This window comes from Muntiacus reevesi, chromosome 2 (genome assembly GCF_963930625.1).
Source record: "Muntiacus reevesi chromosome 2, mMunRee1.1, whole genome shotgun sequence".
Taxonomy (NCBI): domain Eukaryota; kingdom Metazoa; phylum Chordata; class Mammalia; order Artiodactyla; family Cervidae; genus Muntiacus; species Muntiacus reevesi.
This window is the reverse complement of record NC_089250.1, coordinates 199,262,192-199,389,080: the sequence shown is the minus strand read 5'-3', so window position 1 is coordinate 199,389,080 and position 126,889 is coordinate 199,262,192. Positions and strand designations below refer to the sequence as shown.

At 43.2% G+C, this 126,889-nt stretch overlaps 1 protein-coding gene and 1 pseudogene across 1 annotated transcript; one reads left to right on the top strand and one right to left on the bottom strand.

Annotated features, from left to right (window-relative positions):
- The first annotated feature begins 28,917 nt into the window (after positions 1-28,917).
- Positions 28,918-105,836, top strand: USP31 (ubiquitin specific peptidase 31). The gene is made up of 16 exons (XM_065924488.1): positions 28,918-29,691; positions 66,440-66,577; positions 67,815-67,903; positions 67,999-68,091; positions 68,763-68,898; positions 71,175-71,319; positions 76,734-76,914; positions 79,807-79,918; positions 80,524-80,618; positions 81,996-82,073; positions 82,654-82,783; positions 88,651-88,770; positions 91,222-91,447; positions 96,317-96,475; positions 98,005-98,157; positions 100,260-105,836. Exons 1-16 carry the CDS (start codon positions 29,065-29,067, stop codon positions 101,825-101,827), a joined length of 4,050 nt encoding a protein of 1,349 aa, XP_065780560.1. The 5' UTR covers positions 28,918-29,064; the 3' UTR covers positions 101,828-105,836.
- Positions 83,693-87,663, bottom strand: LOC136159055 (T-complex protein 1 subunit zeta pseudogene; annotated as a pseudogene).
- Positions 105,837-126,889: the final 21,053 nt, after the last annotated feature.

Sequence of the window (126,889 nt, the reverse complement as noted above, 5' to 3'; positions counted from 1 at the left end):
TGTTCAGTCACCAGTTTGTTTCCAACTCTGTGATCCCATGAACTGCAGCACATCGGGCTTCCCTGTCCTCCATTATCTCCCGAAGTTTGCTCAGGCTCATATCCATTGAATTGGTGATGTTATCCAACCATCTCATCCTCTGCTGCCCTCTTCTCCTTTTGCCTTCAGTCTTTCCCAGCATCAGGGTCTTTTCCAATCAGTCTGTTCTTCACATCAGGTGGCCAAAGTACTGGAACTTCAGTTTTAGCATCACTCCTGATGAATATTCACGTTTGATTTCCTTTAGGACTGACTGGTTTGATCTCCTTGCAGTCCAAGGCACTCTCAAGAGTCTCCTCCAGCACCACAGTTTGAAAGCATCAATTATTCAATGCTTAGCCATATATATATATAAAACCTGTGTCATAAAAATAAAAAATGTTTTTACAAGATTTGGAGCTAGTTGAAATCAGGAATAAGACGTAAAATCATGTCTATGTCACTATAGGATATAGTGAATTTAGGTTAGATTGCCTTCTTTTTAAAAATCAAGTTAAAATGTATATACAATGAAATGCAAAGATTTTATGTTTTCCATGAATTTTGGTAAATATATGCACTATGTAAGCATCACTCAAATCAACATATAGAGCATTGCCCTAGAGAGTTCCCTCAGTCCATTACTCACTTACCATAGACAGCCAGCATTTGTTAGGGCAAATAATAGATTCACTTTCTCGGTTCTTAAATTTCATGTAAATAGAGTCACACAGTATGTGTGTCTTTTTGTGTCTGGTTTCCCCCCTGAATTCAGTTGTGACTTTTGTTTTACTACTATGCTATCTCTGTCTCTGCTTATGGAATTATTATTACCCCAGTATTACAGATGAAGGAACTGAGACTCAGAAAGTTGAAGTTCACCATTTGTAAGTGGTGGAGCCAATATCTGCATCCAAGTCTGCTTTATGGAATACAAAGCCTACACACTTACCCACAAGGCTGCATGAGAATCTTGCTGTGAGTAAGGAGCAAGCTTCATCCTTCCAGGTCCCACATGAAGGATGACAAAACACCCTTGGGATGGCTGAGATGGAGAGAAGACCCTCACTTCCTAGGCCATGGGACTGCAAGCCTTCTCTCAAGGTGCTTGCATAAGGCGGCATGGTTAATCAAAGTTATAAAAACCAAAACAACTCTATCATCATTAGACCATGCATGCATGTGTGCTAAGTCATTTCAGTCATGTCTGACTCTTCACAACCCCGTGGACTGTAGCCCATCAGGCTCCTCTTCCATGGGATTCTCCAGGTAAGAATACTGGAGTGGGTTGCCATGTCCTCCTCCAGGGGATCTTCCCAACCCAGGGATGGAGCCGTGTCTCTTTGTCTCCTGAATTGGCAAGTGAGTTCTTTACTACCAGTGCCACCTGGGAAGCCCTTATTAGACTATAAGTCACTTCTTTTCCCCCGGAAGCATATTTATGAAATGTATCTACAGTCTACTTCTCATTACCTCTGGGGCCACCACTGTCCTCCAATCCATCATCTTTCTCCTGTGGATCGTTGCCATAGCCTCCCAACTAGTCTGGATGAGCCCATCCTCTACAACCTGTTGTCAGTACACTACCCACTGGGATGCTGTTATATTAGCCGTATCATATCACCTTCTGTTTAAATCCATTCAGTGGCTTTTTACTTCATTCAGGGTAAAAGCCAAAGTCGTCATGACACCTACAAGGCCTTCCATGACCTGACTCCTGTTATCAACCTTCCCTTATCTCCTGTGACTTATATTCTAGTTTATTCTGCTTCTTCCTCATTGTTCTCCACGTTGTTTCTTGTATATGATGGACACACTCCTGTTTCAGGCCTTGTGACAGGTGTCCACTCTATCTGAACTGCTCTCTCTCTCTCTACACATCTCTACACACACACACACACACACACACACACACAGAGTCATTCAGATAATTCCGTGGATTATCCCCTTGCCTCCTTCAAGTTTTTGAATTATTATTATTCTATTGGCCACAACTTCCCTGGTTGCCCTATTTTAAATCACGGTGTTTCCTATCACCCCAAATGCCTCACACCTCCTTCCTTTGTTATTTTTCGGTACGACAGGCCCAATCAAGATCAGGAGGATTTGCCACACTTCCTCCCCTCCCCAGCTGATTCCAGGTGCACCAATCATTCAACATTGCTGTGGCAACTGATAACTGGTATAACTTCACCCATACAGAAGCTTTGAACGGCCCAAGCATCTCAGGACTATTGGGACTAGTGTCAGGCTCAGTAGCCAGAACTGAGAGCCTGGAAAATGCGACCACAGGGGCCAAGTTCAGAGAAGAGTAAAATTGCTTACACTCAAAACCAGCTATTCCTTTCTCAATGATACTGGAAACCTTGTGAGTGGAATTAGTCTCAGTAAAGCCATTTGGTTTCAATGAACAGAAATAGACTTAAATTAGTATCAGCAAAACCAAGAAATTATTAAATGATGCAGGCAGAAGTCTTTTAAATAGATCCAAAGAAACATAAATAAGGCCTCAGGAGAATGGGAACCAGGAATTTCTGGATCTCTCAGGAGGGGGATTTTGTGGGTTTTTTTTTTTTTTTTGAGTTCCCCAACCCCTCTCAGTCTCAGGGGAGCCCATGAAGAATTTGATTGGCCACTATTATGCCAAAGAGCTAGATTTGGGGGATCAGGTGTTTTCATGTCCAAAAAGCTAGCACCATGAGAGCAGGATCAAACATGATAGTAGATGTCCACAACTATGGGCGAATGGGCAATTTTCAGAGCGTGTGGCTATGAATAAAGAAGAAATCTTAAAATGAAGTGAACCAACACTTCCTTGTGAGTTAGCAGTACTACTTCTAGGCCACTTAGGAAAAGATGCATTTAGATAAGACTCCCCTGCTTCCTTGATGCCTGCTTCCCTGGTGGCTCAGATGGCAAAGAATCTGCCTGCAATGCAGGGGATGCAGGAGACACTGGTTCAGCCCCTGGGTCGGGAAGATCACCTGGAGGAGGGCATGGCAACCCACCCCAGTATTCTTGCCTTGGAGAATCCCAAGGAAAGAGGAGTCTGGTGGGTTCCAGTCCATAGGGTCACATAGAATTGGAATGACTGAGTCAGCTGAGCATGCATGCACACACACTGTCCCCTAAATGCACAGATTTTATAGATTTGCTTGCCCAAAGCACTGGTGTAGTCGTCATCTGTTTCTTCTATTTTGTAATCAACATTTATTTCCTCTTGTTCTGGGGACATCCTGAATTGCCTTTGGAGAATAACTCAGCCTTCTTTCCTAATACTTGAACTGTGGTTCAAGCTGGGTTGATCCCACCTCTGGTTCTGGGCCTGGCCAATCAGCTTATCTTACCATTCAGGTCACGATGTTTGTCAGGAGTGGGCATGGGCCCCAATTCAATCCAGTGAGAGTCAGGCCCACCCAGGATGTTTTCTGAAAGACTGAAGAGGAGAACCTTCTTTACTGTTGGAGCTAGTAGCAGAAAGGATTGTGTAATCTAAGAAGTGCTGGGAAAATCACAGGAGACCTGGAAGCAATGCCAAAATAAAAAATGGAGAGCTAAGAGATGGAAAGGGTGCTAGCCCTGATGATAACATGTGAGTCTCAGGACCCGGCACTGCCCAAAGCTGGGTCTACCTCTTGAATTTTTCAGTCATGTCAGTTAATACATTGGTTATTTTGCTTAAGATATTTTGAGTTCATTTTCTATCACTAGAAGTCAAAGGAGTTTCGACCAACAATCTACTTGGTTAGGGTGATGCCATCTTCTGCTCCTTAAAGTAAGTGTATTCCATATCCAGTCCCAGATGCAAGATCTACAAACTTTCTGGGGAACATTATTTTTATGTCAAATGACTCCAGTGAGGGCCATCTTCCACAACTTGAGCTTATGAAAAGTGGTGGCATAATAGACAATCAGGGCTTCCCGGTGGCTCAGACAGTAAAGAATCCACATGCAATGTGGAACACCTGGGTTCAATCTCTGGGTTGTGAAGATCCCCTGGAGGAGGGCATGGCAACCCACTCCAGTATTCTTGCCTGGAGAATTCTCATGGACAGAGGAGCCTGGCGGGTTATAGTCCATGAGGTTGCAAAGAGTTGGGACACGACTGAGTGACTAAACACAGGTGCGCGTGCACACACACACACACACACACACACACACACACACACTAGACAATCATTCTTATTTCTTAATCCAACCCTAGCTTCCAGTAACCTGAACACTGTTTCCACACATTGACTTACCTTGGGCCAATAGCATTACTTTTTGTAATAGTAAAGAAATGCAAATCTGGTTACATTAATTTTCTTTTTTTTTTCCATTTATTTTTATCAGTTAAAGACTAATTACAATATTGTAGTGGTTTTTGCCATACATTGACATGAATCAGCCATGAATTTACATGTGTTCCCCATCCTGAACCCCCCTCCCACCTCCCTCCCCATCCCATCCCTCTGGGTCATCCCAGTGCACCAGCCCCGAGCACTTGTCTCATGCATCCAACCTGGACTGGCGATCTGTTTCACACTTGATAATATACATGTTTCAACGCTGTTCTCTCAGATCATCCCACCCTCGCCTTCTCCCATAGAGTCCAAAAGTCTGTTCTGTACATCTGTGTCTCTTTTTCTGTCTTGCATATAGGGTTATTGTTATCATCTTTCTAAATTCCATACATATGTGTGAGTATACTGTATTGGTCTTTATCTTTCTGGCTTACTTCACTCTGTATAATGGGCTCCAGTTTCATCCATCTCATTAGAACTGATTCAAATGAATTCTTTTTAATGGCTGAGTAATATTCCATGGTGTATATGTACCACAGCTTCCTTATCCATTCATCTGCTGATGGGCATCTAGGTTGCTTCCATGTCCTGGCTATTATAAACAGTGCTGTGATGAACATTGGGGTTCACATGTCTCTTTCAGATCTGGTTTCTTCAGTGTGTATGCCCAGGAGTGGGATTGCTGGGTCATATGGCAGTTCTATTTCCACTTTTTAAAGGAATCTCCACACTGTTCTCCATAGCGACTGTACTAGTTTGCATTCCCACCAACAGTGTAAGAGGGTTCCCTTTTCTCCACGCCTTCTCCAGCATTTATTGTTTGTAGACTTTTGAATAGCAGCCATCCTGACTGGCATGTAATGGTACCTCTGGTTACATTAATTTTCCCCGACATTTTTTTCTCCAAGGGACATAAATGCTTCTAACAAACGTTAGCATCATTTTCTAGTACAAGAAACATTATTTTGTTAATCTGATTCTTTAAGGCTCAAGAGACATGCTTATGAGGGGACTTATTGAAAGCACTTACAAGACAACTATTTCAGGAGAGTTCTTGATGGAATCTATTTCTCCTGCCTGCTTGGAATCCATTCCACTTTCTACAGGCAACAGAGCCTATATTTTACTTTGGGAAATCATCTTCCCCTAGCTTATAGCCATATGATTCTGCTAGGAGCCCCCCCACTTCAACACCAACCACAGCAATCTTCTCTTTGGCCATCATTTGTTCAGGAAGGGTATGCTTCCTGAGCCAGCTGATAAAAACCTTCCCCTAAAAAGAATTTAATCAACATTTTGCTAACGGGTGAAAAGTCTTCCCAACTTCCAAGCTATGTCAGAAGGATTTTCACTGCCCTGTATCCAACTTACTTGGCCTTCGTGAATTCCACATTTTATCATACACCACCTAAAATATTTTAGTCCACTTCTAGTACTTATTTGTAATCTAAGTAGAACTCTGTATTTTGAAAGTATCTGAAACAAACAACTCTGAACATGTTTAGTTTTAAGATGGAACAAATCATCTCATATACTGAGGAATTTGGTTTCAGCTTAGCATAAGTATGGATTCAAAAGATGTCACACACACAAAAAGATGTCACCAGGACCTGTTTTTTCTACAATTAAGTCTTGGCTCTACTTTCTCAGTGTTCATGCCATTTTCTGTCCAGTTTGGTCATAAGAAGATTGCATTAGCTCCAGTCTCTAATGTACACAACTGAGTCCAGCAAGACTTGTGGCTCCAGCATAGTTTGTAGAATTAGTTCTGAATTGTCCTTGTTGTTCCATTGCTCAGTCATGCCTGACTCTTTGTGACCCCATGGACTGCATCACGCCAGACTTCCCTGTCCATCACCATCTCCCAGAGTTTGCTCGGACTTATGGCCATTGAGTCAGTGATGCCATCCAACCATCTTGTCCTCTCCCATCCCATTCTCCTCCTGCCTTCAATCTTTCCCATTATCAGGGTCTTTTCCAATCAGTTGGTTCTTCTCATCAGGTGGCCAAAGTATAGGAGTTTCAGCTTCAGCATCAGTCCTTCCAATGAATATTCAGGGTTGATTTCCTTTAGGATCGACTAAGGAACTCTTTGCAGTCCAAGGGACTCTCAAGAGTCTTCTCCAACACCACAGTTCAAAAGCATCAATTCTTTGGTGCTCAGCCTTTTTATGGTTCAACTCTCATAGCCATACATGACTACTGAATTGTCCTAATTAGGCTTTATTACCTTGCTTGAAGCATGTCCCAACCTCTAACTGAAAGCTGAGATTAGAATAGAGAATGCATTGATAGGCTTAGGCTTGAATCTCATGCTTAGGTTTGGAATCACCTTTACCCAAAACTCATGGTTTGAGAGTGAGACAGTGGTTGTTTTCCCAAAAGCAACATTCAGGTAAATTCTGGGTTTCAAAACAGCTAATCTTCCATAATTTCCCCAATTTTCCCTTTTTTGGCACTTGCTCTTGATTATTGTTTCGGGGAAACACTGTCTTCTCTGTTGTATCAATTTATCTAAAATTTACTTCTGCTTTCTGAAAGCTTTTGTAATGCAGAGTCTGCAAAGATTCTGGGTCTTAGAGGATCAAGGTTTGGAGACTCAAGAAGCCAGTCATGAGAAATACCAGGAGATCTTAAATCTTCTGGAGAGTTAGAGGAGAATCTAAAGTGATTTAGAAGGATTGGTTAAACTGGTACTAGGGCTTAGTCCTCAGTAGCACAGGATTGGCAAAGTGTGGGAACTCAGTGGTAATCAGTAAGCATGCTCCCAACTTTGGCTCTTTCCAGTTTTCCTGTGGCTCTAGAATAGTGTTCCTTGGTACTTGTGGATGCTATGTTTATGTTACAAGGGTGGGATCAAGACTCTTTAATCATGCATGCTCATTAACCCAGTTTGGGAAACCTAGTCTCTGTGATCATGGAGGAGTAGAGGACAGGATCTTTAAGTCTACTCATGCAAGTTTCATAATGATTTTTCAGATGCTTTTTCTCTTGCAGCAAGCTTGCTTTAGATGATCAGCACCATGGACAGCAGCTATGGGTGCGGTTATGGGTTCTCCCTGGACACAGGAGGTCTCTTATGATATGCTCCTCTCCCCCAAAATGCCACTTGCAGCTTTGAGATGGATACTGCAAGAAGGAAGAAATAGTGAAAGTGACCTCTTCCAGCCAACACATGACTGATAAGAGATGTCGCAGTCAGATTACCTTTAGAACTAAAAACGTGAAGTTTTTCTCGATATTTGCACTTGAAGTTACGAACTCATCACAAAGACTGAATTAGCAAATACTGAACCATTACTCTTAGGAGAAACTGAGAGCTAAGTTCCTGTGAGCCTCTGGTCACAATGTATTCATCAACTGATCAATACATAAATTTACAAAATGTGTTTCTGTTTTAAAATATCTTATTTAACATATATTGTTGGGCCTTCTCTGGTGGTCCAGTGGTTGAGAATCTGCTTTCCAAGGCAGTGTACATGGATTCTATCCCTGGTTGGGGAACTAAGATCCAACATTCAGTGGGGCAAGTAAGCCAGCACGCCACAGCTAGAGAGTCTGCATGCCAAAACTACTGAGCTTGTGAACCCTGGAGCCCACACATCGCGATGAAGAGCCCGTGTGCAGCAACTAAGACCTGACACAGCCCAAATAAATAAATAAATATATAAAATAATATATATATATATATATATATATAGTTGCTTCATCAGCATTGATGAACACTGTTCATCTATGGCATATGCTTCATGCATGAACAAAGCTTATCTAATGCACATATTTTCTTTGAAAGCACATCACAGCCTTCTTGTGCATAGGAAAACAGGACAGCACATCAGCAGTACACTTGAAGGCCATTTTAAACAGCAAAATCACCAACAAAATGCACAAAAGTGTGAAAAAGATGGCACTAAATAGGCTCCTAAAACAGTAGTTGTTTATATCATGGGTGCTCAAAGGCAGAGAAGATGGACATCCCCGCTCAAGAAGAGAGAAAATCCCCCCTCCTGTTTCTTGTCCTTCTGTTTGGGTCCTCAGCAGATTAAATGATGCCTGCCTACCCTGCTGAGGATGGTCTTTACTCAGGCTACTGCTTCAAATGCTAATATCTCAGAAAGCTTCACAGAAGCCCTCAGAAATCATGTTTTACCAGGTGTGTGGGTGTCCCTTAGCCCAGTCAAGTTTATACATAAAATTAACCATCTCAGGATACAAAAGGTACTCAAAAGTTATAGAAACCAGATCCCATATGGCTCTCTGTGATTTAGTTTGCTCTCCCTTTTCTGTGTCTTAGGGTGGAAAGTTAGATTACTGATTTGATGTGTGTGTGTGTGCGCGCTCAATCATGTCTGACTCTATGTGACCCCATGGGCTGTTACCCACCAGGCTCCTCTGTCCATGGAATTTTCCAGGCAAGAATACTGGGGCGGGTTGACATTTCCTCCTCCAGGGGATCTTCCCGACCCAGGGATTGAGCCCACCTCTCTTGCGTCTCCTGCATTGACAGGAAGATTCTTCACCACTGCACCATCTGGGAAGCCCTTGAATTGATATCTTTCTTTTTTTAAAAAAAAAATATAGGTGTTTAAGGCTATAAATTTTCCTCTAAGAACTACTTGAGCTACATCCCATAATTTTTGATATGTTGTGTCTTCATTTTCACTCATCTCAAAGTACTTTCTAATTTTCCTTGTGGTTTCTTCTTGATCATTAGTTATTTAGAAGTGTCTTGTTGGGACTTCCCTAATGGTGCAGTGGCTAAGACTCTGTGCTTCCAATGCAGAGGGCCTGGTTTCAATTTCTAGTCAGGAACTAGATACCACAGGCTTCAACTAAGAGTTCCCATGCCACAACTAAAGATCCCACATATTGCAACTAAGAACTGGCACAGCCAAATAAAAGAAAAAAAAATTTTCAACTGTCTTGTTTAATTTCCACATTTCATTTTCCACAATTCATGTGTGAATTTCCAACATTTCTTTCTGTTACTGATTTCTAATTTCACTCAACTGTGGTTGGAGAACATACGATATATGATTTCAATCCTTTTAAATACACTGAGGTCAGCTTTACAGCCTCCCATATGGTCTAGCCTGGACCTTATATGATTTAGTGCCCCTAAACCTGTTACCATACTAACCTCATATCCTACTACTTTCCGGTCATTCACTCACCTCCAAACTGCCCTCATTGTCACTATTTCTCAAACAACCCAGACACACACACACACACATATATATATATCTCAAAGCCTTTGCATTTGAGCTCCCCTCTGCCTAAAATGTCCGTCTTTCTAATTTTCCTAGCTCACTGTTTCACCACTTCCAGAGCTTTGCTCAAAATTCACCTTTCCAGCAAATCTTTCATGACCAGTCTATTTAAATCATGTTTGTTTCTCCTAATTGAATTCTAGATACCTAACAGAAGCTTTCAGATTTTGTTTTACAAAACTCTAGACCATGAGGTTAATAATGGCCCCTTGGATTTGCACAGGGCACAACTGATTAAGATTTCATTCAGCTCTGAGTTTTAGAAGAACTGATTAACAGTGACTTAAACAACTGAGTCTAGAAAATCCAACCAAAGCAGTGCTCAGATGGAAATGTATAGCTCTAATGCATGTATTTTAAAAGAATACTTCTTGGCAAGGCTGCAGAGAGACTGTATCTCTCATCATTGCTGGTGGCAATGTAAACTGGTGCTCTGGAAAACAGTTCGGCAGTTCCTTATAAAACCAAATGTGCATTTACTATAAAGCTTAGCAATCACATCCTTGGGCATTTTCCGCAGAGAAATGAAAGTTTATGTCCAGACAAATATCTTAATGGGAATATTCATTACAGCTCTATTTGTAAGAGTCAAAAACTGGGACTAGCTCAAAAGTTCTTCAATAAGTAAATGGTTAAACGAAGTGATACATCCATACAGTGGAATACCACTCAGTAATAAAAGAATGAATGTTGGCAAATGTAACAACATGGGTGGATGTCAAGGGCATGATGTTTAATGCACAAATCTAATTTCAAAAGATCATACATTAGAGGATCCCATTTATATAGTGTTCTCAATTGACAAAACTATGGAAATGGAGGACAGACTGATGGTGGCTAAGAAGCAGGGATGGGGGTAAGAGAGGGTGAGTGGGGATACAGATGGGCAGCAGGAGCGAGTTGCTCTGTGGTGGTAGACCAGTTCTGTATCTTTATTGTAGCCTGGTCACTTAAGTCTGTCCATGGGACTGAAGTGCACAGAATTCCCTCCTCTCACATATACAAATGAGCACATTTGAAGCTCATTGGAAACCAAATGAGGTTTGTGGTCTTTCAACGATGCTGTACTAATGTCAGTTTCCTGGTTTTGATATTGCACTTTAGTTTTATAAGTCATCATCATAGGTAGAAGCTGATCGAAGGGTTCAAGGAACTCTATGTACTAGTTTTACAACTCCTTTTGAGTCTTGTACTATTATTTCTTTTAGAAAATATAAATATATTTATTTATTTGGCTGTGTCGGGTCTTAGTTGCGGCTCATGGAATTGTCAATCTTCGTGTCAGCACGTGAGATCCTTAGTTGCAACATGGGGATCTAGTTCCCTGACCAGGGATCAAACCCCGCTGCCTTCACTGGGGGTACAGAGTCTTAGCCACCGGATCACCAGGGAAGTCCCTTGTATTATTATTTCAAAGTAAAAAGTTCAAAAAAAATTGGAAATCAACACTCTAAGCTACCATCTCAAGAAGCTAGAACAAGAACAGCAAAGTAAAACCCAAAGAAAGTAGAAGGAAAGAATGATAAAGAGCAGGTAACAATGAAGTAATACAAATATGCTAATTATAGAAAGTTGCATCATTACTCTGTTAGTATAAAGCCTCATTCTTCAAAGTGATTTTGGTAATTCTAGGTTTTTGCATGTTCTTATAAAATTCAGAATTAGCTTGTCAAATTCTATGAAGAAATCTTGCTATGATTTTCATAGGGAAAGTGTTGAATTTATAGACCAATTTTATGAGAATTGACAATACAATATGGAGTCTTCTAACTGTGAATTTGGTTTATCCTTTTGTTTATTTGGGCTTTCTTAATTTCTTTCAACTGTATTTTGTAGTTTTTAGTGTAGAGGTCTTATGTTTCTTGTCTGATTTATTCCCGGATATTTGGTGAGTTTTGTCATAAGTGATTTCATTTTAAATTTCATTTTCTGCTTGTGTTACCAGTACCTAGGAGTTAATACAACTTCTCAAGGGTGTCAAGGTCCAGTCTTCTGTTTTCTTTGACTCCATCATCTTTAGGATCTCAGGGTTGAAAGATGACCTCTTCATCTCTTGGTCTGGGATATACTTTCCTGGGCGGAAGAAGTAAGTGACAATGTGGAAGGGAGAGCACCTAGACTGGGAGAGAAAAATTTTCCAAGAAATCTCTACAGAGATGTTAGGCATTAGAACTCTGGCTACTTTCTGGAGGTGAAAATGGAAATTTTAAACTAGGTTCACTGCTACCCCCAACAAAAATCAGAGTTTTAATTGTTATATCATAAAGGGAGGGCTTCCCTGGTTACTTAGTGGTTAAAAAAAAAAAAAGATCTGCCCGCTGGTGTGGTTTCAATCCCTGATCCAGGAAGATCCCACTTGCCATGGAGCAACTAAGCCCTTGCACCATAACTATTGAGCCTGTGCTCTAGAGCTCATGAGCTGCAACTACCGAAGGCCCGCACCCTAGAGCCCGTGTTCTGCAACAAGAGAAGACACCACAGTGAGAAGCCTGTGCACCACAGCTAGAGGGGAGCCGCTGCTCAAGGCAACTAGAGAAAGCCCACATGCAGCAATGGAGATCCAGGATGGCCAAAAAATAAAGAAATAAAAAATTTAAAGGAGAAAAACTCATAAGGGGAGAATAGATATTAGGTAGTCAACTAGCGCTGACAATCATATATTTAACATCTTCATGCTAAATCACTGCATATTCTTACCAGCCTCTCAACATGGCTAAGGGACAGTCCTTTTTTTTTTTTTTTTTAAATTTTTATTGGTGTATAGTTGCTTTACAGTGTGTGTGAGTGTCTGCCGAACAGCAAAGTATGTCAGTTATCCGTATACATATATTCACACTTTTTAAGATTTCCTTCTAAGGGACAGTTAGGGACAGTTTAACTCAGTGTTTTGTGTTATTTGACTTATGTAAATATTACTCCATACTAACCTGTAATTTTACTTCTTCTGAACTAGCCCCTCAAACTCCAAACTCCTTAAAGGATATCAGCAAAGCATTTTTAAAGACCAGGTGAGGGAGGGATGTCCCAGAATCTGTGATCAGCCCATGCACAATTCTCTGATTGGTTGATGATGGGATGATGTCACTGGGTGATGTCACAGGGGTGAACATTATCAGTCCTTAGGCTTCAGGAGGCCACGTGCTCATGGTTATCAAGAAGTTAACATCTTCTATTTGGTGGGAGTTTCCATCTCTGTAAAACAATTCAGGAAATTGGCATCTGATATTAATACTATTATCTAGCTACTTCAGAAAGGAGCTAAAGCAGAGAATATGGGGGAAGGGTTTGTCTCAAGAAGGCCCCACAGAGTCTTGATTGGTAACAATTCAACTTCCTAGGAGATTTCTGTAACTTTATCTTCCAACACTTATGTTCAGTTTTAAAATTATTCCATCAAAACTTTAACTCCCCAAAGTAATTTATATTCTAATTTAAAAAAATCATGTTATTGTTTCATAGATGCAATATCTTTTCTTATCTCTTTGAGTATGTTAAGTACAATTTAAACATTTTTTCTTTAGCTCTCTGCTTTGTCTCAGTTTTCTCCAAAGGAATGAAAATATCCTACATACGTGTCTGATGATCGAGAATTATTTACCTTTTTTAAAAATGTTGTGGTGCACGGACTCAGTTGCTCTGTGGCATGTGGAACCCTCCTGGACCAGGGATCAAACCCGCATCCCCTGCATTGGCAGACAGATTCTTATTCACTGTACCACTAGGGAGGTCCCTGAGCTGTTTACCTTTAACAGTGAGGTATTAAAAAGTTGTGGATGTGAGGTGTGACTTTTCAACTCAGAGGGCTTCCATGTTCAGTAGGAATCTACCAGCCTTTTGTGTCGGACTCCCAAATTTCACTGCGTGCAGAGCTTTTTCAGAGCCCTTCTTCTCTAGAAAAGAACGCCAATTCCTGCTGATGGTCCTCTGTACCAGTCTGGGACCAAGGGTGGATTGGGTTAGGGATGGTTTCACAGTTTTTAGGTGGCCGTCTCTTATGTGGTTCCCTCCTTCTCAGAAGAGTTCCTCTTTCCCGCCCTGTACTGGGCCTTGTTGCTCTGAATTTGGAATCTCTCTTGTTTAATGTCTTTGTCAAATATACTTCATGCTGAAAGTTGGAGCTAAAAGCGTCTTTGCTTTGATTGTGTGTGTTAAGTGAGGGTCCCTAAGGATCTAAATACACAGACTCTCAACCAGGCTCTCTATTTTAAGCCCCATGTGAAAGTCACTCAGTCATGTCCAACTCTTTGTGACCCCATGGAACAGACCATGGAATTCTCCAGACCAGAATACTGGAGTGGGTTGACGTTCCCTTCTCCAGAGGATCTTCCCAACCCAGGGACTGAACCCAGGTCTTCCACATTGCAGGCTGATTTTTTACCACCTGAACTACCAGGGACGTCCTTAAGCCCCATGCTTTATCCCATCTTTTGCTATGTCTGATGCCTCTCATTCTAACTCTATTAGTTTGCTAGGGCTGGTATAATAAATTACCCCAGGCTGGAGGGCTTCAACAACAAACATTTATTTTCTTACATTTCTGGAAGCTGGAAGTCCAGGATCAAGGTGTTGGCAGGGTTGGTTTCCTCTGAGGTCTCTCTCCTTGGCTTGTAGGTAGCTGTCTCCTCCTTGCATCTTCACATGGTCTTCCCTTTGTGTGTCTGTGTCCTAATCTCTTCTTACAAAGATATCAGCTGTATTCACCCTAAAGACCTCATTCTCACTTAATTACCTCTTTAAAGATCCTATCTCTAAGTACAGTCACATTCTGAAGTCCTGGGGTTAGGACTCAGGAAGTGAGAGGAGGGACGGGAGACAATTCAACCCATAACACTGAGCTTGTAGAATTGTAGAATCTCTAAGATTCTACAGTTTCATTTACTTATTGTTTTCTTCCTCTCTTTAATGTATGTGTGTTCAGTTGTGTCTGACTCTTAGTGACCCCATGGACTGTAATCTGCCAGGCTCTTCTGTTCATGGGATTTTCCAGGCAAGAATACTGGAGTAGGTTGCCATTTCCTCCTCCAGGGGATCTTCCTGACTCAGGGATTAAAGCTAGGTCTCCTATATTGCAGGCGGATTCTTTACCACTTGAGATACCAGGGAAGCCCAGAAGTGCGTGTGCGTGAAGTCGCTTCAATTGTGTCTGACTATTTGTGACCCTATGGACTATAGTCTGCTAGGCTCCTCTGTTCATGGGATTCTCCAGGCAAGAATACTGGAGTGGGTTGCCAAGCCCTTCTCCAGGGGATCTTCTAGACCCAGGGGTTGAACCTGCATCTCTCCTGTCTCTCCCATCTCCTGCATTGGCAGGTGGGTTCTTTACCACTTGAAAAAGGAGATGGCAACCCACTCCAGTATTCTTGCCTGGAAAATCCCATTGATGGAGAAACCTGGTAGGCTACAATCTATGGGGTTGCAAAGAGTCGGACATGACTGAGTGACTTCACTTTCACTTCTTTACCACTAGCTCCACGGTATTTCTCAGTTCTGTTAATAGCTTTACCTGATTTACAGCTTTTGAAACAGCCTGACATCTCTCTGCTGGGTTATCTGTTAGTAATTTGACAGCACCACCTCTCTTTTATGGTTTCCTTTGCACCACAGGGAAGAAAGCTAGAATGACATTTCCAAGAATCTCTTTCTTACTCTTTGCTCACGAGAGGTACCAACAAAGAGTTCAGAAGATAAAAGAGAAATTGCTATCCTCTGTCAACAATTATGGGCAGATGGGTGAGCAGACAGTAAACATGAAGTTCTCAGTATCTTTCTGGTGGAGACAATAAATCATTCCTCTTAATATTATGGGTAGCTGAGCAGACCGCAGGTCTTCCCAGAACTACTGAGCAGAGCTGGGAAGAGGGTGAAGTGGGCAAGGCAGGATTGTGTAAATGCAGGACCAGATGTTTTCTGTTAAAATTTTTTTAATGAAAAAAAAGTAAATAAAAAAAATTCCATTGTGAAATTTTGACATTTTATTCATGATGGATTTTTTTTCTTGCATTGTTTGGCTTTTAAAAAATATGGTAATAAAACATTCTTCATTTTGATAAAAGAGTTGTGATGGTTATTTTTAAGTGTCAAGTTGACTGGGCTAAGAGCTGCCCAGGTAGCTGGTAAAACATGATTTCTGGGTGTGCCCATAAGGATTAGCATTTGGATCAGTAGACTGAGTAAAGATCCACCTTATCAGGGCAGTTGGGCATCACCTGCTCCATCAAGAACCTGATTGGAACAAAAAGGCAGAGGAAGGGTAACCTGGATCTTTTTTAGCTTGAGCCAGGCTCTTCATCATTTCCTGCCCTTGGACATCAGCATCCCGTTTCTTGGGCCTTCAGATTTAGATTGGGAGCTAAACCATTGGCCCCTGAGATTCTCCAGCCTTTGGACTCAGATTGAATCATGCCATCAACTTTCCTGGTTCTCTGGCTCACAGACAGCAGATTGCAGGACTTTTCAGCCTCCGCAACCATGTCAGGCAAATGCTACAATAAATCTCCTTATATACACATATCTATTCTGTTGGTTCTGTTTCTCTGGAGACCCCCCATACATGAGCGTTTTGGTACCCTCTTAAAGTTGGTGTCCAAGGTGACTGTCTCACTAGTTTCACCCTACGCCCAGCCCTGCCCTTGGGGTGCACAGAGCAGTCAGATTGCCCCAGAGATTCACTCATTCTTGTGCCAAGGGTGAGATTGATGACAAGGGCTTGCGTGTCCTGTATTCCCCAACCTTGCATTGGTGGGGTAAGTGCTACATTTCCACTTCCCAATCAAAACACGCAGAGTGGCTCCTGTCCTTCTGATGGGGCTTTGATTTACAGTCTCCCACTGACTGTATGCTCTTGTTTTTTTTCTAGTTAGAGTATAATTGTATTACAATATTGCGTTAGTTTCTGGTGTACAACAAAGTGAATAAGCTATATGTTTACCTATCTTAACATATCTTAACCTCTCTTTTGTAGGTTTATATCTTTTTTATTTTTTATTCCCTCTCTCTCCCCTCACCTCCCTCCACACACACACACACACAGACACACACACACATACATCCTACTTATTGGTTATGATTCTCTAGTATCCTGACTAATACAAAGCATTACTTGATAGCAACATGACTTATCTCTGAGTGGTGTTAACCTTCATCACTTGGTTTAGGAAGTGTCTGCCGAGTCTCTCCATCACAAATTTACTATTTCCCCCTTCCCACATTTTGTTCTTTGGAAGCAAGTCATTAAGTTTAGCCCACACTCAAGAAGTAAACGTGCTTAAAAAGAAAACCTCATATCATTGCAGCAAGTACAAAATTAGCGTTGCCACAAACAGAAAGTGAATGTAAAAATAAACAGAGGAAAACAAAACAATGTAATTGACATCTATCTAGACAAGTGTTCAGTTATCCAATCATAACAAATCACCCCACAACTTAATGAATTAAAGCCACACTATTTTGCGTATGTATCTGTGGTCTGGGAAGGTAAGACTTGTCTTTGTTCCATGTGCATCACTGGGGTGGATGGACAGAAGGGTGGGGGACCCTTTTCTGAGGGCTCACTTACGTGGCTGGCAAACTGGTGCTGGTTGCCAGCTGGAGTTCAGCCAAGGCCCAGGGCTCAGGGGCTCAGGCGTGATCACTTTCCCTGTGACCCTGCCAGTGTGGCTTGGGCTTCCTCACAGCATGGTGGCTGGGTTCCCAGGGTGAGCATTCTGAGAGAGAGAGAGAGACAAGTGGAAGGTATACAGCTTTTATGATATGGCATCAGAGTCACATAGTTTCACTTCTGCTGAATTCTATTAGTCAAGGCAGTCACAAAAGTCACCAAGTTTCAAAAGAGGGGGGAGGACGTAGATTCTACCCTTGATGGGGAGTAGCAAGATTCTGAAAGAGCATTTGGAATAAGAACCACAAACTACCTGAATTGCGCTGCCTGCTGAAGGCTCTGAACCTGTTTTAAAAGGGAGAGAAAGAAAGAGATTAGAAAATGGTGGAGGGGTTTACAAAATGTACTAATACCACATGGAGACTTTTCCTTTCAAGAGGAAATGAACGACAGGAACATACTTTGCTTATCATGTATTTCTGAGTCAGTAGAGCTACCTTGAACTTGCATTTCCTTGACACATGAAGACTTTTCATGTGTTTGTGTCACTACACATGTGACCATGACTTTTTAAAATTAATAAAGATGTGTTTGAGTCTAGTTACAATGATTTTAAATTCACTGTCGAAAACCATAATTATGTTTGTTGTTGTTGTTCAGTCGCTGAGTCGTGTCAGACTCTTTGCAACCCCATGGACTGCAGCATGCCAGGCTCCCCTGCCTCTTACTATCTCCTGGAGCTTGCTCAAACTCATGTCCATTGAGCCGATGATGCCATGCAACCATCTCATCCTCTGTCACCCCCTTCTCCTCCTACCCTCAATCTTTCCCAGCATCACAGTCTTTTCTAATGAATTGACTCTTCACCTGGGTGACCAAAGCTGGAGCTTCAGCTTCAGCATCGGTGCTTCCAATGAATATTCAGGGTTGATTACCTTTAGGATTGACTGGTTTGATCTCCTTGCAGTCCAAGGGACTCTCTAGCGTCTTCTGCAGCACGACAATTCAAAAGCATCAGTTCTTTGGTGCTCAGCCTTCTTCATGGTCCAGTTCTCACATCCGTACATGACTATTGGAAAAACCATCACTTCGACTCTACAGACCTTTGTTGACAAAATGATGTCTCTGCTTTTTCATACACTTTCTAGGTTTGTCACAGTTTTCCTTTCAAGGAGCAAGCATCTTTTGATGTCATGGCTGCAGTCACCACCTGCAGTGATTTTGGAGCCCAAGAAAATAAAATCTGCCACTGTTTCCATCTTTTTCCCCCATTTATTTGCCATGAAGTGATGGGACTGGATGCTGTGATCTTAGTTTTTTGAATGTTGACTTTTAAGTCAGCTTTTTAACTCTCCTCTTTCACCTTCATCAAGAGGCTTTTCATTCCTCCTTACTTTCTGCCATTAGGGTGGTATCATCTGTATATCTGAGGTTATTGATATTTCTCCTGTCAATTTTGATTCCAGCTTGTGCTTCAACCAGCCTGGCATTTCCCATGGTGTACTCTGCATATAAGTTAAATAAGCAGAGTGACGATATACAATCTTGACGTACTCCTTTCCCAATTTTGAAGCAGTCCATTGTTCCACGTCCGGTTCTAACTGTTGCTTCTGACCTGCATGCACATTTATCAGTATGCAGGTCAGGTGGTCTGGTATTCCCATCTCTTTAAGATTTTTCCACAGTTTGTTGTGACCCACACAGTCAAAGGCTTTAGCATAGTCAATGAAGCAGAAGTAGATGTTGTTCTAGAATTCCCTGGCTTTTTCTATGATCCAGCAGATGTTAGCAATTTGACCCCTGGTTCCTCTGTCTTTTCTAAATCCAACTTGTACATTTGGAAGTTCTCAGTTCATGTACTGTTGCATTCTATCTTGAAGGATTTCTGAGCATTATCTAGCTAGCACATCAAATGAACACAATTGTATGGTAGTCTGAATATTCTTTGGCATTGCCCTTCTTTGGGATTGAAATGAGAACTGACCTTTTCCAGTCTTGTGGACATTGCTAAATTTTCCAGATTTGCTAACATATTCAGTGCAGCACTTTAAGAGCATCATCTTTTAGGATTTTAAATAGCTCAGCAGGAATTCCATCACTTCCACTAGCTTTGTTCATAGCAATGCACCAATCTAATACTTCACTCTGTATGACAATTTCTATACCTATCTGTGTCTCTGCAAATGGCATTATTTCATTCCTTTTTATGGCTAAGTAATATTCCATTATATATTTATATATACATATATATTTATATATATACACACACACACACACACACACATCACATATCACATATATACCACAGCTTCTTTATCCATTTCTCTGTCAAAAGACATTTAGGTTACTTCCATGTCCTGGCTATTGTAAATACTGCTGCAATGACCAATCAGGATGAATGCAACCTTCAAATTATGATTTTTCTCCAGATACATGTTTAGGAATGGGATTGACAGGTCATATGGTAGCTCTATTTTTATTTTTTTAAGGAACCTGCATACTGTTCTCCACAGTGAGTGTACCAATTTACATTCTCACCAACAGTAGCAATCCTTTTCACCACACCCTCCTCAGCATTTTCTCTGTGACCTGCTTGGCTTCCCAACTTCATTCACTACATTTTGAATTCCTAAAGCATAGGAGCCATGTGTTGCTTGTAATTGTAAGTTTTTGGCCATTTTTATCTCTGCTTGTAACACCCCATCTTCACACTATATTTCCTATCTGTCCAATTCCTATTCATCCTTAAAAACCCAGGTTGTGGGACTTCCCTGGCAGTCCAGTGGTTATGGCTCCATGCTTTCAATGCAGGGGGTGCAGGTTGAATCCCTCGCTGGATAACTAAGACCCCACAGGCTGTGGGCACAACAACAACAACAACAAACAACCCAGATTTACTAACACTTTCTATTGCAGTGTTTACTTTCTCCTCCTGATTGAATTATTAACTTCCTCTCTGAGCTTTCACAGGATTTCATTGGTACATCCATGACAATGTCCAGGTGTTATAGTATAATTTATTGGATGGTATGCCAGTCTTTAAAGGCAGGGAATAAGTCAAATTATCTTTGCTTTAAGCCAGTTCCCCAGAACCAGACCAGGGATGAGAACTCACTTGTAAGGTTTTTGAGGAAGGGTTCTTACAAGAAACTCATAAGGTATGAGGGGATCAGGAAAAGGAAGACATTGAGCAAAGATGGGATTTGGAGCATGGTCTTGGAAAGGGTGGGCTTCCGTGGTGGCTCAGTGGTAAAGAATCCACCTACCAATGCAGGGGATGCAGGTTGGATCCCTGAGTTGGGAAGATCTCCCGGAGGAGGAAATGACAACCCACTCCAGTATTGTTGCCTGGGTCAGACAAATGGACAGAGGAGCCTTGTGTTCTACAGACAACGGAGTTGCAAAAATGTCGGAATTAGTGACTTTAAAAAAACAATCCTGCAGGGAACTGTGGATGTAAGTTATGTCTCAGGAGTTGTGATGATGAAGGCAGAAAAGCTGGCTTCCATTCTCCTGCACTCAACAGTCACTGGCTAAGGGCCATCCCAGCTCCAGGCACGTCCTCTCTCTATACACGCAGATGGGGCAGTGACAGTAACCGAAGGCAGAGGTCAGAAGAGAGTCCCAGGTGCAGCCATTCAGAGCAGAGCCCACAGCTGGGGGACTGGCACACAGAAAGGGCCAAAGGATCCCGTGCATCTTGCTGGGGCACTGATAGTGCCTGCCACAATCCTGGAGCTTAGTAAAAGTCCGGGCAAAGAAGGACTGGGGGCAGTGGAGGCCGTCGCCACACACCAGTGATAAGAGAGTCGCAAATGGAGGTTCCATGGTTCTGAGTCAAGAAAAAAAAAAAAAGACTCTTAAGATAATCCTTGTAAGACTATGCTAGGAAATTGGAAAACATGTGTGATTTTCTAGCAAAATAAAATGACTAAAATTAATTATTCAAGAGAAGAAAATTTAGACAGACCAATATTTTTGTTGTAGTTGATTTACAATGCTATGTTAATTACCACTGTACAGCCAGTCATTCGGTTATATGGATATATACATTCTTTTCAAAATATTCATTTTCAAATGGTTTATTATAGATATTGAATATAGTTCTGTGTGCTTTACAGTATAATCTTGTTGTTCATCCATTCTATATATAAAAGCTTACATCTGCTAATTCCAATATCTCACGCCATCCTTCCCCAACCCCCTCACACTTAGCAACCATCAGTCTGTTCTCAATGTCTGTGATTCTGTTTCTGTTTAATAGATAGGTTTATTTGTATCATATTTTAGATTCCACTTATAAGTGATATCATATGATATTTGTCTTTCTCTTTCTGCTTACTTCCCTTCGTATGATAATATCTGGCTGCCTCCATGTTGCTGTAAATGGCATTGTTTTGTTCTTTTTTTATGGGTGAGTCTATATGCACCACATCTTCTTTATCCATTCATCTACACAGGCCAATATTAATGGATGGAAACTATGAACTATTTCAAAGAACTCTCCGCCCTACTAGATCCAGAGAGTAAATAGGAGAATTCTTAAGACCTTTGAAAACAAACACATCATTTAAATTGTTTCAGAGCGTAAGGAAAGTAAAGATGCTTCACGGTTTTTTTTCTTTTTTCTTTTTTTAAGCTGGTAAAGATGAAACCTGACCAGGATGGTCCGCACACACACATACACAGACTGCAGGCTGGCTTTCTTACAAAAATAGATTTAAAATGCTATGTAAAATAGTAGCAAATAGATAAAGCAAGATATTTAATGCTGTCGGCAAGACACACCGTGAGCAGGTTACAGTGGACATCTGTCACTTTTGCTGCCTAGCTTTGAGTAGTCCTTCTTTTGGAGGAAATCTCTAGATGAACAAGAGGCAGCTCTTTATCCCACTATGGAAGCTGTGGGGAGATATGGTCCTCTTCCTAATTCACAGCAGCTAGTAATCAGACCTAGGATTTAACCCAACCAAATGGATACTTTCACTTCAGGCTTGGAATTTTCAAGATATGTTAGCAAAAGTTCAAGACAGTCAGAAATTATTCAGGGTTATTTGTATCTGGTATAGCAGAACCAGGGTTTCCCAGGTGGCTCAGAGGGTAAAGAACCAACCTGCCAATTCAGGAGATGCGAGAGACGCAGTTTCAATCCCTGGGTCAGGAAGGTTCCCTGGAGGAGGGCATGGCAAACCACTCCAGTATTCTTGCCTGGGAATTCCCATGGACAGGGGAGACTAGTGGGCTACACCCCATGGGGTTGCAGTGTCTGACCCAACTGAGCACACATGCCCACAGCAGAACCCAGGGTCCAGAAGTGTAGCTGCCACTGTCCAACGGTGGTGCAAGCTTTGGTGGCAGCAGTGTGTTCAACCTCACCAGTGGTGCCAACAATGATATGTAAGATGTTTAAGGCAGCATTTTCTGCTGCAGGGTCCTACGTACTGTTTTCCTTGGTTTCCCAGGTTTGATTCTGAAGCTCTTCCAATAGTTTTGTGAGCAGCTTGATATCCATCCTTCCAATAAACTTCCTTTCTTTTTGGGTGAGTGAGTGAAAGTAGTTCAGTTGTGTCCAACTCTTTGTGACCCCATGGACCATACAGTCCATGGAATTCTCCAGGCCAGAATACTGGAGTAGTTAGCCTTTCCCTTCTCCAGGGGATCTTCCCAACCCAGGGATCGAACCCAGGTCTCCTGTATTGCAGGTGGATTCTTTACCAGCTGAGCCACCAGGAAAGCCCAAGAATACTGGAGTGGGTAGCCTATCCCTTCTCCAGCGGATCTTCCTGACCCGGGAATTGAACTGGGGTCTCCTGCATTGCAGGCAGATTCTTTATCAGCTGAGCTACCAGGGAAGCCCCTCTTTGTTAAGTTAGCTGAAACTAGTTTGTATTGTTTGCTACCAAGAACTTTCGATGGGTATACAGGTCAAAGGAAAAAACAGCATATGCTCATTTCTGTTGATGCCCAGAGGCATTTGATAAGCTTCAAGACCCATTTCTGATAATAACTTTTTCTGAAGTACAAATAAATGGATACCACTTTAATGCAATAAATAATATATATCTCAAACCAAAAGCAAGCATCATGAGTAATGGTGAAGCATAATGTCAGGAACAATGCAGGCTTTCCCACTCTCATTGCTATTACTTAACAGAGTTCTAATAGGGCAATTAGACAAGAGGAAGGAAAAGATGAGGTACAAATATTTTAAAGGAAGAGGCCAGGTTATTATTTCATGCACTGATATGAATTCCTGAAAAGCCCAAGAGAATCAGTTGAAAATTATCAGAAACAACTAAAGTACACCAAGGTGGATGGTTACAAAAATAATTTTTCCCTAGAGATAAAAAGCAGAAAATATAATGGCACAAAAATATCCTATTCATAATAGCAACAAACAGGAACAAACTTTTTAATGTTATGCAAACCTATGGAAGGAAACTAGTACTCTGAGAGCCCTTGTCTAACTTTTAAAAGATATATTTTATTCTCAGGAAAGATGATAAATATTATGATGATCTCAATTTCCCTCTAAATTAATCTATATTAATTAACCTCCCAAACAATTAAATTCATCTGAGAGAATAAGTGAACAAATAATAAAATACTAGGAGATATTACTCTACCAAATATTTCAATACATTCTGTATCTATATTATCATGGAATATAAAGACACCTCAACAAGAAGAGAATTTTAAAAATTTAAATGCACTGGGTCTCTGTTGTGGTATGTGAGTTTGTTTTTTTTTTAGTTGCACCATGCAAATTCTTAGTGTGGCATGTGAGAGCTAGTTCCCTGACTGGGAATTGAACCTGCATTGGGAGCATGGAGGCTTAGCCACTGGACCACTAAGCATGTCCTGAGAAAAGAATCTTTTTTAAAACTCTACATGTATGTGGAGTTTGACATGTGATAAAAAGTGATATTTTAAAGCAGTGGGAAAAGGTTAGATCATAAAAAAAAAAGTGGTGCTGGGACGACTGGCTAGCCATGTGGGTGGGAGAAAAGGCAAGATCCTTACCTCATTTCTTATACAAAAATAAATTCCAGATGGAGCTAACATTAAAAGTAAGAAAAAGGAAAAAAATAGAAACCATAACAGTATTAAATGAAAACACAGATGAGTAATCTTTTGATCTTAGTGTTCCTAAGCAAGTAAAAAAATTAGAAATTTTTATAGAAAAAACTGATCAATCTGACTTAGATAAAGTAATTTGAATTCACTATTTGATATAAAAACACTGCAAAGATGGTGAAAGATAAATAACCAAATGAAACTGCATAGACTAAGGAATAACTCATATACAAAGGGCTTTCATTAATGACTATTTATAAAAGGAAAACACCAAAGGAAAAGTAGGCAGAAAAATGCATCCAGGTAAATCACAGCAGCAAAAATACAAATTGCTGATAAAAAGGCACAGCTACTCATTTTTGGGCTGCAAACAACGGAAGTTGACAATGGTTAGTTTCAGCAAGGAAGAAATTTATAGGCAGCCTATCAGCTTAGCTTACACAATCAACAGAACTGGAGAAACAGGCTTGGGCAGAAACGCAGGGAGGCAGATACCAGTACGAGCTTGCCACTAGAGCAGTCAGTTGGACACTCACCGCCACCACTCCAGGCACTGCCACCACCAGATCTTTTGTAGACTATAGAGCCGCCGCTGCTGCTGCTGCTGCTAAGTCACTTCAGTCGTGTCCGACTCTGTGCAACCCCATAGATGGCAGCCCGCCAGGCTCCCCCGTCCCTGGGATTCTCCAGGCAAGAACACTCGAGTGGGTTGCCATTTCCTTCTCCAATGCATGAAAATGAAAAGGGAAAGTGAAGTCGCTCAGTCATGTCCGACTCTTTAGGACACCATGGACTGCAGCCTACCAGGCTCTTCCGTCCATGGGATTTTCCAGGCAAGAGTACTGGAGTGGGTTGCCATTTTGCCTTCTCCGAAGGAGGTTCTATGGTTCCCTAATTTCTTCAAAGCACATGACAGCCATGGGATTCCAAGTGGTTGGCTCAGACAAGCAAGGAAAACCGAAAGGAGAGCCCAGACAATGGTGTCGCATTTTGCCCAAAAATGCAGTATAAAGAAGAGGGGCAGGGTGGTAAACTTCCTCTAGTCTTTGACTCCTCTCAGTTTTATACATTGAAACAAGAACTCTTGTTAGTACTTACTGTCTGCTAGGCATGCATGGCAGTAAAGGAAGGAATGATGCTCTGGAAAGCAACTCTCAGGACAGTCACGTGGACAAATTTCACTGGTGGAGAAGGCCAACGGTTGTTTGCAGCAATCCATTCTGGACCAATTCCAGAGCTGTCTTGGGTATGAATTCTCCAGCTCTGTTGAAAGTAATTCAATGTCTCAGTTCAGGTTCCCCTGAGATCACAGCCTGAGACAAAGACCTGGGTGCAAATAGTCTGTTTGAGAGCTGATCCCGGAAGCAGGACTGTGGGATTAGGAAGAGTGAGACAGGGAAGTAAACAAATCCAGAAAAGGGTGCCTTACTGAACCAGTTAATGTGGAGGACAATTGGGCTCAGTCTTGCTGGAGACGCTGAAGAACTCTGTTGGGTGCACCCCACAGCTGCCCATTCGAAGGATGGGAGGCTGGGGAGTTTTCCCACCAGCAGGTAGTTCCAACCGGTTGAAGGCTGCCCCTGCTCAGGGGAAGAAGGCTTATTTATTAATTCGCCTCCACCTCGCGAGTTCCCTGGCTTTAGGCAGAACTCTCAAGCAGACAAAGAGACAGCAGGTGTCTGAAGGGTGGTGGGGGTGTGTGTGCGTGTGTCACATGCAATGACGTCCACAGTTTGTAGCTGTGGCTGAAATTAGGCCTGGGCTTAGGGCAAAAGACGTGAGGGATGAGAAGCTGCTGCTGTGCTCAATTTCATTCTAAAGCAGTTTATTCATTCAACCAAACATTTATTAGAACCATGGTCAGTGCTGGGCATCTATGGTCAGTAAAACAGAGCTAGTCTCTGCCTTAAAAGCTGACAGTCTTTTGGAAATTTTGAGCAAGTGTGATTCGTGCTATGGACATGAATTCAAAATGGCTTAAAAAAAAAATAAAGCAGCAGCGTAGGGAAGTAAACCTAACTTCCAAGTTAGATTGAAATCTACAGAGATCACAGCACCAAGACCACTCCCATATACTAGAAACAAGCAAGCAAGCAAACAAACCTTCAACATAATGGCCGAATACTGTGGTACAATGCTGTCAAACTGCTTGAAATTCCACCAAAAGCTACTCCCCCCCTCTTTTTTGGTCCCTCCCTGCTTCTCAATTTCATATTTGAAAAAATTCAAACATGTCTGCAAGGTTTGAGGGCTATTGTGACTGCTTTCTTCCTGATGTCCAGATGAGCTCAAGATGCAGTGGGAATGGAGCTGATCTGGGGACTAGTGCAAAGAACCCACTGAGCATCACCATAAGAGTCCTGCTTAATACTAGTGGGAGGTCAGAGGTGAAAGCCATTTACTCCAAAACATGGTGTAAGGTGGGATTTAGGTTTTAAGAAGGGGACAGGCTCTCCTTTTCCTGATTTCTCCCTTCTGCAGTAACCAGGACTCAGGCGAAGAGTTAGCAAAGAGGAGAATCTAGAGAGGTCACAAACCAGTGTACTGGCCAGCACGAAGATGTACTTTTTTTTTTTTTTTTTGGCATTGTTTTTTTCCTTTTTAAGTCAAAAAACAATCTGCATAGAAAATGGACAAGACACATGGAAACATTTCATCCAGGATGGCAAATAAGCACCTGAAAAGATATTCAGCAGTGCCAGCCAGTAGGAAAATGACATAACACTTTACACACCTATTACAGCAGTTAAAACGAAAAACAGTGACAGTACCAAATGCTAGCAAGGATGTGGAAAAACTTGTTCTCATATATTGCTGGTGTGCAGGTAAAATGGTATCACTCTGAGAAGAAAGCTAAACATAGACTTATTATGTGATCCAGCAAATGCATTCCTGGATATTATCCCAGAGAAATGAAAACAAGTGTTCACACAAAAACCTGTGTATGATTATTCATAGTACTATTATTCAGTTCAGTTCAGTCACTCAGTCATGTCTGACTCTTTGCAACCCCAAGAACTGCAGCATGCCAGGCTTCCCTGTCCATCACCAACTTCCGGAGCTTGCTGAAACCCATGTCCATCAAGTCAGTGATGCCATCCAACCATCTCATTTTCCGTCATCCCTGTCACCTCCTGCCTTCAATCTTTCCCAGCATCAGGGTCTTTTCCAGTGAGTCAGTTTCTTCGCATCAGGTGGCCAAAGGATTGGAGTTTCAACTTCAGCATCAGTCCTTCCAATGAATGCTTAGGACAGATTTCCTTTAGGATGGACTGGTTTGATTTCCTTGTTGTCCAAGGGACTCTCAAGAGTCTTCTCCAACACCACAGTTCTAAAGCATCAATTCTTTGGGGCTCAGCTTTCTTTATAAGTCCAACTCTCATCCATATATGACTACTAGAAAAATCATAGCTTTGACTAGACGGTACTTTGTTGGCAAAGTAATGGCTCTTTTTGTTTTAAATTTTAAAAACAGACTTTTCACCTTCCTTTAAAGAACCATATGATCTGAGCCCTCATCTCTGCATGGAAACAATTGGCTGGAGCTGAGGGGCAGTCACCCCTTTAAAAGGATGTTGATTTGCAATTTGCCAGTGTCCCCACCATTTCTTAAATTCTCTCCAACACTGAGTTAAGTCACTTAAAGTAGTAATGATCAGTATGATGATTGAAACGCCAAAATTCTTTACTCACTGATGTGCCCTTCTGATATTTCTGTGTCTGTGACCTTGTGTTTAGAGGTCAAGTCTAGGGGCTGTGGAACATACTTGGGTTTGAAATGGGTTAAGACTCTACCAAACTCAACGGGGACAACAGAGGATGAGATGGTTGGATGGCAACACCATCCAATCAATGGACATGAATTCGAGCAACTTCGGGAGATAGTGAAGGACAGGGAAGTCTGGCCCCTGTTGCAGTCCATGGGGTCACATAGAGTCAGACACGATTTACTGACTGAACAACAACAGTCTCAAAGCAACTGAATGGAAGATTGAAGGAGATACCGCACTGCTTAGCACAATGCTTGTAACAGCAGCTACTCTCAGCATCCTCTAATAAGAGAGCAGGAAGAAACCCTGTTAGCTTCACACGTCGTACTCCCAGTGTCTAGCACGGTGCCTGGCATATAGAGCTCAAAGGGGTCTGAGAAGAAAGGTAAGTGGCGCCTGAAGTCACGCCTGCCAAAAGGTGTCAGGCTCTGCGATGGCGTTCGAGGGGCACGCAGACGGTCGGGGTCCCTCGGGAGCCGGGCGGGGCTGGCTTGCCCAGGATCCTTCAGGACCACGTCCATCAGCTCTTCCAGGATCTAGTTAAGAAGCGGCATTCTCATTCATGCACTTTCCCAAGGCCTTCACCATCACAGCAGCCAAGACCGAGACCCGCCCCGGGGGTCCACCACCCTGCGCGAGCCGAGCGCTCCCCGGCGGCGCCTGGACCTTGCCCACACTAGACATGGCTTCTCTCGGGCTTCACGCAGCAGGACCGCGCCCAGAGCCGCCAGTCATCGCGTTTGACTGAGGAGGCAGCTCCGTTCCCGCAGTCAACATGGCGGCCGCGGCGGCTTCAGCGCAGGGCGGGCAGCGCTGGAGGCGGGTCACGTGAGCGACCCAGCTGGGCGGATCTCGCGCGCACCCGCCCGCCCCGCCGGCCGCGGCTGGCTCGCTGGCTTGCTAGCTCGCTCGGCGGCGCTCTGAGGTGTGTGGGGCGTCGAGCCCCCCGGCCCGGTGAGGCGCGGCGCGGCGGGATGCGGCGGCGGCCGTGGCGGGGCCGCGGGCCGGGAGGGCGGGCGCGGTGATGAGCGTCGGCGGCCACCGCCATGTCCCAGGTAACGGCGCCCGGGCCCGGGCCGCCGGTGGCGGCGGCGGCGGGCGGGAAGGAGAAGCGCTCCTTCAGCAAGCGGCTGTTCCGAAGCGGCCGCGCGGGCGGCAGCGGTGGCGCCGGGGGCCCCGGGCCGGCCGCGCCCTCCTCGCCCTCGTCGGCGCGCTCGGTGGGCAGCTTCATGAGCCGCGTCCTCAAGACGCTGTCCACGCTCTCGCACCTTAGCTCCGAGGGCGCCGCCCCAGACCGCGGCGGCCTCCGCAGCTGCTTCCCGCCCGGGCCGGCCGCCGCGCCCACGCCGCCACCGCCGTGCCCGCCGCCGCCCGCCTCGCCCGCTCCGCCCGCCTGCGCCGCGGAGCCGGTGCCCGGGGTGGCGGGGCTCCGGAACCACGGCAACACGTGCTTCATGAACGCCACGCTGCAGTGTCTCAGCAACACGGAGCTCTTCGCCGAGTACCTGGCGCTCGGCCAGTACCGGGCGGGGCGGCCCGAGCCCTCGCCTGACCCGGAGCAGCCCGCGGGCCGCGGCGTGCAGGGCCAGGGCGAGGTCACCGAGCAGCTGGCCCACCTGGTGCGGGCCCTCTGGACCTTGGAGTACACTCCGCAGCACAGCCGCGACTTCAAGGTGAGCCCTTGGGCAGCGCCTGCCCAGGGCTTCCTTCCCCGCTTCCGTCGCGGCCCGAAGAACTGATGCTCTGGGTGCCTAAAGAGAGGGGAGTGGGCGCCGAGTCAGGGCATATGGTGCAGATTGCAAGGGGAGTCGTTCCCTCATTGATTGATCGCGCGTTAAGGGCTTGCTGCGTGCGGTGGGCACAGGGGAAGGATGGAACAATGGGCAAGACCGTCCGCTTTCCTGAAACTTACATTCTTGGGGATGGGAGTGTTGAGCTTGGGTTCAGATCCTTGTTTTGCCACTTAACAAGCGGTGTGACCTCGGGCAGGTTTCTCAGCCTCTCTGTGCCAGTTTTCTGCTTTGGTACCTACTTCATAGGTGGTCGTGAGCTGCTTACAAGTTGATATGTTGGGTTGTGAGCTGCTTACAAGTTGATATGTTGGGTTGAACCCTATGAAGTTACCCATTGTTGACCGTTCTGTCTTACAGATTGGCAGCTTTATAGGGTTCAACCTGGCACGTAAAGTGTTTCCATTGTGTGTAGTACTATGGTGTTTGCTGCCATTATTCTTTTTATTATTGAAAACTTTAATAAGTTAGCGAGGTAATGTCAGGTAGTGGTTTGAAGGAGGTTTGAAGCTGGCGATGTGACTTATGTGCTGGCGGAGTACATTACATGGGAAGGGGAAAGGATTAGGGCGGCTTCTAGGAGGAAGTGACTTTCTCAGACTTGAGTAACCACAGGGAGAGCCCTCCTTGAGGAGCTCTGGGGAGAGCGGTTCCCAGGAGTAAGGAAAGTGCGGACGCCCTGAGGTGGGAAAGAACTTGGTGCACTTGATCCACAGGGTAGTTCTGGGATGGGCGCCTTCTTTCTGTAAAGGGCTGCATAGCAAATGTTTTAGGGTCTGCAGGTCAAAATGCAAACTCGGGGATAGAAGATAGTTACTTATATAACAACAGAAAACACATTTCTACTCCTTTTATTTTTTTTTACTGCCTAAAATAAAAATGTGATAATTGAATACAGTATTTTGTGATACAGCTCTACCAAGGAGAAGAATGGGACTTTTTTTTTTCCCGAAGAGGATAATGATTAGCTTAATTGGAGTTCAAAAATTAATGTTCCCTGTCATCAAATTGATTGCAAGTATTCATCTCTACAAACTATTCTTCGCTGGTGGACTGTACAGACACAGGCAGTGGGCTCGATGTGGCCCTTGGATCCTTGTTGTGGGTGTGTGAGAGGCGAGCAGAGTGAGTGGAGGGCTGGGGCCAGATGGTGTAGGATCATTTAGGCTGTAATAGGAAATGGGCTCTTATTCTAATCAAAAGGGAAAGATGATTTGGGATTGTTGGGATGATTTGGGATTCAGGTGGGAAGTGGATATAAATAGAAGGAAAGCATACAGTAAGAAAGTTAATTCCTTTTCTGTTGTCTCTCTTTTTTGATTATGCCGAAGAGAAAGTCTCAGCTTCGTGATAGCATGTCTTTAACAGTTCTTGCTCACTCCCCCATCATTTTTTTTTTTTTTAATAGCAGAGAGAACAAGCTTCCAGTTTAGAGACTTGAGTAGGCAACACTAGCTAGAATTTAATATGTTTTCATTGGATTTGTTTCTACATTTGTCTTCTATTTATGGCAGATTGTACTGGCTTTCCGTTGGTGCTATGAAGTGTCTTTCTAAAATACATCTATTTAAGCAAATGGTTTGATTAAAATATAAAAGGGTCAGCTATCTAAGGAATCAGTCTTGGTTGAGGACCTACTTTCTTGCTTTGGAACAACTCTCTCCTCTTAATACATTTTACTTACATTTTATTTATGTTGCTCTATCCTGTTTTTCTTAAAAAGAAAAAAGTGGTCGCTATTTGATCTTGGAAATTTGAATGGAAATAGTTGACAGGGATAGGGACTGGAAAAAAAGAAAAAGAGATTCATGTCAGAGATCTCACGAGAGTAGGAGAGAATGCCAGCGCACCAGCTACTATCAGTCCTTTTGCATGTGCCTGAAAGTAGCCACAGCAGTTGCCAGCTTTGCAAGGTCACGGCCCAGTGTTTTAAATTTGGTTTTCTATTCCAAAATGTGAAAATCAATTTCTACAGCGTTTTTGTATGTGAACATTTTCATTGCTTTTTAAGAGGTTGTGTTCACTTTTTTATCCATTAAAAAGCTGTCACAGAAATGGGTCAATAATTCTAGAAAAGTATGCTTTGGCAAAGTTGAACAGATTCTTAGAGGCCCTGTTTTTAAAAAATGTAATCTTCTGAACCCTTAGTAGATTTCACTTTGCATTCGTTCATTCTCCTCCGTCTTTTGCAGGTTTATTCAGTGAGGAATGCATTTGGCCTGGAAGGAGCGAACCCCGGTGAGGGTTCCTTAAGCATTGTGTGCTCTGCTTAGTTGCCCAGTCCTATTTGATTCTTTGCTGCCCCATGGACTGTCGCCCGCCAGGCTTCCTTGTCCATCAACAACTCCTGGAGCTTGCACAAACTCGTGTCCATGGGGATTCTCCAGACAAGGATTACCAGAGTGGGTTGCCATGCCCATGTCTAGGGGATCTTCCCAACCCAGGAATCGAACCCAGGTCTCCTGCATTGCAGGTGGATTCTTGACCATCTGAGTCACCAGGCAAGCCCAAGACTACTAGAGTGGGTAGCCTATCCCTTCACAAGGGAATCTTCCCAACGTACAAATCGAACCAGGATCTCCTGCACTGACTGTGGATTCTTTACCAGTTGAGTTACCAGGGAAGCCCTTGCCTTATGCAGTAAAATTGTTGAATTAGCTCACCTGTGAGAAGTCTAGAAATAGGTGGTTCTCAGGTGGTGCATTGAGTTTCTGGGCCCACTTAGAACCCAAACCATTTCTGTGTTTCCATTCTGTTGTTCTTAGCTATTACTGGCTGTTTTTCCATAATGTTTGTCACCTCAGGCATTCTACCCAGGCAAGGCAGGAAGTCATTAGGGAAATAAAAGTTCCTCCAGAAGCCCCCTCCACAGGCTTCTGCTGACATCTCATTAACCAGAATCCTGTTGCTTGATTGCCCCTGGCTGCCATGGAGGCAGGAAGGTGGAATGTGATTTTCTTGCCTTAATAGAAGAGACAGTAAAGGAGGGGGTTGCCTCGTAGGAGGCCCACCAAAGTGCCTCACCTGCCTTGTGCCAGGCACGCTCATTTGGGGAAGACACTGAGCCTGTGAAAACAATGCTGAACGGGAAGCCAGTGGATGGTAGCATACTGGTCACCATACCCCCTACACCTGTTGGTGGCAGACAGTGATATTCTCAAGCTCACATTCAGAATCCTGCTGAATTCTGGACTCCAGGCAGCCACTGCCAGTTGGCAGAGGAGATAAAAAACAATTTATCACCTTAGAGTAATTTGCCTTGCGATCTCAAAAAAAAAAAAAATGCTTAGTATGTCTTTGAATGTATTTTCATTGACTTATGACTTCTAGTTACTAACAATTTTGTTTGTAAGATTTTCAATTAGGAGTCTTAACTACATTGATTTCAGCCTTAGGAGCTTGCCAGGAAAACAGATTTTTGGTTTTGGGTAAGCTGGATGGTTGTTAAGGTTGGATTTTCATTTTCCAGAATGAAAGAAGTTGAGTGGTCCAATCTTGGTAAGCTTTAAGACATTTCTCTAGCAGCCACTTATATCTTTTTCTCTTTTTGTGCAGACAGTTTTCTCCTGCTCTTAGAATAGTGGTTCTCAGCCAGGGCACTTCTGCCTCCCCTGTCCCCCCAGTCCTGGGGACATTTGATGTCTGGAGACCCATACTTGGGTGTCACAGCTGGGGTTGGGCTGCTGCTGGCAACTAATGGGGTGATTCCAGGCTTGGGACTGTCATACTACATGGGTTCCCCAGGTGGCTCAGTGGGAAAGAATCTGCCTGCCAGTGCAGGAGACACGAGAGACACAGGTTCAATCCATGAGTCAGAAGGAGCCCCTGGAGTAGGAAGCAGCAACCACTCCGGTATTCTTGCTTGAAAAATTCTGTGGATAGAGGAGTCTGGCGGGCTGCAGTCCATGGGATGGCAAAAAGTTAGACATGACTGAGCACACACACACTCATCATATAACAGGCAGGACAGTATCCCTCAAAAAGGATTGTCCAACCCCAAATGTTAACAGTGCTGAGGTTAAGAAACTGTTGGAGGAGTGTTTTGAATTTCCCTAGTGCAAGTTTTCCTTCCTTTCCTAGCCTTTGATGTTGTCTTGACTTTTTCTTCCCTGTTTGTGCAGCTCTAGAGTAGAAGTTAGACTTCACCGGCAGGATCGTTGGATCACTGTCTTATTAGTGAAACTGTGAGGGTAAGTAAATCATTTTGAAACTTGAGTGCTCAGTGTTCTAAGAGAGAATAAGAGTATTGTCCTAACTTTCATAGGATGCTCACTTGGGTGTTCCAGGTTTGTACACACGCTCTCTGATTTCTAGTACTCACTGCCCTTTTGCAGTAAGTGAGAGGCGGATGGTCATCTTTCAGGTAACAAAGATAGGTTTTATAGCAGCAGTTTTCAAACTGTGCTTCCAGAGAACAACACACTGGAACAGAGTGATCTACTGATAAAAGAACTATGGGGACTCCTTCCAAATCTGCTGTAAAACAAAAAGTAATTGATGAATCGAATTTTCTCTCCTACATTTTTTTCCTTGAACTTTGGTGCCTGGTGGTGCTTATTTATTCGTTAGAGTTCTTGGGTTACAAAGCGGGTATATGTGTATAAATGGTTACAAAGGGAGTATATGTGTATAAATGAGCGGTGGCAGACAAGCTAGCAATCAGGCTTACACTGGCTCAGATGCATAACTTACTTTGTCATGGACTTATACTGGGGAGCTCTGATTTTATGCTACAGCCCCATGGTGGAAGTTTTCCTGGTTTGTATGAAGCGGTTTAGTACCTTGACATCTCACAGTGGTTCCTAAGAAGTAATCTGACTTCAGGGGGTCCCTCAAATTCATTTGAAAAGTAGGAAACAAAATTAAATTGTGTTGATCACCTTCCGATTTATGACAGTATTAAATAGAAGAACTATCTCTTCCTGGTCTGTTTTCTTGTCTGTCAAACGTGGTCACTTCTGTTTATGGGTTCCAAACCTTTCAGGGAGAAAGGCAGTGAGAATGTCATCAAATTGTAGACTTGGAAGAAGACTGGGGTGAGGTGTGAGTGATCCTCAGCCTTTCTGGGTGAGGAAACTGAGGTTCACCTGCTGGCTAGAGGCTGAGGGAGGGTTCTGACTGCGTGTTTGTCACCAGCCCCCAGATGCCAGTGCACACATGGAGCTCTGGTTCTGTGGTCTCCTTATCAGCACGGCCACTGAAACAACAGGTCTCAACTTAAAATGTATCAACAGGCCGGGTGGACGTGCTGACACATGTAGCATTTTTTCCCTCTCAGTTTGCAGTGCCAAATCACAGTGAAAATAAGGTCAGCTGCAGCTAGCTTCATGCATGTGCTGTTGCTCCTGAGGCTTAGGTGCTGCTGGAAGTCTTCCTTAAAAAAGCGTCCTTTCAGACCTTTTAAATGCATATAACAGACACGTCTTCTGCATTGATGGGCTTGTACTCCCCATAGAGTCCTGCAACTTGCCTTCCTCTATGTCCCTATCCTGGACTTGAAATTATATCACAGTTAGCATAGCTTTCATTGTTTTTTGTTAATAACATCCAGGACCTTGTCATTCTTCTTAACGGTTGTATAGACGCCCTGGTGGCTCAGATGGTAAAAAATCTGCCTGCAGTGCGGGAGACCTGAGTTCAGTCCCTGGGTCAGGAAGATCCCCTGGAGGAGGGCACGGCAATCCACTCCAGTATTCTTGCCTGGAGAATTCCACGGACAGGAGCCTGGCTTGCTGCAGTCCATGGGGTTGAAAAGAGCCGGACATGACTTCGTGGCTGGCACATACGATAGGTACACACCACTCATAGTGTTTTGGTTTTATAGTTTTTAACCAGTCTAGCCAATCCTTCACCATGTATCTAGTCTCCTTTACTAAGGACTAAGTCTTGGCTGTGGTGTTGCTGAGTCAGAGGGGACATAAGTTTACACTGTTGATGGGCCTCTCCAGACTGCCCAGCCAGACCCTGTGTAGGACAAGACTCTGAGCCATCCACGCTGCATGCTAGGGCCTCGCCCCTGCCGTATGCTTCCTCTTACAAGTGGCTGCCCTATTCATCAGTTTTCAAACTTGTTTTCTTTCACTGGGTCAGGCTTGTTCCCCTAGGTGTGCCTGTTCTCCACGCTTCTGCAGCATGTGGCTCTCTGTCCAGTACATGCCCAGCTGATGTGTGCAGCTTCATGAGAAAGTGCAAGAAAAGCATAAAGAAGACTAGTTGGGGAACAGAGATACACGGGGCCATTGTGGAATCGCATGTTTGCTGACTTATACCACTTTTACTGAGCAGTTATTGTGTACAAAGGGACTGGTTTAGGGGAGGAGTTGGAATAGAGGATTAAGTGTGAGGATTCTGGGACAGAGATCTAGCCATCAGAGAATTTACCAGTATTATAGGGAAATTTTTAAAAAACTGTATTGACTGGTAAAGTTTGGGGCCGGGGGCGGGGGTGGTGGTTCAGAGAATGGTGAAATTGTGATGAGCACAAGTGTAAGTAGAAGACTCATTCGTTCATTGTTGCCCGTTAAGCTTCTACAAAGGTATGAATTTATGGAGCTGCTAACTCCATATCACATGCTGCGTTAGTCATTGGGTACGTGTGTATGTTCAGTTGTGTCTGACTCTGCGACTCCATAGCCAGGCTCCTCTGTCCATGGGATTATCCAGGCAAGAATACTGGTGTGGGTTGCCGCTTCTTTCTTCAGGGGATCTTCCTGACCCAGTGATGGAACCCTCGTATCCTGCATTAGCAGGCAGATTCTTTACCACTGAGCCACCTGGGAGGCCCCAGTCATTGGGTATATAGGGGTAAACCAGACAGCATGGTGATGTAAAAAATAGTGCCGGATCCCACGGTCCATTCCTTCCTGAAACTTTCATTGTTACAAGGGAGGCAGATGTATTCGTCAACACACACTGGTAAATGTGAAATTTAAAATTTATTAGAGGACTTCCCTGGTGGTTCAGTGGTTAAGAGTCCGCCTGTCAGTGCAGAGGATGCAGGTTCGATCCCTGTTCCAGGAAGATCCCACATGCAGCGGAGCAACTGTGTCTGTGCAGCATGACTGTTGAGTCTTTGCTCTGGAGCCTGGGAGCCGCAGGTCCAGAAGCCTTGTGCTCTAGAGCCTGCTCTAGGGCCTCTGCAACAGGAGAGGCAGCCCAGCGAGTGCATCTAGAGAGTGACCCCTGCGCACTGCAGCTAGAGAGAGCTCTCACGCAGCAGCATGGACCAAGCACAACCAGAAATAAATACAAAAATAAGATAATTAGAGTGAAGAAGAAAAAGCTAAGGTGTATGAGAGAGAATAATGACCAGGTAGGGAGATTAAAATGTATTCAAAAGGCTCTGCAGGGGCAGGGCTGGGGTACCTTTGAAAGTCTTGACAGGACTTTTTCATGGCTTAGAGAGCTCGGTGGGGCATCTGATAGATGAAGCTGGAAAAGGGGGCTGGGTGTGCAGAGGTGGGGCTTATAGGACCCCCTTGTAGGGCAAGATGAAGGGATGAGATTTGATCCTAAGAGCAGTGGGGAGCTATTGCAGATTTTAAGCAGAGTTTTGGCATGGTCTTGAAACATGAAATGATCACGTTCTGAGTCTAAATAGCAAACACAGACTGGGAGCAGGGAGGCCAGTTAGGAGGCTTTGCGAAGGTGAAGCTCCCTACAGGTGGTGCACGGGATGGAGAAGCAGATGGATTTGAGGTAGACTCGGCAGGACTTGCTTAAGGATTGATTCCAGGGAAGGCACTGAGGCAGAGGGGAGCAGTCAGAGTAAGTCCCCGGTGTTTTGAGCAGCAGGGTGATTACTGGTCCTGTGCAGTTGCTTGAGTTGCAGCAGCATTGGAGTCCAGTTTCAGATGTGTTAAATGGGACACTTGAGAGGTGTCTAGTTGGCAGGTGGATAAGGGAGTCTGGCGTTCAGAAGATCGGAACTGGCTAAAGTTAAAGATTTGGGACTCATTGGTCTACAGGTGATATTTAAAACTGTGGGAAGTAGCTTAGAAATGGGATTTGAAGATAAATAAGGCTTGGGCCGTTAAAGGAGAGAGAGATGCCGTTTCAGACTTTTGGGGAATAATCTGAGTAAAGGCACAGCGTCTGGGGTCAGGAGGCCCTGGGCTCTCTGCTGGGGGCGTCTGGGATTTGGAGCGGTTTTTCCAGCCTTGGCCCTGTTGACATACCTGCCATCATTGGCTGGGTGAGTCTTTGCTGTGGGGGCTGTTCTGGTGGTGTAGGACGCTGAGCAGCATTCCTGTCCTCTCCCTGCTAGGTGCGGGTGGTACTCTCCTGCCCCCACCCCAGTCATGACAATCTAAACTGTCTCCAGACTTTGCCAGATGTCCCCTGGGGGGCAAAATTGCCCCTGGTTGAGAACCACAGATTTGGTGAGAAGGGGAATTAAAGGTAGATGGCTGAGGAGGTGAAAGGGGACAGATTAGGTGTGGCCATGAAAGCCTGCCACAACTATTTAGCCTTGAGGCAGTAGTCAGCAGTGGTTTAGTGGAGGCTGCTTGAGCTGGGCAGACTCTGGTTTGATGAAAAAAGATGTTTCAGAAAAATGGGTCTGATGGTGAGCAAAAACGAATCCGATGGAGGAGAAAGTAAGGGTTTGGAAAGGGCGGTCACAGGAGCGACAGGAGGAGGAGGAGGAGGAAAGGGTGACTCCAGAGACATTTTGGAGGATGTTGTGACATCATTAAGGAGACTCCATTAGGGCTTCCCTGGTGGCTCAAACAGTAAAGAATCCACCTGCAATGCAGGAGACCCGGGTTTGATCCCTGCGTCCAGAAGATCCCCTGGAAAAGGGAATGGCTGCCCTCTCCAGTATTCTTGCCTAGAGAATTCCATGGACAGAGGAGCCTGGCGGGCTCCAGTTCTTGGGAATGCAAAGTCTGACATGACTGAGCGATTAACAGCAGCTAAGAGATGGAGAGGTAAAGGAAACAGCAGGTCAGCCATGGGTGATGGAGACAGTAAATAAGGGGAGAGCTGACTGAGATGGAGCAGTCCAGAAGGGGGCACTGAGGGCAGAGAGGATCATGGCTGTAATTTGAACATGTGGGATCAGGGGTTATGGGATATCTAAGAAGGAATCTTAATAGCTTGAGTTCAGCTGCATAGAGGTGATAACCAAAGGCAGGAGCATTGAGTGTGTAGTCAGAAGCCCACGGCCAGCCCCTTGGGAGAAACTGAAAATAAGGGGATAGGAGGAGGGGAGGACTTGTTGGACTTGTTCAAGGGGCAGAGAGATAGGCAGAAAACCAAGAAAGCTGAGTCATGAGGCTTGTCTTATTTTGGTTGACTTCCTGCTCTTAGCCCTGAATACAGTGTGGAGCTGCAGAAACATCAGTTTATATCCATTAAGAGTCAAATTCAGGTTGAAGAATTGTGGACATAATTCATTAAGTCTACAGATTTATTGAGCACATTGCTTGTGCTGGTCCCGTGTTGGGAGGCACCAGGCTGTCCGAAGATGAGTGAGATGGTCCATGCCCGTAAGGAATTCTGGGTCTAGAAGGGAAGGCAGGGGTAAAGAATCAATTGCAGTAGGGTAGGATGTAGCTCGGAGAAGGCAATGGCACCCACTCCAGTACTCTTGCCTGGAAAATCCCATGGACGGAGGAGCCTGGTGGGCTGCAGTCCTTGGGGTCGCGAAGAGTCAGACACGACTGAGCGACTTCAGTTTCACTTTTCACTCTCATGCATTGGAGAAGGAAATGGCAACCCACTCCAATGTTCTTGCCTGGAGAATCCCAGGGATGGCGGAGCCTGGTGGGCTGCCGTCTATGGGGTCGCACAGAGTCAGACACGACTGAAGCGACTTAGCAGCAGCAGCAGCAGCAGGATATAGCTCAGACGGTAAAGTGTCTGCCTACAATGCGGGAGACCCAGATTTGATCCCTGGGTCGGGTAGATCCCCTGGAGAAGGAAATGGCAACCCACTCCAGTATTCTTGCCTGGAAAATGCCATGGACTGAGGTTCCTGGTAGGCTACAGTCCATGGGGTCGCAAAGAGTCGGACACGACTGAGCGACTTCACTTCACTTTCACTAGGATGAGTGCTGTGTTAGAGGTGTGTACAGAAGTGCCCTGCAAACCCAAAGGGGGAATGGGAGAGTGGTGGGGGACTGAAGACATGCCCCGCTGGGCTGAGTCTGGAAGGATTTGGCAGGAATCCTCTCGGTGGATAAAGGGAGAGGTGGGAAAGGCCTGTTGGAAACGGGGTGGAAAGCCCATCATGTTCACAGGCTTAGAGCCTCAAACAACTTGGTTTATTCAGAAAATTTCAAGGTCTAGTGTGGTTGGAGCAGAAGAGTAGCATGGTGGATGGGGTGGAGAGCAGGTCACTGAGTAATGCTTTGGGCAAGGTTAGATCTCTGACCTTGATCTAGTTTGGTTCTCTACACATTCCCAGGGACAGAGCTTGAACTTCAACTCAGGGCAATGTGATGGTAACATTCATGTTCTCACTCTGTTGAACACATTGCCTTGAAGTGCCATCAGTTTACAGTTTTGTCATTTGTCCACATGTATGGTACACATTTTATGTAGTTGCTATTATTCTGGCCAAGCTGCTTTGGATTAATGATTTTTTTTCAGGCAACCTATAAAACTTTTTGCCATGTTTCTAAATGGTAATCATTATACTGTTTAATGTTTAATGATACATACATTATCATACTGCTAAGTGGTAATTTAATCATCCAGTCCTCTTTTATTGGGCATTTTGCCCCGTGAAAGTGAAAGTCGCTCAGCCGTGTCTGACTCTTTGTGACCCCCTTTTTGAGAAACTGTAAAGCTGTTTCCCACAGTGACCACACCTTTGTACATTCCCACCAGCAAAGCATGAGGATTCCAATTTCTCCACATCTTTGTGAACACTTGTTGTTTTCCATTTTTTTCAAATAATAGCCATGTTAGCATGTGTGAAGTGTTAACTCATTGTGGTTTTGATTTGCATTTCACTGATCACTAATGATCATTAGTCATTAATGACTTAACTATTGACTTGGATTATCTTATCAAGTGCTTATTGACATTTGTAGATCTTCTTTGGAGAAATGTCTATCCAAGGACTTTCCTCATTTTTGAACTGGATTTTGTTGTTGTTGAGTTGTAGGAGTTCTTTATATATTATGCATGTTAATCCCTCATGATATATGACTAGCAAGTATTTTCTCTCACTCTGTGGGTTGTTTCACTCTCTTAATAACTGTTCAAAGTTTTTAATTGTGATGAAATCCAATTCATCTTTGTTTTTTCTTCTGTTGCCTTTGCTTTTGGCATCATGTCCAAGTAATCATTGCCAAATTTAATGTCTTGAAGTTTCCCCTCTGTTTTCTACTAAAAATTTTATATTTTAGCTCTTATATTTAGGTCTTTGATGCTTTTGAATTAACCTTTGTATATGGTGTAAGTTTCTTTTGTATGTGGGTATTTAGTTTTCCCAGCACCACTGTGGGAAAGACTACTGTTTTTTGTTGAATGGTCTTGGTGCCCTTGTTAAAAATCAGTTTATATATGAGGGTTTATTTCTGGGCTCTATTTTGTCCCATTGGTCTGTATGTCTGTCTTTGTTTCCTGTCAGTGTTTCAGCACACTTGTTTACTGTAGCTGTGCAGTAGGTTTTGAAATCAGAAGTTTGAGTCCTTCAGATTTGTTCTTTTTCAAGATTGTTTTGGCTTTGGAGTCCCTGAAGATTCCATATGAACTTCAGAATAGGTTTTTATTTTTGCAGAAAATGGCAGTGGGATTGTTATAGGGATTGCACTGAAGTTTGTAGGTTGCTTTGTGTAGAATCAGTATTGCAACACTATTCTTTTAATTCATGAACTGGAGTGTCTTTTATAAATGTGTTGTCTTTAATTTTTGTCACTTAAGTTTTATAGGTTTCAATGTATAAGTTTTTCATCTCCTTGGTTAAAATTATTCCTAATTATTTTATCCTTTTTGATGTTGTTATATACTTGAAACTGTTTTCATAGTTTCCTTTTTGGATTGTTCATTGCTAGTGTATAGAAATGGAACTGATTTTTTTTTGTATGTTGATATTATATCCTGCATTTTGCTGAATTAATCTATTAGCTGTCTCAATTTTCTGTGAATCCTCAGGGTTTTCTACATACAAGATCATTTTTTTTTGCAAACAAAATTTTATATCATGCTCTCTAGTTAGGATACCTTTTACCTTTTTTTTTTTTTTTTAAATAAAGCTTAGTTGATTTACAATGTTGTGTTAGTTTCTGGTGTACAACAAAGTGGTTGTTACATATGTATGTTCTTTTTCATATTCTTTTCCATTATAGTTTACTACAAGATATTGAACATAGTTCTCTGTGCTATACAGTAGGATCTTGTAACTGCTAATCCCAAGCTCTTAATTTATTCCCCCTCGCCCTTCCACTTTCTTGCCTAATTGTTCTGGCTGGAAATTCCGATATTCTGTTTCATAGATGTGGTGAAAATGGGCATCCTTGTCTTGTTTCTTCATCTTAGGGGAAAGCTTTCAGTATTTCACAGTTGAGTGTGACGTTAGCTGTGCTCTTTTTAGATACTGCTTTTATCACATTAAGTTTTCTTGTTAGCATATCTTTGTCATGGTAGAGTGTTGAATTTTGTCATGTGCTTTCTTTGAATCAATTGAGATGATTGTGTGGTAGTTTTCTTTTATTCTATTGATGTGGCATATTGAAGTGAAGTGAAGTTGCTCAGTAGTGTCCAACTCTTTGTGACCCCATGGACTATAGTGTCCATGGAGTTCTCTAGGCCAGAATATTGGAGTGGGTAGCCTTTCCCTTCTCCACGGGATCTTCCCAACCCAGGGATTGAACCCAGGTCTCCCGTGTTGCAGGCAGATTCTTTACCAGCTGAGACATAACGAAAGCCCAAGAATACTGGAGTGGGTAGCCTATCCCTTCTCTAGAGGGTCTTTCTGACCCAGGAATCGAACCAGGGTCTCCTGCATTGCAGGTGGATTCTTTACCAACTGAGCTATTGATGTGGCATATTACATTGATTTTCATATGTTGAACTCCCCCTCATTCCAGAAATAAATCCTACTTTATGGTCATGGTGTCCCTTGGGACCTTGAAGTTTCTTTTATTTTTGGAAACTTTATAATAGCTCTTTATAGAATAGTGTAGATGTGTGTAAGGCAACACGTTCATAAGCCTTGAGACATTTGATATAGATACTTCTCTCAGTCTATGGCTCTTTTAGTTTTGTTACTTTTTCCCGTCCCTTTTCCTTATTGTTTTTGTTAACTACATAGCTGAAAAGTTACGCTTTCATACTGGATAATTTTTCTATTTTATTTTTTGTTAGTTTTTTCCATTATGTTCTAAAATATTTCTCTTTCCAGTAGTTTGGAGTTTGGTTTAGTTTAGTGCATGTGAAAAGTGGGGATTTATTTTAAGGTTTGGGATTTCCCTATCTTGTATAGTGAGTAGCTGAGAACCTGTGTTTCAGCCATGGCTGCACCACTTACTAGCCGAGGGACCTTGAGCACTTAACTCGGCTTAGTTTTCTCATTTGTAAAATGTGGATGAGAATATATCTACCTTTTTTTTCTTTAAACAAGAGAAAAACTTGGCCGAGGGCCTGACATATCATCAGTGCTAGTGAGTGTTAACTGGTATTGTTACCCCAACCTCATTATCACCGTGTTTATTTATGGAAGTCTCCATATTTAGAGTTTTATGGTCTGTTTTTGAATTTTGTATTCTGTTTCATCAGTACTTTTATTGGTTCCACATGGCATTGTTGCCGCGTGTTCTTTTCATGCTATTCTCTTTTTCCTCCCACTGTGAAACATTTATTTTTGTTCTGCAATAATAGACATGATTAAGACCAGTGCAGAGAACTACTGAGTTTATTGGGTAAGAAGTGTTATCTTGCTCTTCTTTACAAGTTCTCTGGAAAGAGTTTTGAATCATTTTTGTCAGGTTTCAGAAACTGATCCTGTGTGAATTTTAGGGTTAAATATCTACATTAATTTGGGAAAAATAACCGTCTTTGCTGCATGTCTGCCTGTCACTGATAAAATCCACAACTTTAAACAAAACAAACTAATAATAATGTTACAGTAAGAAAACCTGGCTGACTGATAACTGAGGGAGAAATTGAAATAGTTATTAAAAGAACTGCCTGTTCCTCCAGAAGATAACAGAATTGGATTAATTTAGTCATACATTCTTCCAAGGATCAGATAATCTTCGTATTACATAACTGTCAAAAGGGTAGAAAAATTTCCTCTCAGAGGCAAGAGGATTCTGTTTCCTAAACCTGTTCACGTCTGTCTCCTCCACGCCACTGTGAGACCCTCTAGGGCAGCGAGTCTGTCTTGCCCAGCACTCTTCTGTTGGAGGTGCTTGGTTAGTCTGAACTGAAGGTGCCCCAGCAAGGAAGGACAGCTTGCAGACCCGCCTCAGTTGTAAACATTGATGTGCCGGTGATGGGCCCCTTCTGTTGTACACAGATGGGCCAGACCTCCCTGAGGACTATGAATTGACGCTTGGGCTTTAAGCCTTGAGAGAGGAGAGGAGAAATTGGAGAAGGGAGTGGTATGCCTCAGTATACAGAACTTTTTGAACAAGTTGTCTGAAAATGGAATGAACTGCCTCACCTCAGTGTATTTTTATCATTGGACAAGTTTCATCAGAGTCCTGGGTGGTCTTGTAAGGGAGAGTTACACACCCCATAATAGACTGGGCTGCATTCAGTTTATTTCTTATTCCTTGTCTCCTGCTCCTTCCCTCTAACTTTTGAACATATTTAAAAAATGCATTTAAAGCAGAGTTGACAGTGTTTGGCAGCTTAACATGAAGGGTAGTGAGATAGAGAGATGAAGATAATTGGGATGTTTTGAAACAGGGTGCCTTAGGATGGCGCTTTTCAAGACTGAAAGCACAGAATGGAAAACAATTCTGCAGCTGGATGGGTAAGTTCAGTTTTAGACAGCTCACATAGTATGTGAGCATAAGAGCCCTAGGAAAACTTGTGTGGTGTTGTTTTTATGTTTGTTGAACGTCTCTCATCTATCGGACTCTCTGTGACCCCATGGCCTATATAGCCCACCAGGCTCCTCCATCCATGGGATTCTCCAGGCAGGAATACTGGAGTGGGGTTGCCATGTCCTTCTCCAGGGGATCTTCCCGACCCAGGGATCAAACCCGAGTCTCCCGCATTGCAGGCAGATGCTTTACCCTCTGAGCCAACAGGGAGGGAAGCCCCATCTATCGGGCAGGGACTATAAAATGAATCACCTTAAGTTTTCAGTGATCCATGTGGAAAGGCGCTGATCTGGTCTCAAGTGGAAACCTCTCTGAAATTGACACAGATGTAATAATGCAGATGCTTGTCCGGAGCTAGTTGTTTTCTCTCTTCCTTTGTGGGGTGTGAAGTTTTTAGGTCTTCTCTGCCACTTTTGTCTTGTTACTGGTGTGTGGTTTGGTGGATTTTTCCTGTTGCCATCTATACGCTTGTCACAGTGAGGGGCTCTCAATGGGGCAGTGTTCTCTGTTTGTGCAGTTCTGCACAGCTGTTTCCTATAGTGAAGACTGGAAAACAATGACCTCATGATTTCCACAAAAAAACCTTTTATATATAGTCCTGGAAAAGAAATCATTCAAAACCGAGTAATTTAAAGTTCTGTCCTCTGTAGCTTTTCCCTTCAATGTTATTCTTGTTTGTTCTGCTAATTAGTCGTTCATTGGCTGTTCCTCAAATGACCTTTTATGTTTCCCAAACAGAATGTTTGCAGTGGAGCACATCGGGGTATCTTGTTTTTTTGTTTGATTGTGATCTTTGTTTAGAAACCATTGTTTTATGCCACGAGCTGTGGCAGTTCCTAGAGGAACTGGCCAGTCACCCAACATCTGTTGCTTCTTCCCTCCAGTTGTTGAACTTTGATGGTAGCAAACAGTGTGTCCACAAACAAACAGTTCACGCTTCAGAAGACTGCATAGGACTGGTCAGGAAATGCCTTTGTTGCTTCTACTGTTAGGAACCTTTGTAAGCTCCTTACCAGCTCAGTAAATTCTTTCTTTCTTTTTTAAATTCTCTCTCTCTCTCTCTCTCTTTTTTTTTTTTTTTGGTTTTGTAAATTCTTTGACCTTAAGAGCAAGGCAGAGCTGTCTGGTTCTCAGGAATTTAAGAAACGATAATAATCATAATCATGGAAATATCATTTATTTGTGTGGAGCCATATTATTTACAAGGTACCTTCATATACAGCTTTCTTTTTTTTTTTTTTTTGGCCACAGCACCAGGCATATGGAATCTTCGTTCCCCCTGCCTTGAAAATGTGATTTGTTAACCACAGGGCCGCCAGGGAAGTCCCTGCTCCTTTCCTTTTGAAAAATCTGTGAACCCGTGAATTTTTAATTCAGTCAGAAGCCTGTTATGGCTGAGATCTTGGGGTGGCCACTGAGCCTCAGTTTCCTGATTTTCCTTTTCATTGCCATGTGATAATATCAGCCTCACAGATTGTGTGTTTAACCACTGAACCGACAGGGAAATCCCTACAATTTTTTCATTTAATCTTCGTGACAGCCCTGGGAAAGGAGCATTGCTATTCCATTTAAAAAATGAGGATACAGGGCTTCAGTGCTAGTAAGTAGCAGACCAGACTCAAGCCTTGGGTGGTTTTTATGAAGTTAAAGGAGAAGATGTAAAGTAAGTATTGTAAGTATTCCAGAAATAGAAGGTGCTCATTCCAAATCTATGGACACCCAAATTACCCTTTCCCATTTCTAAATTCTGTCCTATGGACAGTTTTTCTTGCTGCCAGATTAATCTTAAAGGTTATCTTGAATTACATTATTTCTGTTTTCAAAAGTTGCCTTTAGTTTTTCTTTTGTATACAAAATGTGTAAGTTTCTTTTCCAGGAAAAAGGCATACCAGGCCCATAAAAAAATGTTACTCCGTAGACATACAGTTATGTTAATTTGCTCTAAATGTTTCTAATGTTTACTTTGAGTTCAGTACTTACCTCATCTTGGGCTGGTGAAAAAATTTCACAGTGTGAATTCACAGTGTGGTCTGTGGGCCACACTTTGAGGATCACTGCTGTGCAGCTTCTCATGGTCTGATTTGGTTTATTCCTTTAGTTTCAGTGAAAATATTTTTCTGTCTATGCTTTTCCTGTAAAATGGTAGTTAGATCTAGAGGCTTAATGAGATTGAGGGTTGAGTATTTTTTTTTTAAGCCCTCTTGTTTTTTTCTGGTAAAGCCAGTTTCTGAAAAGTGCTGTCAGCTTCATCAGGAAGTCTGTCCTGTCTGGTTGTGTCACTCTCAATGTTAGCAGCCGTTGATGGTTAGTCCTTGATGCATTAGTTCATTAAGGGTTGGAAAATGCGGTTTTAATTTTAACATGTCTCCTCACTTACTAGCTGGAATACTTCTGTAGAGACTCTTGCCCTTGTCAGTGGTTTGGTTACCGCAAAGTAAATTTTGAGAAGAAAGACAAGATAAATATTTGGTGGGTTCCCCCCCCCTTATTTTATAGTTTTCAAAATAATTACTTGATTTCCAAATATAGTTAGTGAGTGTTTTGTTGTAACTATATGAACTTACAGATTTAGATGCATGTTTGAAAGGTGTATATAGTCAAAGCTATGGTTTTTCCAGTAGTCATGTACAGATGTGAGAGTTGGATCATAAAGAAAGCTGAGTGCCAGAAAAATTGATGCTTTTGAACTCCAGTATTGGAGACTCTTGAGAGTTTCTTGGGCAGCAAGGAGATCAAACCAGTCAATCCTAAAGGAGATCAGTCCTGAATATTTATTGGAAGAACCGATGCTAAAACTGAAGCTCCAATACTTCGGCCATCTGATGCAAAGGGCTGACTCATTGGATAAGACTCTGAGGCTGGGAGACTGAAGGCAGGAGGAGAAGGGGATGACAGAGGATAAGATGGTTGGGTGGCATCACTGACTCGATGGACATGAGTTTGAGCAAGCTCCAGGAGTTGTGGATGGATAGGGAAGCTGGCATGCTGCAGTCCATGGGGTCACAAAGAGTTGGATACAAGTGAGCAACTGAACTGGACTGAGTCACTTATTAACCTTATTATGCCCAACTTGTCCTATTTTTGGCCATTGGGATAAGTTGGCTACCAAGTCCTTTTGGCACTAGTAATTTGTGATGTCAACGCAAAATGCAGGAAGTTAAGGTTTTCCAGGCTTATCTTATATGGTTCCTGCTCCAGATGTGGAAGCAGTCATTTCTTTAAGGAGACTTAGTTACTTTTGGTAGCAGATGGTTCTGAGAGGCCACAGTCGAGGCCATAGGGGTGTACCTGGTTTCCTGGGTCTCAGTAGACAGAGTGAGGAAACGTGTGATTTATAAGTCAAGAATTTATATTGATAATTTCATTTAGGAATTCAGGGTTTTTATTTAACCTCATTGATCTTACATCTGTATTTCTCCTATGCTGAAAATCCTTTTCTTAACACTAGTGTAAATTCTTGTTTACATTATCTCAAAATGCATTTATAGTCTCATCACAGTAATCTCAATATTAGCACCAACAGGATGAATATTTAAAAGTTTAAGATTAATTTTTGTCTCTAGGATATTTTGTCTCTAGGACTGTGCTGTCATGTTTTTGTTTTAAAGTCTCTTGGAATAGTTCTCAAGTGTGACTTAGTCACCAGCATGATATATACATTGATTTGTTCTTTCTGCTTTTGATTTTGAGGAATTGTTTTTTAGAATTTAGTTTTGTTGTGTAATTATATAAAAAATAAAATTCATTTGCCTGAAGTCAGATATTAAAAAAAAAGATCTGTTCAAAGAACTCTAGTTTCTGATTACTGTATTCTATTCCCTTTCTCCGTAAATTTTATGATTTATTCTTTCATTGTTTTAGTAGAAGCAAATATGTGTGTTCATAATCTCTCTCTGACTTAAATAAGTGTTAACATACATACATACATGATTCTTTTTATCTTGTTTTTTTCTTGCAGGTAACATGGGTGCTTAGCAGTTGCCCTGCATATCGGGTTATTTTGTGTATTCTTTGTAACAGTGTAAGGTGGATATACATATTTTTTTTTCTGTTTTGTGGATGAAAAAACAGGCATTTCTCCAGACCTTCATTCTCGAATTCTTGTTATTCCGATAGTGTTGGGTGCTGTCCTTTATGTGCATATTCGTGAGTGAGTGAATGAGCAGGGAACTCACTTTTGTTTTGGTTTTTTTGGGGGGAAACTCACTTTTGTATCTCCTCTGCTTTGAGCAATGATGGGAGCAGAGGACTGTTTTTAAACTGTAGGTAAGGAAATTTAGCCTTTTCTTTGAGGGCGATAGCTCTCTATAGCTGGATAAGAACACATTATAGAAAGAACCTTTTTCCTGATCAGAGGTGGTCCCAGCAATTATAATGACACATTTACTTGAAATATTCTTTAATGTTACCCTAAAATAAGAGTTCCTTTTTGACAGTGCAGTGACAGCTTGGTAAATCTCCCTCGCTTTAGAGTCTTTTATGAAGGTTAAAATAAAATAAGATAGCTAAAGAAAACGCCTTTAAAAGCAACAGCTCATGGGAAATAGCTACTAGTTAATGATTTCAGGATTTTAATAGTGACAGGAAGGAAGGAGGGTAGCCTCATTTCCTTGCAGGCAGGAGAGAATGAGGAGCATTGGCAGCTTTTTATCTCATATCCAGCAGGAGGAAGGGCTAGCTGAGTTAGAGACCTGTTGGTTGCTGCCCTTTGAGCCTTTATTGTGACGTCAGGCAGCTGGTTAGGCTCTAGTTACTGCCCCACCCACTTTCTGATGATGCTGAGGTCTCTCTCAGGCCTCCGGGTCTGAGGTCAGGGCTGGGAGGAGGGTGAGGGCAGCCAGGGTACAGGTCTGCTCCTTTCTTTCTTTTTTTTTTTTTTTCAGTTTTCCGACCAGGGATCAAACCTGTGCTCCCTGCATTGGAAGCATGAAGTCTTAACCACTGGATTGCCAGGGAAGTCCCTACTCCTTTCCTTTTGAAAAATCTGTGAACCCATGAATTTTGAGTTTAGTCAGAATCCTGGTATGGTTGAGATGTTGGGGTAAATCACTGGGCCTCAACTTCCTTATTTTCCTTTTCGTTGCCATGTGATAGTATCAGCCTCACAGACTGTGGTGCTTAACAGCCTTTGGTTCCTTTACACCTGAATGATGGAAACACTTTAGCAGGAAAGCCGCACCAACCCAGCTTGTGAAAGCAAGCCTGGAACATGGGAAAGGGAGCTTGGTAGGAAGATGTTGATGCTTTCCAACTGTCATCTGGAGAAGACTTTTGAAAGTCCCTTGGACAGTAAGGAGATCAAATCAGTCAATCCTAAAGGAAATCAACTCTGAACATTCAGCTAGAATACTTTGGCCACCTGATGTGAAGAGCCAACTCATTAGAAAAGACCTGTATGCTGGGAAAGATTGATGGCATGAGGAGAAGGGGATGACAGAGGATGAGATGGTTGGATGGCATCTCTGATTCAGTGGACATGAGTTTGAGCAAACTCCAGGAAATAGTGAAAGACAGGGAAGCCTGGCATCTGGCAGTCCAGGGGGTCACAGAGTCGGACGCAGCTGAGTGACTGAACAATAACACGGAAGAAGTGGAGACTTCTACGAAAGGCCACTATAGTTAAGTGCTGAGGAAAAATAAATGTCTTCCACATAAAATTTTCTCTGTGATTCTGATTGTTTTGAGTTCACCTTTGATGAGTGTACGCTGACCTCTTCAATTGTAGGTTGTTTTTGAAGGTGTGGTATTTAAATTTCCAGTGTTAACAATGCTAGATGATTCCCTGATGTGTCTGCTGCAGCGGGAATCTCTCACTGTGATATATTCTGGGTCATTTTGTTATCACCCTGTGATCTTTTTTGAATAACAGCAATGACCCATTCATCTGGCTTTTCGAGGGAATAAGTCTTTTATATGTTATTTCCTATATAATTATTTAAATATCAAGTCTTTAAAAGTTTGACGTTTTCCCTGTTTGATAGATGACTTGATAGCATAGCTTACACACTCACTTTTTTCAGGGAGGGAATCCTGGACATAGTTTACTCTCTCTGGTGATTTAGAATATTATGAGCTTCATCTGTTGCACTCTCCTTCTGTGCTATGGAGGTATCTTTGGGGACATTGGGACTGTGCAGGACTTAATAAATGGTCCTGAATTACTTAGATTGTTTGAATTCTTTCTTCCACTTTTGGTAATACTCCTCCTTGCTCTCTCCCGTCCATCCTCTGTCACGGCCCTTCCTTAGTTTTTTCTTGCTCTATCTGGTTTCACTTTATCCTGGGCATTTGTACACCCCCTTCCTCATTCCTGTATCTTGCAGTTTCTAATCTGCTTCTAGTTAACTAACCAGATAAATAGAATGGACTCAAATAACACTAAATATTCTGCATTAGGGCCTGGGATCTGGCTAAATTAAGAAACTTTAGTATTTCCTTTTTGAAGTTATTAAAAAAACTTTTTAGTGAAGTATGGCATACATACAGAAAAATGCATAACATCATTAGTGTACAACTCAATGAATATTAAATCCTAAAGTGATATTGAAGTACAGAAATGGTATGGGCCTAACAGAAGCAAAAGATAATAAGAGATGGCAAGAATACATAGAAGAACTATACAAAAAAGATCTTAATGACTCAGATAGCCACGATGGTGTGATCACTCCCCTAGAGCCAGACATCCTGGAGTACGAAGTCAAGTGGGCCTTAGGAAGCATCACTATGAAAAAAACTAGTGGGGGTGATGAAATTCCAGGTGAACTATTTCAAATCTAAAAGATGATGCTGTGAAAGTGCTGCACTCAATATGCCAGTAAATCTGGAAAACCCAGCAGTGCCCACAGGACTGGAAAAGGTCAGTTTTCATTCCAATCCCAAAGAAAGGCAATGCCAAACAATGTTCAAACTACCACACAATTGCCCTCATTTCACACGCTAGCAAAGGCATGCTGAAAATTCTCCAAGCCAGGCTTTAACAGTATGTGAACCAAGAACTTCCAGATGTTCAAGCTGGATTTAGAAAAAGCAGAGGAACCAGAGATCAAATTGCCAGCATCCATTGGATCATCAAAAAAGCAAAAGAGTTCCAGAAAAACATCTGCTTCATTGACTACGTTAAAGCCTTTGACCATGTGGATCACAACAAACTGTGGAAAATTCTTCAAGAGATGGGAATACAAGACCACCTTACCTGCCTCCTGAGAAATCTGTGTGCAGGCCAAGAAGCAACAGTTAGAACAGGACATGGAACAGCAAACTGGTTCCAGATTGGGAAAGGAGGATGTCAAGGTTGTATATTGTTACCTTGCTTATTTAACTTATATGCAGAGTACATCTTTTGAAATCCCAGGCTGGATGAAGCACAAGCTGGAATCAAGATTGCCAGGAGAAATATCAATAACCTCAGATATGCAGATGACACTACCCTTATGGCAGAAAGCGAAGAGGAACTAAAGAGCCTCTTGATGAAAGTGAAAGAGGGGAATGAAAAAGTTGACTTAAAACTCAGCATACAAAAAATGAAGATCATGGCATCCGGTTCCATCACTGCAGATGGTGACTGCAGCCATGATATTAAAAGACGCTTGCTCCTTGAAAGAAAAGCTGTGACCAACCTAGACAGCATATTAAAAAGCAGACACATTACCTTACCGACCAAAGTCCATCTAGTCAAAGCTATGGTTTTTCCAGTAGTCATGTATGGATGTGAGAGTTGGACCATAAGGAAGCTGAGTGCTGAAGAATTGATGCTTTTGAACTGTGGTGTTGGAGAAGACTCTTTGAGAGTCCCTTGGACTGCAAGGAGATCAAACCAGTCAATCCTAGAGGAAATCAGTCCTGAATATTCATTGGAAGGACTAACATTGAAGCTGAAACTCTATCAGTACTTTGGCCACCTGTTGCGAAGAACTGACTCATTTGAAAAGATCCTGATGCTGGGAAAGACTGAAGGGGACGACAGAGGATGAGATGGTTGGATGGCATCACTGACTGGATGGACATGAATTTGAGCAAGTTCCGGAAGTTGGTGATGGACAGGGAAGCCTCATGTGCTGCAGTCTATGGGGTCCTAAAGAGTCGGACACGACTGTGCGACTGAACTGACTGAACTGAAAGTGATATTATCAACCAGATCAAGAAATGGGTTGTCACTAGCTCTCCAGAAGCTCCCTTTTTTGACTCCTCCTAAAACCTATCCCCTCCCTCTTCCCCAAAGGTAACCACTTTCCTGGCTTCTAAAATCATTGATTAGTTTTGCCTGATTTTGTTATTATAAGTGAAATAAAAATATGTTATCTTAAAAGACAGCTTTACTGAGATATAATTTATATACTGTGTACTTGACCCATAAAGTATATGTAGAATTCAGTGATTTTGAATATTTTCACTGAGTTGTGCCTCCAACATCTCAATTTTAGGACATTTTAATTACCCCAAAGAAACTCCATATCAATTAGCAATCATTGTTCATTGCCCCCAGCTTTCCAGTGCTAAATGTTCACTAACCTACTTCTGGTTTCTGTAGATTTTCCTGTTCTGAACATTTCATAGAAATGGAATCATTCAACACATGGCCCTTGCATTTGACTTCTTTCACTTAACCTGATGTTTTTCAAGGTTATGTTGTACCATGAATCATAACTTCATTCCCTATGGTGGCTGAAAAATACTCTGTTATATGAATACACCATGTTCTGTTTATGACACTTGTTGATTGACATTTGGATTGTCTCTTCTCTGACTGTTAATAAATAATGAGGCTGTGAATATTCGTTCCATGTGGTGCAGTGGTAAAGAATCCACCTGCCAGTGCAGGAGACATAGGAGACTCGAGTTCGACCCCCGGGCCAGGAAGATCCCCTGAAGTAGGAAATGACAGCCTATTTCAGTATTCTTGCCTGGAGAATCCCATGGACAGAGAAGCCTGGTGGGCTGCAGTCCACGGGGTCACGGAGAGTTGGACACAACTGAGCGACTGAGCACACACACACAGAAATACTCAACTACAAATTTTTGTGTGGAAGTATGTTTTCATTTCTCTTGGATGTATACCTGGGAATAAAATCTCACGGTCATATGGCAACTCCATGTTTAACTTTTTGAGCAACTACCCAACTGTTTCCCCAGCATCTGCACCATTTTACATTTCCACCATCCCTTGTATGAGGGGTCCAACTTCTCTACATCCTTGTCAATATTTGTTATTGTCTGTCTTTTATTATAGCTATCTTAGTGGGGGTGAAGTGGTATCTCATGTGACTTTTATTTGCAGTAGGGAGTCTTTTGTGTCTGGTTTCTTTTGCCAAAATTCATTATGAGTCACATCTCTTCTGGTAAGTGTATTATCTAAAATATTGTAGAAAACTTGGAAAATATGTGATAGCTGAAAAGGAAAATTGAAAATGTATAAAAGTTGTTTAGCATATTACTTTTCCCCCTTTTTTGTGTGTTTTAACATAATTGAGATCAAACTTTAATTTTGCATTGTGTGATTGTCTTTATATTGTATTATATGAGTCATTTTTTAAAAACAACTCTGTAGATGAAGGTTCTAGTACCTATTTTTGGATAGTTTCTGGTTGCAGTGAACATATTTTTAACATAAATTTTTGTTTTAACCTTTTTCTTCAGGATATTTAGAAGTGAAATTCCTGTCAGAGATTATCTATTTTGAAGGTCCTTAAATCATGTTGTTACTTCATTTTTGGAAGGGTTGTGCCATTAGCAGTGTAAGAATGTCTGTCATACCCCACTTGCAGGAAAGAAATCCTGAAGTTGATAAGTGAGAAAAAGCATTTTATTGTTTTAATTTGCATTTCTTCATTGATAGTGAAGGCCACACAGCTCATCTGTTCTTTAAAGTGGGAGGACGCCTGTATGAGAGTGGCATTGAGATAATTTAGGGAATTACCCGGTTTGGATTTCACAGACTTCTTTTTATTTGCTCTCTGTGTCTTCACATACTCTCTGAGTTAGCTTTCATGTTCTACAGGCAGATGCACAAGTCCTGTACCAACTGTGTGTGCGTGCATGTGTGCTAAGTCGCTTCCGTCACGTCTGACTCTCTGCGACCCCATAGACTATAGCCTGCCAGGCTCCTCTGTCCTTGGGCTTCTCCAGGAAAGCATGCTGGAGTGAGTTGCCATGCCCTCCGCTAGGGGAATCTTCTCGACCCAGGGATCAACTCTTGTCTCTGGCATCTCCTGCACTGGCAGGCGGGGAAGACTCCCTGTACTGATTAGCATTGACTGAAATTGAGGCATGTCAGACCAGGCCTGGACTGGAAAGGTTCTAGCACTTTCCCCGGGGAAGCACAGAGCCCAGGTAAGCTGGAGGCTGCCCCTGTGGTGGTTGTGTGCTGCCTGCTCCCCGACGTGAGGGTTGAAGGAACCCGCGGAGGCTGGCCAGACTTGGAGACTACAGCTGTGCTTGGCTTACTAGTCAGCCGGCTTAGCTGTCAGGCATGCCCAGTGCTGGGTGTGGAGAAGAGTGATATGGCAGGTCTGTGACTTGAAAGCTGCTTTAGCCAGTTAAAATTTATTTGGAGTGCTCTGGGTTTATGGCAATATGAATGTGTAATTCATAGTGAAATTTACTGGGTCTCTGCTTATGAATAACATCTCTTGATTACTAGTAATTGATGTTTTAGTTATCAAAATGCAATCACAGAATATTGATTCAAAGCAAGATTATTTCCAGAATAGTTTGAATCCCTTTATAAAATTGTCTGTTTGGTCACAAACATTTTAGATCTGATTATCATCAGATACCAACATATTCAAAATCAAGAGGACGTTTACCTTGCCAGTGAACACACACACTGATTATAGAGGATGTTTATTTGGCCTTGGAGTAGTTCAGGGCCTCATGCCTCCCCCACTCTTATCTTTCCCACACTATCCCACCTTCAGTTAGCTGCAGGTCCCTCTGTTGTTGTTCAGTCATTAAGTCATATCCGATGTTCGCAACCCCATGAACCAGATAGCATACCAGGCTATAAGAGTACTGGAATGTTCAGGAATACTTCTCTGTTCATGGGGATTTCCAGGCAAGAATACTAGGATGGGTCGCCAATTCCTTCTCCAGGGGATCTTCCTGGACCAGGGATCGAACCCACATCTCCTGCATTGACAGGTGGATTCCTTACCACTGAGCCACTAGGGAAACCCATAGGTCTCTTTACTTCCACCCCAAAGGGGAGTGACCCTCAGCCGAGGACATCACTGGCCTCTCTGGAGGTGAGCAGGGTCATGTGCTGAGTTCATAAGCCACGCCCCTGTTTGCCCCTTGTCTTCCCACCTCTTCATCAGGAAGCTGAGGCTGCTGCTTTTTTTTTTTTCCTCTTCCTAGAGCTGAACTTTCACCTCCCACCTGGCAAGCCGGGGAGACCTTAAAAGGCCCTGGTGGGTGGCTGTAGGCATAAACTCATTTTTCCCTCTCTCTTTCCCTCATTTTTCTTTGATCCTGGTTGCTTTTTCCCCCAGTGGTAAGGTCCAAAGGTTGATTTAGGTTTTGAGTTTATGATTAATAAGGCAGCAAACTGATTTAAAACTCCCAAGATCTGTCTAGCAGAGCAAAAAATTCTTAGCATAGTACAGCCTGCCTCTCAGGGATTTGGGGCCAAAACCTCAGCTAGAAGTAAGGTCTGTGTTTGTTTTGTTGTTGGTGTTTTTTTTTTTTTTTTTGCCAGCCCTTTCTGTGAATGTGGTTTGGTTCCTTGGCCAAAATACTAGGGTGTACTATCATAAAATCACCCTGTGTACCACTTGGTTATCATTATCAACAAATTCATTTAGAAAATGTGGAAAACAGTGAAATATGTAAAGGAAAAATCATTCCAAACTTGCCCCTTTAAGGTAACGATTATTAATGTTTTGGTGTATATTTATAAGGATAAAAAGCTAAAAGGTCTTTTAAAAGTGTTTTTTCAAGGTTTGAAATCAAATTCATATGTAGTTTTGTATCTTCATTTCACTTAATTTTTTTGTATTTTCTAAAACTTTCAAATGTTTGTAATGTTCTGTGGTAGGAATATATAGTAACTTCTTGGATATTTAGATGACTTTTCCAGTTTTTGTTTTGAGTGTGTTTGTTTATTTTTGATTGTGCTGGGTCTTTGTTGCTGAGGGCTTTCTCTAGTTCTGAGCGGGCGCGCCTCTCTAATTGGAGTGAGCAGGCTTCTCATTGCTTCTCTTACTGTGGAGCATGGACTCTAGGGCCTGTGAGCTTCCATAGTTGTCGGCACAGGGGCTCAGTAGTTCTGGCTTGCCTGGTATAGTTGCCCATGGCATACGGAATCTTCCCAGACCAGAGATCAAACCTGTATCCTCTGCATTGGCAGATGGGCTTGCCTCCACTCTACCACCAGGGAAGAATTTTAACTGTTGAAGATTATTGCACTTCCCATACGATGACCTTTTAGTCACATCAGGGCTTGGGTGTTTCCTTTTTCGATTGTGTTGATAGTTAGCTAAAATTCTCCCTCTTCCTTCTTTTTTTTTTTTTTTGTTAAGTTTTTTAAAAAGCTCTATTTTACTATAGTTGGGAAGAATCTTAGATTGTGTAGGAAAATGTCGAGGAGACTAGAAAGAAGACACATGAGTTTCTTGAGTTAATTGACTGGATTCATAAACACATTTTGGTGACCCAAGTTGACTTTGGAGTTGGCTTGGCTTGGCCAGTTAGAGGGTCCTAGGAAGGATGGAAAGACGAGATCAGAATCATCTCCACCAGCAGACCAGCCTGAGCATTATAAGGTGAACGCTCCCCTTTGTATTTGCTATTGACAGACAGATGCAGCTCTCCCAGGGCAGATGGTAGTCTGGTTTGCTTTCTGTAGCAACCGGGGACACTCAGGCAGGGCATATTTCTTCACATGCTGCAAGCTGATCTGCTGACATAGTCCGAATTCCTCCTTACTCTTTGAATAATAACATTTCAATTAGAGAGACTGCATTTTTGTTTCTGGGCCATATTTCAGTCATAGGAAAAAAATGCTAATTAGAACAAAACAGACACTTTATTAACACAGATTTATTTAAAAGCAAAGAAGCTCCCAGAAGCCTCAGACTTGGTGCAACTGTGGCTCAGTCTCCAGCACATGTTTTGTGTCTGCATTGAGACTGGCACTCAGAAAGAACCACAGCCCTACCTGATCCTGAGTTGTATAGGGGAAAAAACCATTCACTGAAAAAAATAATCATGGGCAAAAGTGTTTCAAGGCCACTTTAATCAGATGAGGACTTCCCTGGTGGCTCAGCTAGCAAAGAATCCGCCTGCAATTTGGGAGACCTGGATTTAGTCTCTGGGTTGGGAAGATCTGCTGGAGAAGGGAAAGATTACCCACTCCAGTATTCTGGCCTGGAGAATTCCATGGACTGTATAGTCATGGGGTTGCAAAGAGTCGGACACAACTGAGCGGCTTTCACTTTCACTTGAATTAGATGAGGTTGGAGAATAATGATAACATTGGACAAGTTACTTCACTTTACTGAGCCCAAGGTTTTTTCTCTGTAAATAATGATGTTAATACTGTACTTAACAGCCTAGGGGATTTCTGGGGATTAACTTCTATAGGAAATAACATCTATAAAACAATTAGTACAAAGCCTGATAGACTCTAATAAAGGCACTCTAATATTAACTTGTTATTATTATTCTTCGTGTCACGTACTGTATTTGCTAGGTTTCTAGGAATTAATATTGAATAAGACATCCCCAATCAGTCTAGTGATAGAGACAGATATGAGATTATGTATCCTGGTGATTGAATAAAATGTAGTAATTGATATAATGCAGTTATGACAAAAGAGCCTCCTGTAAATTTTTAATGTTTTTGGAACTGAAAATTTAGTGGGTTTTTTTTTTTAGCATGGCATGCTTTTTCTCAGTCTTGGCTTCACATTAGAAATAGAATTGTTAAATCACATTTGAAAAACAAAACTGTTGATGAACTGGCCCCACCATAGACCTAATTAAGTCAGTATCCCACGGCTGCTGCCACTTACAGTTTTTATTTGTAAAATACAATTTCCCAGGTGATTCTATTGTACCACCATGGGTCAAGAGCCAGTGCCTTAGATATTTTCTTCTTGTTTTCTTTGGCATTTTCCAGGATTATGCTATACCATAGGCTAATTCCTTGCTTTTTTCTTGACTTTTGAAACTTACATGATGACAGGTATTTAGAGTTTAAAATGCTTTTGTGATTTCATGAAAGCCTCACAATGATAAATTTTAAAAAGTATCATTCCCATTTTGCAGAAAAGATATCCAAGGCTCAGAAGAACTACACGTTAAGTAACAGTTGGGCTTAAACCCAGGTATTCAGAATCCAGTCTTTCTGTTTCTACTGCATTTCTACCAGAACTGTTCAACCAGTGTTTAAATACTTGGAGGTCTTCTCTTGTTGCTGTGTTTTCTGCTGATACAGCTTTATGACCTGTTGAAAAATCTTGCTCATTTTTCATCTAGCTGAACCACTTGTGGTCTATTTCTTTTATTCTGGCTCTAATGCTGTTGACCATACTTCCACCCTTAGCTATAATTTCTTGAAATGCACTAGCCATTTCTCAGTCCTTCTATTACAACCTTTTCTTTTATAAAGAGCCTCTTGATGGAAGTGAAAGAGGAGAGTGAAAAAGTTGGCTTAAAGCTCAACATTCAGAAAACTAAGATCATGGCATCTGGTCCCATCAACTTCATGGCAAAGAGATGGGGAAACAGTAGCTAACTTTATTTTTCTGGGCTCCAAAATCACTGTGGATGGTGATTGCAGCCATGAAATTAAAAGATGCTTATTCCTTGGAAGGAAAGTTATGACCAACCTGGACAGCATATTGAAAAGCAGAGACATTACTTTGTCAACAAAGGTGTGTCTAGTCAAGGCTATGATTTTTCCAGTGGTCATGTATGGATGTGAGAGTTGGACTGTAAAGAAAACTGAGTGCAGAAGAACTGATGGTTTTGAACTGTGGTGTTGGAGAAGACTCTTGAGAGTCCCTTGGACTGCAAGGAGATCCACCCAGTCCATCCTAAAGGAAGTCAGTCCTGAATATTCATTGGAAGGACTGATGCTGAAGCTGAAGCTCCAGTACTTTGGCCACCTGATGCGAAGAGCTGACTCATTTGAAAAGCCCCTGATGCTGGGAAAGATTGAGGGCAGGAGGAGAAGGGGATGACAGAGCGTGAGATGGTTGGATGGCATCACCGACTCAATGGACATGAGTTTGGGTGGACTCTGGGAGTTGGTGTTGGACAGGGAGGCCTGGCATGCTGTGGTTCATGGGGTTGCAAAGAGTCGGACACGACTGAGCGACTGAACTGAACTGATGCCCTTTCCTGTTTTTATTTCATCAGTGAGACCCTGCCACCAAGTTGTTCTGGTATTATATTAATTCAATATTGAAAACTAGTAACTATAAATATCCCTTGCTGTCCAAATCTGTTCTAGTTTCTAAATTTGGAACTTGAGAACTTGGACGTAGGGGACACCTGTGCTTGAGCTACCCTTTGTTTGGCTCTCAGTCCGGAAGGATCAAGGAGCTCTGTACCAGAACAACTCATTCTTCCTTGTGGCCAAACGTGAACACATGAACCGTGGTGTGTGGCAGTCTCTATAGTTCTCCCTGAATTGTCTTTCCATCTTAGAAGGAAGCGCCTTTCCTGTTGCCTCCTTCCTCCTGTCTTGTTCCTCTCCCCCTAGGGTCCCAGCTCCATCTTTCTGAGGAAGGAGAAGGAGCAGAGAACTTGGGGAATGGGAGTGGAGGGCGTTCCAGGCGTAGGGACCATGGAAGCCATCCAGTCTCTTTCAAGGGCGGTAGTTGCCCACGGCTGGCTTAGTCCTGAGGGCCTCTCTGCCTCGTTTGCGCTGTTGTGTGAATAGACCTTCCCACCACAGGTGGGGATACAAGGAGGAAGGGCTGGATGAAGGTCACAGAGAGCCCTGTTGAGGGTGGCTGTGTCCTGTACCCCGGCATGGAATTCTGTTTTACACTTTCTCTGTCACTGTTTTATGGGTCGTATCTGCTTTTAGGGTTTTCATCGATTTGTACCAATTGCATCCCCTATGTTTTTAGTTAATTATTCTTCATCAGCTTAAGTGTCCAGAAGGTCAGATATAAGAGATGAAACTTTTCTCAGGACAAGTGCTTATCATTCTGTTCTTTCTAGCACAGCCCAGAAACCAAGTTTCAGTTTTAGATCTTTCTCTTAAAATGTAGATATATTGTCCTCCCAAGTTCTTCTGTTCTTTTCCAGAATCACTGAAAGTAAATTCTACATTCCTTCTGGCATAGAACCAAGGAAAGTGAGCGGTGATTTGGTTTGATGAGTTTTGGCAAGCTACATTTTCTCCAAAAGAGTAAGCCCACTCCTGATCGTTCATGTCAGATATTGCCACATCCATTCCCCGTGGAAGGAAATCACCAATAGCCATTGCTTTGTCATCTTTTTGGAGTCAGGTAAAGGATGTCTTGAACCAGTTACTGTCTTTTCTCTGGAGCCCAGGATTCTGCTGCTTTGGGCTCTATGGAATGAAAGAACCTCATATCTAATTTTTTTTTTTTTAAACTCCAGTTGGATAGACTTCATTCTTTTTCTTTTCTGGGCCATGCTTCCAACTCTTTTTTTTTTTCCCCCTCTTTAAGGGAGAAAAAAACATTCTCTGTAGTTCTTGACCTTAAGGTTTTATTTGAAGGTTGAAGAGAAATGTTAAGAGGCTTGAAGCCCCTAAAAATGTGTTTTGACTATTACTCATTGTTTAGTAACTAGATGTTAGGGATCATCTTGAATGAAAAATTGGAGTGATGGTTAGAATTATTTATAGTAGTATTTAAAGTTAAAGCAGCAGTTTCCAGTTTAATGTTTTTACAAATCAGCCTCATACCCAGACTCTGCAAAGTAGACACAGATGTGTAAGGTTAATTTTAAGAAGGTTCATGCTCTGTCATAGAAGTGACAAATTTATATGATTTCTCAGATGGTAGAAATATTTACAGATGACATGTTCTAGTGATAATCAGATTTTAAATAACCTGCAAAACTGGAGAAGGATTAACTTTACAACATCAAATAAACTAAGATTTAATTAGAAAAAAAATGATAAAAGGCAAACCAAAAGAGTGTCTGATGAGGCCTCAGAGAAAAACCAAATCACTTGCTGGTATTCTAGGGGCAGAGTTTGGGTAAAGCTGTGAGATGCCAGGGTCTCTACAATGGTCCAGCTCAACTGCTTCATTTTGTGACCACCAATCAGGTTCAGTGAGTTCCCCGAGATAACCAGCGGTGTGGGGCAGAGCCACGCTGGAGCCCAGGCTTCTTGACTCCTGTTATGTTTCTTCTTCTGTAGCACACATTAAAGGATGGTTACTAGATTATTCTGTGTTTTGGTTTGTCTGGGGAAGAAGTAAAATGGTCGCAGTAGTCCCTTGGGTCTCTGCAGTGGGAAGAAGTCACCGCTGTGAAGGGGGAGAGGAGCTTTTGTGTTGTGTTTGTTCAGTGAGGTTTCCTGTAACATCTTTAATTTGAGAGGCAGTGATTTAGGATGGGCTTGGCCCTAGAGCAGTTTTGGCTGTAGTTACAGAGGGCTGTGGAAGTCCTGTTGCTTGTCCAGTCGTGCCCAACAAGAATCTTGCTGAGCAGCTTCAGCACAGCACCTTTTATGCAGCGATTGGAGGAGAAATGCTGGATGAGTTGAAGTGATAATGGCAGGAAGCGTAAATCAAGTTTCATGCAACCTTGATAAAGAATTGAATGTTGTCCCCACCCTGCATTTGATGGACACTGCATAAAATATCTGTTTTGACATATGGAGAATCATTTTATTTCAGCTAATTTGTTTCTTAGGACGTGTATGCTGAGAACTACCCCTCCTCTACTTTGGAAGTAAATAAAGGAGAGGTTCTTGAGCAGAAACTGGTTATGCTTCCAGCATTTTGTGTGCCTCATCTGTATGCCAGGAGGCTTGTCTTTATCCCTGCTGAACCTAAACGTTCCTCTTGGCAGTTGGCCTCTGCTTCCTCCACAAAACAAAAACAACGTTCCCTGCCTCCCTGTCTATAACCTCTCTGAATCCATAACTATCCTTACCTCCTCTGCTGTCTTTCCCCGCTCCTGCTTAAGGCGGTTCCTCTGCCTCTTTTCTGAATCCTTCCTTCTCCCCTTACTGGAGGACCTTTCTTCTGGTATGTCCTTTCTGTTAGCTTCTTCCCTCACCACTGAGGTCCCTCTGTCCTGTAAGTGCCGCCTCTGCAGGATTAGAATATCTTTCTTCCTTCCTTTTCTAACGAAGCTTCTGGTATACGAAGAGTGGTATTCTTGATACCATTCAGTTGCCTTACCTTTTCTCCTCCTTCACCCTCTCTGATCTGTGTCACTGAAATGGAGCAGGAATCAGTCTCTTAATTTGCTGTTCTGAAGTGTCCACCTCTATGCTTGTTGTACTTGACTTTGCTGTGGTGGTTTGAGTCGTCGTTTCCATCTCCTTTAAGGTTTCTTCTCCCTCAGCTTGTGTGGTGCCACTCTCTTCGGGCTGCTTCCTCTCATCGTCTTCTTGGGCTTCTTTTCTGGGACTTGTCCGTTCTATAAGATTCGGTCCCAGCTGCCCACCTTTTCTCATTAAATGTTCCCTGGGTTATTTCCTCCATGCTCATAGGATAGGGTGTCTTCCCTGTGGCTCAGATGATAAAGAACACGCCTGCAATATGGGAGACCCAGGTTCGATCCCTGGGTTAGGAAGATCCCCCTGAAGAAGGGAATAGCAGCCCACTCCAGTATTCTTGCCTGGAGAATCCCATGGATAGAGGAGCCTGGTGGGCTACAGTTCATGGGGTCACAAAGAGTCGGACACAACTGAGTGACTGACACTTTCACAGGATAGGTGTACGTGCTCTGATTGAACTTGCCAGTTCAGATCTTTCCCCTGAGCACCAGGCCTCTCTCACTTGGGATCCTGTGAGTCCCTCAGACTTTACCTGTTCAAAGTTCTGCAGTCCCCCATCTCTTCCTCTGTTCCCAATTTCTTTATCCACCGAAGTCAGAAACTAAGAACCTCGGTGTCATCCAGATTTCTTCTGTATATCATTCAGTATAGCGTCATCACTCATCGGTTTCTCTTCCAGCCTGAATCAGCTGCAGGTTCACCTGCTGGTGCTGCTGGTTTCTTTTCTTTCTTTTTTTTCTTTTTTTAACTGATTCATTTTTCTTTGCTAGGAGGTCTTTTTCTTCTGTGGGTCACATTCTTCCACTGTCCATCACAATGGCTCTTGTTTTGATTCTCCTAAATGAGAAAATAATTATGGCCACAAACCAGACCATTTCAAAATGGAGTTAAGATGTCAAGTATATGAAATAGGGGGATTGAGGAAAATGAAGACTGAAAAGGAAGGAATTAGATTCGGTGATTGGGTGGTGTCAGACCTCTGGGTGAGTTCTGCAGTGCAGTGATCTCTTTACCCACACCCACTCCCCCTTTTTTATACCTGCTTCTGAGGCGGTGTCCGCATGGTATCCTTCAGGTCACCCAAATTCTTGTTTGTTACCAGGGTCCTTCCTCTTCCTTGTTCACGTTATTCAGTTAGTGAGTTTTACCAATGCCACCTCCATATTTTCTCTCATTTGTGTCCCTTAACTTTTTTCCTCCTTAAATTTGAATTTTGTAAGTCATCTTTTTGTTACTCACCTTGAATTTGATCATCAGTTTGTGATGGTTCTTCTCCTAATTAAAGATTTATCCCTTTTCATCTCTGTTATCATTATCTTAATTGGAAAATACAGTGGACAGTTGTTAGTTCTTTGGCTTACTTTGTCATTCAACTTGTAACACTGATGATCACACTCTCCTTAGCTGTTTGCCCTTGACTCTTGGGACTTCATCATCTTGATTTTCTTGCCACATCTTTGATGGCCTTTTCTTGGTCATCTTTAAGGCCCTCCTAAATAGAGCAGTCCTCTGGATTCTGTCCTCTAGTGGATCTCTCATGATCTTGTCTGGACAGTGCTAGTCATACTCATGATTTCAAGGACCACTCATCCCTTCACCCCGAAATCCTTGTCCTGAGCACAGACTCTTTCATTGAGTGCAAGACCTGTTTTTTTCAGTTGCTTACCAGGTATGTCCATTTGGAGGGTCTACAGAACTTCAGATATAGTGGATTATAATAGGAGCGCATCACTCTCTTTTCCAGACTTCTTCCTTTTTTTTTTTTTTTGTTTTTTAATCTTGTCCTGATGAAGGGAACCAGCACTGGCCCGTCATCTGGATAAAAGACACATGAATGACGCTAATGTCTTCTTCCTCACTTTCCACATTCGTTAGATCATGTGCATGTGTGTGCTAAGTCGCTTCAGTCTTATCCAACTCTTTGTGACCCTGTGGACTATAGATCTCCAGGCTTCTCTGTCCATGAGGATTCTCCAGGCAAGAATACTGGAGTGGGTTGCTATGCTCTCCTCCAGGGGATCTTCCTGATCCAGGGATCAAAGCCCACGACTCTTATGTCTCCTGCATTGGCAGGTGGGTTCTTTACCACTTGCACCACCTGGGAAACTCTCACTAGGTCACAAATCTTATCAATTCTGCTGCCCCAATTTTGAAATCTCTCTCAAATTTGCCCTCACAGACTTAGCTTAGACCCTATTCTCATCTCCTCGTTTCATTTGTCTCCTAACTGTGCTTCCTTTGTGCTGTTGTCTCCCCTTCTTTCTTCCTGCTTTCAAATTCATTACTGATAGCTCAAATTTGAGTGCTTATTATATGTCACTTACATGGGAAATGTTTTGCATGCATTTACACTTAACCATCACGTTAAACATTTTTTATCCTTTTTACTTTGGAGCAGAGTAGGTCAGGCCTCACCAATAGTAAGCGGCAGGGCAGAGATTTGAATTCAGGCTATATGCTTCAGAGCCTGTGATCTTAATTTTAATTCATCGCTTCACCTGCAGCCTTTCACTGGCTGCTCCTCTTTGCAAAGACTAGAATCTTTGAAAGCAAGTCACTGTCACAGTCCATATTCAAGGAGGTAGGGTTGGGGTTGTGGGGGTTAAGGTCCAGCTCCTGGAGGAGAGATTCTTGACACATTATTTAGAATTCTTCTTTAAGGGAGATTTGTCTCTTCCTACTTATTTACTTACTTTATGTGGACTTATTTTATACTTTGGCTTATCATCCAACACTGTAATACTTACTTTTACCAATTCTCATTTTTTCTTTTACTTTTTAAAAAATTGAAGTTATAATTGGCATATAACGTATTAGTTGCAGGTTGACATAATGATTTGGTATTTGTAACAGTTCTTATATTTAAGATGTTCAAGTTATTACCATTTTTTTTTCTATTAGTGAATTAGAAGTGAATTTTTTTTCTATTAGAAGTCTTGGCATGGTGTTTTGATGGTTTCCTTTAGATCCATATTCCTAAAAGTAGGATTGTCGGGTCGGTGCATTTAAAAGTTTTTGGTGCATGGGTGGGGCTTTTATGAGCATCTGGTTTCATACTTGCTGTCTTTCCAGGAAGTACTCACTAACACCCTTGAGATCTTGCATTCCTCTTTGGGATTATGGATGGCTTATCTTTAAAGCCAGAAACTGACTATTCATGCTGATTTATCTACCTGTGTAGAGTATTGTGTCAAAGAATGCACTGCAGTATCGGGGAAATTCCCAGCACGATGCCCAGGAGTTTCTGCTGTGGCTTTTGGACCGAGTTCACGAAGACCTCAATCATGCTGTGAAGCAGAGTGGCCAGCCTCCTCTGAAGGTAAGGGCACGCCCCTAGGGCAGTCAGGGAGTGCTGAGCTGAATGGAGAAAGGAGTGAGAGTAGATTCTTCCAAACCTCCTCTGAGTAGTTGTTGCAGTTTGCAGTTAGTTAATACTGTGAAATTGACTAAGTGAGTTTCGTGGATACTTAGAGGCTGTCTCCCCCTGCGCTGCTGCCACCACTGTGCTGGCAGTTGTCAGGAACAAGTTGCTGTCTCCAAGGAGCTTACACTCACGAGAGGGGACACATGTGCCTGTATACCTTTAGACTGACATTAGACTCAGTAAACTGTCTTTAAAGCAAAAATTTGCCTTCTATTCCAATGAGGCATAGTCTGTAGATCACTGGAATGTGATCTACACACAATCAAAGAGGAAATGTATGGATGTCTCTGCTGTTAGAATTAGATTTGAGTGTAGGAACTAAACCCTTAGAATATTCTTACTGAAAATCAGTGATTCATTATCAGTTTTTTTTGTGTAGTCTTAATATGACAGACAAAATGATTTATGTAATGGAAATAAAGTGTTGCTCTCCTCTCATAGCTTTAAAAATTTTTGATAATTCTATTCTGTACCTCAAATTTTAAATTTCTAGTTTTGGTTATTGTTCAGATTTAAGGTCCTTTGTCCCTGAACATTCTGTACTGTCATATGACTGTATGCTTGTGGCTGACTCTCCCTCCAGATTGAGACAGACTCAAGATCAGGTGCTGTGTCTTACCTCTCTTTGTATCTTTATGCCTTTTGCAGCACTTCTGCACGTGGTACCCGATGCTCAGTAACTAACTGTGGTGGGGGGACAGCGGGGATGAAAAGGTTAGGTAAAATGTGAGTAGAATGATTAGACCCAAGTAGGCAGCAGAGCTAATAGATGCTGGAGAGTAAATTCCCTTTAGGCAGGAATTGGTACTTTTGAATGGTTGAGATGATTCCCTGGAAGAGGTTGGAGGGAGCCTGTTGAGAGCTGGAGGAGGATTGCAGCGCTCAGGGGAAGGACTGCCCAAGGGCCTGGGCGGTGTGGAGAGACGGACAGGCTCTTTGTCTAGGAGAGCCTGTGACCCACGTCCTGGCAGCTGTGTTCTGGTTCCTTTAGCAGATGCCTTTCCCCGAAACATCTGGGTCTGATGCAGATCTGGTAGAGGAGGCCTGGGACATTTGTGACATCTTTAGGCTCATCGTCAGTCAAGACCTGGCACTTCTAGTTTGTGAAGTTGTGCTTTATTTTTTTTTTTAGCCACCATCAGAAACTGATATGATGCCTGAGGGACCATCTTTTCCTGTCTGTAGCACTTTTGTACAAGAACTTTTTCAAGCCCAATACAGGTATGAGCAAATTAAATTTCCCTTATGTTGTTTGCTTATGTTTATGTAGTTCTAGGTGATCTTAATGTGAGTGTCTTACATTCTTATTTTTGAAGATCTTCTTTGACGTGTCCTCATTGTCAGAAGCAGAGCAACACTTTTGATCCTTTCCTCTGCATTTCTTTGCCAATTCCTCTACCCCACACAAGGTAAGAACAGAGTTAATAAAACTAAAACTGTGTTCCTATATGCTCCTTTTCTTCTGTAGGTTCCTCTATTGGGGCTTCTTACATATTTAGACAAGTAATAGGATTACTGATAAATTGAATACAGGCATAAGGCCTTGCAGAAATTTATAAATGCCAGTCTGAGCCTGTAGGGTTGGCAGGTACATGGGGCAGGCAAGTCTTTTTTGGTTGGTCTGGTTGTATTCTGTTCAGCTGGTCGTCCTCCTGTGGTATGGGAGCTGGAGAAGGTTGTCGAGTGCCTACTAGAGCCTCTAGAGACCTTGCATTGCACTTTTAAAGTAGCTGTTTTATTTGAACTGTTCCTCAAAATTTCTCGGAGTTACACTGTTTCAAAAAAAACACAAGCACAGGACCAAGTACTGGTACGCTGTACGTTTGTTTGATAAATACCGCCCTTTCCAAAGCGTTCTCTGGTGCTCTCACAGGAGTCCATGAGCACACATGCATCTCCTCTGCCATCTTGAGCTAGTCCTCTCGAAAGACTTACTGATTATTGCCTGATAGTTCTGCATAGGTCCAAATGAAGGTGTGCGTTTGCTTCAGTGTTGTTGACTTCATGTCAGAGTTGTTTTGCTCATGCATTTTAGTTGAAGTGAGTGACTAATGAGAAGCTCTGACTTTGATCTGCACAGGCCCCTCTATGTCACCGTAGTGTATCAGGGGAAATGCTCTCACTGCATGCGGGTTGGCGTGGCCGTGCCTCTGTCTGGGACTGTCGCCAGACTTCGGGAAGCAGTGTCCGTGGAAACAAAGATCCCCACTGATCAGGTAATAAGGTTGCTAAGACTGATGACACATGAGCCACAAAAATGTTGCTTTCTCTTCTTCTGGATTTTTTTTTTTTAACAGTTCTCAGTCAAACATGGTTGGATAGAAATTTAAAATTAGTTGCTTCTACTGTTAAAGGAAAGATAAAAACGTCAAGATCCAAAGGAGAAAAATATACATAAAAACTTTTCATGCTTCATTTAATTGTGTGTATACACATTTAAAAGGAAAAGCTGTGACTTTACACCAAGACCTTCTTTCAGCTTTGTTTATAGGTATAATTAATTAAACCACCACCACCTTAAATCATTCTGTGGATGCTCATGTGGGCCACAGGAAGAACATCCTGTGATAATTGAAGGTCAGGGAGGCTTAGAAAACCCAACCAGTTGTTCTTGAAAATTCCTTCCCATTATGGTGAAAAGAATGAGCATATTGCTAGTACTGTACATGGAGGGGCTCAGTGTGGTTTATTTTCTGATTAAAGTGTTTTACCTTGTTTAGATGAGAGAAAGGAAAGTTGTAACCCCCTCGACCCCCCCACCTTTCTTTTTTGGGTAAATATTTGATACACAGTTGTATTGACCCAGAGTAATTTTGGCCTGTTTGTGACTTGACATACTTTTACACACCTCTTTTACTCAATTCACTGTTAGAGTTTTATTTGGGAAAAAATTCCCTATTTAAAATTTACCAAGGAAAGATGATTCAGTGTCTGAATGACTTATCCCTAGATAACTGCTAAATGCTGCTATGTAATCATGTAAATAATGACGGTGTTTTGTACTTTGACCTCCTGTGACCTCATCTGGGAAGTATTGCAGTAAAACAAATACCACCAGCAGTGTTGCCCTGATGCAGCAAGTATTTCATATTTTCATAGGCCAAGTACTTGCAGATTGATAAAATGTTCATGATTTTCCTTACTTCGCTCATTCATTCTTTTTTTGTAAATTCAAGATGAGGGGAAAGGTAGAGAGAGGGAGGCTTTGGTGTGTGTCTGAGGCTAATCTGGTTGTATCTTTAAAGCCTCCAGTGCTGTCTGGCTCTTTTTGCATTAAGTGAGTGACATAATTACGGGTTTGTTTTTTATCTCAGTTTGCTGGAGAAAGTGACGTATACTTACATGTTCACCTGCAGGAAGACAATGTGTTCATTGAATCATTAGAAGAGAAATGTGAGAGGACTGTTAGTCTTGGATTGTTTGTGGACTGTGCCAGCAAGCCCCTTTCACCTCATTGACTCATAGTGTATTTGTGATAGTAGAGGGGCCCTTAGGGGCCAAGTCCAGCCTCCTCATCTGAAGGAGGCCCGGAGAAACTGTGTGACTTGTTCAGGTCATGGGGCTGGTTGGTGGCAGGCCGGAACTGGAACCTCTTCAGGGTCCAGTCTTCTTTCACTGGACGGTGCTGCTGAGCATGTAATGAGGTCTCTACATGTCTCCATTGTCTTTTTCCCCATCTTTTATTTTTCTTTCTTTATAAAGTAGTCAACCATTTCAGAAACTTAATAAAAGTTAGTAAAAGTGAAAGTACCTTGTATCTAAGTATCTTAGAACTAAGACTTATTAACTTTAATACTGTGTTGTATACTCATTTATATTTTGTCTTGTGCATATACTTTATTTATTATTTTATGAAAATGGAACCGTGTACTCATACTTTTCTTTTCTGACTTTTAATATTTACTTAGGAGATCTTTCCATGTTAGTGCAGATATATGTAGCTTACTCTTTGCAAGACCTTTATAATTCCAGTAGAACTATAGTATAGTTAATTAGTTCCTATTGTTGGGCATTTGAGTCAGTTTACTTTTTTTTCCAGTACAGATCTCCATAGTTATTTGACATTTTTTAATCTGAAAAGAATATTTAATGGTAGAAAATCTCAGAATCAGATGTAGACTCTTACCATTGCTATGAGGCTGGGTAGTTCTATAACCTGAGGCAAGTCACTCCATCTCTCTTTAGTTTCTTCTCCCTGTGAAACAAGGGCTTTAGACTTTGTAAGTGCTGACTGTCTTCACCAAAGCTTAAAGGAACTCTTTATTTAGTGCCCCAGCACTCTGAAATCAGAGGTTGTTGTTATAAACCAGAGAGGATATTGTGTTTCCAAGACTCTCTTATTAAAGGCAGATTCCCCGGGAGTGATGAGGTGTTTCCAAGCCCTCAACTCCCCTGCAGGCCTGCTGATCTGGAGAAGTTCACAGCTGGATTAGGAGATCAATTCTTACTGACTTTCCAGTTACCCAACTATTTGCATTTTTCCCATTTTTAGATTGTGTTAACAGAAATGTACTATGATGGGTTCCATCGTTCCTTTTGTGACACAGACGACCTGGAAACAGTCCATGAAAGTGACTGCATTTTTGCCTTTGAGACTCCAGAAATATTTAGGCCTGAAGGAATTCTCAGTCAAAGAGGTAAATGAGCGTCTGTTTCCGTAATACCACCTGGGTTTGCAGGTTTAACAACTGTCTACTCTTTTAGCTTATTGTATGATGGTATAATTTTTTGAAATTGTGGTGAAATACACTTAACATATCTTTTTATGATGGTATCCATTTTAGGTAACATATTTACCTGGAAGAAGGTAATCCTTGAAAAGAACTTTGTTCCTGGCCTTAGGTTCTTCAGCTCCTAGGGCTTCTGTTCTTTTTACTCCACTCCAGTGGTTGTCAAGGCATCAGTGTCACCTGGGAACTGATGAGAAATATAAATTCTTAGGTGCCCCTCCAGACCTACTGAGTGAGAAATTTTGGGGGCAGAGCCCAACAGTCAATTGACAGGTGATTCTGATGCAGGTGAAAGTTTGAGAACTGCTGCTCTGCCCAGTCTTACCGGTTTTTTGCACTGGTAATTTTTAGAACTATACTCTCCTCTAGCCCCTACTTTTCTTCTGGTTGCGTACCCTGACTCTCAGCGGCCCACTGGAATCTCTGCTTAGAGCCCTGCAGCCATCTCACACTGAGCATTTCTTTCTTGCTCCTGTGTTTCTTCTGTGGAGCATCACTGTCCTTCTTCTCACCCAAGCTTGGCCCAGGCACTTTTCTCGTGGATTTTGACTTAAATTCGCAACTGATTAAACACTCTGTTGTTTCCCTCTTCATTCTACTGCTGCTGACATGGTGCAAATCAGTCTCAACTGGACTTTCCTAGTAATTTCTTTACCCTTGGGCTTTCTCCTGTTCAGTTATTTCTTCACAGTGCTACCAGGCTTATTCTTACATAGAGTTCTGATCATGTTACATGCTTATTGATGTCCCAATGGTTCCCTTTTGTCTGCAGCTAAATCTAAATACCTTGGAAGAATGCCTGGCCCCTTTTGTCTGCATTTAAATCTAAATACCTTGGATGAATGCCTTGCTTTTTTTCTAGCCTCTCTACTATTAGGTTGGTGCAACAGTAATCACAGTTTTTGCATTGTTGAAATTGGCCATTTGATAAGTTGGAATACATTCTAAATAAATGTGGTGGATACTTGATACATCATTTTAATGTGCGTTTCTTGCATTGTGTTTTTTTGTTTGCTGTTTTTATTTATTTTAGACTATGGAAATGATGTTAGACAAAAAGCAAATTCAAGCGATTTTCTTATTTGAGTTCAAAATGGGTTGTAAAGCAGAGGAGACAATTTGCAACACTAGCAACACATTTGGCCCAGGAACTGCTAACAAATGTACAGTGCAGTAGTGGTTCAAGATGTTTTGCAAAGAGGATGAAAGCCTAGAAGATGAGCCTACTGGTCAGCCATCGGAAGTTGACAATGACGACTGAGAGCCATGATCAAAGCAGATCTTCTTACGACTGCATGAGAAGTTGCTGAAGAACTCGGTGTCGACCATTCTGTGGTCATTCAGCAATATGAAGCAAATTGGAAAGGTGAAGAAGTGTGCTAAGTGGGTACCTCAGGAGCTGACTGGAAATCAAAAATGTCGTTTTGAAGTGTTGTCTTCTCTTATTCTACACAGCAGCAGCGAGCCACTTCTTGATCAGATTGTGACATACGGCGACAAGTGGGTTGTAAACGACAGCTGTTGACGACCAGCCAGCTTGGTGGTTGGACTGAGCAGACGCTCCAAAGCACTTACCAAGGCCAAACTTGCTCCAAAAAAAGGTCACGGTCACTGTTTGGTGGTCTGCTGCCCATCTGAGCCACTTGAGCTTTCTGAATCCCAGAGAAACCATTACATCTGAGAAGTATGCCCAGCAAGTTGATGAAAACTACAATGCCTGCAGCCAGTGTGGGTCAACAGAAAGGGCCCAGTTCTTCTCCACAACACCTGACCACACTTGGCACAACCATTGCTTCAAAAGTTGAACGAGTTGGTCTATGAACTTTTGCCTCATCCACCATATTCACCTGACCTCTCGCCAACCAGCTACCACCCGAGAAGCATCTTGACAGCTGTTTGCAGGGAAAATGCTTCCACAACCAACAGGATGCAGAAAATGCCTTCCGAGAGTTTGTTGAATCCTGAAGCACTGATTTTTATGCTATAGGAATTAACTTATTTCTTGTTGGCAAAAATGTGTTGATTATAATGGTTCTTATTTTGATTAATAAAGGTGTGTTTGAGCCTAGTTATGATGACTTAAAATTCATGCTTCAAACCCTTAATTATGTTTGCACCAACCTAATGTATTCCATCTTCTTTCCCATGTACCCTATTCAGATTTACTCTTTATTTCTTGAATATGCCACATGCTTTTATACTTTCCCTCCTGTTTACTCTGCTGAAAATTCATTTCTCCAGGTCTCATTAACACCTACTCTGTCTCCCCTAAGCACACCTTCCAATCTCCTCATCCCACTCATCCTAAGCAGCCACTATTCTGCTTTCTGTCTCTGTAGATTTTTCTAGTCTAGATGTTCATATGAGTGGAACCATATAATATGTGGCCTTTTGTGACTTGTTTCTTTCACTTAGCATAATGTTTCCAGGTTCATCCATTATGGCGTATATCAGTCCTTCAGTTCTTTTCATGGCTGAGTATTATTCTGTTATATGTATATACCACATTTTCTTTATCCATTTGTCTGTTGACGGGCATTTGAACTTCCGCCTTTTGTCTACTGTGAAATAGTGCTGCTGTGCCCATTCATGTGCAAGTATTTGTTTGAATACCTATTTTCAGTTGTTTTGGAGTATATACCTAGAAGTGTAAATGCTGGGTCATATGATAATTCTGTGTTTAACTTTCTGAGAAATTGCCAGACTGTTTTTAATAGAAACTGCGTCATTTTTTCATTCCCACCAGCAATATATGAAGGTTACAGTTTCTCCACATTCTTGCCAATAGTTGTTATTTTAGCCATCCTAGTGAGTGTGAAGTGATGATATGTCATTGTGATTTTTATTTGCATTTTCCTAATGGTAAATGATGTTAGTCATCTTTTCATGCAGTTTTAGGCCATTTCTTCTTTAGAGAAATGTCTATTCAAGACCTTTCACTCCTTTTAAACTTGGGTTGCTTATCTTTTTGTTTTTGAGTTATGTGTTCAAGTTTGCTGGGTACTAGACCCTTGTCAGATATATGATGCAATTATTTCCTCCCATTCTGTGGGTTATCTTTTCGCTTCCTTGATACTGTCTTTTGATGCATAAAAGTCCTTAATTTTGATGAGGTCTAGTTTATCTTTTCCTTCTTTTGTTGCTTTTGCTTTTGATGTCATTTCCAAGAATCTATCACTAAAGTCAAGACCATGAAGATTTATCTGTTTTCTTCTAAGAAAGCTATAAGTTTTAGCTCTTAGATTTAGGTCTTAGATTCTTTTGAAGTTAATCTTTGTGTGTGATGTGAAGTACAATTCTTTTGCATGTGAATGTTCAGTAGTCCCAATACCGTTTTGTTGAAGAGATTTTTTCTTTCCTCGTTGAATGACCTTGGTGCCCCTGTTGACAGTTCTTCTCTTGTTCCTCTTTTCCTTCACCTCTACTTCCACAGGTCTCTGGTGCTTTTAGTCTCTGAACCTGTGGTAATTCTGTACTGTGGGTTGGTCAGCTTTCCCCACTGCTTCCTTAGGATTCAGTTTTCTTTCTTTATTTTCAGGCATTTGCTTTTGTTTTTTTCAGAAGTTGTTTTCTAATTTTAATTGCATTATAATAAAAGGCCAGAAACCTGTCCTCACTTCCCCAACCCCAAACTGGCTGACTGACTCCTGCTCTTCCATCTTCCAGTGTGGCTTCTGCTAATCTCTGACACTGGCATGTTGTGTGGAAATGCTGGTTTCTTCTCTGTCCTTCCTACCACACTGTGAAATTCTTTGTAGCTGGGACTCCATTTTGTTTCATCTTTCTGTACCCAGAAAGATGAGTATAATTCCTAATACACGGTCAGAGCCTTTCCCCAAATCCCCCTTCATATCCCAGTTGCTTAGGGTTAACACTGTGTTTCTATTTATAAGTGAATTTGGTGAGGTCTATGGTTATATAAGTGCTTTTGTTGGAAGAATATACCACTTAGTGAATATGTGTAAGCCTCTACTCTTTACAAAGGCCTCATCAGTATTTCGTTGATGCCTGCGAGGCTCTTCTTTTCTCCATTTTACAGGGGAGGCAGCTGATACTTAGAGAGGTTAGGTCAGGGGCCCAGGTCACACAGTGGTAATGGTGGGCCGAGACTTTGAATGTGGAGCTTGATTTTTGATCAACTGAGTGCATCCTCTCATCTCGTTAGGAATCCTGATCACTTTTAGCAGAACAGGTCTTTCCAGCCTTACCTCTGCTAAGAACCTAGGAAATGAGCCTATTAATTGTCTCAAATTCAGTATTTTCTCATACCAAAGTTTAAAATGGTTATGAAGTGAAACCTCCTGCTCTTTTGTGATTTCTTTATGGTGTTTAAGCTTAAAAAGCTTTCTTTCCTCTATTAGCTTGGTGAAGATTCAGTTCTTCCTTATTTCTAGTTTCTGTGTTCTCATTTTTAGACTCTAATAAATATGGAATTTATTTTGGTATTAACTAGATCCAACAGATGCATAGTTAATACCAAAATAAATTTGTTGAATACCTGTTGCTGGGTATTTCACTTATTGCTGGAGTTTTGCTATGAATACTTTTGTGTAAACCAGCTTTTATTTTCTTCTTTTTCTGGTAATACTGTTGTTATTTCTTTGGTGTGGTGGTGGTGGAGGGCTTTTCTCCAGTCGGCGTATCATTTCCTTAGGCTGTCTTTCCAAAGGATTAAGGAAATGAGCAGTTATTTGGTCAAGCACTTATTGAGCTAAGTGTAAGACCTTGCGCTAGGTGCTGAGTTCCTTAGTGCCTCTGATTGACAGATAGCTCTGCTTTGGGGCATGTTCAAAGACCTGGATTTTAGCTGCCAGCACTGTGCCTGTCAAACATACATTTTTGTTCACTTTATTATAGATCAGTCCAGTCTAGTTGATTAAAATTCTGTAATGGCTGTGAGCATCTTAGACTCCTGGGTCTAAATCAAAGAAAAGGAGCTGCCTTTGGAATATTGAAGATTGTTCCACATATACTGATCTTTATTGTTTATTAAAAAAATTTGGTTGCTGGTTGTATGTATTCGCTTTAAGTCTGTCCTGGAGTGTCATCCTTCAGACTTGCCATTCTAAAACCAATATTCATTGGAGTGAATCGTTTTAATTTTCAGTTTTTAAGGTAGGTAAGGCTAGTTTAAATGATATAACGGATGCCAAGAATTTTTTTAAGGGCTGGATGAGTAATCTCAAAGTTGATCATTTGTTCCTCATTCAGTTGCAGTGTAAATAACATAATGACAACTTAACTTCTCTGATGGGTATATTTTTTATAATGAAAGAGTAAAGACATTTGAAGAGATAAAGTAAGTTTTCATTTTATTTTAGGAATTCACTTAAACAACAACCTAAACCACTTGAAGTTTGGCTTGGATCATTATAGACTGTCTTCTCCTACACAAGCAGCAGCAAAGCAGGGGAAGGCGGACTTGCCGCCCTCACGAGCAGGAAGCGACAAGATCGTTCTGTTGGTGTGTAACCGAGCCTGCACTGGGCAGCAAGGGAGAAGGTGACAAGCAGCTTACTTTCCAATAAGTATTGAGACTTCACAAGTCTAACGCTTCCAAATGTTGTACAAAGCAGGGATTAAAAAATCCTTACTCCTCAGTACTGAATTTTTGATTCTGATATTTAGAAAGAGCACGTGTGTAAGTTGACCTGATTTGAGGGGTTGACACGGGAAGAATATAAAATTAGGATGATAGGATCTGGGTTAGGATGGCTCTCAAGCTCATGTAGTTTTCAGAGGCACATTTCTTACCTGTATTTTCAGCTCAGGATCCTCCTGGAGCTCTAGACTTCTAGACCTGTATCCAGCTACTTTCTTTACAGCTTTAAAAAAAAAAATTCTTAACAAAGCTGCTTGGATGGCATGTGCACCTCAATCTTGTGTTCCAAACTGAACTCATTGTCTTTCCTTGTAAACCTGACCCTCCCATCATTTCCTGACTCGGCAAATGGCCCCACTCTTCATTCAACTGTATTTAGTCAGACGTTTGGGACTTAGAAACCTCTCTTAAATCTGTTTCCCTCTCTTAAGAATTTATGGGAGTTTTAGACTGTCTTTTAAAGTAACTTTATCACACTAGTAATGTTACTTGAGTAATAACACCATATGGATGTATTTCAGGGAGGAAGGATACAGTGTTTCTAATATTAGAGTAGCATTTATATTAACCTTTTAAAATGTGGCTTTGAAATAAGTTTCTTATTTAAGAGTGGTAAATAACATAAATGCAAAATGTGTTGATTTGTATATTTATGATGTTCATTAGCGAGTGTTTATAGTGTGTTGGGAACTGTTCTAAACACTAGGGGTACAGCAGGATCTGTGTTCTCTTGGTGCTTGCAACCTAGTTAAGACAGAGCAACTGAAGACAAGTAAACATTTAATTTCAGACAGTCATTGTTACTTTGAAGATATTAAAACATGCTGTTATGACAGAATGCACTGGTGGGGGTCTGGCAAAGCTACATTAATGAGGAAGGTGAGGGAGGGCCTCCCTGAGGAGGTGGTAGCCGGGCCAAGCCAAGTGAGAAGTTGTGAGCTGTGTGAGCCTCTGGGGAAAGGATCCCATGAAGAGGGGACATCAAGTACAAAGGTGTTGAGGTTATGGCCAAGTAATATTCCATTGTATGCATGCACTGCATCTTCATCCAGTCCCCTGTCCATGGACATTTCGGTTGCTTCCATTCTTGGCTGTTGTAAACGTGCTGCAGTGAATATTGGGGTGCATGCCTCTTTTTGGATTAGGTTTTCTCTGGGTGTTACTGGCTGAAAGGGAAGGGGAGGGATAAATTGGGAGATCAGGCTTGACACACACATACCACTACCAGTATGTATATAAAATAGATAGCTGGTAAGGACCTGCTGTACAACACGCTCTACTCTGTAGCCTACGTGGGAAAAGAATCCAGGAACGAGTGGATATATGTATATGTAAAACCGATTCACTTTGCTATACACCTGAAACTAACACAACATTGTTAATTAACTATACTAAAATAAAAATTTTTTTAAAAAAGATGCTGAGATTAGAAGGAGCTTGGCATGTTTAAGGACAGAAGGAAAGGCAGCTCATCAGATTTCTATGAAATAAAGAACTTATGGAATCCCTTTCATGATGTTGGTCTCTTAAAAGTTAAGACATCGTCACATGAAAAAATATGGCCACTGATTTACACACCATGCTTGTAACGTATTTCACATCACAGTCGTTTTTAGGCAGGCAGGCTTACTGTTGAATACAACTGTGAGTAAACTGGTACTTGTTAGGAGCAGGTTTCTTGGTGACATTAGCACCTCTGCTTTGGCCTGAGTCAGGGTTGGTTTGTGTGTTCATTTGTTCATTCATTCATTCATCCAGCATCTGCTGTTTTCTCGGCACCGGCTGTTTGGACTAGTAAGATAGTCAGTCATAGTGCTTGCTGTCAGATAACGCAGTCTGGTGGTGGCGGCAGAATAAGCAGGCGGTATGTGCGGTGCAGTAGAGCTTGGTCCTACTCAGGGAACGCATCCACTGGGTGCCACTGGGTCCTTATGTGGTTGGATAGGAAATAGCTTAAGAGTGACAAGGCTTTTCCAGGCTGAGAGAACTGGCTGCCTGTTGAGGGTGTGAATTGGATGCATTCAGGGCAACAGCAAGTAGGTCTGAATGGCTGGGGCTTGGGTGAGAGTTAAGGCTGGACCAGTGCTCCCTACCGTGGCTGCATCTTAGAACCACCTGGAGGGCTCTTGAAACAGTCTCAGTGCTCAAACCACAGACCAGAGTGGTTACAGCAGAATCTCATGGGCATCACTGTATTTTAAAGCTCCCTTGCTGATATCAGCCTGTATCCATGGCTGAGAACCACAGCTCTGTCTCATTCTCTAACACCTGTGAGCTCAGCATGGGCTAGGAAACCTGGCAGGAGCCACATGGCTTCTCCGCTTGACTAGAGCTGACTTTTAGTGTCACTTGCTTGCCAGTGTCTTCCTCGTCAGACCACCAGGATATGGCCGCCTCCCTGCTAGACCTCCCAGCCCTCTCTGTCTATTCCTCTGGCCCCTAACCCCTTACGTGTTTGATCCATGTTATTTGCTAGACTCATGCCCACTCCCACATGCTTTTGTCACTGTGTCCACTAATTCCGTGATCTTACTACCTAATATCGTGGTACCATACTTTATTGGAAGCCATTTTGGTGTATAAGTTGTTAAATTTCATTTGTAAATCTCAGTTTCTCTTCTGACTCTTTTCATCCACTTAAGAGTATTAAATTTTCTATTTGCTTTCTTTTGAAAACTGCCCTAAAACTAATTGTATTGTGATTCTATTTAAAAAGATTGTGAAAAAGGAGTTACAGTATTGAAGAAACTATCATACTTTTTAAGGTGATGACAGTTATTTGTGTATGTTAGATTTGGACTACCTTTTGTGCTGCACTTAGAGAAGACAATAGCATGGGACCTTCTGCAGAAGGAAATCTTGGAGAAGATGAAGTACTTCTTGAGGCCCACAGTTTGCATTCAGGTGTGTAAGCCTCCTGATACTCTAGAATAGCACGTGTATACCCCATGCAGAAACAGTCACCACAGTGAGATGGGAAGTTCAGACCTTTGACCTTAGGAAAGACTAGACACTGTGCTGGAGTGTTGGGGAGCCCCAGAGAAAAGTTCCTTAGCAGAAGATGCATTCAGGTTTTCCATACTGAGAACTTATTCCTTATTTTATGAAGGGAGCTGGCTCTTGCAAGGTTTTCTGTGAACTGCCGGGTATTCCTTTATGTTTGTCTAATAAAGTTGAGCACATGATCAGCTTTTGTAGAGAGAGAGATTTTGTGGACAAACTATACATTTTCAAAATTCTGACTACTTTGTTAAGGTATCCATGGAAAACTTAATGTTAAGCTAAAGCAACATGTTACTTGTCTTGCATAACATATTTGATATGTAAATTGCATTTGGGTCAGTCACATTTAAAGTGTGTTATAGTGGCTTGGCAACCTCACGGAATATTGCAGAGAAGCATTTTGTAGAACAGTTTGCTTTCTCACTAACCTGGTTGGGAAATGCCCCTGTGAGCCACATGCCCTGGAAGAGAAACCGAACCTGATTTGCCTTTGCCATTTGATGCAGGTGTGTCCATTCAGTTTGCGTGTGGTCAGTGTTGTGGGAATAACGTACTTGCTGCCCCAGGAGGAGCAGCCTCTGTGCCACCCGACAGTAGAAAGGTAAAAAAAAAAAATTACCTTCTAGGATTTCATGTATGCCTGTGTGTAATTTCTAGTGATGTCTGATGTAATTTCCATGTGAGCGGTAGGTTCTTCAGGCTCATTTAGAAAGTAAACCCTTACTTTACTTTTGATTCATATTGGAGTGGGATATGTTTTGTGATCATTTTTGGAATCAGGAGTACTAGAGTACTTATGTTAGGAAACTAAATTGGTCTATGTCTCAGGATGATAGATGAATTACACTTGCATATTCACCAAGATTGAAGTTTTCCAAAGTAGAATTCTAATCATAACACTTTACTTCTTGAAATCCTTAAATGATAAGCCCAGTTTCTCTACATTTTCAACCCTGACTGCTTCTTTTCTGTCAGGCCTCATATCTTCTCCCCACTGTCGCAGACCTTCAGCAGCGTCAAAGTTCTGAGGGCTGTTTGAACATGACAGCACAGGTTTACATGCGCCTTCCCATGTGCAGCTTCCTCTGTTGAGAATTCCTTCCCTTTGAGCCTCTCTCCACACTGTCCCCTCCCCCATCTGCCCCCAGAATTAGTCTCTCCCCTATGCTCCTTCTGTGCTTTCTACACACTTCTGTTCTCTTACAACACTCTACTGTATTGATAAAATAATAGACATATGTGTACATAGACACACTACACATATATGGATACATAAAAACACTGTTTTGCCTCTATTATAATGCCTTTTCCAATAAATATTGAAGTGCCTGCATTTCAGGATTCCAAAGAATTATACAGCATAGTTCTGTTCGAAAGGAATTCACTGTTTGGTTTTAGAAATTAGAGTTAATAGATTAGACAATGATCTAAAACATTGCAAAAAGTAAAAAGTGTTTGGTAAGTAATGTTGACTATTAATGCTGAGTGTTTCAGAAGATGCCCGAGGGGCCAGGGAGCTCAGGGTCAATAAATGAGGCAAAGCTTGAGGGTCCCTCGCAGGAAGGCACAGGTTACGTTGGTGTGGGCGCAGTCCACGGACCAGGCGTGGTGTATGGAGGGAGGTGCAGAGAGGCAGGCTTCGTTCTCAAAGAGATTGTCGTCTGGTCTCTGGTTTGGTGAGAAATTAGACAAAAATTGGAAAGTCATACCCTCTAAGAGTTATACATGGATAGCCTTATAGTGTGCTACTAAATTTCTTCCTGTATCTTTATTTCCATGTTGAATATTTTAATTTAAGGGTTTTTCAGTTCAGTTGTAATCAAATCGTTAAACATGAGGTTATAATGGTCAGAAACCTTTTCTGATGGGGACCAATGATGAAGGTTTTCAGCAATCACACTGTGATTTCAGATGGTTCGCATACTTAAGTAAAATCATTTCTTTAGAAAGTAATATGTGACTCTTCTCTATCCCACAGGGCACTGAAATCTTGTGGACCAGGCGGTACTGCTCATGTGAAGTTAGTAGTAGAATGGGACAAGGAGACAAAAGATTTGTAAGTATTTTCTTACTTAGTGTTTATATAGTCAATTGTCTTGATGGTTATTTTAATAGCATACCTTTTATCTTTCAACTTAGCTGAAACACAAACCTCTCTTTTCTTTAGCTAACTATCCAAGTGTGTTGCTAATCCTTTATTTAAGCAATGTATTATTTCTCTCCTATACATTCTGTTGTCTGGATCCCAAAATCTTAGAACATTTGTTTGCTGCTAATGAGACAGAAGCTATGTATTCAAATTATTTTGATTATTATTACAGGCCCATTAACTCCCAAGTTACGCCAAAAGCATGCCCTTTAATACAAAAGGATAAGAATATATGAATTAATCAGCATAGTGTGTGGCCAGTCCCGGAAAAACCAACTCCAAATTTTTTCTTGAAAGTGACTTTTTAGATTGAGAACTTTTCAAGAGCATTTTGGATCCTAGAAAAGTTGGATTGCCCCTTTTGCTCTCTTACATATTGATCTTTTCAGTTATGAATTTATAGTCATGTTGTGAAGCCGTTAATTTTTTTCCTGTGTCAGTTTTGCAAGACCGTCTCTGATACATGCTTTTCTGCCCCTCATTGCAGCTTGTTTGTAAATACTGAAGATGAGTATATCCCTGATGCAGAAAGTGTCCGGCTGCAGAAGGAGCGTCACCATCAGCCTCAAACTTGCACTTTATCCCAGTGTTTCCAACTCTACACCAAAGAGGAGCGGGTAAGGGTGGGCAGTGTTTGATGGCTGGTGAGGGTAGTAGGGAGGCACCAGGGTGGGATGACCATGGAGAACAGCAGATTATGCCCCAGAAGAACCCAGGGATTGGTTGCATTTATGTAGGTTCTGCACATGTGCTGTGCGTCTTAGTGTTAATCCTTTTAGGACTTTAACAAAAAGCAGTTTAAATTTCTGGAGTTTCTGAAAAAAAATGCTCTAGACACCAATCTTTGAATAGTTCTTTTTTTCCCTCCTTTTTAATTGTTAATGACTAAGTTATTTGTTTTAACTTAGAGATTAAATTATTTTCCCTTGTAACTAGGTCATTGGTTCTCAACTTTTTGGTAGTGAGAACATAGATGCCAGGACTTACTAAAATTAACTAAAATTGAAAATTCAGTTCCTTAGTTGCATTAGCCACATTTCAAGGGCTCAGGAGACACTGTGGCTGGTTGCTCCTGTTATGGACAGTGTAGATATAGATGTAAATCTGTACTGTGTAGGACAGCCTGGTTTAGACCACTTAGCATGGTGCTTTGCAGGTTGTAGGGATTCGGTAATTAAGATAGTGGTTGGGACCCTTGCCTGTGTGTGTTTTTTCAACAGGAATATTTAATAGCAAGGTAGATAACATATGCTTACCTAACATTTTTATATAGCTAAGCTAAAGCAAAACATCCTGTTCATTGGATAAATATAGCCTGCTGTATGTGTGTATAATTCAGAGCAGTTTAAAATACACTGTAATTTCAAAACTTCAGAATTTGAATAGGTGCCAGTGTTGTCTCATTTTTTCATACAAGAAAAGAAAATTCCTTTGAAAATCGTTTGAGGTTTGGATCAAAATTCCATACCTGTAGTCTTAGGATCACTCTGTAGAGTCTTCATGATTCAGATGATACAAGGGAAGCTTCAATTCAACTTTCCTTTTAGAGGAGACATCCCAGCTCTCATAAACTCATCAACCAGGAGAATGGTGGTGGCAGTTACAGTGCAGGAGTGATGAAGCTGATTCTTTACATATTGGTCATCTCGTATGCCTTCCATTGGCTCACCTGCGTTCAAGTCCATACCCACAAGCTGACCTGATTCTGAATATTCTGCTTGAAGTTAAACTGGTGTTTCCTGAACGGTCAAAACCCAAGTTCTGAGCAGGAACCTCGTGAATAGTGAGCAATTCATTAGCAATACTTGGACTCCCAAGTTGGGCCCTGCCCCTTAGACACTGGACTTGTATACAATCAAGGGTATCATTGCCACACCCACTGCACCAGCACTGGGGATGACACAGCCATCATCGATACGTTTGTAACAGCCCTCAAGCCATCTTTTATTGCCTCTCTGATTTGCATGAGTGTGTACTTATTTTGTCCTTTGACCAGTAATGTCACAGATGTTGCATTTCTCAATAAAGGCAACTTCTCTTCTCCCCGTGTGTACTCATGGACAAGTTCAGCATGTCCCAAACAGTCAGAATTCAGGTCATCAAAAGAATTTAGAGCTACCCCACTATAGGCCAGAGTCAGCTTTTCCACCTTGCTCTTATTAGCGCTGTGCAGAGCTACTAGGCCTTCTTTTGCAAGAGCATTTAAGGCAAAGGAGTCAGTTCCCTTTTGATTAACAGTAGCACATCCTTTAAGTCACAGTCACACTTTATTTTGTAAAGTTTTATTACTTTTAAAACTCCATCTTTAGTGAATTTTCTTTCAGCCTTTACTAATTTCTCTCTCTCTCTCCCCTGCACTCTTATTTTAAAAAAGCCAGAATTCACTTCTGTTTTTTTTTTATTCTAATGGCACATTGCATATAAGGATATATGCATCTTTTGCTTTATTTTTTTCCACGTCAGGATGGCATGTCCCATCATCCAAAACAAGACCTCTGATTAAGCTTATAGTTTCAGGTTTATGTTTCATCTCCATGATCTCAACCATGAAGGGGTCACTATGTTTATCTTTTTTGTTAATGACTGAGATAGAATCTACTGCCACTTCTGTTAAAACATCAGCAAATTTAGTATGAATTTTAGTATGTAAAGATGTTTTGGCCATGTCAGTAAGTGTTTTCCTGTCCATCTCTTTGCGTATTTTGATTCGTTGACAAAGCTAAAGTGCCTTTTCCTTTCCAGTTTTGTAAAAATCCTTCTGTTATTATTCTGAGATGAAAACCATGTATTAAACACACAGTTAGAAAACTACCACTAACTTGGAGATCTTTAGTTAGATGTGACTATAGTTCGTGATAAAGCAAATTTATGGAGGGATATTCTGAATCATTCATACGCTTTCATGCAGCTAATATAATGAGCTGACTTTCTCAATACTTTTAAAAGGATAAATAAATAGCCCTTTCAGTGTAGAGGAAAAGAACAGACATTACAGTAGCAGTGTCAGAGCCAAGGAACTAAAGCACTCTTGGTGCTCACTGTGCAATAGGCCTGTGTGGTTTTTAAACCTTTTCAGGTTTAGACACCTTGAGAAACCTTGATGAGAGCACTTAGAGTTCCTCTGATTTTGAATTGATGTTTAGGATCATAATTCCAACTACTGATTGTTACTACTCATTCTTGCATGTAGGCAATCATGGAATTTCAGAGTTGGAGGGGACTTTAAAGCTTTTTTCTAATGATTGAGTTCTTCTACCTAATTTCACATAGATGATTGTCCAGCCGCTGTTTGTCAGAGACACCATTTCCTCTTTGGATACCTCTGATGGTGACTGATGTTACCCTGAAATACGTCCTCAGTTGCTACAACCCACAGGCAAACTCTCAGGTCATTAAGAACAATTGAGAACAGATCTTCATTTTCTTCTACTTGTTTATCCTTCAAATGGTTGAAAATAGTTTTCATCTTCTCACTAAGCCTTTTCTCCTCCACTCAGTTAATAGCTAGTTCCTTTACTAGTTTTTCATTCGACATATTTTTCTAATCTTGGGCTTTTATAAAACAACTGACATTAAATCTGACTGATGATTATATGCTCTGTGTAGCCCCTTATCCTATTTAGCTTTTTTTTTTTTTTTTTGATTTGGGAGATGTTCAAAACTTAAAGTTGGGCAGATCTACTAGAGGACAACGAATCGAACTGGGGTCTCCTGCATTGCAGGCAGATTCTTTATCAACTGAGCTATCAGGGAAGGCCAGATGACAACATTGGTATTCTACAAAACATCTCACTGATCTTGTAATCGGGATTTGTTCATTCAGTACTTGTTTGTTGAGTACATACTATATGCTAGCTACTGTGCTTGGCCTGGGGTTATAGCAGGGGCCAAGACAGACAGCATTTTTGCCCTCAGGCTGTTATAGTGTAGTGGGGATAAACAAGTAAATAAAGAAGCAAAGGTCCTGGGGTAGAAGAAAGGTTGAGAAACAGAAATGAGGCTGATGTGGTGGGGCACGGCAGATGGGAGACTTTGTCCTGGTCATAAAATAACCCTAGCAAGTACTGCAGTGTCCAGCCCTTCCATAGAGGGCTTTCAGTAAATATATCCTGCAATAAATGAGTGAGTGTTCCTTGGGAAGCTCAGTCATTAGGTCCAGAAATAACAGTTCAGATAGGAAAGAGGAGAAGGTCAAACTTAGGCTGTGTGGTGATAATTTTGGGGTCAAGCTGTCTGCGAGCTCCGTGATGGTCAGCAGTGTTGTACGAGTGTCAGTGCAGTTGGCCACCTAAGGAAGCTTCGCAAACAGTGTCCAGATCTCAGGTGGAGACAGCCCTGCTCTCCTCATCACCTTGAATGTTCACTATTAAGAGACTGACATCCCAGGGCACAGGCAGAGTGTGGGTCATGGATGGTGCGTCTGGAAATCCTGGCACGGCTGAATGTGTTTTGACAAAGGAGACCTTAAGTGAAGATCTGATAGGTGTTTTCATCCATTTCATCTTGTGGATGAGGGCTTGGACGTCTTTTCACTAAAAAGCAGAATTAGAGACTGGATATGGCAGGGAGGGTAATTTCACCTTAATATGAGGAAGAACTCTGTAACAGACTGAAGAGGGGGCAGCTGCCTCCCGAGCCAGTGCCTTCCCTGCCAGGCGTTCACAAGGCCGGCCATGTCGCAGGCACGCAGAGACCCGGCAGCTCTGCGGCAGTTCCTGCCGAGCTCAGTAGAGGAATAGAGCATTGTTGGAGAAACTGTCAAAACTACCGGACATTGTCATCATGACGTTCTTACTGTATCTTATAAAACAGTGTCTGTTCATGATGTGTTGAAAATGAAAAACAAACGGCCTGCTTCTTTACCAGAAGCGCTGGGCTGGGTGGCCACGTACTTAGGCGGACAGTTGGCATGTTGCCAAGATGGGGACTCACCAGATGACAGTGTAGGTCCCTCCTGTCTGATGTTCTCACTCGTTCCATCCACCCAGACCCCTGTCCCTCCCCATCTTTGCTGCACACACACGTGGGTCTTCCTGTCATGAAACAAAATTCCCTCAGTTCTGCTTCCCTTTCTAGCTGTCATGCCAGTCTTTCTCTTCTTTTCTGCCTAACTTGATCATTAGTGGTTTCAGCGTATTCTCCTTCCTACCTCCCAGACCTCTCGTCATCTGTCTGACTTGGGTTTCTGACAGCTGTCCAGAACTCTCGGAGCCCCTCCTGGGCTCATGTCAGTGGTCTTTGCTCAGCCTGTGTTTGCCCTTTCCATGGGATGTGGTTCTGATAAACCAGCCTGCTCTTGCCACTCTCTTCTTGGTCTGCATGAAAGGAATGCTTCTGACCTGCCTGTTTCTGACTGTGCATCCTCAGTTTCTGGTGGTCTCTCAGTCTTTGTTTCCCTTAAGAATCTGTATCCCCCCAGGTTCTGCCCTTGGCTTCTCTAACATCTCAGAGGGCATGGCTATCCGTTCGGTTCCCATGGCCTCCCTCACTTCGTCATGTTAATGGTCCCAGATCTGACGCATCTCCTGAAATCCAGAATGAATTTTAAAAACCTCTTTCACCAGACATGTCCTGTTAGAACCTCTATGTCCCCTTCGTGAAACCCTTGCCTGCAGAGGGGACACCCAGGGATTTGAGGCCTCAGACTGGTGTTGAGAAAGGTCTTGGTGGTAGCAGGAGGGGGAGGATTGTCTGGAGCAGATTGATGTTTGGGGAGGAAGAGCAATTACGAGACTGGAGGAAGTTGAGGTCGGAGTGAGTGAGGACTTTGAATTAAGCTGGGTTGAGGGGATGGAGAGGGAAGGAGACAGGTGTGAGGAATGTTAGAGGGGTGTTATCTTGGATGGACGTGGAGTGGAGGAAGAGGGAAGGATTTGAGGCTTTGGGATGATGCCTGTGTTGTGCTCTTAACAGGTGGTAGTGATATTGCTGGGGTAGGACATACAGGAGGAAGAGAACGGGGAACTGTATTGACAGAACGGCGATGAGTTGAGTTTGGGAGTATGACGAGCTTCTGTGACATTTGTCTTTATACAGTATTTATTTACCTCATTGGTCATTCCTTTTTGAGAGAGAGTCTATTCAGCAATCATTGGAAAAGACCCTGATGATGGGAAAGATTGAAGGCAAAAGTAGAAGAGGGCAACAGAGGATGAGATGGTTATATAGCATCACCGACTCAATGGACATGAGTTTGAGCAAACTCTGGGAGCTAGTGAAGGACAGGGAACCCTGGCGTGCTGCAGTCCATGGGGTCGCAGAGTCGGACACAGCTTGGCGAGTGAACAACAATAGCTATTCGGCCAGTGTTTGGGTGCCAACCCTAGCCCTTTGATTGTGTTTTTCCATTGACTCCCGTCAAACATAGTTTGTGGAGGGATTCAGAGTTGAGCCATGCCTTGACCCAGAAGTGAGGACGCAAGGATGTCTCCTGTAGGGGGCCTGTCTTAAGCGGTGCTAACAGCGTCGTGCTCCTTATTTCCAGCTCGCCCCTGATGACGCCTGGCGGTGCCCGCACTGTAAGCAGCTGCAGCAGGGCAGCATTACGTTGAGCCTCTGGACTCTGCCCGACGTGCTGATCATACATCTGAAGAGGTTTCGACAGGTAAGATCCTCTGTCCCAGGGAAGAGCTCTATGACCAGGTGTCTTACGCCCACTGCGGGCGGGCTGTTGGGGGTGGTTCTTTGGTGTGCCCGTGTGAGCCCATGATTTTGTGTTGTTACAGACTCACATCTTCCCCTGTGTTTGGGGCCCTGTTTTGTTCTTTCCCAAAGCAAAGTTCAAGCATCCTGTGATCCTAACCATTTTAGTTCATACGGCAGATATTTTACTTTGTTCCTGAGGATTTGCTTTAGATATGTAAATGTTATGCTCAAGTAAGTGTGCTTTGGGATTAAAAAAAAAACTTGAGCTCTTTTCTGGGGGCAGGAAGAGTTCTGTTTCTACCTAAATTAATAACGGGTGTTGTCCTGCTTCCAAGGAGCTGTTGTACAGTTGGGGAGATGAGTCATACATGTATACGAAGAAAATCTGCTTTGCATTGTATGGCTTTGTGAGTCAGTTTTCCCAAAAAGGCTGTCTATTCCTGAGGTTAGAGCTGTCCCGGGTGGCCCCCTTGTAAGGGAGGTAAATGAGACGTAAACGCTGGAGGAGTCTCTGAGCCTGGATGCAAGAAGGTGTGGATCTGAAAGATTAGGAGGAGGCCTGCAGCAAGTGAGGGAGGGGCACGCGTATCGTGCCTGGGCACAGTGGGTGCAGAGCCCAGGGCAGGAGGCTGAGAGCTGAGGCCAGTGTGGCTGGAGGTCTGGGGGGTCGGGGAGAAAGGCGTGAGTCAAGTAGAAGAGGCTGGCAGTGGCTGGTCGTCCAGCCCTTGTAGGCAGAGTGGGATTCTGAACTAGTGAGGCAACATGACCAAAGGCGTGATTTGAAGAGACCATTCAGGCTGCTGTGTGGAGAACTAGAGGCTATGAGGATGCAGATGGGGAGGTCTGAAGGAGGCCGTTTATCCAGGGCAGGCCTGGCTGATGGTTGGCTTTGGAGTTGAGGCAGTGGAGGTGGAGAGACCTGGATAGATCTGGGAGATGTCTAGGACTTGCTGATGAAGTGACGATGTTGGGGGCACACACGTGGTCGCCGGGGCGGGGCTTGCACACGGAGGCTTGGAGTCCGGCCCCTGTGCTAGTGAGGATGAGCATTTGCCTTGAGTGTCCCAGCTGCACGCCTCCATTGGAGTCTGCAGGTGGCCGGCCCACTGCGGGTGTGCCCAGCCCTCTGTCTCTTTCCACAGGCACAGACTGATGTCCTTTGCTTTCTGTTTCTTTTGAAGACGAATTGTCACCCCTCCAGCGCCCCAGCTCAAAATTGTAGTGTCATCTTTGACTGTTTCTTGTCCCTGACACCTAGACTTGGTTGTTCCTCCCCACTTCCTCCTGTATGTGTCCCCTTCTCTGTGTTCTTGCTGTCATCTTGCCACTTCCAACTTTCCACTCCTTCCCAGTAGGTTGCAGTTGCGGTGTCTTTTTATTGGTTTTGTAACCTACACTGCTCTTCCCTCTCGAGCACGTTTTGGGCACTACTCGTGACAGCTCTGATGACATCACCTCCTGCCTCAGAGCCTCAGTGCTTCCCCCTTGACTACAGAGCAGGATCCAGGTTCTTTAGCCTGAGCATGCAGGACCCACCTGCCTTTCTCTTAGGAACTTTTTTTTTTCCCCTTAGAATGGGCATTATCTATACCTGATTCATTTTTTTAAAGCCCCATAGACACAGGAGGCCTTGTGGCTCAGCTGGTAAAGAATCCACCTGCAATGCGGGAGACCTGGGTTCAATCCCTGGGTTGGGAAGATCCCCTGGAGAAGGGAAAGGCTACCCCACTCCAGTATTCTGGCCTGGAGAATTCCTTGGACTGTGTAGTCCATGAGGTTGCAAAGAATTGGACATGACTGAGTGACTTTCACTATAGACACAGAAAACATTCAGTACATATCTGTTCACCTGATGGCAAGATTTCCAGATTGCCTAAGGTTGTCAGCTCAGTGAATGTAGTAAGCTTTGAGTCTGCTTGCTGGAGGAGGTGGGGCAGGAAGAGGCCCTGATCCGTGCGTTCGGCGCCAGCACCATGCTTCCCCTTGACACGTGTTGTTACTTCATTCCTTTTCACGCCTCTGGATCAGCCACTGGAAATTGTCATTTTGCAAGTTAAAGACCTTTATTAGATAAGGACCAGAAGGCTCATTATCCCCTTAGTTAATCGCTGGTTCCATTTTTGGTGATATTAAAACCTGTTCCTCCAGGTATTGGAGGAACAAGTTTGTTAGTCCTGGAAAAGTTCGTTCAGGTTTTTCTATAGCATCTTACGGAAAAACGTGAATGAACTTTTTGGCCAACCCCAGTAGTTAGCAGTGTTAACCTGTTTCCTGTGTCTTATGTCTTTGGAAACATCACATAGGAAACTTAAGCCTACTTCAGCTGATAGAGTCTGCCTTTCACGCTGAACTGACCTACCCTCTGCTCGCATGAACATATCATCAGGACTTGTCTTTCTTCTTGCAACAGGAAGGAGACAAGCGTATGAAACTTCAGAACATGGTCAAGTTCCCTTTGACTGGCCTGGACATGACACCTCACGTGGTTAAGCGAAGCCAGAGCAGCTGGAGCCTGCCATCCCACTGGTCTCCGTGGAGACGGCCCTACGGACTCGGGCGGGACCCTGAGGACTACATCTATGACCTGTATGCCGTGTGCAATCATCATGGCACCATGCAAGGGGGGCACTACACAGGTCTGCAGCGCGAGAGGCCGGGCGCCTGTGCCTACGGTCCCCCGACGTGTTGTGCTTGCGACAGGGTGGCTGTGCTTTTAGAACCTTGCTTTCTCTTCCAGCGGGACGTGTGCCGACCACGAGGGCGGCTTTCACTTTCCGGTTCTCTGTCCCCTGGCCTCATCTGGCCAGGCTCTGACCCGAGCGGGCAGTGGTGGCCTGTGCAGAGGGGTGGCCTCATCTGGCTCACCCAGGACTTGCCTTGTTGACTTCACCTGCACAGCCCCGTTTGAGGTTCTGCTCTGCTTCCTTGAGGGCCTAGCATCTCCCTGATTTGGAGTGGTTGTGGACCACTGTTTTTTAATGGTGTCTTTAAAGTGACTTGTAAGGGTTTTTCTTTTTGCTTTGTGTTCAAATTTATTTTTTTTATTTGTCAAAGCAGTAGCGCTCATCATGAAATTTAGAGACTAGAAAGAGGCAGAAAGAATAGCGCCATCAACCCATGAGGATATCACTCCAAAATAATCTGTGAGATTATTACTCAGAAAATGGTGGGAATTCCCTGGAGTCCAGTGACTAAGACTTTGCACTTCCACTCTAGGGGGTGAGGGTTCAGTCCCTGGTCGGGAAACTCAGAGCCCACATGCTGTGTGGCATGGCTGAAAACTTTAAAAGAATAAAAAAAGGTAGTAGTTTTTAGAAACTGTCATAAATAACACACAACAGAATTTTCCTTTTTAACTATTTTTAAACATACGGTTCAGTGTCATTAAGTTCATTTATATCTTCGTGCAGTCCTGACCACTGTCCATCTCGAGTTTCTTTCATCTTCCCCAATTGAAACTCCGCATCCATTAAGCAGTAACTCCCTGTTGACCCCTCCCCCATCCGGGGCAGCCACCCTTCTTTCTCTGAAACTGATTACTCTGGGTACCTCGTGTCAGTGAATCATACAGCATGCGTCCTTTTGTGTCTGGCTTTTCACTTGGCGTAATGTATTCAGGATTCACCCATGTTGTACCGTGTGTAACAATTTCCTTCTTTTTTAAGGCTGAATAATATCCCTTTGTAAGTAGGTCACATTTTGCTAAGTGGTGTTTGCTTCCAGTGTTTTCCTGTAAGTTTCGGCCATTACTTTATACTGTTGTGATTTGTACTGGTGTGCTCTGTTCAGGTGAACCTCTGTGGAGCACCTCCTCTGTCTCTTGCTTGCCATAGGCCACAACATATCAGAGACATGTTGGAAACGAAAAACAATCTCGGCCTCTGTCTTCCAAGAGTGTAAGCAAGTGGTTGGGACAGCATAGGCACACATAATATGAAAGAGCGGAAGTGTGTATTAGATTCTGTGATTGAAGTGTGGACTGTGGGTAGAATGGGCCGGGAGGAGAGAGTGACCGGAGCACCCCCTTCCTGGAGGGTCAGGGGAAGCTGTGATTAGTAACCTGCCACCTACACGTGAAATCTTTTCAGACTAATGGGGCAGATGCTTACTTTTTGTAAACATTATTTTTAATGACTGCAGGATATTCTGATGATGAAACTCAAATGTGATATATAACCATTTCCTGTTGTTGAACACATACATTATTTCTGGTTTTTAACTTTGAAGATGATACTGGTGAACATCTTTGTGCATAGTCCCCTTTTCTGTGTATTAATTCTGTATCTCTTTGAGATTGAGTCTCAGAAATGGAGTGATGGGGTTCAGGGCATGCATGCATGCTGGGGAGGCACGTATATTGGGGGCTTCTTGCCTGGACATCTGTGTGTGGGGGAAACTTGATGTGTGGGTGGCCAGGACTTGGGTTTCTGCGTCCTTCCCACTCAGCCCGTTTGGCAGAAACACTTCTCTGGGACTTTCTTGTGTCCTCAATTCAATGGTTTCTACCCCAGGGCGCTATTGGTTCATAAACGTGGGGGGAGATAGAGGAGGGTTGGCCTGCCGGTTGGTCTTTCAGGCTTTCTGAGACTCTTCCCTGGCAGTTAGCCCCGTAACATGGTGAACGAGCCTCGGGTCCCAGAACCCCTCCTTGGCCTTGCATACGTCCTCTCTTAACTTGCTGTTCCTCCAGGAGGCAAGAGCTTGAGTGTGATTGGACACAACCTTTTGTTCTTAAAATCCATTAAGTTCAAATTCTTTCAATATTTAGATGCTGCAAGCTGCAGTCACTTGTGAAAGGAATGATCCAACTTGGGGTGTATGTCATAGAGTGTATCTCATAGAGGAGCGCTTTGGATGGCCTCTACTTGCCCTCGGAAGCACTTTCTAGGAGAAAAAGGAGATAGAGGATCTACTGAAAAATCTATTAAAGACAAATTTTAATACTAGATTTTGTATCTTATATATTTTATATTTATATTCTGTGGGAACAACTTTGTGTATCTAGTTGGATTTTTCCTCTTGTGGCTTTCCTGGTTATATCTCCATTCTTTGATACTAAGTCACAGAGTTATATACTCAGGGATCCTGAGAATTGAAAGGGACTTAGAGGGAATTTAATTTCACTCATTAGCTGGTGAAGTAACACCTTCTCCAGCATCCCTGGTGGTGTTTGTGTAGCTTCAGCTTTGGTAAAGAGTCTTCCATGCGGAACACTGTTTCTTAGGAAAATATGGACAAGCATGTTGTGTGGTTTCTAGCTAGAAACTGTTGGGGAAAATAGGACAGTGCTAGCCTATCATGTTGCTCTTTTTATAGAATAGACTGGAGAATGCCTGGAAACCCATAACTACCTTGGAGGCAGTACAATTAGTTAGAGGAATGTGGGCTAGAAGCTAGACACATCTTCCTAGCTCTGTGACATAAGTCAAATAACCCTATTTTAACCTGGTGGCCATGCAAGGGAGCTGAAGGTGTTCATGTCTGCTTCTTGGGGCCTGTTACCTAGGAGTGACTCAGATATATTCTGCATTTATTTCCCCTTTCCCATGCTTAGACCATACCATTGCTTCTCTCGTAAGAACATTTAAGTACTTGAGCATTGTTAAGTTGAAGATACCTTATTTCTAAGCTTTCACTTGGGATGTTTAATGTGTTCTTTATTTTGCACTGGTTCTACCTATAGTTACATGGTATATGTATGGCTGACTTGTAATGATTCTAGAGCAGTGCTTCTCAAACCATCTGCGATGAAGAATCTTTTAAAAGATTTCGTAAGCCTTTTAAAAAATTTCCAATCCTTCGCAAGCCAGAACTTATGCAAAAACACAATAAAAATATCAGACTACTAAGAATGTTTTTAAAGGCTTAACCCCATTTTGGTGCTTCTCTTGTGGACTGGCCCCAGTCTGTGAAACCCAATTTGCATAGCACTGGTCTAGAAAACAATGTAGAAAATGGTGCTGGGAAGAAAAGCACACAGACTTATCTTGTACATCCCTCATTAGCCCGTTGACGAGCCCCTGAGAGTTTCCTTGCTGTGGCTGAGGACAGCATCCCAAGCAGCAGACTGGAGCTCGTACACGGTTGCTCTGCCACCTTCTCTTGGGCACGTTCCTCCTTACGGTTTTCCTCCCGCCCCTTCTCCCACTCCCGAACGGCACTCCCTCTCCAGCTGGGCCGTAATGCAAGCCTGACCACGCCACTGACCAGACAGCTGCTGATTTACCGCCTCCACTGGCCCTTTCCCCTCCGGTTCCAGTGAGTCCACGGCTGCAGACGCTTCCTGCCCTGCAGTCATAGATTCTTTGCCTGCTCCTCTTTGTCGCCACCTCTCTGGTGTAGCCCTGCCGCGCCTGGTCCCTTTCATCTCGGAATCCATACTTACCCAGTGGTTGTGGCCTGTCAAGCCTGTCACTCCTGGTGCTACTCGGGGACCTTATGTGTCCTGCCCCCGGGGCCCTACTGAGTCTGTCCCAGCATTCAGCCAAATATTGTAGCACTCATTTATGTTCACCCCAATAAATGGATCTTTTTAGAAAGTAATGGTATGCATGTAGCTTTCTGGATCAAGCTTTCCCTGATCAATTGACCGCACATTAGGCTGTGTCTGTCTATTCTTGCTAGTGCTTCAACACTCTTTATTCTTATCTCAGGCTTAGAATTTGATCTGGAGAGAAGGCCGCATGCATTCATGAGCCCCTGTTCTCAATTTGCCGGGGGACTTCCATGGGGCACCGTTTGTGCTGCCTCTGAGGGAGACAGGGTAGGGTGGCGGTTTAAAAACAAGCTCAAGGACTAGATAATTCTGAAATGAACTGGACCCTGTGCTGTACCAGCTGTGTGACCTTGGGCAAGCTGATTAATTATTTTGAGCCTCTGTAAAATGGGAGTGATAATAGAACAAATTTCATAGACTCAAATGAGATATACATAACAAGTGTTAAACAAATGCTAGCTGCTGTTGCTATTAATATCATTATTTCTGGTTCTTGAAACACTAAAATGTTACAGCATCCTTAAAACAGGGCTTCTCAGTCCTGACACGTTAGCATGTTTCCTGGTTAACTCTTCGTTGTGGGGGCCATCCTGTGCACGGTAGCATGTTTAGCAGCAGCCCTGGTCTCTACCCCCCAGTCATCACTAGTATCCTGCCTGCCCCGCCGCCCCCCAAGTTTTGACAGTCAAAAATGTCTCCATTCATTACCAGATGTCCCCTGGGGCAAAATCATCTCTGGTTGAAAGCCACTTGTTTAACTAAATACTCATTTTCTAAGATTAAGTAGAATTTTATCTATTTGGAATAGATTGGAATTTCTTGAAGCATCTTGCCTATGTATGATTTGGAATTTGGCTGTTTTTGTTGTTGTTACCCTTTCTCTGCGTTACTGCCTGCGACCTTAAAAAGTTCTTGAATTATGTGAGGCAGGGAAACGGTGTCTGTGGGTGGAGCGGCGTGGCCAGGGTGGCCACCCTGGTGCTGACGGCTCGTGGGCTCTCTTTGGCAGCGTTCTGCAAGAACTCCGTGGACGGCCTCTGGTACTGCTTCGACGACAGCGATGTGCAGCAGCTCTCGGAAGATGAGGTCTGCACGCAGACAGCATACATCCTCTTCTACCAGAGGCGGACGGCTATACCATCATGGTCGGCCAACAGCTCGGTGGCGGGTAAGGCCATTCCACTCCAGGGGCGGTTTTTCTGAGAACAGAAGGTGGTACTTGATGACCCAGAGGACTTCTCCAGAAGGTCCCCTGATTCTGCTGGTTGGATCGGGTGAATTGTCACACTGGCGTTTAATCTGGAAGGCAGAATGGTTGCAGTCAGGGAAACGGGGCTGGAATGTACGAGCCGCTGTGAGCCAGGAGTTCCCATGGAGTGGAGTGGAGCCCGGCTCAGGGCAGGCTCGTGTATTTACTTGTCAAGTCAGTGAGCGAAGGAGCTGAGAAGGAACACCACCAGCTGCTCTCAGAATCAAGGGACCGAGCAATTTGGAAATAGAACCAGACTTGCTTTTGCCACCCTTTGCTCGGCTTATCTTGGAGCATGTCCCATCTAAGCCACCTTATTTGTCACCCGTAACATGAGTGTAATAATACTACCTAACTCATGGGGTCGTTGTGTGCAGCAGATCAGGTAAACTTGCATTAAAGTCTTTTGGAAAGGGTAAAGCACTGTTAGAAATTATTCTTTTTCTTCCAGTAAGATTGGCCTATTCTGTTAGGGGAAGGATTGAAGGCTGTAATAATCTTAGAGGGCTTGGGTTTAGTTTGATGAGATCTAGTCTGTAGTGTTTTAACAAACATAAGAAGCAGTATCCACACTTGATGTTGATGCAGCCACACACAATCCAGATGGGGAGAATGCATCTTAATGCCAAGTTGGAGTTGAGAGGATAGGACAGAGGACTGGGACGTGGCAGTGTGTGATCAGTTTTTCATCCCTGCGCCCCTCGAAGCTTGTGAGGGGTAAGCTGGAAGCTGCTCAGAGGAAGCAGCGCTGCAGCAGAGAGACCCCTGGGGCCTCACGCCCCACGCAGGGCAGCTCTCAGTCTGTAGCTGCCTCTCAGTTCACAGAAGGTGGGAACTCCAGGACTCCAGTGCCGGCCCTCCGTGCTTTCCAGAGTCTGAGATGCGCTCGGACCTGACACCCCCTTGAGGTCTCCTCGAGATGCTCATGCTGCTGCACGTTCTCCGTCTCAGGAGTGGTTTCTGTTGTTCTCACTCATATTTAAGAGCCTTCCTGGAACAGACAAGACAGAACGGCACGTGGCCCTGTGTGTGTGTGCTTGTGGTATATTAATACTGTGGTTTAAATGATTTAAAAATTTCACCAAATAGGCCAGGAAAGTAACAGTACACCGCTGCTTGCTTTTGTCTCTCTGTCTGGAGTATTACTGCAGGTCCTTGGAACAGTGCCTGGGGTGTAGTGCTCAGTAAACATTTGTCGGGTAGATGGAAGGTATGAACCGTTGTGTCTGTTCCTTTCTGTTGCCGGCACTGAAGACTTTGCTTTATGAAGTGTCCGTCCCTGTACTTGGATTTTACGGCTGCAGGCGTGTGTGGGAGTCTGCCCTCTTTTTGCTCCTCACGGGGGGCATTTGAGCAGGCACGGTGTGGGGTCTGGGAGTTAGCACTGGCCCGGCAGTGAGGTCCCTGGGCTTCTGGCCTGACCTCGGTGCCCACTTCGTTTCCTGCAGGCTCCACGAGTTCCTCCTTGTGTGAACACTGGGTGAGCCGACTCCCAGGGAGCAAGCAAGCCAGCGTGACCTCTGCGGCTTCCTCCAGACGCACTTCCCTGGCCTCGCTGTCCGAGTCCGTGGAGATGACCGGGGAGAGGAGTGAAGACGACGGTGGGTCTGGGTTTCGGTGACAGATTTCCAAAATGGCCACTCGTGGACGCGCTCAGGCTCCCTCATTTTGAGGAGCCAAGTCCCAAGAAGGAGGTGGGAGAACATAAAAGGGGGTGACAGTGAGGGAGCTGCGTGGCTGTGGTCAGCATTGTATGTAACCTTTTATATCACAGGGCCTTTTGCTTTTCCTCTGGGATTCAGGACTTTTTCCTTCCACTTTGTCGTTTTCCACTTTTAAAGTCTAAATGTGGAGATTAGAGCTTTAACGCTGTACGGTAACGGGTACAGTTTAATCAAACTGCTTTTTAAACTCTTCAGAGTTAGCTGTGAGGGGACTCAGCGAGCTTGTGATTGGCCGAGGGCTTTGCGGGAGGCTGCCTGGGGATGAGCTGCTATGCGGGGCCTGGTGTGGGGGCTCCCAATTTGCTTGGCTTCTCACCTTCCCACCATGCTGTCTCCCTGGAGGGACTTGTGGTGCGTACTTGGGGAGTACAGAAGCAGCTAGAACAAAAACCTTTGCCTTTGCATAAAGCTCTTTGGGGGAATTTTGAAAACAATCGGAGTATACAAGCTTGGAAAAGCTGATAAAAATTGAGCTCTGGTGTTTTTGCCTTCAGCTCCTGCTGGACTAGTGGCAGCACAGCCCTCCGCTCCACCCAGGACCCCAGGCTGGGGGGAGGTGGTCAGGCAGCTGGAGTCCTGAGCGTTGGGAGGGGGAGAGAGTGCGCTCAGCCCCTATGGAACACCGTGAGCCCAGTGACACCCCTCAGTCTGCAGCCTGCATTTCCATTGCTTCCAGTAAACCGCTGCTTGCTAGTGGTGATGGGTAAATCTGAGAACACGAACTGCAGGAAGAAAGCAGGAGTCTGTAGAAGGCCCAGCGTGGAGAACTCCGGCCCACCTCCAGCTCTGCCCTTTCTTCTGACTGTTGCTTCTTCATCTGTAGCCTAAGCGTCTTGGGCTGTAACCACCAAGCTCCCGGCTGGCGCTCCTGACATTTTATAAAAAACTGACTGAGCCCCTTGGCTTGTTTATTATTTAGAGGTGGTTTTCAGCACAGCCTTTAAACTTCAAGTTCACTGTAGTTTCAACAGTGAGCCTAGATATGGTTTGCCCCCAGTCTGTTTTAAACGGCAGAGTTGGGGGAATTGGTATCCTCTTTAGGGTCATCATACAGTCGTGTTGGGTGATGCCCATGGATCAGGGCCTAGATCTCAGGGTCTCATCCAGATGGAGTTGTTCTAATACCACAGCTCCAGTAGCAAGTGTGTGGAGAATTTCACTTAGGATATTTTCTTTGAAAGTTCAAAGTCACTTACTGCTCTAATTACGAATATTTTTCTTGAAGATTTTAAGGCACTCAGGGTAGAAGCGTATTGTCTCTAGTTCTTTCCACTGATGGCTTTCACAGTCAGCGATCACAGGCCCGCTGCCTGTGGTGTTGAGTTGGGGGAAGGGGTTGTGGTTCTGGTGTTGGCTCTACCTCTATTTACCTGTGTGGTCATGGCCACGGACCTCGCCGCTGTGGGCCCCAGTGTCCTTAGTAAGATGAAGAAGCCGTAAATGAAGTAGCTCACATTTATTGAGTAGTGTGCAATGTCAGGTACCTCTCCGGGCACAGGACTTTGAAGATTTTATTTAATTCTCCTAGTAGCTCTGTGAGTTACAAGGGTCAGGAAGTTACGGCCCACAGGCCAAACATGGTCCTTGTCTTTATTTGTTAACAAGAAACGTTTTGTTGGAACACAGCCCGCCTGTGTGTCTGTGTGTCGCCTGTGGCTGCTTTTGCACTAGGGGGGCAGAGTTGAACAGCTGCCCCACAGAGCATAAAATATTTACTGTCTTGGTCGTTAGCAGAAAAGTCTGCTGAGCCCTGGTGTCGAGCAAGAAGATGGTCTGCTGATCCTCAAGTTAGAACGCCCCTATTTTATAGGTAAAGGCTCAGAGAAGTTAAACTCACGTGACGACTCACTGACCCCAGATGCACTGGCTCTGAAGGTCACGCTCCTGTCATCCCCTGAGGCTGGCCTTCCTTTGGTGTGTAGATGTTACTAGCATGTCTTGTTGGCTTGGCTTGACGGTAATCTCTTTACTGCATTCAGGAGGCTTCTCAACTCGTCCGTTTGTGAGAAGTGTCCAGCGCCAGAGCTTGTCATCCAGACCGTCTGTCACCAGCCCCTTGGCCGTCAATGAAAGTTGCATCCGGCCTTCCTGGTCCCTGTCTGCCAAGCTGCAAATGCGCTCCAGTTCCCCTTCCCGCTTCTCAGGGGACTCTCCAATTCACACCTCTGCGTCCACCCTGGAGAAGATCGGGGAGGCCGTGGATGACAAGGTCTCCATCTCCTGCTTCGGTAGCTTGAGGAACCTGTCCAGCAGCCACCAGGACTCGAGCGACAGTCACAGTCGGCGGGAGCACAAGGCTGTGGGTCGGGCCCCTCTGGCCGTCATGGAAGGTGTGTTCAGAGACGAGTCGGACGCCCGCAAGTTGAACTCCAGTGTGGCGGACACCCAGAGCAGAAGCTCGACACACGGGGACCACTTGCCCCCCGTCTCTGATCCATTTGATAACAATAACCAGATTGCTTACGTGGACCAGAGTGATTCTGTAGACAGCTCTCCAGTCAAAGAGGTGAAACCCCCAAGCCACCCAGGCTCCCTTGCAAAGAAACCAGAGAGCACAACCAAGAGATCCCCCAGCACCAGAGGCGCTCCTGAGCCAGACAGAAGCTTGCGGAAGGGGAGACCAGCCTTGGCCAGCCAGGAGTCCTCTCTTTCCAGTACGTCCCCTTCTTCTCCCATTCCCGTGAAAGTGTCCGGAAAGCCCTCCCGCTCCCGAAGCAAAGCCGATTCTTCCTCCAGGGCCAGCGGACGGCATTCCTCCCCTGCCCCCGCCCCAAAGAAGGAGTCCTCCCCCAAATCCCACGAGTCTATGTCGTCCCCTTCGCTCCAGAAGCAGAAGTCGGCCTCTTCCCTCGCTTACACTGCTTCCTCCACATCTGCCAAGAAAGCCTCAGGCCCCGCCCCAAGGGGCCCCTTCCCTCCTGGGAAGAGCAGGACTTCAGACAGGAGCTTAAGCCGAGAGGGTTCCAGACACAGCCTGGTTTCCGACAGGGCCAGCGTCACCTCCAGCTCCAAACCCAGCTCCCCGCGCGTGAGCCAGGCCAGGGCCGGGGACGGCCGGGCAGACGGCAAGCACGTGCGGAGCTCCTCCATGGCCAGCCTGCGCTCCCCCAGCATGAGTGTGAAGGCCGGCCTGAAGAGGGACAGCAAGTCCGAGGACAAGGGGCTGTCCTTCTTCAAGTCGGCCTTGAGACAGAAGGAGACCCGGCGGTCGACAGATCTGGGCAAGACCACCTTGCTGTCCAAGAAGCCGGGCGGGGGCTCCGTCAAGTCGGTGTGTAAGAGCACAGTGGATGACAAGGCAGAGAAGGGCTCCCAGGTGCCAGGCGCCCAGCAGCCAAATGCCAGTGCGGTTGGGAAAGAGCCGCTTGCCTCCAAGGACCCCGCTTCTGCTAAACATTCCCTGCTGTCCACTCGCAAGTCCAAGACTTCCCAGCTCGATTCCATGGGACCCTCATCTCCTGGGTGCAGGCAGTCTGCTGAGAAATCCTCCAAAAAGTTACCTTCTAGCATGCAAACCTCTGCACGGCCTTCTCAGAAACCTCAGTGATACTCCTGCAGTCCGAGTGTTTTATCTGTAAAGATGGTAATTTATTTAGAACCCCTTCCCTCCCACCAAAGCCCTTTATGCTTCTGTTTTGTAGTTTTTGGGGGTCACGTGCCTGCCGTGTGTGTGTGTGTATGTGTATGTGCGTGTGTGTGTGTGTGTGTATGTGGAGAATTCAATTGCAAATTGTTAAAAGCGTCGCCTTATTCTGCCATTGAACCAAATAACAGCCATAGGCAAAGCATTGACACCAAGCTAACTGAAATAATTATAGACGATACCCTGGACAGTCCCTTTAGCAACTGTACATACTTCTTTCTAGAGAACTCAGTGACTCTCATTGGACACTAGGGATTTGAAACCTGTGAAACCAGTTAAGCTATCACTAGTGTGCTCTATAGAAGGATGAATTTTACTTGACTTGGGTTTCATCTGAGCAGAATTTGTCGTCGACTGTGGATTGTCATGTGGCACCAGGAACTCTTAATAAACTGTGACGCTAACAGTGAAACAGACCGAGGGAAAAACTGTCGCTTTCTGCACTTTGGCCCCATCTTACCCGTCTTTGTCAAGGGCGATATTTTAACACTAATGTTTCTCAGGTATATTCTCAGCGAGTGGAGGACGGTTGCGCATCTGTGAAAGGATCAAAGAAGAAGGTGGCCTGTGGGTGGCTCTCATTTCTCCTCCTGCCACAGAGAAAAGTTTTTAGAGGTAGAAATGAAGTCTTTCACCACCTTCCTATCTGCAAAGACGTGCGTTGCCAGAAGCTGTCTTGACCTGTGGGATGTGTCCTAAGAGGTGGCAAGTCGGATAGCCAGAAAGCCAGTCACTAGTAGTTAAATTATTTTTTTTTCCCGTGTAAATTTGCTCACTAAGGTCATTAGGGTTTTGAAATGGACTAGAGAAGATTCCTGGAAAAAAAGAAATGGATTCTATACTGGATGCATAAATCTGTGCCATTTCCTTCTCTGGTGTTGCTCTTTTTTCTATGTTAGAAATTGAAAGCTCCATGCTGCCCCGAGTATGCACACCCATGTTTCCTCGTCTTGTAACTTGGAGAGGAAAGAAGTTGCCTGATGCCAGCAGCCAGTGATGGTATTTTCGAGCGATATGTGACAGTGTCACGTGCACACTCGGGTCCTACCTGTCAGGCCTCGTTGTGATTGTTTTTCAGGAATGCATTTATTTCTTCTTTGTGCTGAAGATTTAATCCCTAACCCAGAAACTCACAACCAGGATGGAGCCTGTTTCATCTGGCATTGTCAGTGAAAATTGTGTTTCTTGTTTCGAGTAAAAGGGAACCTCAAGAAATTCACAGATAAGCAAGATATGTATATAGGTTATTTCAAGCTTTTAGGAGGTGTTCTGGGATTTTTAGTTGTTTTTTTTTTTTTCCATTTTTTAAAATGTCAAAGAGAGTCATGGTTCTGACTCTCTTTGAATAGCATTTGTCACTTTGCTGTGAAATATAGCATGCTAAGTTTATATGCTTTTACATATTAACTTTTTTTTTTTAAGTCATGGACTCTTCAGGTTCTTCCTGAACACCTTATACACAGATCCATTTATATAGTCTCCCTTTTCAGTATTGCTGTGTGTGAAGTAACTAAAACATACATTACATGCATAGCTATGAATTCTGAGCTGCCCTATTTTTCTTTTTTTCCCCTTTCTTTTCTATGAATACCTCTAGGGAACTGCCTCTAGTAGGTTACTTTATTTTGCTGCTAATTTGAGCACTAGCAGGTTAACTTGCAAGTCTGGAGGCCATGTGTGTTGAGGGTAAGCTGGAATTTTAGACCCCTGCGACATTTAAGACAACACACCTGGCCTTGTGAGAGTTATGCTAGTGCTCTGTGAAATCCACTTACTCTGAGCCTGTTGTGCTTGATCCTGACTCTCCCACTCTGCCAGGAGTCTTCATCTCACCGTGCAGGCGTCTGGCTCCCCAGAGCGGCCTCACTCTTCGCTGCCGGGCTGACTGCCTTCCGTCTTGATCTTGTTGCTCTGAGCAGCACATTGACAGCTCCATCAGTGTTTAACCACCGTGAGTTTTCCTGTATCACTTCTATTTCCTTAAAAGATTGCACCAGATGTGGGGTTGTCAATATCTGGAATTGAGTGTTTGTCTAATTTGAACCTCTCATCTTTCTTTAATAGGTAAATCTCATTTGAAATCTTTTTATCTGAAGCTCTGAAACAGTCTTAGAATCATAGTTGGACTACTCACTGTTTTAATAACACTTTTTTGGGGGGTGGGGAATATAAACAGTTAAACATTAATAGAATGTAATTTTATTTTCCCAGTGGTAAATATTTTTATTCCGGAGTTCTCCAAGAATGGATTTTCTGTTGTGTTTAGTGTCTTTATAATAATAAAAAAAAAACACCCAAATCTATGAAAACTATTAAAGTTCCATGGGATCTAGAAATAAACTTTGCATATCTATAAACTGTATGTCTATGGAATTTAGTTCCTGTTTCGGATTTAAATGGTAAAAAAATCAGGAAGTATATAATACTTCCTGTCTAGGCATCTTGGTAAGCAATGAAAATTTCATCCTTAATTATTAGGTTGCAACCTAAGCCACAGAAAAAGGATATTTTGCCCAAAAGTTTGGAGATGCTCTTTGTGGTGTGAAGTATCTTACAGAAAAATTATGCTTGGTTCAGTTTGGTTCTCTGGTAGAGTTAGGGACTTGGTGTTCTGTTTCTCTCTTAGTGATGTTTGATGCGATGAGCTTATATGTGTTTTGGGGTTAAAAATCACCTGCTGAAGATGGTAGACCTGGGTTCCTAGTTGACAACCAGGTGGGCCTGCAGAGCAGTCATATTTCCTGATAGGCACAAAATAATCACCAATAGTAGCGTTGCATCTGTAATGTTTGTTTGCTTTTTAAAACCTTTTTTCTTGATTTCTTGTCCTGTGAACATGGAGTGCACTGAGTCTTCATCATTCCTTCCGACAGCCCTGCACCTTGCCTTTGTAACCCCTAATGTAATGTGGAAGCACAAAGAAACTTAATCTCATGACACCTCAAGGCTGTCTCCCACCTTTTTTGTGTATTTTCTCATCCTAAAAGCAGCCTAATTGAAAGTAAGGACTGCTCCACTGGACCAATAGAAATGGGTGTGGGAGTGTTTGTGGTAGAGCAAAATACTCTTATCGTCTGTGAGGCTGCCCTGACCTCTTCTGTAATCCTTCTTTCATCATTCACTCTGCAAACATTTGTTGAGGGCCTGCTTTGCTTGTAAAGGCAAGCTGAGAGCTTCGGGAGTTCGCTGTAGCTGAGGAGCCCTGGGAGCACAGCTGATGAATCAGGGGTGCCAGTGACGTCCTAGACGGGTCGACAGTCCTCCCAAGCAGAAAGATCAAGTGGATCCTGGTGATCGGCTGAGGCCTGTGGGCCTCTTGAACAAGTCTGTTCTGTTCTGGAAACCAAAAGTGCCCTTCTTCATCTTTGGAGACATTTACTGTCACATCCTCTGTTTCAGACTGTGCTGTCTCTACTGCTTAGAGGTTGGAAATCCGATCCGAAGTCACTCTTCATTAGAATTTGGTCATCTGCATTTGTGTGAGGTGGATGTGGGGATTTCTGTGGGTGGGTGAGGAGAAAAATGGTCATCCCTCTGAAATAACCTATCATGAAGAAAACAGGACAGAAACAGGTGACAGCCTTTACGAAAAAAGGAACAGAAGAGGTGTGAACAAGGCTCATTTATGTCAAATAAAGATGTTTTAAAAAGTAGATTGACATCCGACATTAAATTTCGTTCTGACAAATTTCTGAGCAGCTGGAGATGCTGCTTTCCTGTGTAGGTTATAATAATTATTGATGCAAAGATTAGTAGTGTTTTCGGGTTGGATTTCTGAGATAGTATGTAAATCACAAGCACAGCTTCAATAAAAACACATATTCTGTGAGGCGCACTGAACTTTGTATTACTTGCAATTGAGAAGAGCAAAAGTTGCTGACAAACCAGTGCCTATATCATAAACATAAACACACACACAGAAAAATAGCTGTGACTCTGCAGGCTGTATGTCTTCAGTTTCTTAAAGAGTAATTTTATTGCTAACTCCATATTTGGGGGGGGGATCCCATGCTTTTATTTAAATGAACAGTCAGTCCATACTGCCTTTTGATCAACTCTCAAAGTGTTTTTGCATCTGCACTTTGAGCATGACCAAATCATTTTTCCCCCCAAGTAATGGAAATAATTTTGCATGGCCTCCATCTAACCCAGAAAGCATGCTCTTACTACCTATGCAAGCAACTAAGAAAAAATGCAGACTACTTACACTCAATGTAAGTTTGAAAAAAAAAAAGACATCTCTTAGATTATGGAGCTCTATTTTTGAATTTGTAATTCTATAATCAGTATTGAAAAGCATGAATGTGATGTTTTGTTTTGCTTTGCATGTGTTTCTCTTTGCTGATTTTTTTTTTAATCATTGGCAAGATTGTGTGTAAAATAAGTATTTTACAAGCAGGAGTGGAAATGGGTGTGTTGAACACACAGTGGTTTATATACTGTATTTAGCCAGAAGACTTTCCTAAAGTATTTTGTTCTAAAAATAACCTGCCATTTTCTATGGATCTTAATTTTTTATATCTTCTAGGGTTCTATTGTGGTCACAAGGAAAGAATGTGACTCCTAACAGTGCTAACAATTTTCAGACACTTTTGTAGAGACTTAGAGCTGTTCTGGAAAGCTTTGGCGCCTCCCCACCACTGGTCATAATGAGACCGAGCTGTGAGGTGTACAGTAGCGTTCCCAGAGGGTTAGGTTCTAGAGCTGCTCACAGTCGTCTAAGACTGGTGTTTCCCAGTTGAGGGAGAAGGGAGATCCAGACTTGGGAGGCTCTTTTCAGATCTCACGTGTTGTCCCGGATTCCATCAAGCCTCTTGTGAAGAACTTGTCTGAGGTTCGGATACCCAGCGCTCACTAGAATCGTCTGGGGAACTTTTAAAAATGCCTGGGTCCCACTCCTCAGCTTTTGATCTAATTAGTGTAGCGGCAGGTCCCAGGAACTACCATCAATATATTTAAAGCTCTGAAGTGTTTCTGATTTGCAGAATTGAGAAGCCCTGTGATACACCTTGCCTTTGCTGAGAACTATGGCAAGAATCACTGCTGTGTGAGGGACTCACAGATGACTCAGAGTCCTCTGTTGCTTTGGAGAGACAAGGGAAAAAGCAAGAGTTACTGATCAAGCTCCTGTTTGTAATAAGGGGGGCCCTTTCTGCTGTGAGGAGCTCGGAGCACCGTGTGCCTCAGCACTTGCCTGTCTGGTGGGAGCTGGGGGTCTTTATTCGCTGGAGCAGTCGGTGTCCCGTGGGGCTTGCCTCCTTCCCACAGCCTCTCCACAGCAGGGCCAGACCCTGGCGGGGAGCAGGGCGGTCACTCTGAGTTAGAAAATGCTAAAGTAAAACCTCCAGTGGCTTTGAAAACACTGTCCCTGATTCTGATAGACCATGGTCACCTTGCAATAAATATCGTAGCAAACCCTAGGCTGCTGCCCAATTTCCTGTTTAGGAATATTTAGCTCACTCTCTACTATCCCAAACGTAGTTTCAGGAATTTTTTTTTCCTTTTTTTAAGTTTAAAAATGAATGTGAAGCATTTTATTTGGGTTTTTTTTTTGAGGGGGTGTGGGTACCCTCAGTATTTTTTTCATGTAACTAAAAAAATGAATATTCATCCAAAAATTTGGCAGTACATGTTACCTGTGGAGGCGAATGAAATTTAGTTTTAATCTGTGGTGAGCTGAATGCACTCCAAATATATTCAAAATAAGCTGCTGTGCTTCTCAGGTGGTTTCTTCCTGTTAAGCATGATGCTGCCTGCAGAAAAAGAAAACACAATTTACCGGAGTTTCTCAACACTTCAAGGAATACGTTAGAAGTAAAAACCCAAGTTGGAAATGCTCCTTTAGAAAGGCTGCCCTGAGCAGTGATACCTGTTGTAATGGTGAGGATGCAATGTGAAATCCCCTAGGTGCTATTCTAAATGGTGAGGTGTCATTATACCAAATGGGGAGGCAGTTACTGTGTTTCTGGAGCTGAAGTTCTCTTTGTCAGCCTTTCAAATATGCATTTATGTTCCCTTTGGTTTTGCTCACCAACTGTGCCTCTCACCACTGGTTAAAATTGAATTCAAGCCCCATTACAAAAGTACTTTCTTGATTGAACTCTATTAAGTTTTTACGGTGGAATTTCTATAGTCGTCTTAAAAGCTGCATGTCATATCACTGTATAACAGAATGCTTTGGTGGTGGTCATGCACCATTCATAGTGATTTGTGTATAATTTTCTTTTTTAGTTGTACAGTAATATGGAAGGCAGGATGTCTTTCCTTGAGGCTGGAAACAAAGTGTATCATACATTTTAAATTATTTTAGAACAAGTGCATGAGATGTGTCACTGACTTCTGTTATTTATTTGTATGTTTTATTATTCAAAGTGTATGCACTTTTAAGAAGCAGAATTTATATTTTTATGTTTAAAATGTTTTATTTCTGGAACAGCAGTTGATTATATAGTATACAGTTGGAATTTAAGAGAAAAGTGAAAAAATGTAATAAAATATAATAAATTTATTACATGATGCCCTCTTCAAGCCATATTCCTCTTTCTCCCCTTGCCAACCTCCATATTTTTGGTGTTAACTAACATTGGAAATTAAACAGGTACTTGTACTACACTGATGTATACAAAATGCTTTAAAGTTGTAGTATTAAGTGAAAACAAGTTACAGAAGGATACATACATTTTGTAAGTAACATTTTAAAGCAAAAAAAAATCACATCCATGCTTATTTAATTTTCATAATGAAAAATAAATGCAGCCATTTTCTTCAAGAGGCAATTTTTCCTGGGCCGTGGAAGTAGACAAAAATTCACATTTTAACTCAATTCCAGTGGGCTTTCAAACTTTTGTATTATTTCTCTCTTCTACCAAGATTTTATGATGGGAAGCAACAGCGGTATAAAAGGAGCCATCTTTTCTGGACCCCCTTTTGCCCCTGATATCCTCGTTTTCAGCCATCCCGTTGTGATAAAAATTTCCAGGTTTTGCCACCTCTCAGGATGACTCCCTATTGAGGATGTCACATCACTTATGACCACTTGGGGGCACTAGAGATCGCCGTTATCAAAGGTGTCTTACAAGTCCGTCCTTCAAGTTCTTAACCTATGTGGGAATGCTTATTCGATATGAGTTGAGGAGCATTAGAAGTGGACAGGGGTTTCAGTTTACATAAGTACCACCAGCCATCATTTTTCCTAAGAATTGTTAGATACAGATCACAGGACAAATCCTATTCTCCTACGGCACAGCATTATGGTTTAGGGTTAGGGCCGGGAGGCCGTTCCTAACCAAGGATGAGTGAACCATAAAGCCTAAAAGTACAGCACCATAAACCTAATTTTAACTGGTAAGATTGTGCTTTAGGTTGTATGAGAGAATGTAACCATGTAGTACGCTGATCATTTGAGAGGCGTCTTTATGTCTGAAAATGTTCACGTGTTGTAAAATACATAGATACCGTAGTCATTTTAATAATAAGGCGAGTATTGAAAGATCACTGTCTCCTTAGAATTTGGAAGATGATTTTCAAATATTTGAGTGATCAGTATCTCCCCACACATGTTTCCCTTCTGTATCAGTCTGCCTGGAAGAAGCAAAGGCCTGATAAATCCCCTCTCCCTGGAGCGTGTGTTCCTGTGGGTCCTGTGACTGATTCCAGGTCACTGTCACTCCACAGGGTGTGGCTTGAAGCCACCCTCAGCCCCCAGGATGCCCTTTCTCCTTCCCTGGCACCTCCTGAATTCTCCCACGTCTTGGGGTTTTCTTTTTGTGGCTCTGTTCTGTCTGAGACGGGTCATCTGGTAGGTGTGCCCTCTCTGAGTGGGTTGGGTCTGCCTCATTTAGAACCCTCTGCAGCCCAGTCCTGACTGGGTCTGGCCTCAGCCATGTTTCTCACCCCCTCCCCACATTTCCGCACAGAGGCCCAGAGCTCTTCTCTCCCAGACAGGTTTTTGCCTGATGCTGCATAACCTATCAGCTTGGTACCCCGTTTCTTAGCATGTGCCAGTAGGCTGACATTAATTTGACTTGCTCTTTGGATTTATAACAGCTCAGTTTTTCTTCAAGAAAATGGGAAGACAACGTGAGTGAAACCAGTGTTGTGGTCAGAATCGGGCCTCCCTGCTGCTGGTAGGCTCTCCTGTAGCTTTCCTTGGTTTAGGAAGATTTCACAGAGGCCTGCAGTGTACAGATCTAGTTCCTAGGACACAGGGGCGTCGTGTCAGTGTCCTCACCTCTCCAGAGAGCAGGGAAGGGAAGGCACGGGGTGGGCAATAATGCCTTGTGGTCAGAGCCAGCCTCAGGGTTCCAAATCCATAAAAGGGTGTGTTGGGGGGGTGCCCCTTTAATTGTCTGATTCAAAATTAAAGCCCAAGCTTCCTGGTGGCTCAGATGGTAGAGTCTGCCTGCAGTGTGGGAGACCCAGGTTCGATTCCTGGGTTGGGAAGATCCCCTGGAGAAGGAAACGGCAAACCACCCCAGTATTCTTGCCTGGAAAATTCCATGGATGGAGGAGCCTGGCAGTCTACGGCCCATGGAGTCCCAAAGGGTCGGACATGACTGAGCGACTTCACACTTTCACTTTTCTTTGGTTAGCAACGCCTCCTGTCTGTCTGGAGATAGGACCATTCTCCAAGGAGCTCGCTGTCTAGTTGGGATCAGGTTGGTGGATAGATAAGATTTCAGCGTGTGCTTTCTGCTTTTCCTCCTTCAAGGCACCCCTACATTCCCACCCCACCTCCAGCCACTTCCAGCTGTTGTGCTCAGGAGCCTTTTCTCTTCAGGTGCCCCACGGCTCACTCCCTTATCTCCTAATGTCTTTGATCAGATGTCAGCCTCTCAGCTAGACCTGCCCTGGCCACCTTTTAAAACGCTGCAGCCAGCTTCACATTCTCTCCCTCCTCCCCGCTTTGCTTCATGTCACTTAGTACCAACAGTCACTCTCTGTACAGTATGTATGTGACATACAGTCCTGTGTGTGTGCCGGGTTGCTCCAGTCGTGTCCAACTCTCTGGCCCCATGGACTGCAGCCCACCAGGCTCCTCTGTCCACGTGGATTCTCCAGGCAAGAATACTGGAGTGGGTTGCCATGCCCTCCTCCAGGGGATCTTCCCCACCCAGGCATTGAACCTGGCATCTCCTGCATTGGCAGGCGGGTTCTTTACCACTAGAGCTATGTGTGGGATACAGTGTGTCTACCTAAAATGGTTTGTGTGCTCACAGGAGGGCAGGGCTGTTTGTTCTGTTCTTTTCCCCCCACCTAGGAGAGTGCCAGGCACAAGTAAGTAAGTACTAAGTAGTTACTAAGTAAATATTTACCAACTGGATGAGTGGATTTGCTTGGGTAATCCACTTAGCCTTTCCGCATTTGCCTTTCTATCTAGAAGATGAAGAGTGATGGTACTTCATGGAATTAAATGGAAAGATGCCCTAAGCATTCAGCACAGGGCGTGGCACAGAGAAAGGGCTCAGGGGATGGGGAGGCGGGGCTGACCCTGACCTTCATGGGGCCTCTACAGAGGAGCGGGCATCAGAGCATAACTTGCGCATCCCAGGCTGGGGAAACTGCTTGCGCTTTCTGGAAATCCCAGGAGTCCTGTCTTCCTGGAATGTAGGACAGGAAGGCAGGAACCGGTGGATGAAGGGGGAGGGAGGTTGCCAGAGGCTTCATCGGGAAGGACCTGTTACGATCATACACATTTGTTCTGAAGTAAATGAGAATCCAGGAAGAGATTTTAATTTGGAAGAGAGATGAGATCCAGTTTGTGACTTAGCGTGGTCACCATGGCAACGATGTGGCACCAGCAAGCCCTGGATAGGAACTTGTTGCAGGAATCTGGGTAGAGTCCTGTGGAAGGGCTGACCTAAAACAGTGTTGGGTGAACGGAGAGGAAGTGGCATGCTCGGGCCTCGGGGGCAGGCTGCTAGGTTTGAACCCTGGTACCATGACTTCCTAGCTGGACAGTCTTGGGCAGCTCACTTCTTTGTGCCTCAAATTCTTTACCTGTAGCTGTGGTTAACAGTATCTATATGATGGTTGGGTGGCGTAATTGGTGTGCTTGGTTTATTGACATTTAATATGATCACTAATGTATTTAGTTTTACCCTATCTGTTTTGTATTTCTTTTTCTCCTTTTAGATCAATCAACCATTTTTTAAATTCCAGTTTTTCACTTCTGTTATTCATTCTTTTGCCCTTCTTTCAGTGGTTATCCTTGTGATTTCAGTATGCATTCTTTATTTTTAAGAGTGTAAGAAAAACTAGTAATTTTTACCCCTTCAGAGTTTTAGAACACTTTAATTCCATTTTACCCTTTCTGCCACTTGCTCTTTGCTGTGTATTCAGATTCAATGTGTATTCAGCATATATATGCAGTCAGCCCTCCCTTCTGTGGGTTCTACCCCGTGATTGGTTGACTCCACAACAGGGGCGACCTGTGAATATGGAGAACTGACAGTACTATGCCATCCTTGGACTTGAGCATCCTCGGATTTTGGTATTCACGAGGTGGGAGTAGGAGTCCTGGAACCAGTCTCCCATGATACTGAGGGATGGCTGTACATACAACTTATACAACTAACATTACTATTATTTTATTTTGTCCTATCCTGTTTTTGCATTCATTTATTTTTGGCTGTGCTGGGTCTTTGTTGCTTTTGATGGACTTTTCTCCAGTAGCAGGGGGCAGGGGCTACTCTCTAGCTGCAGGCTCAGTAGTTGCGGCCCCCCGGGCTCTAGAGCACAGGCTTAGCACTTGTAGCTCACTGGCTCAGTTGCTCCTTGGCATGTGGGATCTTCCCAGATCAGGGATCGAACCTGTGTTCCTTGCATTGGCAGGTGGATTGTCATCCACTGTGCCACCAAGGAAGTCCTAACTGACATGATCATAATTGATATTAGAAGCCAGTATTCACTTAGACTTGCCAAGATATTTACTGTCCGTCACTCCTCTTTCCTTCGTGCGTTTCAGTGTTCCTTCTGTGGTCAGTTCCCTTCTTCCTGAAGAATTCCTTTCGTGTTTCTTTTTTAAACCCATGCTAATGATGCATTCTCTTAGTTTTTACGTGATTGGAAATGTCTCTATTTTGCCTTTGCTTTTGAAGGGTATTTTCAGTGGGAATAGAATTCTGTGTTGGAAGTTATTTCATTTTCTTTCCATGGTCTTTTGCTTTTTATTATTTCTGTAGAGAAGTCAGTTCCTTTGAAGGTGTGTATTTATTTTCTAAATGCTTTGAAGATGCCTCTCTTTGTTTGTCTTCAGTTTCATCATGATGGGCCTGGTATGGGATTACTGCACTTCATGAATCAGACTTGGGAAAGTTTTCAGCCATTATCTCTTTAAATATTGCTTCTGACCCATTTTTCCATCTGCTTCTAGGGCTCAGTAAATGGCATCACCATCCACTCCAGGTGATCTCTCCAGAAACCTGGGATCCATCCTTTACTCTGCTTTTCCACTGAGACCCTATCTTTACATCTAATCCATCTGCAAGCCCTGTCTAAGCCTTGTTGTTGTTTTCAGTTGCTAAGTCGTGTCTGACTCTTTGCAACCCCATGGACTGCAGCACGCCAGGCTTCCCTGTCCTTCACCATCTCCCAGAGCTTGCTCAAACTCATGTTCATTGAGTCAGTGATGCCATCCTACCATCTTATCCTCCGTCTCCCCCTTCTCCTGTCCTCGGTCTTTCCTAGCATCAGGGTATTCTCCAATGAGTTGGCTCTTTGCATCACGCGGCCAGAGTATTGGAACTCCAGCTTCAACATCAGTCCTTCCGATGAATATCCAGAGTTGATTTCCTTTAGGATTAACTGGTTCGATCTCCTTGCAGTCCAAGGGACTCTCAAGAGTCTTCTCCAGCACCACAGTTCAAAAGCATCAATTCTTTGGTGCTTAGTCTTCTTTATGGTCCAACTCTCACATCCATACATGACTACTGGAAAAACTTTAGCTTTGACTATGCAGATCTTTGTTGGCAAAGTGATGTCTCTGCTTTTTAACATGCTGTCTAGGTTTGACATAGCTTTTCTTCCAAGGAGCAAGCGTCTTTTGATTTCATGGCAGCAGTCACCGTCTACAGTGACCCCACAGTTATGTACTGAATCTGCCCACCTTTCTTTCCACCGATGACACCTGACTTCAGGTCACTATAGTCTCCTGACTGAGCTGCATCAGCCTCTTAAATAAATCTGTCCACTTCTCCAGTCCTGCCTTATGTCACTCTCCTTCACTGCAGGCGTGGAAGCCACCTGCGTGTCTTGACCACAAGGCCTTGGCCCCGGCTGTTCCCTCCGCCAGGAACACTCTTCCCCTGCACGTCCATGTGGCAGGTTCTTTCTCATCCCAATGGAGTCCCATATCCAGAGTCATTGTCACCTGACTCTGCAGTCATTTTTTAAATGAATACCTCTATATTCAATTCTTTAATTCTTTGCACTCTTTATTTTATTACCCTATTGTATTTTCATAGCACATCCCAGTCTCTGATATTCTTATTTCTTCACTGGCACCAATTTACCATGAGTCTTCCCCACCAGAATGTGGTTCACCACATTCTGAAATGAACTGAAAGCTGAGTCTTTGTCTTTGCCTTGTTACTTATGTCATTTTGTATGTTTTCAGCTCTAAGGAACAAAATGTACAACCAAATTAGACTCTGCTATTTCAGTGTTATATGCATGTATGCTGAGGTGCAGAGAGAGTAAATAACTTACCTAAATAACAATCACACCAGTCTAAGTGGTACTTCTTGGATACAGACCTAGGCCCACTACTTCAAAACTTGTCTTTTTTTTTTTTAAATTATTACTCCAATACCCTATACTGTTATTAAATAAGGAAATTTAATAAACAACCTATACATCTGCATTTAGTAATGCAGTTACTAGAAGAGGAATCCTACACTGTATAAAGTCCTCTTGTGCATGGAGTCTCTGAGTAAATTTTTACTATAGCAAATTCCAGAAATGAGGAAATTGCTACTTTTTGGAAACACAATTTAGAAGAGTGTTCATGGCTTAATTTTTTGAAACTTAAAACTTAATTTTACACTCATAGAAAACTTGCAAAAATAGCTCAGAGGATTCCCATGTATTCCTCCCTAGCTTCCCCTAACGTCAGCATACTGTGGAACCATAATACTTATTAAAACTCAAAATTAATATTGGTTTAATATTATCAACTAAACTACAGACTTTATCTTAATTTTACCAGTTTTTCCACTAATGTATTTTTTTTTCTGTTCCAGAAACCAATTCCGGACCCCATGTTATGTTAAAGTGACATGTCTCCTCCAAACTGACAGACCTCACTCTTTCATAAGGGGTTTTTCCCTGATAGCTCAGTTGGTAAAGAATCCACCTGCAATGCAGGAGACCCCAGTTCTATTCCTGGGTCAGGAGGATCCTCTGGAGAAGGGATAGGCTACCCACTCCAGTGTTCTTGGGCTTCCCTTGTGGCTCAGCTGGTAAAGAATCCACCTGCAATGTGAGAGACCTGGGCTTGATCCCTGGGTTGGGAAGATCCCCTGGAGAAGGGAAAGACTACCCACTCCAGTATTCTGGCCTAGAGAATTCCATGGACTGTATAGTCTATGGGGTCACAAAGAGTTGGACGTGACTGAGCGACTTTCACTTTCACTCTTTCACAACCTTAACAGTTTTGAAGAGCATTAACCAGTTACTATATAGCATGTGTCTCAGTTTGGATTTATTTCATGCTTTCTCATGGTCAGATTGAGATTTTGCATTGTTTGGCAAGAATATTCCAAAAGCAACATATCAGAGGGAGAAGGTGACTGATATGCTCTTTTACTGGTGCTGTTAAAACCTTGGCCATTTGGTTAAGGTGATACCTTCTGGGCTTCTCCACTGTAAAGGTGCTGTTTTTCCCTATGGACTTAATAAATGTCTTGGGGAGGTAAAGTTAGATCATGCAACTGTCCCATCTCTCCTCCTGTTGGCCACTAATTTCAGCATCCACCAGTGGATCTTGCCTGCAACAATTTTTTTATTGCAGAGGTATCCTTTTTCTTTTTCATAAGGAAGGGGTTTTTTTTTAACTTTTTTATTTTTTGGCTGTACTGGGTCTTTCCTGCTGTGTGGGCTTTTTTCTGGTTGCAGTGAGCAGGGGCTACTCGCTAGGTGTGGTGCACAGGCTTCTTACTGCGGTGGCTTCTCTTGTTGGGGAGCAAGGCTGTGGGGCGTGCAGGCTTCAGTAGTTGTGGCTCCTGGTCTCTAGAGCACAGGCTCAGTAGTTGTGGTACACAGGTTTAGTTGCTCCATAGCCTGTGGGATCTTCCCAGACCAGGGACGGCACCCGCATCTCCTGCATTGGCAGGTGGAATCTTCACCACTGAGCTCCCAGCGAGGTCCATGGGGGTGTTCTAGTGGTGAAAGACATGGTAAAAACCTCACTTAATAAGAAGGTCAGAAGCAGGGCAGTGCAGGGCTGGCTCAGTGCCTCAGCCTGGACCAAGGCTCTTCTCTCTGCCGTTCTCAGCAGGTCCTCAGATTTGGTCTTCAGTGACGACATCCAGCTGAGAAAGATGGGGCCTTTCTCTACCAGCGTGTCTTGACCAGGGAGGGGAATGTTTCTCAGATCTGCCGCCCACCCCTCACCATTTTCTGAAACCCTCCCCTCGGATCCGTTGACCAGGATCTTGGTTACCTGCCCGCGGCCAAGCTACAAGGAAAGCGAAGGAAGTGACTAGCCACCATTTCTAGCCCGTGTTGGGAGGAGATGTGGGAGGGCGGGCTCCAGCAGAGAAGAAACTTAGGGAAGGTGGTGAGTGCTGTGGAGAGAGCCCCGTGTCGGCCGCGCTGCACTGTCCCGGGCATCTAAGGCAGCGCCCCACACCTGCAGGCACTTGGTCAATCCTTGTGGAGCCTGCAAGTTCTTTGTCTCACGGTTGGAGACACAATCTGCCATGACCTGGAAGCATTAGAGCTTGGGATGGGGGCCCCAGACAGAAGAGAGTGACGTGGGGAGTGGAACAGGGGATTGGGGAATTCAGCATGGCAAGGATGGCGAAATGGCAAGGGGGGCCTGGTGGGAGTCCCCGGCTAAGAGCGCCTTAGCTTCCTCACGCATCGGTCTCCACCGATGGAGGGTGGAGGGTCACGCACCTCCAGCCCCTCAGTCCCGTCCAGGCAAGCCTAGGGAGAACCTACAAAGGCATTCATGCAAGAAGGCAGAGAAACCTGTCTGCCAGACCCAATGGCCTCTACTGAGAAGTTTCTCCAGAGGAAGAGGGGTGCTGGGGCGGGGGTGGGGAGCCCTGCTCTGAACACGCAGGAGCCAAGCCCTGGGGACCTCGGACACAGCCTGGTAGCTTGTTTGGTAAATAATGACATTGTTATAAATATTTAATAAGTCAAGGGACTGCAGCACATGAAAAATGGATGAGGTCCCTGTGTGGGAAAATGCAGGCTTTCTCTCCTCGTCTGCTCTGGGGGAGGCAGTTAGAGACTGACGTCTGTTTGGGCTGACACCTGTATTTGTGGTGGGGCTGATGAATGGCCGGAGAAATAGTCGCCATGTTTAGGAAGCATCAATCCATCAAGCTGGAGTTTAGGCTGAGGGAGGAATTCACAGCCATCAATATTCCCGTGTTTATTAAGCAGCGCGGGTTTCGGGAGGCAGCGAGCCTCGAGTTGGTCCTGGGAGCAGCGCCTCCAGAAAGGGCACAGTGGCTCCTTGATGAATGACTTTAATAAGAAGCAGCTTAGAAGTACCTTCAAGTAAGAAACTAATAACAATAATTAGATGTTTCTTAATCATTTATTTATTTTATAATTTATGCCCTGCCTGCTTCCAGAAAAAGAATGGAAGTGGCTTGCAATTAAAACACATCTACCCAGGATGGTTCAAATGAAGATAAACATGCGATCAGAAGCCGTATTGAAGGAGTGAATTTTTCTTAATCAACTTGCCTGCTACCCACTGAGAGTGTTGTGTGTCCTCACCTTGCCAGTCACCTTTGGCTCCTCAGTGCCACTGGGATGTGGCAGATGCAAAGTGGCAGCTTCGGGTGTCACGGGACAGGTGGGTGAGGCCGGAGCAGGATGTGACCCATGGTCTCCGCATCTCAGCCCTGGGCTCCCAGCCACATTTGCATTTTGTTTGTCATCACTCCAAACAAATCTGTGTGTCTGTGGCAGAGTGGCATGAAAAATTAATGCCCCTGTGTCAGAGCTTGTCAGAGGGACAGTGCAGAAAGGGAATAATGGGGGCAACACGCGTGGTGCTTTCTACTTAACAACCACTCTCGTGTTCCCTGACCGCCTACTCCTGAGCCTGCATGTCTGGGCTAATGGGGTTTCAGCAGCCAGACCCTCCCTACGGGCTGAGGCCAGAGAACCTGCCTTCACACAGTAGTTCAGGCCGTGTGTCTGGTCTGTGCTAACCCTCCTCCCAGCCCAGCAGAACAGAAGTGGCTGTGGTCAGAGCTGGGTGACCAGTTGACCAGTCTTGGCTGAAGCTTCCTTGGCTTAGGGAAGGAGGAAGAGGGTGGGCAGAGAGCAGGCTGAGGCAGGCAGAGATGTTCCAGCAAGGCTCTGGTGTGGGAGAAGCTGGGAAACAGGTGGGCAAGGGGCAGAGACGGGAGTGGGGAAGGCTTAAGTGTTGCTTCAGAAACTCCACAAGTGGCAGAGTGAAAGTTTCCCTGCACATTTAGACATTCAACAAATGTTTGTTCACTCTGAATCTGAGGTTGGCTTCTTTCTGACCTCAGGTCATGGGGATGGGGGTGGCCACCTCCTCTCTGCAGCAGCTGTGGTCTCATGTAGCAGATTAAAATCATGGATTCTGGAGCTTGACCACCTGGGTTCGCATCTCAGGTTTACCATGCCCTAAATTTGTGAGTTAAAGTTGCTCAGTTGTATCCAACTCTTTGTGATCCCATGGACTATATAGTCCATAGAATTCTTCAGGCCAGAATATTGGAACAGGTAGCCTTTCCCTTCTCCAGAGGATCTTCCCAACCCAGGGATCGAACCCAGGTTTCCCACACTGCAGGCGGATTCTTTACCAGCTAAGCCACAAGGCAAGTCCTAGGTCCCACATTTGTGGCCCTAGGCAAATTGTTTAATGTATTTTTTTTAGCGCCTCAATGTCATATGTGTAAAGTACTTAGAAGAATGCCCAGTGCTTGGTGTTAAATGGATTAGCAATTGGATTTCCCTGATCTTCATCCAAGGTGAGTGGATGAGGAAGGTCCCTGGAGCTCAGTGACCTGGCCTTGAGCTGTGTGGGGAAGGTCGTGGGGTTGGAGCTTGGAGGAGGGAGTTAGGAGCCTGTTGACCTGCTGAATGGCCTTGGGAAGATACACATCCTGTTCTGTCCATTTGGCCAATTGATCCAAAGAAATCCCCTTTGCCTCCCTTATCTATCTAGATGAGTGTGAACACAATGTTAGGGTTAATTTAGATGAACTACCCTCATCCAAGCCAGGGCCCAGTCAGGTTCCCTGCTCTGGCCCATAAAACTTCTGTCAAACACAAGCAAATGCTAAGAGGCATTGAAGAAGTGAATTGATTTCTCTGGGTTAATGATCTCGTTCTCTGCAGTAGATACTGGCAACTGTTCTGCATTAGCCCTTCTTTATGCTACCAGAGGCTGCATCTTGCAGCCTCCCTACAAGTAGGTATGGTCACATGACTAACTTCTGGCTGAAAGAGTGTAAGAAGAAGTGGTATGTACAATGTCCAGATCACATCTTTTTTTTTTTTTTGGCTGCAGTAGGTCTTTGTTGGGGCTTCCCTGATGGCTCAGACAGTAAACCCATAGCTCAATTGGTAAAGAATCCACCTGCAATGCAGAAGACCCTCGGACCCTTGTTCAATTTTTGGGTTGGAAAGATCCACTGGAGAAGGGATAGGCTACCCACTCCAGTATTCTTGGGCTTCCTTTGTGGCTCAGCTGGTAAAGAATCCACCGGCAATGCGGGAGACCTGGGTTCAATCCCTGGGTTGGGAAGATTCTCTGGAGGAGGGCATGGCAACCCACTCCAGTATTCTTGCCTGGAGAATCCCCGTGGACAGAGGAGCCTGGCGGGCAACAGTCCCTGGAGTCGCAAAGAGTCAGCACAACTGAGCAACTAAGCACCAGCACCAGGTCTTTGTTGTGTCACGAGGGCTTTGCTGTGGGGTGTTAATTCCCCAATAGAGATCAGACCCACGTCTCCTGCATTGGAAGGTGGATTCTTAACCACTGGACCACCAGGGGAGTCCCCAGGTCATATCTTTTAAAAGGAAGCAGGTTGCTCTCCACTTCCTCTCTTTCCCCCTTCCTGCACCTGGAGCAGACATGGAAACCACATGTCAGGGTGGGCAGTGCAATACTGCACTTCCAGACTATTGTATGAGGGAAAATAAAAGCCTGTCAATTTATTTAAGGTATCACATTGCTAGGTCCTTGTGTCAACAGCAGAGCCTCTTCCCTAACTGACGTAAGCTTCCTTTGGAACAACTTTGGCACACTCAGAATTCTAGGACAAGGACTGGAAGAGTAGAAAGAGGAGGGAGAAGAAAAAGAAATGAAGAAGGAAAGAATAGGATGTCTCCCTGTCTTTGTCACCTAGTTGATCCATATTAATATCTTCTCAAGTACCAGAAAAGTTTCCTCTGACTTCTACCCTCCTCCAACATCACTATCAAATGCCTCTTTAGTTCCATGTAACCCTAACACAGCATTTATCACAATTGCAACACACACTCCTTTGGCTCCTGTTTCGTCTTCATGTTTGCTCTCAACTGACTCAGATTCTAGGTCTGTTGTCTAAAGCCTGCCAGGCAGGAGTACATTAGTCCTTGACCCCTGGTCCCACTAGCATTAGGAAGCAATGATCTACAGCCAGGCTCTGTGCCTCTCTTGGGGTCAAAAGATGGAACTGCAGGACCAACTGAAGCCCTCCATTTTCATTATAGATTCTACGTGGTTGCCCAGTGTTTGCTGAAGATTTGATCATTCTTTCAACAAATACTTATGAAATGCCTTCTATATGTCAGCCACAGTGTGCTAGACTCTGCTGTTGTTGTTCAGTTGCTAAGCTGTGTCTGACTCTTTGTGACCCTGTGGACTGTAGCATGCCAAGTTCCTTTGTCTTCCACTATCTCCCAGAGTTTGCTTAAGTTCATGGCCATTCAGTTGGTGATACTATCTAACCACCTCATCTTCTGTCACCCCCTTCTCCTTTAACCTTCAATCTTTCCCAGCATCAGGGTCTTTTCCAACGAGTTGGCTCTTTGCATCAGGTGGCCAAAGTATTAGAGTTTCAGCTTGAGCATCGTCCTTTCAATGGATATTCAAAGTTGGTTTCCTTTAGGATTAACTGGCTTGATCTCTTTGAAGTCCAAGGGGCTTCTCCAGCACCACAATTCAAAAGCATCAGTTCTTCAGTGCTCAGGCTTCTTTATTGTCCAACTCTCACATCCACACATGACTACTGGAAAAACCATACCTTTGACTGTATGGACTTTTGTTGACAAAGTGAGGTCTTTCCTTTTTTATATGGTGTCTAGGTTTGTCATAGCTCTTCTTCCAAAAAAACCAAGCATCTTTTGTTTCCATGGCTGTAGTCATTGTCCATAGTGATTGTGGAGCCCAAGAAAATAAAATCTGTCACTGCTTCCACTTTCCCCCCTTCTATTTGCCATGAAGTGATGGGACCAGATGTCCCATGATCTTAGTTTTTTGAATGTTGAGTTTTAAGCCAACTTTTCATTCACCTCTTTCACCTTCATTAAGAGGAACCTCTTCACTTTCTGCCATAAGATGGTGTCATCTGCATGTCTGAGGTTATTGATATTTCTACTGGCAATCTCGATTCCAGCTTTCGATTCATCCAGCCCAGTGTTTCACATGATGTACTCTGCATATAAATTAAATAAGCAGGGTGACAATATACAGCCTTGACATACTCCTTTCCCAGTTTTGATCCAGTCTATTGTTCCCTGTAAGTTTCTAACTGTTGCTTCTTGACTCACATACAGGTTTCTCAGGAGACACATAGGTGGTCTAGTATTCCCATCTCTTTAAGAATTTTCCATGGTTTTTGTGATCCGCAGACTCAAAGGCATTTGCATAGTCAATGAAGCAGAAGTGGATGTTTTTCTGGAATTCCTTGCTTTCATTATGATCCAATGAATGTTGACAATTTGATCTCTGGTTCCTCTGCCTTTTCTGAACTCAACTTGTACATCTGGAAGTTCTTGGTTCAGATACTGCTGAAGCCTGCTTTGAAGGATTTTGAGGATAACCTCACTAGCATGTGAAATGAGAACAATTGTCTGGTAGTTTGAACATTTTTTGGCACTGCCCTTCTTTGGATTGGGATGAAAACTGATATTTTCCAGTCCCGTGGCCACTGCTGAGTTTTCCAAATTTGCTGACATATTGAGTATAGCACTTTACAAGCATCATCTTTTAGGATTTGAAATAGCTCAGCTGGAATTCTATCACCTCCACTGGCTTTGTTTGTAATAATGCTTCCTAAGGCCCACTTGACTTCACACTCCAGGATGTCTGGTCCTAGGTGAGTGACCACACCATCATGGTTATCTGAGTCATTAAGACCTTTTTTTGTGTAGTTCTTATGTGTAGTCTTGCCATCTCTTCTTCATGTCTTCTGCTTCTGTTGGGTCTTTACTGTCCTTTATTGTGCCCATCCTTGCATGTAATGTTCCTTTGATACCTCAAATTTTCTTGAGAGATCTCTAATCTTTCCCATTCTATTGTTTTCCTCCACTTCTTTGCATTGTTCATTGAAGAAGGCTTTCTCTTATTTCTCCTTGCTATTCTGGAACTCTGCATTTGGTTGGATATATCTTTCTCTCTTGCTTTTTGCTTGTCTTCTTTCCTCAGCTATTTATAAGGCCTTCTTAGACAACCACTTTGCCTTCTTGCATTTCTTTTCTTGGGGATGGTTTTGGTCATTGCCTCCTGTATAATGTTATGAACCTCTGTCCATAGTTCTTCAGGCACTCTATTTACCTATATATATGCATAAATAAAATAAGAGGAGGAGGATTTTCATGGTTTGAAGCTGGTCATATGCCATAAATGAGAAGTATATTTATCTCAAGTTTCTGTAACTGAGGTCAATTAGATAAACAAACAGTCTAGTGTCGAATTTCCTTTTCCTTTGGTCTCACAATTCATCAATGTGAGGAATTATTAATGAAACTCCCTCAGCTACTGGCATTAAACTATCTTCACCTTATTTCCGAGAAAGCTCTCTAGACACGTGAAAAAATTCATCAGAGTGAGCCATGCTGTGAAGCCATACTGCAGCAGCGAGACTGGGGAGGATACGGCAGTGATGTAAGTAAAAGCAGGCTACTAGGAAAAGGCATCATCAGAGAAGCAAAAGGAATTTTTGGAGCTACAAAACATGATTGAAAAAATAGACTAGCACAATTTAATTAATTAATGAAAAAGCTCTATTTAAGAAGCTCCTCTAGCACTTGGTTAAAAAGGACAAAGAAACAACAATCCTGAAAGACAAAATAAGATATCAAACTAGATAGAATGACTCAATAGTTATGTAAAAGGAATTCGAAAAATATATAGTGAAAAGCAGAGGAGAAAAAATAATCGAAGAAAAAATGAAAATTTACTTGACCTGAGAATTTATTTATTTTTTTGACCTGAATATTTAAATCTTTATGCCAAGAGGGTTTCCTGATTTATCCTCAGAATTAATTGGAAAAAAGTCTGTACATGGATGTATTTTGTGTATTTTTATAAATCTCCTCAGTGTTAACATATTAAGAGCAGTTCAATAGGTTAAAATGTGATTAAAGAGGAAAGAAAGATGCATTAGATTGTTCCCCTTCAACAGTGAGTATTAGAAGGCAATGGCAAAAAGTTTACAGAGTTCTGAGGAAAAATGATTGCGACTCTAGAATTCTATAGCCTTCCAAACTATTGTTTGTGCATAAGAATAAAAGACAGATTTTTCAGTTTTTCAAAAACTCAGAAAAGGTATTATCCACATATAGCCATAAGAAATTTACTGGAAGCAGCTCTCCAGCAAAATGAAAAAAATTCAAAGTGAGGAACTGAACAAAAGGAAGACTTGGTATTCAGAAAACAGTGGTTCCAAGTTATATACATAATAACATTAAGTGTGAATGAGTTAAACAATCTAATCAAAAGGCAGAAATTGTCAGATTGGATTTAAAAGCAAGATATAACTATCTGCTATTCATAGAAGATACACTTTAGACTCAAAGATAGAAGTGGGTTAGAAATAAAATTATGTAAGAGAAATAACATGCAAATAACAACCATAAAAAAGCTGAATGGTTATACTAATACCAGAAAAAAATACTTTTAAACAAACAAACAAAAAAAGATACTAAAGTAGGGCATTTGATAATGATGAAAGGATTGATACATCAGGAAGATGTGGCAAGTATATATATTCACCTAACAACAGTGCCCCCAAGTACATAAAACAGAAATGGACAAAATTGGGAGAAAATAAATAATTCAACAGTAACAGTTGGAGACTTCATTAGCCCATTTTCAGGGACGGGGATGGATATAACTAAACAGAAGATCAACAAGGGGAAATGGAAGACTTCACAAATGAATTAGACTTAACAAATACCTATAAAACACTCCATCCAACACTAGCAGAATATACATTTGTCTCAAGTTCACAAGTGGGACATTCTCCAAGATGGGTCATATAATACACCATGAAACAAGTCACAATAAACTTAATAGGATCAAAATCATACAAAGACTGTTCTCTTTATATAATGGAGTAAAAGCAACAGAAAAAAGTTCTGTTTTTCACAAATTCACAAATATGTGGAAATTAGAAACACACTCCTCAATAGCCAATGTGTAAAAAAGAAAAAAATCACAGGGAATTAGAAAACACTTTGAAATGAAAGGAAAAGAAGATACAACATGCCAAAACTTATGGAAAGCAGGTAAAACAGTGAAAAATGAATAGTTGTAAATACCTACATTTAAAAAAGAAATACCTCAAATCAACAACATAACTTTCTACATTAAGAAATGGGGGAAGGAGCTTCCCTGGTGGTCTGGTGATTAAGAATCTGCCTGCCAATGCAGGGTAGGCAAGTTCAATCCCTGGTGTGGGAAAAATCCCACAAGTGCCTAAGCAACTAAACCCATGCACCCTAAGTATTGAGTCTCTACTCTAGAGCTGGGCTGCAACTACTGAAGCCCCCATGCCCTAGAGTTCATACTCTACAACAAGAGAAACCTGAGCACTGCAACGAGAGGAGAAGCCCATGGGCAGCAAGGAAGACCCAGTGCAGCCAAAAATAAGTAAATAAAAATTTTTTTAAAAAAAGAAATGGGCCCACTGAAAAATAAAAAAATTAATAAAAAAAAAAAAAAAAAAAAAGAAATGGGGAAAAAGAACACACTAAACCCAAAGAACACAGAAGGAAACAATAATGTGTAGAGTAGAAATTAATAAATAAAGCTTAGAAAAACAATAGAAAAAAAAACAAAAAGTTGGTACTTTGAATAGGTCAACAAAAGTGGCAAATCTTTAGTTAGACTGATCAAGAAAAAACAGGACCCAAATTATTAAAATCAAGAATGAAAAAGAGGACTTTGTGATTTATAATAAAGAAATATGTACTTGGTCTTCATCAGGTTACTGACAACAGAACTTTTAGAACCTTGGGAATTTCCTAAGTGATGAGAGTGGTAACGATGAAAGGAATGTCGTGTCTTTTTAGTCCTAACACTCCCCTTTCAATCACACCTGAGTTTATGATGATGTGATAACTGGGAAACCTCCTAAGGGTTGGGGAAGGGAAGAACTGGTTGCCAGGGGAACCAGCTACTTGTTTAGAGGGTTGAAACTTTCAATCCCACCCCACAACTTTCTGAGAGGAGTTGGGGCAGGCTGGAAGTTGTATTAATCACCAGTGGCCAATGATGTAATCAGTCATGCCTACATAAAAATCTTTAAAGTGCAGAGTTTGGAGAGCTTCCCTGTTGGTGAACACAGATTTCTGGCTCTGTGGCTTGCTGGAGAGGACATGGCAGTCCCTTGCCGCTTCCCACATAGCTTGCCCTGTGCATCTCTTCCATGTGGCCATCCTGAGTTGTATTCTTTTATAATATACTGGTAATCTAGTAAATTGTTTGCTGAGTTCTGTGAGCCATTCTAGCAAAATTATCAGAAGGAGAGGGTGTAATGGGAATCTGTGATTTATAGTCAGTTGGCCAGAAGCACAGGTAACAAGCTGGACTTGCAATTGGCGTCTAAAGTGGGGGTGTGTGTGCAGTCCTGGGGTACTGAGTCCTTTGTGGGATATGTGCTAACCCCAGTAGACAGTGTCAGGGCTATTGCACTGTAGGGCATCCAGTTGGTTTCTACAGAAGATTGGAGAATTGCTTGGTGTTGGAAAAACCCTTCCACATTTGGGTGTCAGGCGTTAAGTACTGAGAAAAGGCATAGAGTAGAGATTTGAGAGAAGAAGACCATTTTTTCCCTCTTCTTTTTACAACATAACTATTGACTTTACAGTAATAAAAAGGATTATAAGAGAATACTCTGAACACTGTAGCCAACAAATTAGATAACTTAGACAAAATGGACAAATTCTTAGGAAGATATAAACTACCACAACTGACTCAGGAAATAGTAGAACATCTGAATAGACTTTTAACAAGTAAAAATATTGAGTTAGTAAAACAAAACAAAATTACCCATAAAGAAAAGCCTAGAGCCAGAGGGTTTCATTGGTGAATTCTACCAAACATTTAAAGGACCGATATTAAACTCTTCCAAAACACTGAAAAGAAGGGAACACTTTGCAACTCATTCTTTGAGACTAGTATTATGCTGATACCCCAATAAGGTAAGGCTTTCACAAGAAAAGGACACTATGAATATGAATGCAAAAATCTGCAACAAAACCTAGTAGGCTGAGTCTAGCAATATATAAAAATGATTATACCTCATGACT

Coding starts and splice junctions, on each gene's coding strand:
- USP31 (XM_065924488.1), top strand. CDS start 29,065: ATGTCCCAGGTAACGGCGCCCGGGCCCGGGCCGCCGGTGGCGGCGGCG. Junction 82,074..82,653: donor GACAAGGAGACAAAAGATTT/GTAAGTATTTTC, acceptor CCCTCATTGCAG/CTTGTTTGTAAATACTGAAG. Junction 88,771..91,221: donor ATCTGAAGAGGTTTCGACAG/GTAAGATCCTCT, acceptor TTCTTGCAACAG/GAAGGAGACAAGCGTATGAA.